General features: G+C 46.5%; 1 protein-coding gene across 1 annotated transcript; it reads right to left on the reverse strand.

Moving 5' to 3' along the window:
* Nucleotides 1-3,393: 3,393 nt before the first annotated feature.
* LOC119383253 (guanylate cyclase soluble subunit beta-1) lies at nt 3,394-73,060 on the reverse strand. The gene is made up of 12 exons (XM_037651318.1): nt 72,987-73,060; nt 71,133-71,236; nt 59,792-60,031; nt 58,709-58,874; nt 54,957-55,221; nt 45,408-45,794; nt 25,833-26,021; nt 25,131-25,277; nt 24,101-24,255; nt 7,961-8,180; nt 4,879-5,935; nt 3,394-3,740 (listed from the first exon to the last, which is right to left on the reverse strand). The coding sequence occupies exons 1-11, from the start codon at nt 72,992-72,994 to the stop codon at nt 5,195-5,197; spliced, it is 2,622 nt and encodes an 873-aa protein (XP_037507246.1). The 5' UTR covers nt 72,995-73,060; the 3' UTR covers nt 3,394-3,740; nt 4,879-5,194.
* Between the last annotated feature and the right edge of the window lie 71,119 nt (nt 73,061-144,179).

Below are 144,179 nucleotides of genomic sequence, written 5' to 3' on the forward strand. Positions count from 1 at the left end.
ACCAGTGTCCGTCGATTTTCAGGTGAGCTTTATTTGACTAGATTTCCTGCTTGCACGCGCGGAATCTAGCCAGGATTTGAGTAAGAGTGCAGGAAAGTCGCTTTGGAGAGCAGCAACGGTACTCTGGTTTTTTAACAAGTATATAGGAACGACGGGGGATCAGAGAAGCTATTTTCGTTATATACACACTACCAGGTTTTGAAATTGGTGCCTTTTGCATATGGAAACTTTACTATCGTCAGTTAGCACTTCTAATCAGGAGGCCTGCGGTATGATTGCTGGAAACTGTTGAAGCATTCTGATGATTAAGTGCTCCGAAAGCTCGCGCATACGCTACTACAAGCGATGCGCATTCGAGAACCTCGGGAGTTTAAAAAAGAGGTGATCTAGAGCCCTCCATTACCATGTCCGAGCTGCTCGCATGAGACCGGAAGCTGTAGCTCATCAATCAAATCAAACCTTCAGCCTCTACACAGCGGTACTTGTTTTCTCATTATGTAATCTCTATGTTTGAATATTGTCTTCTTTATTGTCTGCTTATTTTTTCGATCGTTGTTTTGGTCAAGTTCGGTGAAGCATGGCTCTGTCACGACGGAGGGGCCAACACGCAGAAATGTGGACAATTTCGTGAAAGCTTTAATGATTGCTACATGATAGTGATTGCGTTTCTGTAGTAGCAGCCGTCGTGCTTCTTCTGATTCGCTTCTCGTAACTGTCCATTGTAGCTAATCTCTATTGAGAATAAAACCCGCCGCAACAGCTTTCACAATGTGACGCTGTTGAATGTGTATGAAGGTATGAACTAGCATAACCGCAACTACCAATGACATTTCCTCAGTGGTCCATTCTCAATGACCAGCGTGGCGCTTATAATTGGCGAACGCTTACTTTCGCTTCGGAGTGCACGGTGAACGCTCAACGCAGGCTGCCGCGCTGCATAAGTCATTTCATCAGAAATTGTTGATCAGGAGATATCGCTGCAGTGAACGTTTCGGCAAGAAGTCTTGGCTGCGCTTACGTAGACGAGTCCCTTTGTCGAAACGTTGACTCTTGCCACATTCCTTGTTCAGCGGTTTGTCATCGATTCAATTAAGCCTTCATCTTTAAACTTTCCTCTCTTATTAATAAATTTCTTTAGTTTTTACAGTGGCGTAGCCCACGGGTGGCACACCGCTCCACCCCCCCCCCCCCCAATTTTTTTCTACCATGATACACAGATCACAAAATGACACTCGACCACAGCTTTCCTTCCCGGACCCCATGTCGGATCAAGCGGGGCCCCCCCCGCCCGCCCACCTCCCCCCTTCGCAAAGAAAATTTCTGCCTACGCCGCTGGTTGTTTATCTTTGATGTCCTTGTGTTTCCACGCCGTTCTTAATGACTAATTTTGTTTTATGGTGGCCTCGAGCTATAAAAATACGCAGGATAATGTGAGTTACATAACGATCATATACGTCAAACAACGCAGACAGGACAAACCATAAACAGAAGTATGATAAAAGCTCTGACCGAAAAGTTACATTTTCTTCAAAGAAAATATCTTAATTTTAAGCGGCGCCTTAAATTACGCGATAAAGCACTCCGCTATTGCCAAGGTTGAGCCTACAAAATGACCGCTAGCCTTACTCTGCAAAGAAAGTAGTACCTTATTCCACTTACCTTTTCCGCTTCGGGGCATAAAAAGGGAACGGTGGTCAAGAAGCTGCAACGTAAGTGTTTTTGTGGAAAGGAGTCGCTTATTTCAAGAAGCACGAGTAGGCCTTTACAGGTGCTGAATGCCTCCGCATCTCTGCTGTTCCGGCTCAGTCTCTTCATATGATTCTATCCGATCGAGCTGAGCTTGGTTTATATTGCTTGTAAGGAAAACATTGTTAGATTAAATCGGCTTATTGCCTCGTGGTTCGTTGCATTCGCGTAAAGAGGGACACTGTGTTGCGTAGTAGCGAACGCGCTGCGATTTATGTTTTGTCGTAAACAGCGGGGAACTAAGCTAAATAATGTAGTTCACTTCGGACTTCTATACATGTGCAGCACGATTTATTGTCTGGCACCACGTGTTGTATCCGCACATTCACTGTGGCAGTCGATGGTGATGACAATGACGTTCTTACAGGGAGAGCTGGAGGGGGCCTAGCCTGGCAGACCTCACGTGACGTATCAAGGTGTGCTGGTATCAGAGTTGTACGTAACGCGTTACAAGTAACCGATCACTTGTTATCAATCACACTTTCTTGTACTTTTGTAATGTAATCGATTACTTTTTTGAAACTGTAACGGTCGGGTTAATTCAATTACATTCTTTTGTAATTGACAGCCGGTAATAAATTACCTTTTTTTTTTTCGGAAATCAAGTTGTAGCGAGTTTTCTACACAGCAGTTCTCGTCTCGAAAAATATGCGACTGCTCTGTAGGGACCCCCCGCCCTGTCAGACGGGGGGTCCCTACAGTGCCAATTTTCAACCTTTTCCTTGGCCTTACCCGAGCGCCAGCAACCGCGAAGCCCGACGCTTCGTAGAGGGTATGGACGCTAGCGTCGAAGCACTGCGCAACTACGAGCTAGTGCGCAAGGTGTTCCTGCGTTATAATAGCACCTTTCGCTCCAGTGCATGCATTGAGAGAGTGGTGTTGAGTGTAGCAGTTGACCTCTTAACGCGGAAACGTGGAAGAATCAGCGTCAACAACTTTAAAAACTTTCAACTTTGTTGAAAGTTAACGTGTAACAGTATATCCCAGAAGCCACAGTAAGCTTCCCAGCCTTCGCGCAAGTCTGCAGCCTTCTCTCTACCATGCAAGCCACACTGCAGTATAGTTCGTCGTAGTTTGAGTAAACTGATGTTATCGTGTTACGGCAGTAAAATTTTGAAGGAAATAAGGTAAAAGTGATATATTACATATCTGTAATTGCTAAGCTACTTTTCTAGGGCTGTAATTGACGACTGCAATCAATTACGTATTAAATCAAGTAATTGTAATTGTAATCGCTTACTTATTTTCTGTAACGTGTACAAGTCTGGCTGGCATATAAATGTGAATAACTGTTTTCTAGAGTTAATGAAGTCGCGAGTGCCGCGAGCTCTCTTTTGTTTATTTGTGTTTCCTCCACTATGTGTCGTTCTGCGTGTTGCTTCACATACATGTCACGGTAGTTAGTCAACTGCCCACGTTGATGGAGTAGCCAGTGAAGTTGGCATGCATCAGTGCAATGACGACGAGTTGTACATCAAAAGCTATCGAGGTAATTCCGTTTTAGCATAGAGAACGTCACTCAAATTAAAGAGTGCCATCTAGGGCCTTCAACAAGCACTTTCTGTTGTTGCAGTGGCACCATCGCCCATGTCTAGACGGTTTTATATAACAAATTTTCGGCACACTTGAAGGACACGTCGACAACCCAAGCATATCTTTATGGCTACCAGTACACAAATTTAAGGCATTGATTTTAGGGCAGCCGTCTTAATTAAACATTCGTCGACCTGATGAAAATTCGGCAGCGAGACGGTCGGCTTCAGCATCCTTCTGCGGCGCTGCTGCTTGGTTAGAGAGGTCATAGCCAGACGATTGATAGAGTCATTTATTCGTAAAAAGCTTTAAATGGTCCATGGCAACAGGGAGAGGCACAACACCAGCTGGCACTTCACAGGTAAACCGGAACTTTTAGTGACAAGCCCAACGCTGCACTCGCTGGCACGGTGAAGCACCGTAACGTTTTCGGTCCACCACGTGAATTCATGGGCCGGGATCTGCGGAGGAGGTGCAACAAGCGTCAAATAATATGACTGAGTTTACGCTAGCATCCCTAAGAAGAAATTAAACGATCATTATGAATGTTTGTATCATTGCTGGCATGCTTATATATGTTGCGTGCGTCTTCATGGACGGCTTAATAACCTATAAAGGTGGTTGTTATTATGCAGCCTGCTATAATTAGGCAGAATACATAGCACAGTTTATTCCTGCGCTATTTATTCTGCTTAGCGATGACCAACCAGCACGCCAAAACCCTATCCCTTCTGAAATACCATTATCACTCACGTCTTGACCTAAGTTTAATGAGCTAGTGGTAGTTCAAATAGGGCGAGATTGAAGGCTAGCAAACCAGCAACTCCTCTCTGACCAACTTCCTTGCCTTTGCTCATTTTCCCTCTTTCTCTCTTTCTCTCTCTAGCTGTGTAAAGCTCATGCTCGTGCTGTTGCAAATAAGCAATATAGTATAGCCTGCTCTGGGGATAAAATTGCGCCATTCTTATTTGATTGTTCGCATGACGTAGTATCTCTAGTCGTACCATCTAGCTACTAAACATCAAACCACACATTGCCAGCATAGCGGAACAACACTCCCACGAAAAAAAAAAAGAGATATCAAATCAAATACAGAGCAATGAGTAACATGACGTTGCCGCCTTGATTAAGACGACTTCACTTGTCGAAACGTCGACTCCAGCGACATTCCCTGCTCAAGGAGTTTTCATCACTTCATCTTCACGTGATTGTCTGTCTTGTTTCCAGTTTAATCGCCATTTATAATTTCTTATGCGCGGGAGGAGGTGGGGTGCAGAGGGAGTATCTAATAATAGCATTCGCCCATAAGTGCAACGATTGCGAATATCACCGCGAAAATAATTATGCTAAAGGCTTATTCTACCTCACTGCCTCATTTATGACCTCCACTACATCAATATTTGCAGCGTTCTTGTACAGCCGATATTCGTTCAACGAATCTCCTCCACGCCCCTTTTATAAGCGTTACATTTAGTTAGGAGATAATGATCAAACAGATGCGCTAGTACATGCATTTTGCGCTGCAGTGACAAGGGTCTTCTGCCCCATAAAACCCGGCGTTAATTTCGAAGTTATATTAGCGAATGAACTGTCTGTCACCTGCGTATGGTTGGTAGCAGGCGTCCAGCGCTTCCACGGCGAGCTTTCGCTGTTCGTGGCTGCCAGCAAGGGACAAGCGACGGGCCTTCTGCGAAGCACCCGATCACAATGAACACTGGCACCCCAGAATGAATGTCACCAAGGCTTTGAGGCTGGGAGAACACACGAGGTACGGGTGGTCGCCATACCGCTTAACACGTTGCGCACGCGCACGGGAAAAAGTTTCTTTCACGTCTACAAAGTTCCCGCGTCGCGGCTCTCTTCTGATTCGAGGGAAGACGAAGAACGCTACCCGGCTGCGAATCGGCTTTCGTCCTCAGGAAGGAAAGATGACCCGCGACCAGAACTTCTCTTTCCTGCGGACATCGGCACTTCCCCGGTGCGACGTCGAGGGGCTACTTGGTGTCCTATCCTGCTGGCTTCCGCTCACCCTTCCTTCCGTACCAGCCGTCGATGCCAGCGCGGCGTCAGCCGTCTCAGAACACCTGCCACTGTCTGCCAGTTCCTCGTGACGGCCTGTACTCTTTGAGCGGAATCGGAAGAAAGGGCAGTGCTGTCGCGCTGCGTCCGAAGCGACACCTTCCATGGCGTCCGCTTTGCCGGAGCAATTGACGCGGCCCTCTCGATTTGCCTGTGGTGACGCTGACCGAGGGGAATGGTTGTCGGATTTTTTCTGCTTGTTTCCCTGCGATAGGCTCCACGTGAAACCGCCGAAAAACGAAGTCTTGCTGCCGGAAGTCGGCTTGCTCGCCTCCACTTCGATTCCGTGTGAAGACGAGCCCCTGCGTTCCGTGCTGCTAACAGCGCTGTTGCGTGGTGCGGAGTCGTCGGTGTGTCCCGTTGTCGACGCGACCCGTGGCACCTTCGGAGTTGGCAAGGCTTCCGCAGGTGTGGCGTTAACGTCGCCTTTCCCGTCTGGGTGAACTGTACTCGAAGCGGCTTCGACTTTATGCTGTGTCGGTAGCAAATATTCTTCATTTTTATTCCTCTGCTGAGCACCTACGGCATCGACGTCGACGCCACTGCAGTTTAGCCGGCTCCTAATGAAAAGCCCAATCTGCAACAAGATAAAATAGATAAAATCAATCGGAATCCTTACCGATGTCCAAGAAGTGTCAGAGAGTATGTATCTTTAACTCTTAACAAACTGGACTCGAGACCATTTTCTGCTATTAAGATTCTAGGCCATGGACATGTGCATCGAATGCCCATAAGGAAACGAGAGTCTTGCCGAAGTACTTAATGTCAACAGGTCTGTACGATCGCATGTAGACTTTATGTGCTTCCTCAAGTGTGTGCGTGACTGTGTACATCTCTCTCTCTCTCTCTTTTGTTCTATATCTTTTGGTCTCTGTATTCCTTTCCAGGTGCAGGACAGCAAACCGGACGTGCGCCCTGGTTAAACTCTCTGTGTTTCTTTGCCTCTCTCTCTTTTTCTCTCTCTATTAAATACGCCTCTTTCGTTCTTCCCATTGTGTCTAGCTTAGAACGCTACTCACGTACTTCAGAATCAAGGGCAATGTTTCGCTCTATCTGTACACGCAGCCTCCATTAGTCTTTCCGCCGGTTTGATAAGAGTGAAGAAGATATCCCAATATCGCTACACGGAAACTGTAAAGCTCGTGCCGATAACTTTTACGTGTGGTTAATTTTATTTTAAACGTTTTTATTGACAAGTATTTCAAACGACACACAAGCAGAATAAGCAACAATCAAATGGATGGTGTCCCTCTCATGCGATGCTTACCTGCTTCGATCTGAAAATATCTATGTGGTGTGAAATTGCCGACTACGTTCAACCACTAGGATCATCGATGCATATTCTTTTTTAATTGATGGTGTATGACAATGCCTTAGAATGTTTCCCTCTTTTCATGACATTAACTAACGGAGTACCTTATGCCGAAGATGTACTGTTGTAATTCTTACTTAGGGCATCTCTTGTTGTCACTGTCCATCGGTTACAGTTATATCTCGAATTTAACCACCGATAAAGCTTACACTGTACTAATATTTGCTCTTGTGCTGTCGTAAACTGAGCATATTGCATTTCTATATAATTTGAGCTTTTCCTTATTGTCGTGTGTCCCTTCCCACCGCTATGTCCGAACCTGAGGGCACGTTTCATTGTTCATTAGTGGCGCGAACAACGAGCGACAATCTTGTTTACTTTCCAAGCACTTCCGGCCGAGTACTCAATTCCGGTTGCCCAAATATCCAGAAAATGTGTTTTAAAAAAATAAAACTTGTAAGAAATTGATGGTTCTGGTTCAAGCTGAGTCATGTTGCATAGATACGATACCGGAGCCTAAATTTACTCGAGATATTGGCTGAGTAACAGTTAGGATAATAAATGAAAATTGATTGAATGAGTTCATTGAAAGAGTAGATGCTTTACTTCTGAGCAGCTGGGATCGTTGCGGCACCTGGCGGAGCAGATTTCAATCACGTGCTTCTTTCTACGTTGCCTCTGAGATCCGCTTCGACAGTGCGACGAAACACAAAGTCAACTCAAGGAATACACCGGGGCACACTAACGTCGAGATGCGAGTGCCACTACCAGACACCCAAGTTAAGGATAGGGTCACCTCCATTTTTTTAACACGAAAGTGTATTATGCCGGGGTCCGCTATGGCTACACTGACGTATTTCCGTCACGGATATGACGTTGCAAAATATACACTAACAGATGGCAAAGAAAAAAAAAACTAGAAGAAAAAGTTCGGTCGCCGGGATCGAAACTACGACCACTAGCCCCGCAACGCGCGGCGCGAACCGACTCGGCCAGAGACAGCTCGTTCTTCAGCATACTAACGGCTAGCTATTTATATACACCATTTACCGTTGGCGGTAGTCAGAGATCGGCGGCTTTTCCGCGTGTTTTCGTTATCACTAGCGAGATGGCGCGAATGACTCGAAGGGCACGCTTTAAAGGTAGAGGAATCAGCCATGCTTTTTCTTTTACCTAGTGCAATTCGCTGCCTCTAGCGTGAATCAGTGAAAGTACAGTAACCCGCAGAAGAGCAGAAGCAAGGTCTCTGGCTCTGCGCGGGGCGACACTTCGTGCCTCTCACTCCCTCACCTCGTCGACGTCAAAAGATGGCGATGTCACGGCGGAAGAACGGCGAACGGGTGAAGAGGATGGAGACAGGAGCATGCTGTCATCAGCCGGCTGTTCTCCTGCTGCAGTTGGTTGGGCTTCTGCGTTCGGCCGGGACGCCATGTCCACTAGGTAGCATCGAAGAGGAAAGTCGCCCACGTCGAGGTTGTCCTCGAACACGTAATCTTTTTTGGTCAGGTGGCTGCGGGAGAAATGTGCGACCACATTTCAATGAAATACCAAGCTATCAATGCAAAAGAAAAGTAGCTTTGTATTCTTGTACTCCACATATATTGAATTCTTTTATTTAGTAGTTAGATTAGCGTAACAATAATATCTGGCGCTTTACGTGCCAACGTCATGTTATGATTACGAGGCTCCAGAAATTTCGATCATCTGATGTTTAATGTGCGACCGCGGTGGCCGGGATCAAACCCGCGACTTCTGGGTCAGTAGCCAAGCACTGAAACCACTGTACTACCTCGGCGTACCCTGTATTAGTGAGCTAGGCGATGAGCCAGACTGCACCGCCAGTTCCTCGATAAATTCTGAGCTTTATTTCCTTTTTTTTACGAATCTCAGAAAGAACTCTTGCAATTCATATTTTCGCGCTATTTTTAGGATTAGTTACGTGATGGAGCCCAACTGAATTTCCTCTTTCAGGAGTGAAGTCGTAGCCGTCGCAATCAAGGGTCTGCTTTCTTTTCTTGTAACACAATCCTTGTATATATCGAATTCGTATATTTCGAATTGTCTGCTATACGAGATGGTATTAATACACGCAGCACAATGAAAGCTACCGCTTCATTAATAAAAAAATAGGAGGCTAGATCCATAGGCGTGCGCACAGGGGGGACAGAGGGGGGGGGGGGGGGGGGGGGCGGCCGCCCCTGTAATCATCTAGGAAGGGGGCGCAAAATCTGCCCCGTACATTGACCCTTCCAGGCACCTAAGAGGGGGGGGGGGGGCGCAAAATCTGCCCCATACATGGACTTAGTAGGGTGGGGGGGCGCTGCGATGAACCTTCGCCCCCCCCTAATGAGGAACCCTGCGTACGCCTATGGCTAGCTCTGTTTCATTCCAATGAACACTGACTTCGCTTCATCGTCCCGATATGTCGTCTCAGAATAAAGGTACGCAAGCACCCCGCCTGCTCTGTCTCAACATCCCAAGACTGGTGCAAAAAAAGGTCATATTGAAATTTATCAGTAAGGCAGCACAAGCAAACTCGGTTTGCAATGAACTTGCAGCAAAAAAATCACAGCATATCCACGGAGTGAATGATGATGAGTGGGCGAAGCTGCGGAGGTTCATCGGTAAACCGTGAATCTTCCGTGAATTCTGCCCAGTACATCATCACCGACGTGAGATCGGGCGCGTTTATACTAAAGGTTCGATGAGTTACGACGACTTGCAGCGCACTTTAATTTTACAAGTACGCTGTGAATTTTCATTGTTTAGAAAACCATTGCTTAGAAAACATCTGGCGTCTTTCGTTAAGCAGCTGGCGTTCTTTCGTTTTGCTTTTACAAAACATCTGGCGTCTTTTGTTGGTTTATTTCATCAATCAACGGCGTTTTGAACAAAATTTTTATTGTTTAATAACGCACAGGAGAAATCTCACCAGGCACTACCTTGGAGGTCAAGAATGGCTGCTAATGGGAATGAGAGACAGAAGAAGTCGGCTTTTAGCTAACGCTGCGAATTTTTTATTGTTCAACAACGCACAGGAAAAATCTCCCACCGGCACCACCTTGCAGGTCAAAGCGTAAGACTGGTTACATACTACGCTACGAGGGACGAACGGGTGCCGCTATAAGGAGCTTCGCCCCTAAAAGAAGAGAAGATGGAGAAAAATACTCTGTTCGCACGAATTGCTAGTTCTACAGGGCAGCCGCACTTCTTCCACCGCTGCAAAAATGTTTGTACTGAACTGGAGGTAAAGCAATCTACGAAAACGTCAATTCTGAGCTGCGGCGGGCACTGAAGAATGAAACAATTTTTTTTTAACACGAAAATGTTTTATGCCGGGGTCCACCACGGTTCCACTGACATATTTCCGTCATGGATATGGCGTTGTGAAATATACAGTAACAGATGGCAAAGAGAAATCTTAAAGAAAAAAATAAGGTTCATCCCTCCGTCATAGGAATCGGAATAACACGAAAGTAAAGCGTCTCCTTACGTAACTGAATGTTTACTGTACATTGATATAAGAGAGTTTGTACAATGTATATTGATGTCTGGCAGCTATAGAACCGTTTAATGTGGATGCACCCACTTTGATGATTGGTGGTACATCTCCATCCCGACAACTAACATCCATGTTAAATGATTAAACAAACCCTTTTGGTAGCTGTAGTAGTTAACGGTGAAAGCGTAATCAGAGAACGAGGTGTGATAGCCAGAAGAGCGTCGCAAATTGGACGTATAACATGGTCACCATCCCGGGGCATGTTAAAATGTGACAAAACACCACGGCCGGACTAGAGGGAAACGCAAAAGCGCGTCGTGTCGCCCCGGTAGCCCGGCCGCGATTTTTCACGGGGTGAGGGCGAGCGCGTGAGCGGGGAACGCGGTGTTACAGCAGGTGAAGCAGGCGCGCGTCGCAGAGCTATTTTTGGTTCAGATTAGCATGATGCTATCAACGAGGCTGACGCTTTTACGACGCTTGCGTTAAGGTCACCACCTCGCGGTGTGTTAAGGCATTGACAAAATTGCACTTGTATTGAAAACGCGCCGAATATGACGAACGTGTAACGCGTTGCAGGTACTAATCGCGGAGGCCATAGTAATGACGAATTACTTTACCGCTCCCAGAGGTCAGCACCACCCGCTGACCGGGAGAGTGGCAGATATAAAAGGCGCGTTTGTAAAGTCTCTAGAGTCTGTGACCGTGGCGCAGTGGATAGCGAGCCCGGCATCTGTTGTTGCGGACCGAGTGGTCGTGGGTTCGATGCCCGTTGGCGGAACTTTTTTCTTTGCCATCTGATTGTGTAAACTTTTTCGACGTCATTTCCGTGACAGAAATACGTCACTGAAGCCTTGGTGGACCCCGGCATAAAACACTTTCGTGTTAAAAGTTCCGTCACCGGGAATCGAACCTACTACCCCTCTCTCCGCAGCGCGAACCGATTCGGCCACAGACGACAAGTTCTTCGCCATACTAACGGCGAGCTATTTATTTGCACCATTTACCATTGGCGGTACTCAGAGATCGGTGGCACTTTAGTGTGTTTGCGTCCTTACTGCTCGAGCAGCGCGTTGCTAGTTTCGAGCTGCTTTCCGTTCTTCGCGTGACATTACAATTTGTTGCTATAGCATTGATTTTTTTCACCCTCGTGCCGAAAAAATGAACAACAAATGCGCAAATACGTCTGTGAAGAGACGTTTCACCTACGTGTTATACCGATTCCTATGACAGAGGGATCAGCCATGTTTTTCTTTCCGCTATCAAACAGTATTTGTCTATTTTCTTTTGTCCACTGTGCATCGTAGACTCTTGCGAAGAGATTCTTGACGAGCACGAAGAGCTTCGTCAAGTCTGCGCTTTTCAAAGACGGCAAGCACGCTAAGGACGTTGTTTCCTAGACCATTTGAACGTGACGCCTGGTAGAAAGATCAAGTATCGGAACGTACACATTCGTGGATAACAGCAGCGTATAGCAACGACCTTACCTAAGCAAAAAGCAACAAAAACTAAAAGATAGTAATTGAAAGCATCACGACAGCCCGACCTCCTCAGCGTCGCAAGGAAACTCTGTCAACATTGAGCACTTCTGTCGAGTCGAATATGAAGTATAAAAATACAGTCAAGCTCTTCTGCCAGTTAGCAGAGTGAGTACCTCTGAAAAAAAGGCGATCCGCGGGGTCAGTTTTGAGATAATAATGAAGCGAATATAAAGTTAACACATGCTTCGCGGATTGTTTACATTGAACCGTTCGGGCGCAAAACAATGTGCAAAGGATACCTTCTTTTGTTCAACGTTTCGTAGTTTCCTGAAACCTACGACCTCGGGCTGTCAGGGAAGACAGGAGAGGAAGCGATCGTATGTTTAGAGAAATGCTTACTGGAGAAAGAAGAAGATGGAGTGATATGAAAAAAAAGAAAGGAAAGTTGTGTAGGTTAACCATGCAGAACAAGTGTGCTGTCTGATAATTAAGAATAATATCTGGGGCTTAACATCCCAAATCCACAATATGATTATGAAAGACGCCTTAGTAGAGGACTCCGGAAATTAAGACCACCTGGGGTTCTTTAACGTATACCTAAATCTAAGTACACGGGCGTCAAACATTTTCGCCCCCATCGAAAATGTAGCCACCGCTGTGCTGTTTGATGCGCAACTCTGAGAGGGGGGTGAGGTGTCGGGAAGGATATAGAAAGAGTGAGAAAAACAGATCAGTACAAGTAAATGATCACCATTTCTCACAGAACAGGAAGTGAATGTCAGTTTCAGAAGTTTTTACCTCGACAAGCTGACTTACGCAGGCGGGAACCAAAAAAAAATTCATTTTTCTTGAAAACTATCGCACAGGCCTGAATGGTACGTTCTGCCTTTTAGTTTTTATTAAGATCAAGTTACTCAATGTCGTCAATAAAATTTCGAAATTAAAAGAAAACTATAGTCCTATGTTTTCAACTGTGTAAGTTCGTAATAATTTAGGATATGCCAATTCTGCGAACTAAGCCTACTTAGACATCCAATGGGGAGAAGGCATACGTGACGTGTACTTCTATGAAGGATGCAACTAATTTGTGGGATAAACTACCAAACCATCGTAACCGTTACAACAGTTTAATATAGTCTGTAAATCCACGCATCCAATTTGCACGTTGGACGGAGGCATAAGCTTAATATGTGTAACATGGGTTTTTTAGCAAAATTCTGAATACCTTTTCATACGCTTTGTAGATATTAGTCTAGAAAACTTGTTTTTGCTAGTTGTTTTGACTAGAGGCTAAGAAAGGGCAAGATATACTGAGCTTTCGACGAGTTGAACGTCCTACGTAATCAATGTGCCTTCATTAACCTTAACTTTGGTGTGTATTGCTGCATATGATCACATTACTGAAGGTGCTACCATGTTCGACGAGTCGTTTGACGTGCAGATTCCCGCGAGCAATTATAAAAGTATAGTTTTTGATTGCTCCAGATGAATCCAGTTAAAATTCCATCTAACGAAACCCGAATTTACGAATTTCCCGATCTAACGAAGTTTCCAATATCTCGGCAGGTATACATAGGCTTCAATGCTGACGATGAAGTGCGCTGAGAAGCTTCAACGTTGTCATCAACTTGAATTAACGAAGCTATCATGGCAGTAAACCCGATTTCACGAAGTTTTTTAGGAAATAAATTAGTAAAAAATGTAGCGATTTCATTTTAATTTTGACATAGGCGGGTTTTTCTTCGGGCGTGCGTTGAAGCGCGAGAGCATTACAACATCTAGCCGGCCTAGTAACGAGGCTAGTTTTATTTTGACGAGCCTGCACGCCGCGCCCATGCACGGAACGACGAACTTAAAAATCGGTAGCGCCTTTGCGCAACAAATTCCGATAGGGGCGGTGGTTGCCTGTTCTCCCTGCAAATGCTACCACAGGAACAGGGTGGTTTCTTTCGTTCTTTAATAGTTTATGCTACAGATGGCAGTGATCATCTCCTTGCATCTTTCACGCTCTGCCTGCTCGCACAATTACTGCATTCGTTCTCCGAGTCTGTGCATATCAGCAAATTGTCGTAGCTTCACGAGACAGTCTACCTCACCCCTGTATCGCCCAGACATGGGAGGCTGCATGTCTCGACTGCCCTCGCGTACTTTTCACATGCGCAGACGTGTATTGGTGGCAAATAAAATGTCGCGGTAGCTTTCGGGCGTCACTACGTAACAGTTTTAAGTTTCGAAGGAGCGAAAAATTCCTTTCTCGGTTTTACGAACTTCCTGATTTAACGAAGTAATTCGAGCGGTATCATCACTTCGTTAGAGTTTCAACTTTATAACTGAAGACGAAATTACGCTATATTTATATCCTGAGACTTGATTCTACTTATGGCAAAACAGGCCACCAACGACTTAAGGAAAAATAGATTTTTAATTAAAACTAATCACTGAAGTCCCACAAATCAACGTAGCGTGACATTTATTTTGGTAAAACACATTATCGTGCGCCTTCGAATAATGTGTAAATATGGCGGATCTGCAGATAGTTCTTCATAAGTGGCGCCTGAAGGGGTTAAGCTTCAATATTTTTTTAAATCTTAACAATGCATAAGAATTTTCAGGCTTACCTGTGTATGGGAATTATACTTACCAGCGTTGCTATTGCAATATTTCTCGTATGCAAAATATTTTTTTGTGAAAGTGGCACAATGCTCTAAATTAATTCGTGGACAAAAATTACAATACAGGAATGTAATATTCAATCTATACGGATCTTGAGATAATTTCAGAACAAAAGTTAGAGACATTAATTGTCTCGCTCAAATTTCCTGTACTCGATACGCGATCCGCGTACCGCGGGTAAATTTTGAAAGCCTTCTATTGGGTAGTCCGTCATTGCAACGGCAAACGCAACGCCATAAGAGCCAAGAGACGCAAATCTCAGCGGCTGGCCACATTGTCGGCAGTGTATCTACCACATGTAAGGCGAGTAAAGAGAACTTTTCACGACGCACTGCCACACACAGCACCATTTTCCAAAGGTTGCACAATGTAAAATGCTCTTTGCAATCGCCTCTTTAAGATCGTAGGTTTTCACAATGGCCATCACATTGTCACAATTGTTCATACTTGCACGGTCAACCCAGGCCATAATCTCTTTTATGTCACACGAAGCTTGTCACAAGAACGCCGCCTTGTGAAAGTGGAGCTGCAACTCTTTCAAAGCTATCTGTTCAGATGCCAAGCTTGACAGGCCTCGCGAAACCCTGCTTTCTTACATAGTAGACCAGTAAAGTCAGCCCAGTCAGTCCAATGCGATTGCTCCTGCTCCTTCCACTCTACCAGTAAAGGAAGAGCAAGAAGAAGAAAAAAGGCGGGAGGGTAAGGGGCTACTTCTTTTCTCGAAGACAGCTATGCATGTCCCTATTGAGTCTTGCGTTGTCGCCTTGATTTGTGCTTCCATCCCCATGGCGACAATGACCGTACTGGAATAGTTGCATCACAATTCTGGAGCCGAATTCACAAAACTTCTCTTTCATGACCGCATCTTCCTACTGGTCAGGCGCCTTCGCTAACGATATGTCCCGCATCGCGGTTAGCTGAAACAACTTCCTACGAAAATATTTAGCGTAAGACCTTTTTGTGAGTATGGGCTCTGAACATTTAGGGTTTTCGGCACCTGCTTCGTTGCAAGGTCTCACAGAGCGACGAAAAGTGACGATGTCACAAGCATACGATGAAAAAATCCGTAAACAGCGGGTGTGTGCTGGACCCGACGTTTCGACAACCGGAAACCAATGAGAGTTAAGCCCTTCGACGAATTTCTAACCTACCGTTGTCAAGTGGTGCTTCGTTCTGACAACCATAATTCAGCGAAACGTCAAAATATGTCTGAGCGCTTTGTAATGGGTGGGCCTTTAAAACATCCACTCGTTGAGCAATCCACAAGGTTTCACGCCTGGCACGATTCTATGCTCCTGCCACGCAATATTACACGCGTTAAAGACACTCCTTCCACTACGTGACATTCATATAGCGTTTTTTTTTTTTTTCGAAGCAGTTTCAATCAACAGCGCGACTCTGTGGTAGAACACCTGCTTGCCACGCAGACGGCCAGGTTCGATTCTCATTCGAACCGAACATTTGTTTATTATTTATTTTATTTGCATCTTTCTTAGTTTTTCCGTCATGGACGAGATGATAATTTTTCGCTCACCACCGACGACACCGATGCCGACACCGACGCCGACCCCAGAATTTCTGCGAAACGAGCTCTTTGACGCAATCGCATTAATAACACAAGCAGTGTCGCAAGCAATAATTGTTTGATATGCTCATAAATTATGTCTTGTAATACCGCTTTCGATCACGTAGGGTATGACATGAACTCTCTTTCACGGTTAAAGTACCGTCAAGCTGGGTCGCAGGAAACGCAATGCACTAACATCGCGCAAGTACTTTGACGATGACAACCACTCGCACTATTTTTTTTTCAGGCATGCAAAACGCTGCACATTTAGATTGGTATCGGAATAAAATGCTGCCTTGCACGGCGGCGTAAGCGTATGCGCATAACGGATGGGTGGCCACATTGCTGCCAGCCTTTTTTTTTTGCTTTTTTTGTATTACACGTGAAACATCTTAACCCAGCCCAATTCTTGTCCTGTATAGACACGTGCTCGGTCCAGCGGTCGACGTGCGCTTGCCCTGAGGCAACTAAACTTGCACAAACGGCACTTTGCCAACCTCCGAGACATGGCGTTTTAAAGAAATTGTTTCCTTTGCCAACTTCACCAATGTATTTATTTTTTTCTTTGGTTCAGTAGGGCGATTTCTAAAGATGCTAAAAGAAACAATGTCGCACGAAACAAGAAGAATCAATGCGGCTTCTCAATCACATACTTTGAGCGTTCCTCACCTCAATGACTCTTTTTCATTAATTTTTTATTTGGCCGAACGTCTATACAAGAATACTCTCTGAATCCTCTGGGCTCGGTTCACAGGCTTCTTGGGACAAAGGCATCAAGTGATGTGCCTTCATTGAAGTCGCTTTTAAAACGAACACATTGAAAGGAACGCCGAGTGGGCGAGGTAATTTCACGCGGCGCTGCAGACGATTGACGGGTCCTATTGTATAATGTAGATTCTCCACCTGGCCTGGGATGAATGTCGAGATCTGCAGGAGTGGAGTACCTCGCCACTCCGTTCTTCTCTCATTGATTTCACGTGGTCTGACTCCACGTCTTCTTATTTGTGCTCTATTGTTCGAACTACTTTTCTTCCTTACGTCCATTGTGGTGGAGAAGTGTTCTTACTGTATTCGCCAGTTTTTCTCGTCAAAGGAGTGCAAAGCTGTGTGCAATCTACAGAATAAAGTAGGCTGCACTAATGAAAATCCCTGTGGAATATTGCTACATACACTGTAGCTTCTGTATTCTTTTCTCTTCAACAAAACTTTAAATATTAATTCGAAACCTTTACTCGTCTCACGAGTCGCAATATACGGCGTAGTTGGCGTCAAGGAAACTGGTCCAAATAGAAACTAATAAACGTATGGTGCGAGGTGCGCAATCTGCAAAGCGTGAAGCCGAAGCGTTATAGAAAAAGTGTTTGGAAGTCTTCAAGAAGGGCAGTTGAATTTAAAGATAGATTCACCTGTGAACTTGCGTGTGTGTCACAATGGGTTTCAAGACCTGCCACACTCGTAATAATGTGCCAAGATAGCGCGTGCCATGATAGCGTGCAGAACAAGTGGTCATGTCAAGAAAAGACTTTGAAGACGATGCCAATGAATTTACTTTTATCGATCACTAATGGCGTTAGCCTTAAGTCGCTTTAGCTTTACTTAAAGGATCTCAGAGGTTTTTTGATAACCCTCCAGCCATGAAGCAAAAATATTTGACCATGTTTACCGGGCACAAGTATTAGGTTCTACAAATCAAGTGGTAGAAGCGAACAAGCTGTCGCAAGATGATCGCCAAGCAAATTTCGCAGCCATCACAAATTGTCACAGTGTTGTTCTTTGTCTACACCTCAAATGGCTCATCATTCATTGGCCACACCTGGCCCTTGCGCGATTAGACACCCTACAGCATCATCAAATGGTTCATTGCAAGGTGTCATTATTGTTAACATTTTCCTCTAAAATACGCTGACCATTTCCGTGTCAGTAGAAGCCTGACCATGTAATTTTGTATACGCACGGGTCCTAGGTTCCTTCGCCAAAGCACAATCATTTTCTCATCTGGTAAACCCCGCAAGACCACAGTGCAGGCTCCCTAAAAAAAGGAAAAATATTGGGGCGAAACCCCCTAACCACGCAAAGGCGTTTCTGTGCCACCACAGAAGAGTACTGACAACCATCAGTGCTATGTCGGCCGCATGTCCCACAAGCCAACATAACCTCATCGTATTCATGAGCCGGACTAATCCACTGCAAGGAAAAGGCCTCTTCCATGTCTCGCCAATTAACCCGGCCCTGCGCTTGCTGCGACCACATTATCCCCGCGAACTTCTTAATATAATCTACCCACCTAAATGTCTGCCTTGTGCCCGTCTGTATATTGTACGGGCACGCGAGTCTGTAACGCCAGTCAAGAAAACGAAGACCTTCTCGAAACGTGGGAGGCCAAGCTCGCCTCAGAAGACCTGGCCCAACAACGACGTCTCGTCGCCAGAGCCAAGGAGGCAGCGAAGGCCAGAGGGTTCCTGGAATGAGGAGACCTCTCGCCTATGTTAGACGCGGGACTAGCACCGCGGTACCGTTTCGTGCAATAAACGTTTATTCCTCCTCTTTCTAAATTTCTGCCTCCCCATCGTGCATTTGCCTTCTCTTGGAATCTAGTCTATTACTCTTAATGACCAGCGGTTATCTTGCCTACACGCTACATGCCCTATCCACGCCAATTTCTTCTTCTTGATTTTGTCTAACATGTCCTTAACACGCACTTCTTCCCTGACCCACTCTGCTCCCTTCTTGTGCCGTAGTGTTACACCTATCATTTTTTTTCTACTGTTAGCTGCGTCTTCCTCAATTTAAGTTGAATTTAAGGTAAGCGTAACCTGTATTAATGTTATCCGCGAGGCCATGTTCCAGTTATTTAACTTGTATTAGAAAAAAACCACTGAGATATTCTGACCGTTTAGCAATGCAAGAAACCGGGAAGAAAATAAAGAAGCAACGTTCGCGTTAAGAGCACTAATATTCAGCTAAAAGAAAACTTGGAGGACGCTTGAGCTCCGCCTTCACGAGCAGAACGCGATAGCACAATCGGGCCCCGTGCGCGTCGCCCCCAACCGTGCCGCGAGGAAAGGAACGTCTGCACGCGTAACATTGGCCTTTGAAAAATATCCTGGAATTCATACTGCAACTGCAATTGCAAAGTGCCCACTACGCCATAACTCTCGCTTTTGAGAATTGGCGAAATACCCACTGCGTGTCCGTAAGGTGCCACAGCACAGGCGCATCCGCACACTTCGTAATGGGTGGTCAGCTTAAGGCCACCCACTCGTCGCGCACAACCCATGTTTTGACACCTGGTACAATTCCACGATCCTGCCACGCGATATCAAATGCGTCGAGGAGACTCCTCCCACTACATGACATTCTTATAGAATTTTTAACGAAGCAGTTTAAAGCACCGGCGTGGCTGCGTGGTAGAACACCTGCTTGCCACGCAGAAGGCTTGGGTTCGGTTCTCACTCGGACCGAACATTTTTATTACTTATTTATTCGTATCTATCCCAAAGTTTTGTTCAGAGACTGCGCCGATTTTTTGCTCACAACCAACAACGCCATCGCCAACACCGACACCCCGACAATGGGATTCCTGCGAAATGGGCTCTTTAACGCTATCGCGTTAATAAAGTACCACTTCATCCAAACCGTCACCTTGCTGTACCACTGCGGAAATTATGCTTCTTACCACTAGGCAGCCACCGCCTGTAAGCCATGGCCCCCTCAGACGCTACAGAAGGGTGACTGTCCTCATGAACTCTCTAAGTCATGCTTCATTGCGTATTCTTAACACACAGACCTTTAGTAATCCTGGTCCCTTGGGCTGTAGGAACCTCTAACTCCTCTAGATTTGCGTTGTAATTAGAGCGTGAGCTCTGAGTAAATGGGAAGCGAAGTTTTAAGTTTCTCTTGTTACAAGAAAGGAAGGAGGGGCGGAAGGCTATTAAGCGGGAATAAGTCCTCGTCTCCCCGTAGAGCTTGAGAGAGAGAGAGAGAATAAACATCTTTATTTCGACATCGTATTACAGATCACTGAGCAGAAAATAGTATCATGAGGAGAACATTATTAAGTGTAAATATTTTTCTTTTTACTGTTATCTGTGTAACAGAAGCGCACCGCTATAATGCCTACAGCTCTTCATGAGCACTCTCGAAAAATAAATGAACAAATAAAGGAGCGAACGAACGAACTAATCAGGATATAAACATAAAATTTCAATCGCACCACAAGTGTCACATTGGAGCATCTAACAAGCGCATGACAGCACAGCAAACATACTATGGTGCTGTGGGAAATATATGTTAGAGGCAATTAAATATTGTTTAGCTTGCTTTCTTGTGTTTTCCAAGACACACCAAAATACAGCTGACTTTTATTGCCTCATATATCATAAATTCTGTTTTTCCTCTCTTCATGCACATGGGTGGCGCGTTCGTACTGTCACCTCTGCGATGAAATCATTATACGCGCCACCCACACGAGAAAATGAACGTTCGACGCACTCATAAATCAACGCGACGCTATTGGCCGCGAGATCGAGCAGAGTCGCCCCCTGGCGGCTACTGGCTGAAGTGCGCCTAGTGTGGATTGCTCTCTGCGTCGTCTGCTAGCCACGCCGTGTTTGCATGTGCGCGTACGTCCTGCACGTTCTCAAAGGGCGATTAGTTCTGTGATGTTAGCGCGATTTGAACTGCTCGTACGTATACCTAACATGGTGTACAGAAGCAAATGGGTTTGCTCGGCGCATGCGCATTGTAATCAGATCAGTGAGTGTGAATTTCGAGAGGGCTGTGTATTGGTGTCGTACCCTTCGTTCGCCAGAATCATTTCAGTGTTGGTGCCGCTTTCTGGCTCAAGCACATCGTAAAGTGCGCTTGGCATAGTCCCAGACATGAGGAGCATTAAACTGTGTGTGAATGCAGCGTTTTAGCGACTCGATGGTAAACAAAAAAAAAAATGACCCCACCTCCCAGAAGGGAATCGTGAGGAAATGCGAATGCATTTCTTGCGCCGAGAGTACACGGCGTAGTAATTTTAATGGCGTAAATTAATGACGAGACGAGTATTTCTACCGTAACCATTTACTTACACATTCATCAGCACCTGTTTGTGTTGTCATTGTACCTAACGGCCATATTCTCAGCCTTGTGGTCGCCGTTGGCGTTCCACAGCGGCGTCTCGAGCACACATTTCCGGATGTTCTTAAAAGGCGCCCAACCAGCGAACGGTCGAGAGTGAGGCGCGAGCGGACGGGAGAGTGGGGCGCAGGGAGGAGAGAGAGCGAACGGCGAGAGAAGGAGCGGCGAAGCACTGCACCTACCCTCTCCTACACTCTCTTGCACCACATGCTCCGGTTGCTAGGGGCGCGCGCCTGCAGCGCGCGCGCCTGCAGCTGTTGATATGAGAGAGGGAGTGAGAGCGGAGAGATAACACCTGCCGGAGCGCGGACAACGCCGGATGTCTTACATAGCCCGACTAAGAAATGCATTCACATTTAAAACGAGGCTCATGCACTTTCGCGTTGTTGTTAGGTGTATAATTGCGGCACTGTAGTTCATGATGAGCTTTAGTTGCACTTAAGATGTCCTTCTATTTAACGGTCGTGCTCCCGCTACAGCGAAATATTTCTATCGAGTGAAATCTGAGACTTCGGTACTCAAACTGTTCCTAAAAAAACAGACATGACACGGCAGTGATAAAACGGAGTTGCCGCGCGCAATTTTAACTTGGAGCGACATTTATGCAGAACCAGCCGTGTGCTTAGCCCGACGGCGTGCCTTACATTTATGTCGTATAATTTCACGCAAAACCTCATCCTTTTTTTTCACATTATCTTGAGCGTTTGTGTGGAGTTGTTATAAATTGATGGAAGGCAGCGGACATTATTACTTTGAAAAAAAAAAAAAAGACACCTATTCTATAAAACAACCGGACCTTTTTTGCATCACTGTCGTGCACGTAATCAATCGATGAAAGCTCTGTGCTCAACTCTTACCTGCGTATGCGTATTCGCGTGAACAATGCTATTGAACTAATTGCACAGGAATATGGGCTGGTGTACAAATGAACAAGAATTAAATACTTAAGTAGTTCAGTCGTGCTACAGCAGTACGTAGAACACAGAACACAAGCTAAACACGTACAGAGAAAACAACAAAAAACGTTATATAGTGCGCAAGCACAGACTGCCATCCAGGGCGATCATCCCTTTCATCGGCAGATTGCGCTTCTCTCACTAGTAATAGGAACGTTGGATGATCTTCGTGCATCGATTCAACAATGAGGATTGTATACAGGGTGTTTCAAGAAATGTGTCCAACCTTCTCAAAAAATCAGGAAAATGCGATATTTGCTCGGGGCTTTCAGAATTACTTCTTCTGTAGCGGCAGGAATCTTAAGGTAGTTAAGGACATCATTTAGGACAGTAATTAACAAATTTACATTAATTAACTTTTTAATTAATGGAGTTAGGTGATTGTGTCAAATGGGAGAATTGAAGCTCTTCACGCTAGGAACCCATCCGAGCTTTGAGATTTCGAAAAAGCATCCTCTAGTAATTGTTGTGGCGTAATGAAATTCAACGAAATGCAACGGCTTTCAACAGCGAAAGCCATCGCGTTCGGTTGAATTTCATTACTTCGTAATTATTATTAGAGGCCGCTTTTTCGAAATCTTAATGTTGGGATGGGTTTCTGGCACGAAGAACTTCGATTCCCCTATTTGACAAAGTCACCTAACTCCACTAATTAAAAAGTTAATTAATTTAACTTTCCTAATTACTCTCTCAAGTCATGTCTCTAACCATCTTAAGATGCCTAGCGCTACAGAAAAAGTCATTCACTCGTTTTGGACGTCTCAGAAGAATATGGCGGTTGCGTTCTTTCATGTTTCTGTTTAGGTTTCGCCATTGAATTTGGTTGAATTTCATTACTTCGTAATTATTACTACATGCCACTTTTTCGAAATCTCAAAGTTGGGTTGGGTTTCTGGCATGAAGTACTTCAATTCTCTTATTTGACACAACCATCTAACTCCACTAATTAAAAAGTTAATTAATTTAACTTTTTTAATTACAGTCCCAAATAATTCCTTTAACTAACCATCTTAAAATCCCTGCCACTACGGAAAAACCAATTCTGAAGGCAGCAATCAAATATCTCATTTTCCTGATTTTTTTAGAAGGTTGGACACATTTCTTGAAACACCCTGTATATTACCAGTAAGCAGCAATCAACGCATTTTATTCGCCGACAATCGGTTGAAACTGCTCACAACGAAGCGCCGCTGTGTGTGTTTGTATACGCGCCTCCGACCGCCTCTCCACACTAACGCGGCGACGCTGCTGCCACCTATAGGTCGATCTCGCGGCCAATCGCTGGCGCTGGATGACACCGCCGCTCTGACGCTTCCGAGTCCGGGGGCCACCGGATGACTTCGCAAGGTCGATGATCATTTTCGCTCGGCGAACTAGCAGCGTCGAGCTCCTGGTCATCGCCGCCGCTTCCCTCCAATACCTCGTCCAAATACTTCGCGATTGCACCTGCTAGACGACCAAGGTCGAGTTACACTACCGAACTGTAATGACTGTACGGACACCACGATTATCGTATTTGTTATACCACAACACTTCGCATTGCGGCAAATGACGATGATAGACCTTATGGGGCCTCTAAGCAACTTCTGAAAATACAGAGAACGAGCGCGTTATTCTATCCTCGGGATTCCCGTCTTTTCGGAACAATTCGTGACGTCAAAATCTGTTCCCGTGACGACACGAGGAACTTAGCTCTCGATTGGTCCATATAGAAGGGACATAAATTGTGAATTGTCTTCTACACTGCTTTGCCATGCAGCCGCCCACCTGTTCTGCGTTGTCTCGCATGGCTATCGTGCACGATCAACTGATTTCACTTCGTTTCGCGCGTTTTCGACTGCGCAAGCGCAGATAGCAGCGTGCAGCAGAAAAGCGCCAAACCCTGATAGGGCCTACGCTTTGTGCTCCCACTGTCCACGTGTTTGATGAAGAAATAAGTGGCGAGGAGGAGATAGCACCTGTAGGAACGGTAGAGAAGTCGAGAAAGAAACCACTCCCTCGTCTTTGAACTCGGAGTGGTTTAGGGGTCCTTTAAATGATTCAATGTGAGCCTATAAGGTCAGTTTCACGGTATCCAAGCACTCAAACTGGAGCCTAAAACGAGGCAAGGAATGCGTCCGTTCTTACCTCCGCGCCACCTGTGTGACATTGACCCTAGAAGGCTTGGACAGGCTTTCGGTCTTGTTGGCCAGAGTAACGGTGTTGCCGAACAGGCAGTAGCGAGGCATCGTCTTTCCGACCACGCCAGCCGTTGCGTAACCCGTGTGCACGCCGATTCGCATCTATAAGGAAAGAAACGATAAAAGAAGATTGCGGTGTACACATGATAGAGTGGTAGCCACTGATGGCGCGCACTGCTCTCGAGCAATGCGCAAGAGTCACTTCACCTCACTAATTCAGGGGAACGAAAAAGCTGGACTGGCTGGTACGGTTGCATAATTAAAATTAAGGGCAGTGCTCGTTGTGTGTTTTGCTCTCTCCGTGCGTCGGTCTTGTCTTGTTGTGCTTTAATTATTCGACTCGCTCAAGTTGACCGCTTTCGCTGGTATTGTTCCCCGGCTTCTAGCCGCTTCCCGTGCTAATTTCCTTTATTGGTTATACATATTCTTGTTGTACGTTGCGGAGGCGTCGTGCCGGGGTTACGCTTATCCCATATGTGACCACTCCCTGGCCTCAACAGTACCGCGACCCATATGGTGCATCGTGCCCGTTTTGTGACGTCCCAGTGCGCAGTGTGACTGACAAACACTTGCTGCAGACTTGTGCAGGCCTTCATTTAACCGATTTAGCCACCTCCGTGCAATAGGACTCAGTCTTGGCCAACCACCCAACCGTGATCGCTGGATCACGGACCGTTCCACCGCTAAACTCTTATACTTCACACATGAAGCAGACTTGTACGCCTAAGGGCAGGATTTAGAAACTAAAGAAAAAGAAAATATTCGTTTGGTAGGGCTTCGCGGATGAGGGTTTGAATGGCCTACTCACGCGCTACTTTCAACAATCTTAAGTACTTCGGTCTGTTTTGCAATTGGTTGTAGTTCCACCAGAGAATAGTGCACAATATATCCGCACAAGATGTTTCTTCACTTCTGTAAAGAAAACTCGAACTTCCTTAAAGATCTGCTATGAGAGGTATCCAGTCAGGGTGCGTTACTTGAATTGGCTCTCCACTGACGGGGTTGAGCACGCTCTTCGTGGCAGTAATCATGTCGAGCCCCATCGCGACAAGCCGGTCAGCGTGGTCCTCCACGAAGTCCGGCACCCCGGCCACAACCACGTACGCGTCCCCAATGGTCTCCACCTACGTGAACGATAATAATTGTTGACCAAGATGTTACCCTACTAGACGACAAGCAGAACTTATCACGAACCAGAACCAATCCTCAGTGCATTCATTTGCATAGAGCAGACTAAAAAAATCTTCAAACAAGCTGCAAATATGAGATTTTTTTTACATATGGGGTGTTCAAAATTAAGTTTACGGCTTTCTTAAAATTCAGCACTAAGAGGTACGTGAAAACCACCTTCGCAGATAAGTTTTTATTCAGGGGGGACACAAACCGAGACGATAATTATTGCTGTCAGCCGGCCAATTAACTAAGATTGAATAATGAACTTTTTAATGATTGCCGCCAGCGCGAATGTTTCTATTGAATAGCTGCAGGCACTAACGTTTCTACTCAGTTCCATTTGCAAGTATTGTTCTAGCATGTCTGTGCCCTCAAATATCCCGCCGCAAACTTTAATTGCGCGAACAGGTGGTTTATGCAAGGCTTATGGGAGATGCAAACGAGCGTGTTAGACAGACTCGGGTGATTATAACTTCCTGTACTCCTTGATTAACAGGCATACTCACTTTGTAGACTCCGTGCACATTGGAGAGGTTGTCGAACTGCAAGTACAGCTTGTTGAGCAGCCGCACGATATCCATGGGCGCGCAGCTACCGCACATGTTTGTGAAACCCACGATGTCTGAGAAGAGACACGAGACCGTCTCGAACTTCTCGGCCTCCACGGGCAGGTTCTGGCAGAGGAGCTTGGCTACCTGAAAGCCGGAAAAGGCAGAACACGTGTTATTTCGCAAAATAAGATCGCAATGGTGAACATCTGGCTTCAAGGCCTGTCGAGAAGTCAGGGCGCGCTAGGTGTAGGACACAGGCGACATGCCACGGTGGTTTATCATCTACCTTGTCGCTTGCCGAGTACGAGGACACTATATTCGGGGACAACTTTCTGTGGCAATGCAGTCAAGGCTACAGAGCTGAACCATGCCGTTGCGATAGTTTCGCTGCGCAGCTGGAAGTAGCCCCCTCTCCGTCCCGCCCCCCCCCCCCCCTCTAAAGAAAAGAAAAAAAAAAGTCACAGTTTCGCCGCAACGGCGAAGCAATGATTGCGATAGCAATAAATTGAAATGTAACGCGAAGAACGGAAAGCAGCTCGAAATTGCCAGCGCGTCGCTCGAGCCCAAAGGACGCACGAAAAGAACGCAAACAGGACGAGCGCGAACTAATGCGTCACAGCTCGACACTTAAAGTGCACTGCTCCAACATAAAGCCGGACGCACGAAACGAACGAACAGGTACACACAGGACGAGCGCGAACTAATTGTCACAGTTGTTACTATTTCTGTTTGAACAGCGCGCTCCTTCCTCAAACGCGGCCGCTGCAGCGAGAGAAGCGACCTTCGTACGCTCTGTGACTTCAGCGCGGACCTCGCGGGGAAAGCACAAGACATACAACCCCCCGCTCAACCACCCCCTTCTTTCCTCGAGATAAGCGCACGTAGGCGACCATGCCCTGTAGGGCGAAGAGCAACGCCGTTCGCAGGAGCGGGCCGACGATCTTTAAAACGCGTCACACGCGCGCGCATCGCGCCATCTATGTGGCAACTAAGAAAGCATGCTGAAGTACATGGTTCGTATATGTATTAAAATCACAACTGCAATGTGTACGCCCTGTTGTGGGGCACTGCCCGTGAGGTGCCATATCGCCATGTTTACCACGGTGCTGCTACCGCTCCGACTTTTTACTTTATATTTATTTTCTGCTTTCTTTTTGTATGGGGCTGTGAACTAGTCAAGCTGTTTAACACAGCCTTTTTTTCACAGTCCTTTCTTTCTGTACGACAGAATGGAAAATAAACTTTGACTTTGACTTTATATAAATAGCTCGCTGTTAGCAGGTTGAAAGGCGGTGCTGTCGTGGCCTAACGTCTAACGCGGCGGGCTGCAAAGCGAGAGGTCGCCCGTTCGATTCCGCGCGTTCGAAGGTATTTCTGAATTATTTCAGATGCGAAGTATCTTAAGGCCGAGCTCAATCCGGTGGTGGTGTTGTGCGGCGTTACCACCCTTACTGCGCATGCGCATACCCTCTCCACACACCTCCTCTCCACTTTCCCTCTCCACTTTCCCTCTCACCTCACCCTCCCCACTCTCCCTCTACCCTCCGCCTCTCCACTTTCCCTCTCCCATAGCTCTCTCCCCTCCCCCTTTCCACTCTTCCTCTGAAACACGGGCTAGACATGCCGAAATTCTCTCCTGCGCAACGCCACGATAAGCTCGAGCTCATGCGCGTCCCCTCCCCTTCTCTCTCCTCTCCTACGCTGCCCCCCTCTCGCCCGCCTGTCGACCGCGTTCCCCGCTCGCCCTGTGAGAATTAACGGCCAGGCTAGATGGAAGATACGACGCGCGTAGCGTCCCTCTTCGCGTTCCACGACGCGAGGTCGGTAGCATGCCCAACGAACGCCAACGGAACGCGATCGTGCAAGTGCTCCGGCTTCGCATCGCCTCATGGTCCCCTTTAGCGGGAGATGGTGTAATTTTTAAATGCGAAGCATTTCTTAGCGAACTTCTGCGACTTTGAGCGTATCTATCTATCTATCTATCTATCTATCTATCTATCTATCTATCTATCTATCTATCTATCTATCTATCTATCTAGCCGCCTACGACTTTGGGCTCTCCTGGTCGCTTGGTTAATCGAATGTACACCAAAATTGGTATGGCGTAACATGACTGTATGACGAACATAAGTGACAAGTCATAACATGAAAATCATGACACGCATGTCATGTACAGCATGATTTACATGCCAAGCTCATGGTGCGCTGGCGGCCGTTTCGCTAGCTTGATATACACCAAACTTGGTATCTTGCGACATGACTGTATGACGAACATAAATGACACGAGTTAACATGAAAATCATGACACGGATGTCATGTACAGCATGACTTATGTGCCACGCTCATGGTGCGCTGGTGGCCGTTTCGCTAGCTTGATCTACCCCGAAATTGGTATTGCGTGACGTGACTGTGTGACGAACATAAATAACACACGAGTTAACATGAAAATCATGACACGCATGTCATGTACAGCATGACTTACGTGCCACGCTCATGGTGCACTGGCGGCCGTTTCGCTAGCTTTATATACACCAAAATTGGTATCTTCCGACGTGACTGTGTAACGAACACAAATAACGCGAGTTAACATGAAAATCATGACACGCATGTCATGTACAGCATGACTTACGTGCCACGCTCATGGTGCGCTAGCGGCCGTTTCGCTAGCTCGATCTACCCCGAAATTGGTATTGCGCGACGTGACTGTGTGACGAACATAAAAACACGAGTTAACATGAAACTCATGACACGCATGTCATGTACAGCATGACTTACGTGCCACGCTCATGGGGCCCTGGTGGCCGTTTCGCTAGCTTGATCTACCCCGAAGTTAGTATTGAGCGACGTTACTGTGTGACCCACATATTTCCAATTAAAACTTGCTTCAATATTTTGTATGTAAAACTTATTGTTTGCGAGACCGTGAGATGGAACTGAAACCTGGACAAGTTCAACCACCAGGGTATGCATTGCTCTGCATTTGTGTTCCAGATTTGGCATCACAATATAATGAATTATTTTCTTTACAATACTTAAAACAAGCATGCTTGTCTTTCCCTCAAAAGTACGCATTATCTATTTGTGAAAATAACAGTACCACCTTGAGTGAGAAACACTCAACGTATCTTCTGCTGCGATGCCAGGTGCGTCTGTTCAAGTGTCCAAGGCCTCCAACGCATCTCTCGTTTTGTTGTGAAGTCAAGTCAGGGGAGCGTGACGGTGCGTCTACTTTCATTCGCCGTCGTTTTGCAGCCGATTTGAACGAGTTTTGAGAAGTAGCGCTTATCACAAAACGAGAACTCTATGCAATTTCCTGCACTCGCATGGGACGCTACATTTATGCGCAGCGGTGATATGCACGACGTTTTGCTAAAACTGTCAAATACAACTTGTAAAGCTACAACGTGGCAGCAAAGCAAGAAAACTAGCGGTCTTCACCTTCTTCGAACAACAAAGGCACTGCTTGAGCGCTTTGCAACGCACCCCGCTACCCACGCCTCGCGAAGAACGAAACTGAAACTGTGGAAAAAGATCCGTAGACAGTTCGCTAGCTAACGCAATCCAATCCGCAGCCTGTACTTCCCATCATTCCCATGGTGGTTAAACGATCGCAGCGCCAGTTTCCTCTTTAGGCCATTGTATGAAACTATGCAATCATGTGATGACGTCATCGTTTGAAGTCACGTTATTCGATGTCATCATGACGTCACGAGCTTTGGTCGTATGGTGGCGTCATTAGGTGATTTTTCACATCCCTCGTGTTGACGGAGCCGACGCGGGACGCCGACGCCGCGGATACCGGCGGTCATTTTTTGTGTTTGCTGAGGCATTAAGATTTTCGCCAGAGCAGGTGCAGGGCCCCTAGAAGGCGAGCGTTAATTTAAAACAATATTTCGTTCTGCTAGTCTGTGATAGCGGACATCCTGTTGGTTTACTTTAGAAAATCATTTTTCTGCTCAATTTCTTCACGACCTATACTTCCTAATCACGAAATTTCATCGAGCACATGAGGGCCCCCGGCTATAGTAGAAGAGCTTCCTGCACGAGCACAGACGTCGTGCACTATATGTGCATGACTAAAAAGCGTAAGGCACGTTCGCTTAGCACAGAGGCGCGCATTAATTTACATGCGCGAATTAGGCGTGAACCTGGTAGCATGTACAAAAGGGGCAACACAGCGGTAAATGACACCATAGGCTGAGAGTCACAGAAACGCACACCATATAACGTGCCAGAAACACATGCCGGAGATGCGCCGCAGCGGATGCACGGCGGTACTAACCTGCGATATCGAAATAAACCTTCCCCTCACAGCATCACAGCAATAAACATCCCAAGCTCGTGCTCAGAACGCGCGATAAATTGCGTAAACGCAACACATGACGCTATCGCTGGAAAATTTCAATCTGCCCTCGCGTTCGAAACACGAACCATAAAACTCCTTTTTTAAGCGTGACAAAATGATTTTTAAAGTTTGTGCGCCTGAAAGGGCCCTTTGCACAACGAATGAAGGGTTGTGTTAATGGTACGCTGTTTACAATACCAGCAATATGCAAGCGAAATACTCAAGTACGTCACTCGCATAACACGGAGCAGTCGGTCGGAGTCCATTTGCTGTGTCTGATGTTTCTAATCCAAAGGCGTCGTCGCTTCTCCTCCTTGGGAAGCCTAAAAAAACGGAAACCTTGTGCGCTGCTGTTTGAGCAGCCAACTGCGCAACAACAGCTCATCGCACGCAGCAAATTGACGCATGAATACGCGCGCGAGACCATACGCGGCTTCGTACAAGAGCTTCGCAAGCTACGCGCGCTCTTCAGCAATCACGTGAATGCGGCGCGCCGGCGCCTCGCCGTAGCGGTTCTGCCAGGCTCCGCGCCGCGCTGCCGCCCGCCGCCGCCGGCGAGGAGAGAGGATTTACGTCACGAGAAGAGGGCGGCGCTGGGGCGGGGCGCGGAAAGCGGTGAGATGAAAGAATTGCCAAACTCTCCCGAAGGGTATGTATGGCTCTGGCGAGACCAACGCAACCAGGACTCTCCGTCGTTTCCGCAACTTGTTCGGTTAGCCAGCTTAGCGGTGTAAACGAGCGGACTGTTGCACGGCTCAAGATGGAGGTTCTGAGTGGTAGCCTGGTTAGAAGCAGGTGAAGCGTAAGGAAAGAGTCGTCAATATACCTACGTGCTCAGTGATCGTGGTTAAACGCACTCAACCACGGAGCACATGCGAAACACAGAACTGTAGCAAATCCGTATCTTTCCCGCTGAAACTAATACCGAAACCAGTTTATCGGGAACTAGTTTGGCGAAGTAACAGAACAGTTAGCTCCGCCCCCCATAGACTTCGCTCCATTGCCACAGAAAGTCTTCCCCGAGTATACAGCTGGTCACAATCTATAGTTGGATACAACTTAAGTCCGGAGAGGCCTCGCCCAGACCGCTGTAGCGCGGCAGCCGTTCGTCTCCGCGACTAAAGAAACAGTCCCGCTCATGCACTACGCAATGTTCTCAGAAGGCGGGGTCACCGGTAGCCTGACTCATGACGTCAGTCCGGAGGGCGCTTGCAGGCTTGCGTGCATCCGCCTTTGAGGAGGAAATGCCGCGGACTGGTGCTTGCCCGTGGTGTGGAGGACAGCCAACTCTTTCTTACATTACGTGAGAATGCGAATTAAGGCCCCCCAAAATTAACTCGCCTCAGATTCCGGCGCAAAAATTCAGGACAGAGCAGTGGGAGACCTTGCTCACCAGCGAGGAAAAGGAGGCCCAAGTGGCTCTTTTGGACCAGGCGCGGCGGGCTGCCGAGGCCAGTGGAGCCCTGGACTAGGGGCCCCACCCACCTGCTTCTCAAATGCCATTTTTGTTGTTTTAATAAACGTTTTTCAATTCACTTGAATTCATTTTTAAAGTTGTCGAATAAATACAAGCCCTACCCGCAGAACCGCGGTGCGCTTGCCAGTAACTCATGTTTGAGAATGATGTTTGCTGGCTTCAATTCGAGCCGTAAGTACTTTTCTCTGCTAATATTAACACCCTGCACAATTAGAGCTAAATGTTCGTCATTCCCACCTAAAGCATTTTTCCTTTGCTTAAGCAGCATTCTCAGAATATCTGGCGAAATTCCCCAAGACGCTGAAGGTGTCCACCTAAACCAGCGGCATGTATGTACATGGGTCTGTATGGTATAATCAACTCCACAGAAATTACATTAGAAATTCTCTTCCTGTGGTTAAACTCTTGATGGGCGACAGCTCACTGCTCTCCCGTAGCAGAAGGAGATCATGAATCATGAGGAATGCAGAGCACTCTAGATCGCTAACTACTTTTTTAGATGCGAAGCATCTTATGGCGGAGTTTATCCAGTGGTGGTGGAGGTGGTGTGCGGCGAGACCACCCTTACTGCGCATGCGCAAACCCTCTCCACACACCTCCTCTCCAGTCACCCTCTCCACTACCTGTCTCCCTCTCCACTCCTCCCCTCTCGCGCGCTTCATTCTCTCCTGCGTAACGCCGCGATGAGCGACAGCGCATGCGCGTACCCTCCCCCTCTCTCCTCTCCTACGCTCCCCCCCTCTCGCGCGCCTGTCGACTGCGTTTCCCGCTCACCCAGTGAGAATTAACGGCCAGGCTAGAGGGAAGACGCGACGCGCGTAGCGTTCCTCTTCGCGTTCCACGACGCAAGGTCGGTAGCATGCCCGAGGTCTGTGTAGTGCCCAATGAACGCCAACGGAACGCGATCGTGCAAGTGCTCCGGCTTCGCATCGCCTCATAATCCCCTTTAGCGGGAGATGGTGTAATTTTTTTAAGCACATGTGCTCAACGATGTTCAGAAGCTAATTTTCAAGGATCTTCGAGGGTCTGCTGCACACACCTCTTCCAACGTACAGTACAGAGTACTCTAAATCGATAACGTATTTTTCTAAACCCAATGAGAAAATGCCATTGCATGGAGCACCAATGCAAATTTTCTATGGACAGGACAGCTTGGATTTATTCTTTGCTTGTAATCGAAATATAATTTGATTTTCAGCCATGGTTGCCGCATTTCATCAGTGGTTAAGCGCAAGAAATCACGCGTACTTAGATTTAGGGGCACTTCATAGAAGTTAAGACGGCCAAGCTTAATCCTACGCCTCCAGTGTGTTACGCGCGCAGCACAATCGTACGCTTGTTTCGACACGTAACACCCGATAGTTTAATTACACATATCAGGCGTACATAAGCAAAAACAAAAATCACACGAGTCGAATTGCAGCGCTTGAATGGACGCCCACGGCAGTCTACTTCTAATACGAGAACTTGACAGGTTGCCTCACACTACGTAAAAGAAATTACACCCTCTCCCGCTAAAGGGGACCATGAGGCGATGCGAAGCCGGAGCACTTGCATGATCGCGTTCCGTTGGCATTCGTTGGGCATGCTACCGACTTCGCGTCGTGGAACGCGAAGAGGGACACTACGCGCGTCGTATCTTCCATCTAGCCTGGCCGTTAATTCTCACAGGGCGAGCGGGGAACGCGGTCGACAGGCGGGCGAGAGGGGGGCAGCGTAGGAGAGGAGAGAGAAGGGGAGGGGACGCGCATGCGCTCGAGCTCATCACGGCGTTGTGCAGGAGAGAATTTCGGCATGTCTAGCCCGCGTTTCAGAGGAAGACTTGAAAGGGGGAGGGGAGAGGGGAAGGGGAGAGGGAAAGTGGAAAGGGGAGAGGGTGAGTGGAGAGGAGGTGTGTGGAGAGGGTATGCGCATGCGCAGTAAGGGTGGTCACGCCGCACACCACCACCACCGGATTGAGCTCCGCCTTAAGATACTTCGCATCTAAAAGATACGCTTCCAACTCTGAGGCATAGTACGAGGGCTATTAAAAAAGTAAAGGCCGTTGGCTAATATTTCAAAATTCCCACGTCAGAATGAAGATTTCTTTGTGCAGAGCCATCCGTTAATTCTTCGCGAAGGTACTGAAGTTACTGTTCTGACTCAGTAGTCGTCTGCTTGTTGGGTAATGCAAACGATAATGTCTGCGAAAATCGTTGCTCGCGCCTGTTGTGAAGTGTGAACTGTAATTCGATTTTTGCTTGCAAAAGGATGATCAGCTTTCAAATTTATGCGGGGTTGTGCCTAGTTTATGGACATGAAGTGATTAGTGAAGGAAAGATCATAAAATGGGGTCGAGACTTCGCAAATCGCCGCGTAAATTTGCACGACGAAGAGCGGAGTGGAAGGGCCAGAATCCAGGCCAATGGGACTGTTCAACAAGTGGATCGGGGATTGCGATTAGATAAACGACTGACAGTTAGTCGTCTGTCGGATGAATTTTCTCTTGTCAGCTGCACTACAATTTGCACAATTGTAACTGAAAAGCTCAGATATCTCAGAGTGTGTGTGCAAGGTGGGTACTAAAAATGCTTAACGACCACCTCAAACAGCCAAGAATTCCCAGGCGGCGAACTTCTATGCAGAGTGACAAAAAAAAAAAAAAAACTGGTGCAGCGGTACGAAAACTGCTTAGAATTTAACGGTGATTATGCAAAGAAGTGAAGTAGCTTTGTGCTAAACTAAACCAGCAAATAAAAAGCTTTACGAACGAATATTTCTGTTTTGGGGACCAACGGCCCTTACTGTCTGAATAACCCCCGTATATATGAATGATAAACCTCCATTTCCACTGGAGTACGACTATAGTCAAGCAGTTAAAACCCACTTCATGGCAGGGTATTTATACGGGAGTGAACTCATTGATTGATTGAGTGATTGATTGACCTTTCTAATGACACAGGCAAACTTAGTCATATAAGTCAGCGTAGTCATGCCTTTTCAAGCATTTTTCAAGCAGGGCCATAAGTAACAGTTTCGAAACCTGACTATTTGCTCGTCTTTTGCATATAACAGACACTTTTACAACTATACGTGTGTGATATGTAACCTAGTGCAATGGAAGATGACTGCGCCACAGTTTAAACAACTCTTAACACTGCGCGATGCTGCGAGCATCATGAAATGAATTCGCCTCACTAAATTTTCTATCGGAATGCAAGAGTTCGGAAAGACCTGCATTTTGATTACACGTTAAGTAATAATACATGTAACAAAACCCGCGAAAAGCATTTCAATCAAGAGAGGGCATGTTGGATTCCCACCAACATGTTCCGGAAAATTAATCACGCTGTGCATAAAGTCGTTGCGCGATAACAGTGGATGCTGAGAGAACCGCTCATAAAGCTTAACTGGGCGCATGGTGCTAATTAACAACTAGCAATGCATCGTCACGGACGGTGAAACATTAGCTGTGGTTCGGGTCTCGCTTTTCATTTTGTTCTCGCTTTATATAATATTTTGCTCAGCGTTGTTGCGTTAATTACGAAAAGCACGGCTTCATAGAATACAGTGCATCCCAGACACAGAAATGCGCGAATATTAATTTTTTTCTTTGGCGCTGAAATTTCGGGAACTTGGTCTTCTCGGTCTACTGTGCCGACGGTGCAGAACACGAGTGTTACAATTTGCATGTCACAGGAGTGTTATCCTGTTTCGGTAGCGCTGTGATCCAATAGTACAACAGCAAACGTATCACTTAACCTTTATGAAAACCAACAGACAATGAAGACAAATAAAGGTATAGGGGATGCTATTTCTAGCCTTCATAGTCTTTGTAGTCTTGATACGTCTACTATACATTCCTTAGGTTCATTTTCTGTTGTTTCCATTAGGGTTCTGTCTAACAAAAAAAAGGAGAGCTCTTAAATTTCCTTTTTTTTTAATTCAAACGATTGGGCTAATTGCACATGCCAAAACGTTTAATTATGAACGCATGCGTAATTGTTTCAAGCAACTCGTCGCACATAACTATTGCATTTTAAGACAAAAAGCAACAGAATTTTGACTCAGTAAAATACGTCAGACTATACGGCAATATCATCAGTCCGATTTCATTAGGAATTGTCATGTGAAATTGCACGCGTTCTATGTTTACGATCTGCTCCTCTGCACAAACATATGTGGCATCTTTGTGTCATGTGAGTAATGATATATAACTAATTAAACACTATTACTTAAGGGTTTTTAGGAAGTAGATGAAAAGAAACAATTAATGTCAGAATTATTTTAACCATTTAACAAAAAAGCATTATTCATGTGGAGTAATGTCGTAATTTTTATGCATTTCTAGTGACGTATACTTATTTTCCTTTCCACTCTGATTAAGACACGTACGCTGCAAATGCTGCTTAATTTGGCACATAATTACTGTTCTGTAGCTTCTTTGTTTTTTTTTGTAAAGTACACATTCATGCAGCTGTTAGGGTCACCCACGTTCAACTATTTCTTGAGTCATAAATACCAACCCTCCGGGCAAAATTGCCCGTAACATAATTAATTAATTATTCAATAAATAATTAACTATTTAATTATTAATTAATTAATAAGTTAATTTACAAATACCCTACAGACCTCACAGAGGCATTGTGTGAAGGGGTCAGAATACATTTATCGTAACCTGCAATTAAGAAGAAACAAAATTTCTTCAAAACACCCCATCTCTGCAGCTCTCATAGCTGTTATCATAGGAGTATGTAGAGCTCCCATTACAGATGGGAAGCAAGGTTTAGCAGCACAGCAGCCCTCCCCCCCCCCCCCCCTCCCCTCCTCGCTCTTCCCGACCTGCTCACATTGAGGATCTTACGATCAGAACTCAGTGCAAAGACGCCGTATTAGGGGAGAGGAGGCCAATCCCTTCTCCCCCTTCCTTTGTGCGTATGCCTATGTTAATAATAATAAGCGACCCGTGCTACTGTTGTTGACTGTTGTGCAAGCGTCTTCTGCAAAAGAGTGTTTTATTAGGCGTGAGTAAGTACGACTATGTTTAAGAAATGGAACGCTGGTATATCATGTCACTTTGATGAACATATAGCTGTTGCTTGTCGCATTAGCGTACATTTAACAGCTCGCGCGAAGACGTGCACTCCACGTATTGAAACAGTCTACATAAGCGAAACGAATGAGCGCGTCTTTCGCGGCATCGAACACCCAGCGGTAATATCGTAAGAGGGTCTCCACGTCTCCGTAAGATCAAGTCGGCTGTCTCGCAGAGATAAGGCAATTGAGTCACGACGTCGAAGTTTTGACGCCATTCATCCCACAAAAGCCACGACAACCAGGCCTGAAAAACATCCGCAAGATTATCGAAGATTCTTGTTCAGAACCTTCTCACGCATTTTGCATTAAGGCACGTCGTCAGCGTCCTCTTACTAACGCATCCAGTTGCGTACTACATCCGTTGCCCAGCATTTCTGCTGCAACGTCCATGCGTCGTCTCTTTAAAACTCGTCCTTATCCATCCAAAACATTCTCTTACTTTCGCCTGTTCGCAATGAAGAGAACCTGGCAAACCAAGGCGCTCTTGAGTAATCTATTCAAGAAGAGCTAACTACGCTGGAGATTTGATAAATGTGCACTTGATATGCGCTGAACATTGCACCATAAATGCCTTATGTGATCAGCGCAGCTTCATAGGTTTGAGTTATGTTGGCTGGAAAGTTCGAGAATAAACGCTAACAAAGCGTTGCTTAAGTTGCGATTACACTAAAGAGAAAACGTTTGTCGTGCAGGTTCACTTATTGTTGTCGCTATGGCTATAGAGTCTGACGCTTACGCTGACACATCGCGTCGCCAAACTTCTCGGTCAAGCTTTCTGGCTGTCCAGCGATGCCATACATTTCGAAATCGAACGGAAGCGAAGGCGTTTCCACATAATTTTTGTCTTCTTACCATTCTGCATGCCAGCTGCGATTGATCCTAAATGAGAAATACGTGCTAGACGGATCGAAATGTTCCTTCGGGAAAAGCAGTTTGTAGCCGATGCACTGAGGACCACTCTTTATCGGGCAAGCACGTCCGTGACCCGCAGATCTTCTCGAAAGCTTCGTCTCCTGGGGCAAATTGCCGGAACAAAAACATTGCGAATAAGTACGCGACCCTTAACGGCAGTACACACGCGTGCTTCGGCTCGTAATCGGGGATTGCTGCAGACATGCAAAAGCCACGCGTTCCTTGAGCCGTCCTTTAGATCCGTGTTGCACTTGTGGCAGAGAAGATTGCATCATGTAAGATTTAGGCCGGATTCTCTTAGGTAAGCTCTGGTGCCAGGTCCTGTGTTCGTTATATAGAATTGTAGTGTCTTCTAGCTGCGGCGTTCCCCATATGTCAGTGTAGTTTTTTTTCTTTCCTCTTTTTTTTTCTGCAGCCCATTTAGGACCAGGAATTCTGTTCTGCCTAGACGTGTGCGTAACCTCCGGGTTATCGAAAGCACTGTTTGAAGTTTCCTCACAGTGAATGTTTCCTGCTCGCTTGCGCGTAAGGTTAGTGCAAGCGTAAGCAAGGCTGATGCAGAAAATGCGACATAGACTAAGACGAGCGAACCTGCAAACCTTTATTTACCTCCTTGATACCGTATATGCGTTTACACTTCTTAGTACATACATACATACATACATACATACATACATACATACATACATACATACATACATACATACATACATACATACATACATACATACATACATACATACATACATACATACATACATACATACATACATATAAAGATAGTTATCAAGAACGACTCCCGGTTCTATCTAGCAGAGACTTATTTTAACATGCTGTTAAAATTAGTGTCGCACTACAAATGACGTGGTTTTCCAGAGTGTTTAATATTTTACAATGGGGCCTCATGTGTTTTTAATGGGGGGTGTTCAATTGTCCCGGGAAGCCCCACGCTTTGTAGTGCGATACTGCAATTTTAACAAAATGTTCCAGTAGGTCACTGCTGTATAGAACCCGGAGTCGTTTTTGATAACTAGCTTTTTTGAAGAGATAATTTTTTTAGCCTATTTCCCATTCAGTTATGGCAGGTCGCCGTTGCTGCCGCCGAGAGATGGCGCCGCATACAGGTCTCCCCAAATCCGGGAAATGTGTTTGTTTGTTGTTTTTGTTTAAAAAACTTAAAAGATAGAATGTAACGGCTTCCACTATGGGATCGTGTTCTTCGGGACATTTGCACATAAAAGAGCCAAATAAATAAGCCTAAAGGAAAATGTCTAAAAGCCTAGGAGAGCACTGGAACGAAAGAAATGGGCAGTCTGAAGAAGCTGCGCAAGTTTGACTCGGAGCTCTTTCAATCATTCATTATGTCTTGGGACGACTTGGTGCCGTCACTGCACTATTCAAACGGGCAGCGAATAATTGGAGCCTCGTGTTGACATCGGCAGGGAATTTTTCCAATTAGGTTCCGTAAGGACGGAACACGTCGACGCGTCGGAGGCGATATTTCTTGCGCGGTCGCTTCTCGCCGTCGCGCGGTCCGAGCTCATGGCGGAATGACTTCGCTGCTCACTTTTTGCTTATGCATAATGCATTCGACACCAACTCACGAATACGGCCACCCCTCACTATCGTTCATACCGTTCCGTATTGGACTATATCATCTCCTGCGTGCAGTAATTGGAGGTACTTTCTTTTTCTGCAGCAAGGCTGTCTAGTCTACCCTGTGCCGTCGTCGTCGTAGTATAGTAATAGTAGTAGTATAAAGTAGTAGGGGTAGTAGTAGTGATAGTAGTAGTAGTAGAAGCAATAGAAGCAGTAGTAATACTACTACTACTACAACTACTACTACCAGTAGTAGTAGTAGTATAGCAGTAGCAGTAGTGTAGTAGCAGCAACAGTAGTGGGGGTAGTGGTGGTAGTAGTAGTAGTAGTAGTCGTAGTATGTAGTCGTAGTAGTAGTACTAATAGCAGACATCACGTAGGACTGGTTACGACAGGGAGGACTGAATAAAGAAATGAATAATGAAATGAATAAAACGAAATATTGATGAAGATGATGACGAGTATGTTGATCGTGGAACTTTTGCCGAAACTTAGGAGCAAAATGTAAGGCCTGACTAAAGCTGTCCGACGAATTTCACGGCGTCGAACCAGGTATTTGGTGCACTGATGTTTGTTGTGAGAGCTACCAGCTTCGGTACTTTACCGATGACGGCGTTCTGTTAGTGATCGTAGGGTTGCGGGTTCGATTGGTGGACGTGGCGATCACATTTTATTGAGAAAGTGAATTGTAAGTACTCTCGTGTGCTTGAAATTTCGTGTGCTTAAAATAATTCAGTGTGCAGTTAAAAAACATAATATAACAAAGGGAGCTAATTGAACACACCCTGAATTCTCGAACGGTTTCCTTTGGTTTGTTTTGAGCTCACCCCTGTGCTGTTGTACACAGTTAGACATTAGCCGATCTTCATTGGCCTGTGCCTGCTGTTACGAATTTGTTAGCTTACAGGCGAGGAAGAGGTATGTGTAGGGAGAGGCAGGTAAGAAACTGTAGCCAAGTGTTGCCCCCATAGGTCGGCAAACTCACTCATAAGTCGACTCACTCAGACTCAGATCCAGCCATGAGTCTGAGTCTGAGTGAGTCCGTGTGAGTAATATTTTGGTGAGTTTGAGTCCGAGTGAGTTTGGTTGAGACAAATTTTAGTGAGTCTGAGTACGAGTGAGTCCGGTTGAGGAAAAGTTTGGTGAGTCTGAGTCCGAGTGAGCCCTAAGGGCAAAATATATTCCATGAGTGAGTCTGAGTGAGCTTCAAATTTTTTTGCCGACCCATGGTGATAGCTACTCAACTTCAGCATTACCGTATTTACTCGAATCTAGGCCGGCCCCAATTCTAAGCCGACCCCCGAAATTCGCAAGGCCAGAAAAAAAGAACTTAGTTATTGTACTCGAATCTATACTCGAATCTAAGCCGAGCCCCCAATTTCGCTCATCGTTTTTTCTAAAAAAAGCATCGGCTTAGATTTGAATAAATACGGTATTATCAGCATTATGGCGGCTCACATTGATACTCACTTCTACTCACAGATACTTCAACACACTAGCGTTGATACACCCGCTCGGTATTTATTGATCAGAAGCGTGCCTTGACCACCACCCCCCACGCAAAATTTTTCAAAAGGAGTTCCTGATAAAATTATCTCGTGTGAGTCACATCTTTCAATAAAAATGTTCTTACTAGCTTGCACTTATTGATAACACGTATGTGAAGGTATGAGTACTTCAAAATGAGTATCGTAGAGTACCAATCATGCGAGATATTCGCGTTTAAGTGCGTTGACATCCTGATCAAAAAATCTAATTGTACGCTAACGGACTCGTGAGTCGACTCACTCAGACTCACTCAGAATCAGATCGAGTCGTGAGTCTGAGTCTGAGCGAGTCTGAGTGAGTAATACTTAACTGAGCTTGAGTCCGAGTGAGTCCGGTCGAGAACAGTTTTAATGAGTCTGAGTCCGATTGAGTCCGGCTGAAGAAAATTTTGGTGAGTCTCAGTCCTCGTGAGCCCTAAGGGCAAAATATATTCCATGAGTGAGTCTGAGTGAGCTCCACATTTATTGCCGACCTACCGCATCCAATGACATAAGAGCCGCGAGAAGACAAAGTAAAAAGTGCATTCGTCTTTGGCATTCGAGTGGTTGGTGTCTGTTAGCGGTGGGAATCAGTCACGGGAGCTCAGCTTTCAGAATAAAATGTAGCGCTTAGTGACCAGAGCATCGTTTCACTTGCTGGCTGCGTGATCGTGCGACTATTCAGGTCCCTTGGTAGGACAACGAAGATAAAATAATGTGGTTCTCTAGCAATCACCCCGCAAAAATTTCCGAACAATCAGAGCCACTGGAGCAATAACGTTACCGAGGGAATCAAGAGGTGAGACGACACCACCTCCAGCAACAGCTACATGGGACGTCAAAGATTTTGATTAGGTCTGTTTCTATCCGGTTAGTTCGTTATCGGTACAAATAGACTAGACTGTATGTTAAAGAAGCCTAAAGAATGATTTAATGGGCCGCTGTGTTTTAATGAGTCTCCAATGAACCCGACCCACCCGCTCCCTTCTTTTTAGGAGCGGAGCCCGTTCAGCTTTTCGTTGCGCCGGGTAGTGCGAACAGTGACTATCATCATCATGAATCGTCACGCGCTCTCTTCGTGCTCTTCTTCCTGTCAGTCCTCTTCTTCATATTCTGCTTCGCTCCCAAAACACGTGCGTCGGTTTCTCCGGCGAGGGATGGAATAACTCTGATGAATGAAAGAACATGTACAGAAAGACAGGGAAAGGAAGAAAGAAAGAAAGAAAGAAAGAAAGAAAGAAAGAAAGAAAGAAAGAAAGAAAGAAAGAAAGAAGAAAAGAGAAAAAAAGAAATTCTTTGCGAAACAAAGTTCTTGGCGAGGTTGGGTTCGAACCCGGTTATCCCCGATCCGAAGGCGAGCGTCCTACTCGGCTATCCGGGCACGCTGGCAGAGCACAGCATAGCCTTAGCATAGCCTAGTACAGCAAAGTGACGGGAAATGGATGTGAGGATGAGGGTGAGGAAAAGGAGGATTGGAGGTAGTAAATCATAGCTCAGAAAGAAATAGAAAGAGAGAAACAGAGAGGAAGAAAGGAAAGGAAGACAGAAAGAGAGAGTAAGAGACAGAAAGAAATAAAGATAGAGAGAGAAAGAGATATAAAGAAAGAAGAAGCAAGAAAAAGAGAAAGAAAGAAGGGCAAGAAGGAGGAAGAAATACATAGAGAGAGAGAGAGAGAGAAAGAAATAGAAATAAACAGAGACAAGGTAGAGAGAAAAAACAGAGATGCGAGAAAAAGAAACAGAGGAAGAAAGAGAGAAACCTAAAGGGAAACAAAGAAGGCCGCCGAGCTCCGCACTTCCTTCAGGCTTGGCACCCTTAGTGCGAATTAAAGGGTCCCCCTCACCAGGCCACATAGCAAATTTTAGTTAGACGCTGGAAGTTGTTGTGTGCCAAATGAAGAGCAGAATGCCGCAAGAATTTTTCAAATCGGTTCAATACGAGCTGCGAAAAACAATAATTTGTAGCCGCGCGAAACCATGATGCGAGGAGGCGAGTTTCAAACCCTTGCCACTCGCCCCGTGCAGCGTTCGCAAGCCAAATCCCTTCCCTGCCCTCTTCACTTGACACATACGCATGAACACGTCATGCGCATCCATGGTCACGTGCGCATGACGTGCCCGAGCCAGCCCGAGCAGAGCTCTGAGCCCGAGCACGCGAGCGGCGTTGCACGGCCACTACCTTTTTTTTTTTTTATGTAGCGGCCGTGGGCGTTTTGTTGGCGCGTTTTCTGTGGTGTACTGCCTGTTTCTGCGGGACGGGCATGAAAGTTGAGACATTACGGGCACGAGAGTGGCGGTATGATGCGCCAGTGCCGCATTAACGTTTACTTGGACGCGGTAGAATAAATGAGCATAATGAGTGCTCGAACGCGCTAGAACATTACTTTCGTTTCCAGGGCTGGCGTCTGCTCAATGCGCTAACCGCGGGTCACGAACGCATGGGAAAGGGAGGCACATTAGCCCCGCATCTCGCTGCAATTCACGAAAAAAAATGAAAAAGACGCACACATTCCCTTTGTGTGTGTCATTATTTCTCTCAAGTTTTATTAATCTATTCAAGCAACAAGTTACACAAACTACACATGTCGTGTCAAATAATTATCGCAGTGTCACGTGCTACTGTTGGCGACGTCAGAGCACAGTCGTCTATGTAGAGGAGCGACGTCACAGCACTACCATTTACGTAGGGCCATTTTCTCATGTACGTCATCCCCTCATTCTCTAAAGCGCGCGCCCGCGAGATGAAGGGCAAGCAGCGTTCAACTTGAAATTTGACCCATTTCCGCGACGCGTAGCGTTGCAAATTTTGGCAGACGTGATCGTGAACGCCTAGTGTACGCATTGCGCTCGTTAGCTCAAAATTGTCAAACCTGGTGAGGGGCCCTTTAAGCAAAATTACATCGAGGTATCTGATGTAACGCTGACCTACTGATGGCGTCGCTTCTGTGGCAATTCTAAACAACGACATCTCTCACTATTATTTACTTCTATAATAAATATTACCGCGAAAACCAGTGCCCACAACTATTTAAAGAATGCATTGTCAGTCTAAACTAATATAAGAATTTTGTTTAACGTCCATTCAAATAAACATGTCATAAAGAATTTTCATGACGCGACTCATACGAATAAACAATATTTATAAGCGATGCCGCCAGCCCTCACTGGCTCATACAGTTCTACTTCTACTAGTTCATCAATATTTGGCAACGCAAAATTAAGTCCTCGGATAAGACAGATATTAGCTGACACTTTCAAAACATTTAGGATTCGCGATAACAAATACTATATACAGTATTAGCTGTCCCAAATCCCACCCCCTCAATCGTCTGTTTACAGAAAACATGCAGAACATATTCAAACATACAGCGCGTGCGAAAAAGCATCAGCGGCGTTCTTCGGCGCACAATCCGGTAAGTAAGAGCGCGTGAACAGAAAACAAAAGAAAAAACAAACATAAAAGAAGTAAGCAGCACGTCTAAGGAACGTAGGTATATATGAACAAAAAGAAGGTCTTCTCGACCTCAGACGGAGCAGCACCGTCAATTTTGCGGCGCCTGCCAAATAGCGGCAGCAGCCAAGGTTGGGATTGCAAGAAGCCGGATCTGCATTTTCCCGCTTGATTCAGCCGCTGATCTTGGGCCGAAAGAACATTCGAAGTAAGACCCCCCCCCCCACCAACGGCCCCCTTACGCATAAGAAATTTCGTGCCGAATCCGCAGGCGTCATTAAAAATTGAGACGCTTTTCTTTATCCCACTTTTTACTTATATTATTTTTGCGCGCGCACGTCGTCTTCTCGGACTATTGGGTGGCAAAACTAGAGAAAAACCAGGCCGTAAAAGTGGATTAGAAAGACACGCTCTTGCGACTATGTATGCCCGATTCTTTTCAAACGCCACGCTGGCAACTTTTCTTTTTCTGGCTCCGAAACAGAAGCGATGTGTGAGGCGCCTAGTGAGCGTATCACGTTCAGAAATCAGGTTACCTTGGAGCTTCGTTCAGGATTATATTTTTCCGTGTGGCTCGTGTGGGTGTCGGCCTCTTTTCCGCTCACTTTCTATGCGGCAAAGAAGCCAGACAGCTCAGCTCGCGAGCTTCCCCGGAGATGGTTACGGAAACTCGTTGGGGCACAGAATTGAAACCCGGAAATGCCGAGATTGAATGCGCAAATAATTCAGCGAGACGCATTACGTTATATTCTTGCTTCCCTCTTTTGTTCTTTGTCATTTCTTTTCTCATGAAAAGATGGAGTAGAGATTTAAAACAGCCGGAGAAAGTAGTGGGATGTCAGAAAAACTGGCTTCATGACAATCAAAAAATTGAGTTCAGAATTTCTCAGAGTGCATTAGTACTTGAATTTCGAAAAAGTATTTTTTTGCATATCCGATGTCCAAAAGTTTCAGCATTTGTTTGACAGGCCAAAATTGCCAATTGCCGATATATTTTTTTTTCTTATGACGCGAGCATAAAGGTAAAATGTGGACTTCACAGAGCTGGCATTGTTTACGCAGGCCTGAGTAGCAAGCGGATGCGGAGTACCAACACAAGCTCTCACGAAAAATTCTTGGAATGTGTCATGAGAAGTACGCTCACTTTAGATGGCAGTATAGAATGAAGTAGCTCCTCGGTTCGTTTCTTGTCCTCATCCAGTTTGGACTGTAACATGCGCAGTCTGTTGGTGGCCTCGTCAAGCTTCTCGATCAGCTCCCGCTCTCCGCGATGGTGATGAGAGCGCAGGAACAGCTCCCTGGCAGGGTCGTGAATGGCAAGATCGCTGAAGAACAACCCTATTCGCTGCATGTCGTCGATGTCCTTCACGCGCGGTGAACACAAGAACAGGATGCTGTGCGTCTCTTCCACCGACACCATCTGACCCTTGAGTCGTAGAACCGGAGGGCTCGAGCCGTCTCCGCCGTCGTGCTCCGAGTTATCAGACCCTCGAGGCTTGAGCACGCCTTCTTTAGTCTGCACAACGAAAACCTGAAATGGGACAGGTAAAATAATATCATCTTGTGTTTTGCGTGCCAAAAACGATACGAAAGGAAGGAAGGAAGAAACAAGCGGAAATAAAGGGAGGTTAGCCAGTTCTTAGACCTTGTGCTGGGGGAAGGGGTAAGGGAGTTAAAGATTTTTGTCTTTTTTTTTTATAACAGAAACGATATGATTATGAGGCACGCCGTAGTGAAGGGCTCCGGAAATTTCGACCATCTGGTGTTCTTTAACGTGCACTGACATCGCACATTGCACGGGCCTCCAACATTTTGCCTCCATCAAAATGCGAACTCAGAGGCAGGGGTCGAACCCCGACCTTGGGAGGGCAGATAAAAAGCGTGCGACGGAGAAAGAGGGACTGAAATTAGTCTCTTTCGACGCTAAATAGCGTTTAAATGGTTGAAAAAATCTGCAACGAGGCGCGTCATCAATGCAACCGTTTCCTGACAGATCCATTTTCCCTCGCATTTTGGGATTGTAGAATGTGAGTAAAGCGTTTTGGGTGACAAACTTTTAAACAATAACGTGCGATAAAGTTGCAGAACTCATGCGCTGGTGAAGTCGGCTTAAGTGAAAGAGTCATTGGTGCTCGCGAGGCATACTGTTGTTGTGTAACGACCATTTGCGTGTAAGATGGTAAGATGGTCGGGGATGGTCGGCAAGATGGCCGGAGCCATCGGAAATTGTACGCTTGTTACGCAGTTCTACAGTGAAAGGCCCCCTTCCTGTAGCCAATATTAACGAAAGTGACAATGGTGTCCCCAAAGACAAGCAAACGCGACACATAACAGTAGAAAGGAGGCTGTAACTTCCCTTAATATAAGACGATGAAAGTTATCAAATGGCGCGGCTCTCTTGCAAGAACAGAGTACTTATTTTCTTTTTTACGCAAGTTTACTCCATACGTATAGAGCTACGTTATTTGCTTTTAGGAATGCAGTCCTTCACGCATAACATCGTCCATAAGTGTACCATAAGAAATTCAAAGCGGCAAAAACGGGGGCAAAGGTTCGCTGGCGCCATCCGACGCTCGAGGCTATTTTATTCCCGATAGACGGGTTCTGCTTTTATTTCCTCGCTCGACTACGTCGTATTGTCAGAGACGCTGGGGTCGAAAATCGATTGCTTAGAGGAATCTCGACGAAACATCGGAAATGAAAAACAAAACAAAATGCCAAGCACCCGAATCGACGACGATTCGTTCGAACGCACGGGAAGGGAGCGCTTCCGTGCAGACGCGTATCTGCCTTTGCGAGGGGTAACTGCGCGATGATGAAGGCTTCGGCCAACGTCGTTGACTATACGTGACCACCGAGTGTTTGGAAGGCGTAACGGCGAGCGAGACTGAGAGATCGGGCAAGCACAGAACGTGAAGAAAGAGCAGCAAGTAGGCATAGAAGTGGAAGCACTAACCTGAAAAAAAGAAAACAACGCCAAAAAGCCAGAATGACTGAGAGATTGAGGAGGAGACAGAGAGAGACTTGGTTTGAGAGAGGAGGTGGGCACTGCGATCTCAGAACACAGTTACGCGCTTGTTTCATTCCTTACTGCTCTTTGGGCTTTCGAAATGCCACTCGCTATGAGGAGGAGAGGCGAGCAAAGAGTTCAAAAAAAAAAAAAACGCGAGAAAAACGCTGGACAACGCTATCTAGCGTACGAGGAACAAGTGCGGTGACACGGAAACGAGGGCGAAGAGATAGGCCATTGGCGTCGGCCGATGGTTTCGTCGTGGACGACGACCACTGTTTGGGAGGGAAATAACAGAGGGAGACCCGACAAGGCCCCGACTATGAACACGACCGACACCGCATATAAGCACAAGGCGGAGGAAGAGTAGTAGTGTAGCAGTAGCGGTAGTGATAGGGGAGGACGAGAAAATGGTCCGAGAAACGAGACACGAGGCCTGCAGCAAGGCGGATGCGGGAAGGCATAATGCACAAACACGCCGTGACGGAAGTGTTGCGACGGTGAGGAAAGGGCGAAAGAGAGATGTCGAAAGAAGGATATTTTTGCACCAGCGCTGATTTTAATACCGAGAAACTCTTCGCCGCAACGTTGTTGCGCCCATAATTTCAGGGATAAAGAAAAAAGAAGTCTTCGAGTTACTCTTCAGTCTGGACTATATATGTGTCTGAGGTGTTGGACTGAAAAATACCCGAGATAGTTATTTGACCGAACTTGTGTGCCACTTATTCTGCATTTTCGCGCAAATCACGCTGTCATCTGAAATTGTGCAAATCTCTACGGTCACATGAAAACTTGTACAACACATCAGGTGTAGTTTGACATGCATAGTTCAGTACAGTTATGTGTCAGTAGTGTATGCCACTTTTGTAAGAATAAAAGCTGACATTGCAATGTTGAATGCGTGTCGAACTTATTACGCTGTAGCATTTTGTAACTTTTATTATGTCCCAAGACGCACTTGGTTTCGTTCCAGAATACAGCTTAACGTTTCTCTCATATTTAATAGTATCTCTAATACCGTGGAGGGGGTTTGTCAGGGTAGATGTATAATGACATACCGACATAAGTCCTCTCTATCAATTTAAACAGCAGTGAATTTCACAAACGATTATCCTAACGCACGTGTGTGACAGATAACGTTCCCCGGAGCTCATAGTTCGTAGCTAAGAAAGCATTACGTCTTCCTATCGCAATATGTTCGCGACAGTGAACTGACACACATACGGTAGCAGATTTCTGAGCAGTAAAACACACTCACAGACCGAGTAACTTGACCGGTCCATACTGTCAGGATACCCCTGTGATAATCGCCTCGACCAACCAAATTAACCATCTTTAGCGACCTTAAAGTAGGCTTACTGGTCCTGCATGGTAACGTCTACGAATGTAAACATGAACTTAAGAAGATCCATATTAAAGGCTTGCACTTTGCCGTTGCCGCGGTACAAGCGCCATTGGGAAGGTGTTCCAATTTTCTTAAATATTTGATACCAGTAACGTTTAGTAACGTTTATTGCTTCATTTAACAGCAATAACCTAGACAGCAAACGTTCCTATTTTCTCTCTCTCTTTATTTTGTGCGTGTTTGGGGGAGGGAGGCTCCACAATCCTCTTCACGCATATTGTGGGCAGCGTTAGTCAGTCTTCGCTCCCTTTCCTTTCATACCTTTGTCTCCTCTCCCAAGCCCCACGCTTCCCAACACAGACGACTGTCTATACTGATTCGCATGAAGCAAGCTTACAGAAACGCTTTACTCAGGCCGCACAGGCTTGTACTTTCTAGAACACTGTTCTAAAAGTGAATCACTTATAAGAGTTGAATTTGCTCTCCCATGTTTATAAAGAAATTAAGCTAAATCCTTCTAAATATACTGGACAGCAATGCAGTAGCACTGTGCCTTACAACTTCAGGCGTGACCATTACAGAATTCCGCTTGTGCGAACCACCAATGGAACCCTAATGCTACCATACTTAATTCCACATCTTCTCAACAGACTTACACAGGTCCTAGAAATTATACAGAAATCACTGTCCTTATACTCTTTAAAAAATGCCAGAACTTACCTCCTTTCCCGTCCTCAAGATTAACAAGTTGTATATGCAGTATTCATAAGTTCCTTAGGTTTCGTTACTTGTAGTTTCGTGACTTTTCTTCATTGTTGTGAAACTATGCATTTTATTCACCTTGTATGAAACTTCGTGTGTATATATTATTAGCAATGTATAATGTTATTTCTGTCGTCGATGCTCTGAGTGTGCATTCGGGTGCGAGGGCCCGTCAGGCAGAGCACATCTGCCTTTTGCCCTTATATCCAAGACATTTTTTTTTGTCTGATATAAAGAGCTAAATTAAATTCTTTCTATATTTTTCATCTGTTTACTTCCCGTCCCTAAGGTTTGCGTGAGTTAGAAAAAGCATTCACGAATGTTCTGCACATTTCTCCGAGTCAAAGCCAAAGCGTAACATACAAACGTCGTCGACAGAGGCACCTGAAAGTAGTCTGTTTCTGCGCGATAGGACGTTCAATCAGGAATTTAAAAAAAAGGAAAAAGAAAAGAGCGCAAATACGTGGAATGAACCGATTTTGCTCACGAGTAGGGGGGCTTTTTGTCGTCCGTATTCTCTGAACACACCATATATATTTGTTTTGTTTGTTCGTTTTTTGTTTGGAATCATTCTGCTAGTCGACGCGTGCCTATTTACGGGTTTTTTGTCGAAGCGCGCTTCAGAGGCACGCGAGTTTTTCGATTCCCCAGAGTCGTCTCCATGGGCACGACCGACATTCACCCGTTTCGATCGACGCCTCTGACGCGTAGCGCGAGCCCATTTCGAGGTTTATACATACGCAACATCCGCGCCTACAGCTTTTAATAGCCCGCCGAAGCTTGCCGTCGCGTGGCGACCGAATACCTTTCGGGCAACCCGACCTTTGTTGTTGCAGGACATTCGCAGTATGTTGTCGCCGAAGCAGTCTTTACCTGCTCCATTATTCCGCGTGTCAAAACATTCGCCGCGATTCAATTCACGCTTAGCTTGCCTTCTCACGTGATTTCCAAACACATTCGCCAAAGAAAAAGCAAAATTGAAGGGCTATGGTAAATTCATTATCTAGAAGTACAGCTGGGTACCTAGGCAGAGAAAGAAAAGTGCGCTGCGCAGGTGACTCGTCGCCGGTGTTGATGCGCACGTCTGCGAAACAAGCGCTTGTTTGCGCAATCGATCAGAACAAAAGAAAAGCGAAAAGAAAGCTACTAAAGGTCTCCGAATGTGATGGCGCTAGCGCGTGACTTTGGGCAGGTGACGTGCGAAGCTTTGTACGAGGCCGCCTGATCTGTTTCACGCCGGGACACTCTCACATTCGGTATGTGTTATTACCCTGCCATCAACAATGTCGCTCATCACATGGCTCTGATAGGTCAGGTCGTCACGAAAGAAGTACTCGCGACAATCGAGCAACAGGCATTCGACCTGACCAACCGACCGACCTTGAAAGTTTTATTCCTGAGCCATTCCACCATTCATTTCTCGATTTTTTTTTTCGTGAATTGAATTTGTTCTACTTTTGATATACATTCGTATTTTGCCTAAGGGCAAGCTTTTGAACGAAAATCAAGCAGAGGTCCCGGAAAAAAGACTCAAAACCAACGAACACACACTCAGTAAATCGATCGAAGTTACGATGTTAGGAAGAAAATATTTCTCCCTTTTACGTTATACGTTTCTTAAGCGATGGCCATACTCCTCCCGGTGCAAACACAGCAAACGACTTTATGAATGCGTTTCACCTTGAAGCTCAGCCAACGTCAATTACCCCCTCTTCCTCCTTGCACGTGCGTCGTCGTAGCAACGGTCATGCGCTGTGTCACGTTGTATACTCCACTGCCGCGTACTTCTATCCGCGAGGCCAAAAAGTTTGAGGCCCGTGTACTTCGATTTAGGTGCACGTTAAACAATCCCAAGTGGTCAAAATTTCGGGAGCGCTCCACTACGCCGTCCCTTATATTGATGTCGTGGTTTTGGGATGTTAAACCCCATAAATTAATATTATTACTTCTCTCGTTCGGTCCGCGAAAGCCGTGAGCCGGCGGGCACACGCGTCTTGTGGCAGGAAAACAAGCAGGCCGACCAATAACGGCGACGACGGGTCAAGGCCAACCAGAAGTCGCCTACTACACATCATGTGCAGAATCACAGGCCAGCAGTACCTGGTGGACACTGGTGCAGAGGTCAGCATCATTCCGGCACAAAAATCCGACCGAACGACACCCCCGATCTCCTACCTTCAAGCTGTCAACGGTAGCAAGATCCCCGTGTACAAATCGCGGTCGCTCACTCTCAACCTCGGCTTGCGCCGCGTGTTTCGTTGGGTTTTTCTCGTCGCTGACGTACGCCGTGCCCTCATTGGCGCTGACTTCTTAAACCACCATGGTCGACGTGAAACGGCATCGACTGCTAGACACTACTACACTTCTCTCTGTTCATGGTGTCGTTTCCCATGACTCACGCATAATCGCCCCAACTACAACAGTGACCAATGACCGTTTCTCTGAGCTTCTTTGAGAGTTCCCAAACATCACCCAACCACCTGACTGGACAAAACCCGTACAACATGATGTCCGCCATCACATCATCACCACTGGTCCACCTGTTTTCGCTCGCCCACGACGACTTGCTCCTGATAAGCTCAAAGTTGCCAGGGCTGAGTTCGAACATATGATAGAACTTGGAATAATAAGACCATCATCTAGCAGCTGGGCGTCTCCACTCCACCTCGTTCCCAAAAAGTCAGGTGACTGGAGGCCTTGTGGAGACTACCGTTCCCTGAACGCAAAAACCGTTCCGGACCGGTATCCCCTGCCTAACATTCAGGATTTCACATCAGCTCTACATGGAACAACAGTATTCTCCAAAATTGACTTAGTCCGAGCCTTTCACCAAATTCCAGTAGCAGAAGAAGATATTCCTAAGACAGCGATTACCACCCCATTTGGCCTCTTCGAATTTTTGAGAATGCCATTCGGCCTTCGAAATGCTGCACAGACATCACAGCGGTTCATCGACACGGTCATACGCGGCTTGCCGTTCGTGTTCGCCTACGTCGACGACCTACTGGTGGCAAGCACATCTCACGAGGAACACCTGCAACATCTCCGTCAACTTTTCGAGCGCCTGTCAGCAAGCGGAATCGTTGTGAACACTGCCAAAAGTGAGTTCGGAGTTCCATTTCTTAATTTTCTGGGCCATCGCTTGGACAGCACTGGAATTAGCCCTCTTCCTGACAAAGTGCAATCCATCGTCGAGTTCCCCAAGCCTACATCAATAACCAAACTGCGCCAGTTTCTAGGGCTCGTAAACTTCTACCGCCGATTTATTAGAAACTGTGCTACGTTGTTGGAACCCCTCGACCATTTGCTTTGTGGCAAACACTCAGAAACTGCACTGCCATGGAACACCGCGGCGGACGAAGCTTTCAACTCCATCAAGCACACTTTGGCTGAAGCCACACTGCTGTCGCACCCCAACCCGAGTTACCCCTTGGCACTCATGACTGATGCGTCCTGTTCTGCGGTTGGGGCCGTACTCCAGCAAAAGGTGAACGATGAGTGGCAGCCCCTTGCATTTTTCTCCAAGCGCTTGACCTCTGCCCAAACAAACTACAGTGTTTTCGGCCGTGAGTTGCTCGCCATCTTTCTCGCCGTGCGGCATTTTCGACACCTACTTGAAGGCCGCTCTTTTACAATTTTCACTGACCACAAACCTCTCACCTATTCAATCGGCCGCTCTGACTCCCTGTACACACCACGCGAGGTGCGCCAGCTGGCCTTCATCTCGGAGTTCTCAACCGATATACGCCACATCAGCGGTGTTGACAACGCTCCAGCGGACGCCCTCAGCCGCGTGGATGCCATCACGCGTAGTCGCTCCAAAAGTTCTACCTCAACATCATTTCCCTTCAACCTCCAAGATGTGGCTGCAGCCCAATCAAACGACACCGAGCTTCAACACCTACGCGAAGCGTCCACATCACTTCAGCTCGAAGCAGTGACATTTGAAGATGTGCCAATAATTTGCGACACCTCCACAGGCACACCCAGACCATTCCTAACCAGCCCTTTCCGGAAGAAAATATTCAGTGCCTATCACGGTCTTTCTCATTCCGGAATTCGTGCTTCCCAAAAGCTTATTTCGTCACGCTTTGTCTGGCCGGGCATGAACGCCAACATCAGGGATTGGGTCCGTGAGTGTGCACCTTGTCAGCGCGCCAAAGTTCAACGGTACCCCGTTCCCCCGTCAAAGCCTTTCTTGCAACCCGATGAACGTTTCGCCGTCGTGCATATTGACATCGTTGGCCCGCTACCTCCATGTCAAGGCTATCGCTACCTTCTCACCTGTGTCGATCGCTTCACCCGCTGGCCCGAAGCGACGCCTATGCCCGACATGTCTGCCGCTACAGTCGCAGAAGCTTTTGTTTCCAGCTGGATATCCCGTTTTGGCTGTCCGACAACGATTGTGTCTGACCGGGGTCGCCAGTTCGAATCGTCCCTCTTTTCGGAGCTTCTGAAACTTCTTGGTATTTCACGCCTACGAACAGCGTCATACCATCCCCAAACGGCCTCGTCGAGAGATTCCATCGTCATCTCAAGGCAGCACTCACGGCGCACAGTTGCCCCGACAAGTGGGTTGACCGCCTCCCGCTCACGCTTCTCGGAATACGATCTTCTTTCAAAGAGGACCTCTCCTGTTCCACTTCCGAGCTTGTTTACGGCACTTCGCTTCGCCTGCCTGCCGATTTCTTCGAAGAAAGCGGCAGCGCCAACAAGCTAACAGCCACTGAATACGTCGACCAGCTGCGCGAGGTCTTTCGACACATTCGTCCGCAGCCTACACGCAGCCAGCCACGTGCAGCGTATATCGCTCAGGACCTACAAACAGCGACACATGTGTTTGTGCGGTACGGCCCTGTGCGCGCCCCGCTTCAACCACACTACCTCGGCCCCTTCCGTGTGTTGGAGCGCCGGCCTGCCAACTTCGTCGTCGACATGAACGGGACACGCGACACAATCGCGCTTGAGCGACTCAAGCCAGCGTTCAGCGAGGCACCCGCGCTTAATTACCTCGCCGTGCCTCCCTCCGCTGGACACAACGGCTCCTCCTCTCCATCGTGCCTCTCGTCACCACCACTGCGCCGTGTTCACTGGGATGACAATTGAACTGAATATCGCTCGTCGCACCAGCTTCCTCTCTAAGGGGGGAGCAATCTGTAGCGACGCCTCCACCGTCGCACACCCCCGCGGTCGTAAAAACTCTGCGGGGCGCCTCGGTTCGGTGCCGGACCGCGAGCTCCCTTTTCTTTTTCTCTTTACGAGCATTCCTCTCTCTTTCACTCTCGCCACTTCCGGTGCAGTGTGCGCACTTGCTCTACTTTCCTCTCTCTTGTTGGGCAGAATAAACCAGACGTTGTTACTGAAAAGACTTGTCCGTCTCGGTCAACCCAGCTCTACATACGAAAAGAACTGTGCACAGCGTGTCCCTGCTTGCAGCGCGAGGACGCCGACGCAAAGGACACCGCTGCGTCATGCTTTCCGCATGAGTTGCTGCTATGCTAGACGAGCTTGGTTTAATCGCGTTCAACCACGGATTTTTTGTAATAGCTTCAATATAACAGCGATGTAATACTGACCTGGTTGCAATAGCTGCGTATGGACTCGAAGGTGCAATCAATGACGGGCCGCGTGATCTCGAAGACGTCGTCGAACTTGAGGCGGCGTCCTCCCTGAGCGCGACTCTCCTTCCAACGGTGACCGGCTAGCCGTAGCAATCCGTTGCCGGCCTGCATGATGCCGAAGTCACGGCCGAACAACACGTGGAACGGGAATGCCGTGCACATTGTCCGCACGCCTATGGGCAGGTCCTCTGGCCAGTTGCTCAGCGTCTCGGATGCGTTGCTGCCAATAAAAATGTCCAGTGAAGGTATCATGTACTTTCACGGTGAAGATGAGCAGCGCGAAGCACTGAATTGCGGAAATACAGGTAAGGGTGGATTGAGGGGGCGAAACAGCGACGAACACGAGTGCTAACTACCATCTCGGTTTATTGGTCGAAAACAGATAACATATGTATACATGAAATAACCTGTAAGTCAATCATCCCGCCAGAAACACGTGTGAGATTTAGTTACAAGATCATAAGGCTGTCAAACAGTGCGTCAAAGACACGAGTCACATTAGCAAGATGACGAACCAGCAGTGAGGGTGAAACGTGAGCGTAAACCATCTCGCCCACATCGCCATTCGTATCGTGTACTGCTCTGAACTAAGAGACAACGTGAAAAGGAGAAGGAGGGTGTTGAAGAGCATGGCCGGTCCACCGAGTCTTCACCTCTGACAACACAGAAGGCGACACCTGCAAGTGAAGCTAAAGGGATAGTGTAATAAATAATAAATTGGCAGACAATTGAATGATGTGGTTAAGACAGGAGGAAGACAACGTTGCCGTTACAACTGCGGATGTCCAATTTCGCCCACAAGTTGGCAACATAAGGCACAGTTAGCCAGAACATGTAGTGGGCGAGTAAACATGATAGTTGAATTCGGTCAAAAAATAGTATCGGATGTAAGCATACCTTGTTGTAAAAAGTGAGCGAGAGAGGCAGCAACACATCGCGTCTCAAAAACTTCAGTCGCAAAATAGAGATTTACTCTGTCTTTCGTTCATTTACTGACTCACTTACTTTCCCTCTATCTCTCTCTCTTTCTTCCTTTCCATATGGGCGGTCATTTGTTGCCTAGGTTCGAATCGCTACTGCCCCATCGAACCCTACTATACCAGCTTGAAGTCTACACCACCTGCGCCCCGAAGTTTTACGTTGCAAGAAAACGTCGGAAAGCAAATGAGCAAAATGAACACCGATATGATTAGATTGTGTGGTGTTCGCCACCGAGAAAACGTATGATCAGCCTTCGGTCAGTTCCGAACATGTTGCTCACTTAAATACACGTTGCGAACTAATGTGTCACAAGCCGACACACGTGTCTTCCTTCTTTATTCTCATTATGTACTCAGTGACAACCCCAATACCAAGCAGTTTACCTACTGTAGATCGACACGGCCTGAGGCTGATACCATAGCAACGGTCGTTCGGTTAATAAAACAAAACACATGGTGACGTCCGTGCCGGTGCACGCGACGTTCGGCTCGCGTTATTCTGACACGCCAGACATAGACGATGAGCCAATCGATGTGACATTTTCAACAGAACGTTATGAATTGGCGCAAGCAGACTCGCATAATAACAAATATAGGTCGCGGCTCGGTCGCGGACTGCCACGGCCATCGTCTTATCTTTATCCGATATCGGGAGCTTGTTATGCCTGGTCGACGAGAGCTGTGCTTTGCGCTCCTACACAGAATCTTCGTAGTGAACAGATCACGACACGAGCTTACGTGGACGAGACCAAAGGGGCGACACATGCTTGCGCAGCATAAAAATGGTACAACGCCATTCACCCTATCAAAGCGCGAACTCGGCATGAATGACTTGAAGGCAAGAGGTCTAGCCTGTTCCACTCCGTGAAAGTTGTCGGGCCGCGAAACTGTTGCCCCTTTCATTCGGTCCCTTCAAGTCTATCCATTCGCTTTGCCCAGCTACTTCTGATTTATGAGTCTGAGGCACTCCTCTTATACTACTAGCTGAATCCTGATTGGCTGAATCTAACCTGTGTCACGCTCACGCTACCCCGCATCATCCATGACAAACGTGATCCCTCTTTCGTTACGCTCACTCTCCTTCAGCATTAGTAAGCTTCATCATGTGACCCCCTTTCCTTCTCCTCCTCTCATCAAACTCCGCCTCTCCACTCTGGTCGCGTGACATTTTTTTAGCGTGACGACGCAACAATGCCGCCGGCATAACTTCGCTGTAATAAAAAAAGTCAGTTTCGCCGCAAGGTCAAAGCAATTAATGCGATAGCAAGAAACTAAAGCTATACAAAGTGAGGCTCGCCAATGGATACTCTCAGTTTGAACAGCGCTCCTGCTTCAAAGGCGGCCGAAGCAGCGAAGGAAACTAGCGTGCTTCAAGTGTCGAGCTGTGACACTGGATAGTTCGCGCTCATCTTCTGTTTGTTCGTTTAGCGGCGTCCCTTGAGCTCGAGTTACATTGGTACGCTCCGTAACATGAGCGCGGACATCACGGTGAAAGCTTGAAACATTCCTCTTCCCCTCACCACGAGAAAACCGCGCGAGCAGACAGCAGAAGGGCAAGGTTCTCCCTGCACAAATATAAGAAGCGAGCGAGCTCGCCGACGACTTTTAAATGCGCCCGTCGCGCTCCTAGCGCTGTCTCGCTGGTAATGAAGAAACGCTTACAAGCGCCTGCCGTCTCTGAGTCCGTCCAGCGGTAAAGGGTGTGTATATAACGCTCGCCGTTAGCTACGTGGAGGATCTGCGTTTCGTGGCGTAGTGGTTAGCGCCACTCGCTGCGGAGCAAGAGGTCCTTGGTTCGATTCCGCGCTTCGGAATCATTTTTCTGAATTAATTTTCTTTGGGGGTTTTCTTTGGGGTATATATATATATATATATATATATATATATATATATATATATATATATATATATATATATATATATACACACCTACGGTGCATGACGGCGGCGACGGCGACGGCAATATCCAGCCGAGACTGTCCATATAATTGCTGTCGCAATAAAATAAAAAGTCCAGTATTGGCTTAACACATCATCGTCCCGTCATATGCACTTGCAGTACCGGAAAGCTAAATAAGCGCAGCCGTACAAACATAATCCTCCAACACGCTGCATCTCAGAGTTCACGTGTTGGACAGATGCTGTGAGGAAAACAGTCTTTGTGAATCTTTCGCTTTTCAAGACTGGCCACGTGACGTAACGCTCTAATCTAGCGTATTCCTTCCTAAATGCCAGCAGCTCTTCAGCTGCCATTGTCTCCGACATTACAGCGAACCATCGAATTTAAATGTCAATTAGGCCATAAAAAAAGCTCAAGCTGACCTCGACGTTGTACTGATACTTTTAACGCAGTAGGATTTGTGAGGCAAATGCTAAAAAAATGGAAACGTTAATGAGCAAAATAAATTAGTATGATTTGGACATCCCAGAACTGCTCAGTAGTTTGCTAGGAAAAGTTTGAGTAACAGCTCTAGATTAATTTATACTATCTGGCGTTTCCTTAACCTACATCAATGGCAGAATATGCGAGAATGTTATTACTATTTTATTTGATTATTTCTTTTTTTGCATTCAACCTAATATGAACGAGGCCAACGAGGTAGCGAATCGATCCTGCGACCGTTAACTCAGCTGCGCAATTCCGCAGCTACCGAACAAAAGCGGCGTGTAACAACACGGATACAGAGCGCAGTCACTTGTAATGAATGCTGGCGAATAAAAGTGTACCTTGGAAGCAGGCAGCTCTTGCCTTCCTTCTTCTGCTCGGTCACCTCCATAGTCACGTGAGCTCTGTCTCCGAACTCTGACACGACGGAGATGTTGGCGCGGACCTCTGTATTGAAGAACTCTCTTCCAACCACTTTAACGATTCCAAGCACGATGGGGTGGAGGCCTGCGTGTGGAGTGCATATGGAAATTCCGAGAAACTATACTATGTGAAGTTGTAGAGCCTGGCAGTCTGACAAACAATGCACTGAATTGGCCCCTATTCTTCTTCCAGCGAATCAAGAAGCTGTTTTTCTCAATCGATCGTGACGAAGAAAGAAAGGATAAGTCAGATACCCAGTGCTCGAACCTATAGCGCGGGTGTTAGCTGGAGATGTTAGCCTAGCCGTATGCCTTGCATGCTACTACAGATTGGCAATGCCAAATATTTATTTCGCGCTGACTTAAATAAGTGGGCTGATATGAAAAGTTCCGGATACGTTTATATCTTCAGCTACTTCATTTTGAAGTAGTAATTTGTGGCACGTAATTGTATCTCATGAGATACGTTGACAACATGACATAAGTGCTATCATTTGACGTCCTTTCCAAATAATACGAGCCGCGCGAGTGCGTGCCGAAATTGCTGTCAGCGCCGTCTAGTGGCGAGCGGTCTGCTATCGAGAGCATTAATCTCGCGAAAACGTAGTTATAGGTATGCTTTTGACATCAGATGGTTCGCCACAAGACGGCGCAGACGGTAATTTTGGCATGTGCTCCTGTGGTCCGTATTATTTTGTGGTCGACTGTACACATGAGGTGGTATAAGCTACCATTTTAGGGCACCAAATAATCAATTTTTGTTTTGAAATTGGTTTGAATTGTCTTTTAGGCAGTGATGCACTTGTAGTGTGTTATAGATGCATCACATAGCGTCCTGCTTTGTAAAAAAAAAACAAAAAAAAAACGTCATAGCCAACGCAACCATGCATACACCACAATATTGGATCTCCGGGAAACGTAACTGCGCAAATGGCAGATACAATCACGACACGTGCCCATGCAACTGTCAAGGCTCCAAAAGAGACAGGAGTGGATGCGCACCTTTCCTGTCACTGTAGTAGTGTAGCAGTATTTGACCGCTGGGACCTGGTGTTACACGGAACGAGGGAGCTCGCATTCCTGGATAGGTGGAGGCCAGGTGGTCGTGCAGATTGTCCAGGTTCGTCAGAAAGTCGGCCATGTTGGAACCTAGGACACGCAGGATGTGATCGTAGCCGTGCTGCTGACAGAAGTACAGGAAGTGTTCCCCGAACGCTTCTAGACATGTGTCTAGATCCAGGCCTGCACGTCACAAACGTTCACCGTTACCTTGAAATGCCGTATGTTTTCGAAACCTGTTTATCAATAACGAACCTTTGCAACGCCGTTATTACTTGACATATTCGGTGTACCATTAATATAATAGTAAAAAAGAAAATTTTACATTCATTGTACACCACATTTATTAGAGAATAAACAAAATGCAGACATGATTCAAGGGGCTAGTTTTCTTTGTTGGTCAAAACATAAGCCAAGGAAAGCATAGGAGACATAATTTTTAACTTTCAGTTTATGTGTAGTAGTAATAAGGATGGTAAGGACCGAACCCACAACCTTCGAATGACGCTGCCGATGCCCCACCACTAGAACTACGGAGACAGCAGTTCCCCCGTACACCTTATTGAAAATTTCTGTACATGTTTGAAAAGTTCTTTAAACCTAATGCCAGGGCACACACATTTTTTTTTCAGAAAGAAAATAGAAGTTGACCCAAGTTATGACTGAAAACCATTCAAGGCTGATTCGAGTAACTTTACGGTGGTCAGTAAGATTGCTCCGGCTGCTCGCATTCGCTATCAAGATTAGTGCGTCATATACGAAGGAAATATGTATGCTGAATAACTAAACGAAAAATTTAGTACTATTGTCGCAAAACTTGTTATACAGATGGAGGTCATAGGTTTCAAACTCTAAACCAACGAGAAAGTAGAATCAAGATATATTACGATCCATACTAAACTCATAAAGGTGTGCATATTTTATGTAATCTTCCCTAACAATGCGTTGAAAAGTTCTTACAATCACGTTATTCATTCTGTATGGCCAGTAAAAATACCTACGACAACACCAAACGCGCAGATTGGGACTTCGGTGTCGGTATACTTTTCAAGCTTAACTGATGAATTGGTGGAGCTAAGCGTCCGGAAACTGCCCAGTGGATTAGAGTCTGGATTAGATAATACAATTCGGGGTTCTGTAACCAGCGCCAGATACGATGAACATGAACATTTGTGAATTGCGTTTGCATCAAATTGCAGTGGCTGTCCTCAAACCCGCGACCTCAAGATAGAAAATGCAACGCCATTTCCTCTGAGATACCGCAGGAGGTTTGCGTAGCCTCCAGAGCGTTGCTTGCCGGGTATTAAAAAAGAAAGAAAATATATCGGGGCAACGATATGTGACTTGCACCAGGCTTTATATGAGGTTGATTCTTGTTTTACAGAGTACATTTTAGTCACATACAGTTGTCACATACATACATACATACATACATACATACATACATACATACATACATACATACATACATACATACATACATACATACATACATACATACATACATACATACATACATACATACATACATACATACATACATACATACATACATACATACATACATACATACATACATACAGCATGTCAGTGTTGGTATGCGGACCCTGCGCTCATCCGTTCGACTTGCCTTTTGCGCATACGTTCAGCAGAACGGGTCAGTTAGTGCATAGCTTAACAAAATATTTGTGGCGGAACAAGGACGAAAAACGAGAGAAGACGGGATAGGGTGCCAGAATACAATGCCCTAACCTGTCTTCTCTGGTGTTTCTTCCTTGTTCTCAGTGGCGCCACAATTATTTCATTAAGCACATATTCAGCACTGCTAGCCTTGTATTATCGTTTCTTGAACTGTATTATGCATTCGCTGGAAACCTTATTCCGCATTCTCAAAGCCCTCCCCTGCTGGCATTGTTCACAACACAAAATTTTAGCCGATCCTGGCATTTGACATATAGTGAAGGTGGCGGCTAATGGCAAAGCACCAGAATACTTTTGTGAATTTAGCTCCTATGCATAACAGCCGCGACACGGTGATTTATTTAACTGCAGCTGTTATCGTGAAGCCGTAAACTCAGTCCGAGAAATCATTAGCAATATCGAGTTTTTCATGAATGCGCACTGCCTTCGTTATTCAACAGGTTTCCCACGACCTCCCATTCGTATGGGTGATAAGTCGCTGCCGGCCGTCTCCTGCTAGGGAGCCTTCATGTGCGCGCCTCCGTGCTTCGGAGGCGCGCACATGAAGGCTCCCTAACTCCTCCGTCGCACGAAAGGCACATGGAGGGGTCCTGGTGTGTGTGTGTGTGTGTGTGTGTGTGTGTGTGTGTGTGTGTGTGTGTGTGTGTGTGTGTGTGTGTGTGTGTGTGTGTGTGTGTGTGTGTGTGTGTGGTGTGTGTGTGTGTGTGTGCAGCAAAGCGCGGCAGCAAAGCTGGGCATAGATTCGGCAGGAACTGTGTACCTTGGTCAAACGCGCCTTGCACTTACAGGGGTCAGCAGACGGCCCATGCCCTTGTACGAGTTGTGTTCTCATCGCAAGGTTTGCGTTCAAGCCATAGACAACACGAGCGTTGCTACGCCCGCTGCAGCGGCCGCGTTTCCAGACTACGCCAGCGTTTTGTGGAGTTGCTCCAGGCCGCACCATAAAGGTGGGAGCCGCTAGCCTTACTATACTCGCGGACAACTTTTCTTGGCAATGAATGGAAAGCTACCGGGGCGCAGCGTCTGCACATGTACTGCAACGCGAAGTAGTCCGGTTTGGCGCGCGTCTCGTAACGCCGTGGAAAGAACCTCCTTGGTGGAAAGTGATGGCTAGCGCTGCATTCCGACCACGGTGTAATTATTTTTCTTACACCCTGATTCCGATGCAAACGCTGCTTAGCGTCTAAGGTACGGGTAAAAGGCGCGCTGCGTTCCGTCTCAAAAAGCTACATGGAGAAAATGAAGGAGTATTTTATATATCGCACGCACAAAATATGGACGCAATTGTGGGACTACATTCATTAGCGGTAGATTACGTGCATTGTGGCTCTGTAGCCTTCGCTTCATTGCCAAAAAAAGTTGTCCGCGACTATACATGTAAAGTTCCAATTTGTCGCTATCGCATTCATTGCTTAGCCCTTGCGGCGAAGCTGGGAGTTTTATTGCTCGTACAAGGTTAAAACACTTGGAGAAAACGGGATGCATTCGCTCATCGCCTTCAGTAATTTATTGTAACCGCCATGTTTTAGAAAAGAGAGTGGCGATATCACATCACTTAACCTGAGGTACGGATGAGGTTGGCCAGACTCGATATGCTTGGCGGTGAATTTGACTGCTGGCTCCAATGACAGTGTATTATCTGGACACTCCACGAGCAAGAAAGCTCAGTGCTATTAGAGAAAACTGTACTCTGTGTTGTCTCCCGGTCTACCAAACACATCCAATGATGCGAGAATGCTACGTGAAAGTTTTAGATGCGAAGCATCTCTTGCTCGGGTCGGGGGTATGACCTGCAGTAGGCTAGTCCGCACTCGCACTACGCATAAGCAGGACGCGAACCGGCCAAGCGGGTTTCCTCTGGGCTCCTGCCCGCAGGAGTCGGCGGGGCAGCAGGAGGGCGGCGCGGTGTGCTTCCAGGCTTCCAGGGGGGGGGGGGGACGTCTGAGACGCGGCTGCTTTCTCACTCTCCTGCTGTGGGGGTGCGAACGGGTTTTAAAGACAATGTGTGTTTAGAGAAATTTATTATCACAGACGGTTAACATCAATAACAATTCAACGTAACATTTGCTTGCTAGACATACGTTTACGAGAATGACAAAAGAAACTTCAGTTTCATGGAAACAAAACACGAAATGACGGAGGCAACACGTACAATCGATGTTTCACAAACATATATATACAGACACAAATTTGTCACAAAAAGATGGATATACATATGTACATTACATGGGAAACAAAAAGCACAAATAAAACGTGAATATGCACATTTTGCGTATTTACATGGTACTTCGGCCTGCACCAAACGAGACATCAGCCTACCAAAGCCAGGAAGGCCGAAAGACAAGCTTCACGCGTCTGTCACAGACCAACACAAGAGGGCAAGACCACTGCCGGAGGAATTCCTCCTCACCGAGAAAGAAGAGCTCCTCCGACAGAACAGACAGAAGCGCCGAGTACAGTCGCTCTAGGATAGGGAAGAGAGCGCGACGGCGACGGCCTGCTTCAAGCGCTAGACACATGGTGCGATTCAGCATCCGATCCGACGTGCGACGCCGCACGCGGTATACGGCGATTCAGGACACATGGGGGCGAACGAGCAATCCGCGCGCAGGCTCCGCCCACACACGGCACCTCGGCTTGCACGCACGGAAAACATCGCATCCTCTTCGTTGACTACAAAACAAACAACCTTACGCAGCCACGCTTCGTTCTGTAAGAACATTGCCAATAAAGCTACGCCTTCACAAGCGACAAACATCTCAACAGACCGCATTCACTCGCGACTCCGAGAGTAGGCTTGTCACGACACCGAGCGTAGGCCTAGCAAGGCGGACGCTGTCGCTAGCGCCGTTCGCGATCAAACGCGAGCTGATCGTCGAGCACTTATTTTTATCAACACGATTAAAACTTTTACGCTGATGACACGCGTTTACATGCGCAATTGGTTTTCTCGTAGACCTCGATTTGAAAGCAAAGCCGGCCGGTTCGCCGAGACGGCCGGTGCGGCTGTTAGCTGCGAAGTGGCCTATCGCGGCTCGATATCTCGCTAGTGGTTCGGAAACGGGCGCCGCCTTGCACAAATGACACACTTCAAACGTCATGTGTTATTTGATGTGAGAAAGAAAGTTTAACCAACGTTTTTCATGATCGGAGCCGTCCGAACGTAGTTCAACAAACGCGCAAACAAACAAACAAGCAACAAACGCGCCACCAGAGGCGTGACGTCAGGCGTCTCCCGCGCTGCCATTGGCTGCGGCCGTCAGACCGACGCGGCAGCCGCGCGGCTACATTCAGCAAGTTGGATGTCCGTGCGGCGTGCGAATCGTCTCCGCACGCTGATGGAACCTGTTGGGCGTCTGTCGGATGCGGCTGTTGGCACGAATGGCCGTACGACGAATCGCATCCGAATTCGCACCATGTGTCCAGCGCTTCAACCGCCTCGCAGTGGTTGCGCCAAAGACAGAAAGCACCAGCAACAACGAGAAGGCAGGCGAAGCGGCCTCGAGAACAACGCCCAGAAGAAAGGAAGCGATTTACTCCGAGCCCACGAAATCCAGACGGCCCTCCAGAAAATACGAGCAATAACACATTGCTTCAGAACATGCTGATTTGTTTCCTGAAGGGAGGAGTTCGGGCATGTTGCGGACTGGACCATTCTCCACCGCTCGAGGCTGTCGAGAGTGGGGAGCACACCCCACCCCATGCGCTAAACGAAGTCCTGGAGGTGGCCAGGCAGAAAAGAAGCCGTTAGCGCGCTCCAAGACACGCGACTAGAGCGAGCACGGCGAGCCGGAGGAACTAACGGGAGCAACAAAGCAGCTATTGTGTTAACAATAGGATTGTTTTGCCCATCTACTCCAGGACAGGTACAACTGGACATGGCGAAAAAATGCAACAGCTGTTGCATAAAATGCAGGGAGTGTTATTGACTGAGGGCCCCTGTTAAGATGCATATTAGGCATCAAATGCCGGAGGTAAGTGCCCAGACAGTAATTCGCAATAGTACGCGCGGGCGATACTTCCCCTTGTACAAGGCGCAACAGGAAGCGCAGTGCCAGTAGCCGGCAGCGTATAGACACCGAAGGGAAAGCAAAGCCTCCCCGGGAACGCTGCTGTCCTAGTGCCGCACGAGAGACCAACTCAGTGCCACCTGACCAAAAAAAAAAAACATGGCTGATCCCTCCGTCATAGGAATCGGTATAACACGAAAGTGAAACTTGTCTTCACAGAAGTAGTGCTTATTGGGTAGCGATATATGAGAGCTTGTACAATGTCTATTCGTGTTTGGCAGCTATAGCACTGTTTGACGTGGATGCACCCATGTTGACAGCATGTCTCTATCGCGACGACTAACGCCCATGATCATGATTAAACCGTTGTGGTAGCTGACGGTGTGACGATATATTTGGCCACAGCGAATCGTGAATCCCGCGTAAGGATGATATCAACAAGCTCATAATCAACACTGGTACCCGGTATGCACTTCTTCAAAGCGTCGTCAATTAAGGAGAGAAACGGCACAATGTGCGCTTTCTAGTAATGGGTAGCCAACGCCTGTGCTCATGCATACACTAACACACACTGCGCTTCAGCAACACGGGAGGTAGAGGTTCGTAGCCTGAGCCGCGAACGCGTGCGTTCCGCTGGTTTCTGTCTCTCAGGCGCTGCTCTCGCTCCACCAAGGCACGACATTCGCCCGTCGAAATTGCGTCCTTTCTGCAACGCGTATTGCAGCAGTTTTGTTAGTCGGTGCTCTCGCAATTGAAGCAGTCGGCGGCGGAGAAACCCCGTTGGTGCACGTGGAAGCTGCACTACTCCGATGAGCCGACGCACGCTAACGCGAAGCCACAGGCAAAGAACGTAACTGCGTCAAGGGTGCCTCGGCGACGCCAGCGCGGCCAGTCTACCTCTCTGGTATCGAGACGCTTTAACCATGACCTCCGATATCGCGTGCAATCTCGGAGTACGCGCTAGTAAGTGTCGATCGTGAAGCATTACTTCTTTTCACATCTCACAGACGGCGGCACCGCCCCGCTCCGCCCGTCGCGAAAGAGAATGTGTGAAAGATATAAGGCGCGTTCGCGCCGTGTCTAGCATTTCCCGACTTATCTTAGTCGGTAGCGCGTCGGGCGCTTGCCCTCGCGGCCGCAAGGTCGTGGGTTCGATTCCCAGCGGGGTATCTCTTTCTTGGTTTTTTTCTTTCTCACCTGTTGGCGTCCATTTTATCAACGTCATATCCGTGACGGATGTACTTGGTGGACCCCGGCATAAAACACTTTCGTGTTAAAAAGGAACACAATGCCGACTGCAGCGATCACACGATACGTAAAGGCGGCTGACCCACGTGACAGAAGTACCAAGAGTACGACCGCAAAATACAGTCTGCGCAAGGTACCTTCGCTCGGGAAGCGGAAAGTCGAAATCCCGTGCGTCCTGAATTTTTTGTCTCACTTCTTCGAGAGCGGTTGACCAAACAGCGTCACAAATGCCATAGAGGGTGTATAACTAAAACACGAAGGGACGTGGCTGGTTGAATTGGGGAAACGGAGCTAAGTCTGGAGTTCGGAGAGCCAATGAACAAATACCGGGATTTGAAGCAGTTCAGTACTGCACCTGAAATGTCACCGTACTCGAAGAATAAACGCAGGCTGTGTGAAACACTATCTTCATCTGAAAGGTACAGGGTTATGTCGTCAGCAAAAGCTGTGACTTTCACAACATTGCTGCCAGGAAGCGCAAGACCCCGGACGCGCGAATCCGCGTCTAAAGCACACAAAAATGGCTCAATGCTGAGGATAAACAGCACAGGAGACAATGGACATCCCTGACGGACCCCACGTGTAATGGGAAAGGCAGCACTTTCCCAACTATCCAGAATCAGTGTGCTTTTTATATGAGTGTAGGTATTCCTAATTAATTCCACAAATGGATTAGGAAAGCCGAAGGCTGTGAGCACATTGAAGATATACGTATGCTCCAGTCGGTCAAATGCTTTATCCTGGCCCAAAGAAACAAGAAGACCGCGCGCTGACCGCGACAGCGTATAGGCTATTATATCATGGGTGGTGAAGGACAAGCTGTGTATTTCTCGTCCAGGCACTGATGAAGATCTGTGATTACCCACCAGTGAGTTTGAGAGCCCTCAAACGTTGAACGATTACCGTCGCGAAGATCTTATAGTCAACATTAAGGAGCGTGATAGGTTTCCAGTCTTCAGGACTAACAGAGCAAGCGTCACCTCTTGGGATAAGTATAATGCGGCCATCTCGAAAACTGGATGGAAAGACGCCATCATCAAAACACCGCCGGATAACCACGGTAAAGGCAGCACCGATCTCATTCCAAAATGTCAAGTAAAACTCAACCGGAAAACCGTCTCGCCCGGGGGCCGTTCCACGCTTCATGGACTGCAGTGCGGCCTTTACCTTTTGGGTGATGGTGGGGCATGCAGAGAATCAGGAGCTTCTTGAGAAACACGGGGTAACCCTCTAAGCATGGACGGTAATATGTCACAGTTTGTCTGCATGGCCGAACATGACATCGCTTCGCATTGCGCCAAGAGACCGATCACGCGTAGGAAGCGGCTGCGCAGGTGGTATCTGTGTGGTCATAGAGGGAGAGGGCTGCGACTGCCCAAAAAACGAATGCCTCGCATAGCGTAGCACTTCAGGATGTGCACAGGGGTTGCGCCTACAGCGCCATGATGCCGCCGCCAGAGACGAGGCAGCAATCAAGAGCCGGACGCGTTCACGTAACTCGCGCTGCCAAGCTCGCATCAGGGGAGACGCCGTTTCGGCCCGCAGGGCGCTGCGCAACCTCATTGCAGTATCGGCCAGCTCCTCAGAAACGCGACGACGCAGCGAGCGGCCTTGAACTGAACAGTATAGACGCTAGTGCGTTTTAAGAGCGTCCCAATCAGCTGGGCTAGATGTAGCGAGCGACACACGTATTGCACGTGACAAAGACCGACCGTGAGCGCGCGTCCTGGAGGACGCGAACATGAAGGCGCCATGGTTTTTCCGTAAAAGAAAATGGAACTTAAGCTTCAGGACAATAGCTCGATGATCAGAGATGTACACAGGAGAAATCTTTCTTACACGCAGAATTTTTGGTTTGTCTGTCTGTCACCCGATTCAGCCACCCGGCCAAAGTTGAACCACTTGCCGAAGGGCCAGCCATCTTGTACTGCTGACTAGGTTCATAATTGTGTACATTTTCGATCAAAAAGCAAACATTACGCATATCTGAGGCGCGACATCACTAGGGTAAGTTTTAGGTGGTGTGTTCCTTTAATAGAAAATACATAGATACGTAATTCTAAAGACCCTATAGTTTCTTAAGCTGCGCTGACAATGCGGCTGCGCTGAAAATGCGATATGCACGCAGACGAACGCCCTCTACGACGGAGAAAGGAAAGAACCTCCTCCGTGCCCTCTGCACAACATGGCCTCCGAGATGGCGGGGCGAAACCCACCGCGCGCCCGCCATCTCGAAGGCTATGTGCACAAACTCGTGTTTCCCGACGTATTGCCAGATGGCGCTCATATCTCACGCAGTGCTAATCTATCGTCTTTCGGCGACATTTCGGCGACAAGCACGCAGGTACGCGGCCAATTTCTGTCCTGCTGTGTACAGCATTCCTCCCGGTTGCTGCTGCTTGCCGGCTCCAGAAGCGGGTTTTGAGGAAAGGGTTTCTGGCTCTCTGGGTGCCTTTGCGACGAGGCCGAGGTCGGTAGCATGCCCAACGAACGCCAACGGAACTCGATCGCGCAAGTGCGCTGGCTTCGCATCGCCCCATGGTCCCCTTTAGCGGGAGATGGTGTAATGTTTTTTTTTACAGCGAAAGCTGTTATGAGATCATTTCACTGGCCGTTTTCGGCGCCGTAGTTGTCCGCCGCCGCCGCCGCCGGTGTCCGTAACCAGTATCGCTCGAAATAAGAAAAAAAAAACGAAATAGGAAAAAAATTCCAGGATGGAACGAGGTTCGAACCCGGGAGCTCTGCGTGGGAGCCCAGTATTCAAACTCTGAGCCATGCCCGTTTTTTTTTCTTTATTGCCTCACAAAGTATTTTCATACACTAATCGTATCATTGTAGTGTCTGAGCCATGCCCGTGCTTGAAACTGCTTTGCAAAAAGGTCCTATACAGGCTTCATGTCGGGAAGGAACCACATTAGCATATGCAATATAGCGTGGTAGAAAAGTAAAATAAGCACCAAGCGTCGCACAATGCGAATTCTGTAACCAGGCGTCACACAATGCGAATTGCGCAACGAGTAGGTTGTTGAATGCTTCCAACCCATTACAAAGGGCTCTGCCATAATTCTTCATCGTCATCAGGGACAGCATCAACAAAGTGCGCATAATGCCTGCATGCGTTTAGCAGGTACCAACGCTCTCTGTAGAATGACGAAAAATGGCACAGTGCCTGCGGCCCTACTTCTCAAAAATTACAATGCTTTATAGCGTAGTGGGTTCCTCGCAAGTGCACTTGTATTGGTTGCCAAGGAAGCCCATAAGCGCATGATCCACTTCCTCGGGATCTCAGTAAAATTCGTTGCCTCCCCCTCCCCGTCTCTCCCCCATGTCAACGTATGTTATACAGCATGACGGGAGAGGGAAATAGCGACCGGGCGTCACCCAATGCAAGTTACGTAACTGGTGGGCCGTTTAAAGATTCCAACCCATTACAAAGGGCTGAGCCATAATTCTTCATTGTCATCAGTCGTCGCGTCAACAAAGTACACATAATGCCTTACAGACGTGTAGCTGGTGCTTGGCTTCTCCGCAGAATGACGAATAATTGCTTAGTAGGTGGTTCCCAACTTCACAAAAATTGTGATTTATGGCGTAGTGGGTACCTTTCTAGTGTACTTGTATTGTAGCCCCAAGCGGGCTCTAGAAACGCCGCTCTTCCAGCTTTCGCTGTGACTGTGCTGCGGTTTCAGCGCAGGCCTGGCGTTTTTTTTATTCCCTGTGCACATACTAGGAGGTATTCCCTGTGCACATACTAGAATACCGAGTCCATCGTATTAAATGCATGGGCGTTTTTATGCCTACTCAACTATGCGTTCGCCCACCTGTCCGTCCCCTCCCTCTGTCTAGTAAGACGCATTTTTATAAAGCAAAACATTTTCAAGGGCGCGCTACCACAGTGGACCACAAATGCCACTGTGTAAAGAAGAGGCATTTCGAGACAGCACGTTGAGCATATTATAATAACCTGCCCTGTTTCCTGGCTGTATTTACGTCACCGAGCGTATACAACGCGCCTGCCTCTCACTTTGATTAATCTAGCTGCGAAGAAATGGCGCTTTTCTTAGCAAATAACCTTCTTCGCTGTTGGGTTTCGTAACACCCGGTGACATCTCGAACTGGGTCCAATGAAGCCGTTTCGCTCCCTGCCTAGCGTCTCTCTGATCCCTCATCTTTGCTACATTGCCAATCGCGGCACACGTGTTCACATGGTCACCATCGCACGTAAACACACGCCAAACAAATCTTTCTTTATGTGGCGAACACCCGTGAAGGTAGAAGTGTGCCTAGGAGCCTTGTTGCTATTATGAGAGAGGATCGCTACTCACCGAGCACCTCGCAGGCTGCGGCCACCAGTTTGAGCGTCATGTCGTCCGTGTACACTTTGTGCATCAGGAAAGAGGCACCGTGCATCGTGATTCCAGACTTCTCCCTACCAGAGAGTGAAGAAAAATGGCTCTTTAGTTAAAAGTAGGAAGAGTTTCTTCGTCGCCATGCATAACACAGTAGAAGAGCCAAGGTTGGGGCTAGTTGGTTATGCATAGCTATTAATCTCAGCGCGCTACAATAAATATTCAGTAAGCGCTTGAGCTGCTTGTACAAGTGTTTTGTCGCGTTTCTTCTCGCGTGTCTCTGTAGCGCGCTGTAATGAATGTCTAGCATACTGCTCGAGATAGGAACGATCAAGAATGAGATGTCGCGCAAGGTGTACGCTACAGAGACACGGTGTACACGAAAGGAGCATGAACACGCAGCGTAGAAACTACATCTCATGAAAAATGACAACAGGAGTGTAAACACGGACAAACGATAGAAGTCACGACAACATAGACGCCATCTTGTCTCATTGTATCATGTCTCATTATGATATCTCAATGAGACCAATTGCCTTCAAGAAAGGTCATAATGCCTTCGCTTAAGAAAAAGTGCAAACTGTGCTACAGATCGGGCGAACAAAGTGTCGTAGCTAAATGTTAGCGCAGCTTGCACTAAGTCGTGCAACGCTGGGTCACAGCACAGCTGGTGGCCACGTTTCAGCTTCTTTTGTTAACCTTTTGTACATAATGCTTGGGCGGTGATTGAGCGCGTGTCCGCTAATGAGGATGATGATTTTCTGTCTACGACGCACGACAAACCTCGACCATAACAGCTCTACTGTAAAAGCTCCTATAGCGCGTATGGGTCATTGAAATTGGGCAAAACCCATTACTCACCACAGTGGTCCACTAAAAATTAACAAGAGAACGCATGGGCGGCAAACACTGAATAAGATTTCCGTACAGACGTAACCAGTAACTGAGGGATACTTAAACGAACCGTCGGGAACACTAAGGCCGCACATTTAAGGACACAAGGCGCATACGACACACGACCGACCTCGACTATAACCGCTCTGCTGTAACACAGTTTAACGCGCAGTATTCGTTGCTGACATTCGGCTATGGGGCACGTATTTCTGTACGCTGCGCGAAGGAGTCCCTATGTCTTATTAAACAACATCAAAACTATAGGTCAGGCTTCAGTGACAAGACCAGAAGATCGCCCTGAAATCGCACAAAGAGAATGATAACAGCCAGCAGCACGCTGTAATTTTAACCCGCCAAATACGCATGCAGCTTTCAGACATGCTAGAATCAGCATTCCACGTATCTAGAAGCGCAGACAGAGCGAATCACAGCACAAATGCAATTACAATACGAACATCTGCGGCATTGTGCAGCAGACGAAAGCAACTGACTACAGTGAACATCACACAAAAGCTTGCTACGTAGCTGTTACTACAGTGTTCTTCATTTAATTATGTTCAGGGACATTTTACGTCTTCGAAAAGCACAGCGCAACGCTTACGCGTAATATCTTTGCTTAAACATGTTAACACCAAGAAATCTACGAAGCTCGCAGAACCTAGCAGATTAATAATTTGTTCTCACTATATGGAGTGAGCAAGGTATTGGCGATCTATATACTATAGTTAACGCCTGCTGAGGGACGCATGAATATATAAGCACATCTATAGCAAAAATTCGATAGGGCGGAGTCTTCAGTCCAAGACGCCTTGAACTCATCCTGCTTACTTAGGCCTCAATACTAATAGTCGTGGTAGGAATGGGCCAGTGTCCTTTCCTGTAGCCTTTCATAGAAATGCTGAATAACGCGTAGGGCAATGTTAAAAAGAAACTCACAGAAGCATCTTCCATGTGTCCGCTCCAAACTTTTTTGTCACGAGGTCTTCCAAGGCGCAGTGGATGAACCCGTACTGCACAAACAAACAAAAAGAAATGTTTACTTTTATAGGTTCCGTTCACGCAGTTTTCTGTGAGTGCTAAACCAGTTCATATGACTTCCCTGAGACACTCGCACGCCCATCTATATTAACACTCTTCCATGCAGGAAAATCAGACAATGATATTTCATGTCTTCTATCAGGAAGGAGAATGTTCTGAGACAAGACATGATGTAGCACCAGGGGAAATGCAATAAACAGGATTAGAATACGTGAAAGCGTTAGAAAGTTGTAAGCGAATGGGTTGTTTGATATGTCGTTCGATATGTTGCCAGAAAAATAAAAAATAAAACAAGAAAAAAAAAACAAGGTATATAGTTGTCCGGATATCGACACATTGTCATGTACAAATAACCAATATGACGAACGTGCCTTTTGAGAGCAGACTTGAATTTCAATTAATGTGCAGACAAAATAAAGACCCCGAGTAGTGTCATTTTTGAACGCGATAACGTTTAGGAGCTTGTGTCCCATGAATTCCGATGATGAATGGGGCCCCGATAACGCTACCATATTTCACTCTTAAATGCGAAGCTTAAGCGTCCTCCAAGCTTTTTGTTGATGCTTTCCCACCCCGCTCGCCAGCCCCTGCCTTCAAATGTGGTAAAATGTGTGATTCTTTGATAAGCTATCTACTGAAGACGCGGACGGGCCAGCATGTGAAAAACAACAAGGCTTACAACATCGCACCGCGAACGATAACAGGTATGTCAAGCTGTAGATTTATTTATTTATTTATTTATTTATTTATTTATTTATTTATTTATTTCAATATACTGCAGGCCAACTTGGCTCAAGCAGGAGGGGCAGTATACAAAATAATATAAAATACAAGGATAGCTTAATACATGCAATGGTGCAATCGAGAACTAATACAGTACAGTAAAGGTTGAACAACCACAAAAGACAATAGTTCCATAATAATTTATGACGCTCATATATAATGAAATGAAACAACATGAGCAGAAAAAAAAAGCAAGTCTAATAAAAAAATATGCTCTTCCAGAGACTGAACGGAATTTGGCGACATAATTACCGATTCTGTAAGTCTATTCCAGTCCGCTATAGTTCTGGGGAAAACACTATTTTTAAATGCATTAATTTCAGCGAAAACTGGTTGCCTGTTGATGTCTGTTGTGTCTTGTTTGTGGAGCTGTAACAGGACGAAGGTATGGCAAATCATTTAGATTCAAGTTGCCAGCCATTATATTATGGAGAAATTTTATGCCATGAAACTTCCTTCTGGAATGTAAAGAAGATATTTTGTTTTTGGTCACGAGAGCACTTGGGGAATCCGTTCGCTGATGATTAAACTTTTTCGGGCTTTCTACATTTATTTTCGCTTAGGCCAGCTTTCTTAGTCTTTCTTTTTGCGTATCCAACGATCGAGCACAGCGGAATAATTGCATCGTGGTCAGCCAATTAGAGAATTGCACCAAGAGCCTCACTGACAGCGGCTAATGAACGTGGTCACTAAGCCACGACGACTTAAGCCACTGCGGCTTAACGCAGTCTTCCATTAGAAGTAACGGAACATTCCTTAGGGAAAGCAAAAGCTTGCACATCGTAACGCGGACAAAATATTTCGGGCAAGCCAGCCGCATTACAAAAAAAAAAAAAAAAACACGATAGCTCTCGTTGCCTTCTGGATAAAAAGCAGAAAGCTAAAGTAAATCTAATTACGGTTCATACCGAATGTGTGAATGAGATGAATGGTCTTTATATTCTGTCCTTCCTGAAGAAACTTCTCTAATTATCATTCATTACCTCGTTACGCACGTGGACACAACCATAAAGTACTTGCAAATGCGCTCTTCGGCATTTCAGTGCAATCTATCCATTTGAACAGTCGCGGCGTAACACTTAGGTTCGGTGAAACCAACGCAGTTTTCAAAGATCCATTTTGTCTGTTCGCTTGCTTGATTGTTGGTTTTCCTGTTTTCTTGATTGGTGTTTTGTTTATTGTTTTGTGCTTTCTTGTAAGCTCAGCGATAACGATGCAACAATTTTTTAAATTAACGCGAGAGCTTATTGCCTCAGGCAACCTCTTTAAACGGAATGGAAGATTCACTGCCACTAATATAGTGGGTGCATATCCGAACCACAAACACAATATCCTGCGCCGTATGAAGGCTACCCTCTTCTTTTCTTTATCCACCGCTACAGCAGGAAGAGAGGGGACGCCTCCATCCCATCACTGTTTCTTTGACATGAAAATAACGCCAGCAGACGTCATGTGTCCTGCGCTCCTATAAGTGTACGAATTCTGCTTCATGGAAGCACCCTAATGAGTTCTTGCAGCACAGTGACTTTAAGCAATACAGCAGCAAAAATAACTAGACACATAACGAGTAGCGGCACAGTACTCTAGCAAGGACGGGGACAGTCACTTTTTGAGGGTTGTTTTAGAAAGGAGCCATATAAATTGCAATATGTCGTTCACCATATGAATAGCGGCGTATCTTTCTGGTATGAAGCGGATTTTATTTTATTGTATGTTCTTGCGGTGGCGCTATGCACAAGCGGTTTCCCTCGTCTCCTCTTCAGTCTGTGCTGCTCGGTGATAGTGTCTCTGATGGATGAAGATGGACGACCACCTGAGTGGTCTTCCGACGTGGTCAGCGCCGATACGGAGGTCAGGTCACGGTACTGGAAAATTTTGATTGGACTTGGATAAGCGGTATTCTCGAATATTTTTCTTCATTCGCTGTCGCGATGCCCTACATTCCACCGTCTCCTTTGGCGCAGTAAAGTCACGTTAGAATGTGATTTACTGGTAAAGGACGAGATTTTTATCAGGGTTACCTTTTCAGCGAAATGGCGCCCCAGCGTAAAACAAATTAGGTTCGAGCGTTTAAAAGAGGTATTTGCTTAAACCAGTTTTATGGGTGCATAGCATGACTTCATTTTTTTCTAAATGCGACCAAGACGCGTTTGTAACGACTTGTGTTTCGAGACACCCACAAAACAACACGCCAAGTTGATTTTTCACTTACTTTTGTTTCTTTCCATTTACATCGTAATTACTACACTAGAGCTGAAAACTACAACCTTCCCTATGCCTCCCTTGGCTTTATTGTCTGTTGGTTTAACTAGGTTGTCTTTAATAAAAAAATGAGTCCATAATTCATGCCTTTTCGTTCTCTCAAGAACACAGTGTTTAAAAAGTCACAGTTCTGCCTCAAGGGAGAAGCAATGAATGCGGTAGCAAGAAAGTGGAATGTCAGCGGACGAATGGAAAGCGGCTAGATACTTGCTGTGCACTGCTCAAGCACAAAGGACGCAGGAAAAGAAAACACACAAGGCGAGTGCGGTCTAATAACTGTCACAGCTCGACGCTTACAGCGCGCTGCTCAAACACAAAGAAGGACACACGAAAAGAACGCACAGGTATGAAAGGACGAGCGCAAACTGTCACAGTTGTTACTTCAACTAGCCCCTACTTTGGCTCTTCTAGCTAGCAGCTCACTCCTTTCGCAAACGCGGCCGCAGCAGCGCTAGCATGGTCGACCACGTCCTGTTTGTCAAAGTAGAAGTGGGAGGCACACATCCCAACTCTGGCGAAACACTATCGAACTTTAGAATTGGGGACCGAAGAAATTTGCGAGTCGCGCGCCGCGGTCGCGCGCTTCGGAATTTTTTTCTTCTGAATGATTTTTATTTTTGGCTTTTATGTATGTATATACATACACATACATATTCGGGACATGACGGCGACGGCGACGACAAAATCCGCCGAAAGTGTCCCTATAATTGCTATAGCAAGAAAACACAAACACGGCAGAAAGCGTGTGCGCTGACCTCATGGTGACCACAATTATCAGGCAGCTGCAAGTCTGCGGTGTTTCGAAAAATATGTTGGAATAATGTTATAAAGTCTGATCGCTAAATGTTGTGTGCAACCGCCCATTTTACTAATATTGTGAAATGTGCTGTAAAATGACACAACGCACACTGGTGCACTACTCCTGCCCCTGTAGAGCGTGCTCCACCGCACAAAGACCATTTCTGCCAGAAAGCCCCCTTTACACCTTAGTCGGGCAGGTTGGTTTCTGGTTGGATTTCATCAGTTGTCATATATCCACTGCCGTGCTTACCGCAAAATACCACAGAAGCGCCCTCTTTCGCACAAGCGCCCACTATTAACAATTGCAGAACTTTAGAATTCTGAAAACTGTATGCTAAGGGCCCACCCCCTTCAAGGCGCCATCATCAGCCCAAATATTGACTTGTCTATGGCCATCACGGGACCAGTACGGGCAATGATGGGGATGTTCATTACCTTGCTGTGGAAAGGGCAAGACCGATTGGTGTGAAGTTCATGCAAAGTGGCAATGAACAGTCGTTGAATGAAAAGAGTGGTCGCACAGCTTTTGCGAGACGATCTCTGAAGAGATGGTCGTGCGATCCCTCAAAGTGTTTGGAATCAGTGTCGTGTCGGACGGCTGCGAGCACGGTCACTTGCCTAATCGACTTGCAGGGATCGGAGATCCCGTGGTCTGTCAAAGTCGCGCGAGTGTCAGCGACGAATGCGTTGGCCTCCTATTCTGCACCGACTCGGAAGAATTGTTCGCTGAGTTCAGTGACGACGGGTAGGCGATAATGTACCCTGTCATTGACCATATGGAAATAAACATTTTCTATTCGATTCCGTAGCCACTGTGCTCCTTCCTTCAAATTTGTCGTTGGCTATCGTCTTGGTGTTTACTGCTTCGACCGGACAAGCGCCCGTATCTCGATTAACACTATTTCTAGTGAAAGTGGTGCAGGCCTTCCCGCGGTTTTTGCGGTAATGTTTGCAGCATGACATGGGTCATATGCTCACCTGCACTTCATAATTCCAATAAACAGCACCATAGGTAAAAACGCATTGTGACCTCGAGAAATCTTGAGTGTGCGTTGCAAAATCGAGGCGCTAAATCAGTGTTATGTATCACAGAGCCCGCCATTGCGGCGGGTAGGGTTAACATAAACCGGAAATACGAGAACTTTCTGCTTCCCATTGCCGTCAATAAATCGTGCGAGCACCAGCTAGAAGACAGCTTTTTCAATCAGAAGTGCCGTCTACTGCAGGCTCGGTACCCGATATTTCTTTTATCTTCAATGGCGCAGACAATGCTAAGAACAAAACAGACGCGCACAAGAGACAAAGATAAGAAGTGTACGGTCATTCCCTACGTGCATGGCATCTCGCACAACCTGTGAAAGATAGACACAAGAAATGGGGTGCATGTTCTTTTTTTCAGCTCCTGATCGCTTGTCAAGTCTGCGCAAACGAGTAAATCAGATGGGCCGTACGAATGTCGGCTGCACCACAAATCATCGGGATCAGTTCGTGCCATATGCTGAGGGCTTTGTTTATTCTATTCCCTTGTCTTGCGGCCGCACACACGTCGGTCAAACTGGCAGATGCCTTAATGAAAGAGTGTTGGAGCATAAGTACAATGTGAGAGTGCGAATTTCATCCACTGCCGAGATTGTGAATGCTCACCTCAATTCAGCAGCACGAGCGTACTGCGCAGGTTGGGTGCAAAACTTAAATGAGAAATCGTACAGGCCCAGAAAATCGCGAACCTAAATGAGAGCTGCGTCAGTACTCCTTCTATAGACCTTTTAGATAAAGAGTTAGCCTTCCTATCGGAGGCTAGGTATTCATGGTTCCCTCTCGTGAAACTGCTTTGAGTTTGAATTTGTCAGGCTTTGCTCATTTTGCTGTGCCTTTTTGTTGTTGTTGATACGTGCTGTATATTTACCGTGGTGTACGAGCAATAAAACTTTAGCTGTTAGTCAGCGCCTGTGCCCTGTGTTCCCTTCGTCCGTCCTCGTCAAGTGTGCGCTGTTATCGCCACGTTAGAATAAAAAAATCACAGCATATCTACGTGGTGAATGATGATGCGTGGGGCGAAGCTCCGGAGGGAATCATCGGTAAACCGTTAATCTTCTGTGTAACGCCCCGTCAATCATCATATAAAGAGTGAGAAACACTGTATGTATATTACGAACAAAAAAAAACTTATTTTTTTTAATTTGATGATGCTTGGCTTGCGTTGTCCCTTCATAATCACGGCTTTATGGTCCGTGAAATGAAGGGATAGCGGTTCCTGTACGGGTTTCAATTGGAAATTTGAAAATCCCAGGTCTATACACGCCCCTCGGATGGTCGTTGGTTTCATATGATCAAAGGACGTGCACGTGAAAGCATATTTGGCTGCCATATGTTGTATTAACCACTCATTGTTTTTTTCGGTAATATCGATATTCAGGTCACCAACTAACACAAATGGTCTCTTCTTGTACTTGTCATAATTACACAATACCGTGTCAATGAATGTCTTGATATTCCCACTCGACAAATTGGGTGCGAGGTACATGGTAATGATGATGCATCCATCAAAATCTTTGGCAGCATATTCACCGTTGTGGCTCTGTGCCGTTGGTAGTAGTTTCAGATCTTGTGCCTTTTCTGCTTGTTTGACGTATACAGCCACACCACCTGCAGGACGCTCTGCATCATCGATGCACACGACTGGAACGTATCCTTTGATATACGGTCTTTTGGCGTTCCATGTCTCGGTAAGACAGAGAATGTCCACCGCAGTAAGTATGAGGCCCTGTTCCACATCGTCTACCAGCTTGACATAAAACCAGCTAGGCTTACATGGTAGGCAGGAAACTACAGAAGGCAACAACAAGTAAAGGAAATATAAGAGAACGGCAATCTTTTGCCAAGGCGTTCGACCACTGCAATGTTAACGGCTATCTCGTGGGTGGGTCTCTGTAGCCTTGTCTTCCATCCGGCGACTCCGAGCAAAAGAGAAAGCGCGCCAAGATGGAGCCTCATGGCGCGTTAATTCTGAAATGTTGTCTTCAGGCGTAGTTGAAAACACGAGACGTGGTAAAGAAGAAAGAACGCCACACAGGCGAACACGCACGAGATTCTCACTCGTCAACGTCGTCTTCTTCTTCTACTGCATACCAGAACGCGCGCTTCTCACGAACTAGAGGTGGCTACTACAAACAAACAAACAAACAAACAAACAAACAAACAAACAAACAAACAAACAAACAAACAAACAAACAAACAAACGGAGGATGGACAGACACACGGCATAAGGAGCTTCGCCCCTAAAAAAACACTTTACGAAACCACTCATTCTTTATTACGTGCCTACGCCCCCCTTCCCCCACTGTCACGGAGCCAGAAAATTTATTACCGCATCTAGTGATGTTGGCCAGAGGAAACTTCGTGGCAATCCTTTTCAATGCCACCATTATGATAACAGGAGGCATAACTCAGCACCGAGCGAAAGTTTGTTAGGATGACTTTTCGCATTCATTCATATCCCAATCATTCATACCTTCATGAGCTTAGACTGTCGTTATCGGTATGCCCACCCGGAAGCGTGAAGGGAATCAAGTCACGAGGCTAACGGGGGAGCGCAAGTTCATTCGATCAATGGCTTCCGATGAGTTACGATTACAACTGAATCGTGCACGGAACGCGTTCTCCCGGGCGTTTTGTCCCCCGATCATTTTCGTGCCCCAGAGGACGCAACAGGGCCTCGCTTTCTGCCGCCGACACAGAGTGAGACAAACGACGGTGGCCAGAAATGAGCGCGCTAAAGCGAGAGACGAGGATGAGGAAGAGAAGTAGGAAGAGAATGAGGAGGTGGGAGAGGTGGTTTGTTTTCGAGCAGCGTAACTCTCCGGCTATACATCAACGTCCGTTCTTTCACCTCGGCCGTGCCAGCCTTGCAGACAACCCTTCCACACACCTTCATCTCTCCTCCTCCTCTCGCACGTAGACACACGTGCTGCGTCAGGCTTGCGGATGCGGGCTCGCTCTCAGGAAAACGTAGCTGCGGATATAAGAAGTCACTGTACCCTGGCCAACACTGTCCCTCGTGCTCTTGCAGTTTGTTGGGCAAAGTGGCACGTTTCGCTGAGTGGAACTCTTTATCCGTATAGTGCGCGTACTAGCTTCCTCGGTGCCTACCACATGCTTTATCTGTGAAGTGCAGTGGTGACTGCTTGGCTGATTTTTTTGCCCCTAGCCCCGCGACGGTGGTCTAGTGGTTATGGCGTTCGACTGCTGACCCGAAGGTCGCGGAATTGAACCCCGGCCGCGGCGGCTGCATTTCTGATGGAGGCGAAATTTTTTGAGGCCCGTGTACTCAGGTTTAGAAGCACGTTAAAGAACCTCAGGTGGTCGAAATTTCAAAAGCCCTCCAATACGGCGTCCCTCATAATCATATCCTGGTTTTGGGACGTTGAATCCCAGATATTATTATTATTCTTTGCCCCTAAGAATACATGCTTAACTTATGCACATCGCTCGAAGCCTGTGTTTCTCACGATGATGACCAAGGGAACATGTAATCCCCAAACATTCAACAACATAACATGTATTGTAGTTCTTGAGCGGGCCCTGACGGTGTGTGGAAACAGACTTTGATTGCGCTCTTTTATCAAAACGGCATGAAGAAAAGATCTTTTAACGCTTTTATTTCTTTTATTTTTTTTACAAATCAAAGTACATCATTCATGTGTTGTTCTCGTTGTTTGTGCTGTGTTGATCTCTGCTCTTGTGTCCACGGCTGCGTTCTAATTCTGGACGGGATCGTAGACAGTCTAGGCTGGCAGCTTAGTAGACAGCATCGAGCCCAGTGTACTCCGACAAATGGAACGCGTCGAGATGACGTTCTGCGTGACATGATGCCAACTCGCGTCGAGAAGAGAAAGCTAAGAAAAACGAGCGTCATTGTTATTTGCTTAACCTCTTTCGTCTTGAAATCTATAAAAAATTGAGCTTACATTTAACGCGTGGAAAAGCGTCTGCTTGTGTGCAGACGACCACACCGGCGAGATCGGAGCATTTCGCCTAGCCACCATCTTGTTCGGACAGCTAAGTTGCCTGCATGATGTTTGTCTCCGTTGCCGCCTTCTCGAAGTTGTCTCTTTTGCGAGCCACGTGAGAATTGGAGATGGACTTAAGATGACCGCTGTCCACTTAGCTGTCTATTCAGCCGTCTACGGTGAGTGTTGGAACACACCCCATTTCTGCAGGCCTACCTTCTTTTAATCATGAATCGTTCATGTTTTCTGAAGCAACTGTAGTGCGGCACATTCGTCAATTTCGCACGACTTCATTTTCTGTCAGTTGAAACCCATTGTTCCTGAACCTACAGTTTGTAAGCTGATTTAAAATAGTTACAGTGCATCGGGTTCGAATTGAGTACGAAATCGTGTTGGCTGCCAGTGAAACCAAATGGCGCTATCGCTGTAAACATACTGCACCTGCGGAGGCAGCTTAAACGATTTCGTCAAAAAGGAAATGGTGTGCTACAGTTAAACGTTTACAAATACTAACTGGGCTTTGCTTTATACCTCTGTTGATCGCTGTTTAGTTGAAAAGGTTCGTGGAACGAACTATTGGGTAACAAAAGACAGATGGGGCGTGTGAGACACACACACCCTGGTTCTCCGACTCATCGTTAATTTATAGCGTCTTTTCTAGATTAAATTAGTGACAAGCTGCCCGGATCGCCACTGTTCTTAACATCGTTACATATTGTTTGGTTACATACAAGTCTGCATAAGCCAGCTTCCATGCCGAACTTCTGTGCGTTGTTTTCATCTTTTTTTTCCATTGCTAAAAATGACGCGCGCCCTCCGGTAATGCCCCTGTAAAGGGTGCACCCCTGCACGAAGCGCACCTTTGAAAAAAAGCTCCCTTTACACCTTGCTGAGATGGAATGTTTTTTTATTTCCCGTTCTTAATAAAGTTACGTTATATTTCAGCCCAAAACAAACAAGGGACATATCAGTATATTTTAAAGTTATCTAAAACCCTCAGCCGCGGCGTTCGGAATTTTTATTCTGCACCTCTCTAGCTCTTTTAAAAAATCTCACCTTCCTCTCCAAATCAGCTCGGGCAAGGAAAGGATGCCGTATCAAACTTTCTGCTCTTGTTTCTCATTCTTGATTTTATTAGCTTTTTAAAATCATCGGAATAATTATTTATCGCGTTTGTGTTATTTTCCTCGGTGAAGCAGGCCGTTCTTTGATGTGCATTCAGATTTCTGCATGCCACGTACTTTATTCGGATGTTGTTTTATAACGCGCGCTTTCACTTTGAACGAGTTACTCCCTCTTACCCTGTTTCTTTTGCTGAGTCATCGGAATTTCCCTACTGTCGGTATTCCGCGCGATCATCGATCAGCTCACGCGTGTTTTTTTATTTATTTATTTATTTGCTTCCTTCGCGAGGCTGGAAGCCGCTCCTCACCGCAAGCACTTCAGGCGGTGCGAGAAACGCATGAGCCCTCGTTCACGAGACTGTAAGTTCGCTAGCTTCTAGCTCTTATTGATCACACCGTACTCCTGACGTCAGGGGTCGATCGTCTCGATTTCTTGCAATATTCAGATTATACCGTTTTGCGGTCACGTTGCTGATCGTCGAATCGTGTGTCGCTTGCTCCTTAGGCCCTCGTTTCGATTCTCCGCTTTCGGCCATTGTCGGCATGCACAGTTTTTGTGACGATTTCCTTTTTAGTGGCAGAACCTCGCATTTATAATTCATCCTCGTTAACGTCCTTTGAGACTACCAGACTCTTAAATCAAATACAAAGAGTGTACTTTTACAAATCCCGTAGAAGTGATCATTCCAGGAAACAGTCTATTCAAGGAACTCAAGGCAGTGTGATGAATGCGGGCTGGCTTTCTAATTAGTCCTTATTGGAGAGAATTTCAATTTCAGTTTCGTATTTTGTCATTATTATAAGACCAGTTTTTGATAAAATGTGAATTCACCACAAGCTGCCAGTATTTTAGGGAACGAGGAGGTATTCCTTCGCAACTGGGGCTCACGAAACGTGGCGTGTCGATAAACATTTACTTACATTTATTTAAGTCTTTTAAATCACTTTAGCAAAGTAAACTGCTGTACTTTATTGCGCACTTTACCAAAGAACCTTCAGTAATGTGGTCGTGTGTAGCAATATTCTACAGTCCGGAGAAAGCAAAATTCATATGGGGAACGAAGACCGATAAATTTACGCACAACTCAACGTTTTTCTGGTTTTTCACTACCTCTACTGGGCAACTTTTAATAAATGAACAAATCTCATAGAAACCATGTGCGCATTGCATATAAAGAGAATAGCTTTACGCAAAAGGTATCTACAGGCGCTTACTTTGCGATAATTTTTCACGCACATCCATCGCCGCCATACATTATTTATGGTGAAGAAGTTCGCTACACAATTTTTTTGGCTACAGCGGAAACTCTCCAGCTAGCAGAGGTCCTGTTTTCTTTTTTCTTTCTTTTTCTTGCTCGATCGTTACTTCGCAGCGCTCTCAATCGTGAACAGAATATTCAGTAATGCTTTTTAAGGGAAGAAAGTTGCTGCGCTTAGTACATCATTTCCTCGACCGTCTCATACGACCCCGACAAGCTCCTCGCAGAGTATGCGGCTGCGTCTGAAGTCGAACACGGCTTCATCCGCTTTTTTCTCCGCGAATAAAGGAACGTAAACACGCTCCTCCAAGTTTCCGTAGCGAATACCTCCGCTCAGTCGGCCATGCGAAAACAGTGTGCCCGCCCACGTACAAGCGCGTTTCTCGTTTTCATGCGCCTGGTCCCGTATCCTTGAGGGAGTACTTCCAAGTTGTCCCTCTCAGGACTTCAACATTTTCCGAAACGTGCGTGTTTATCCTGAAGGGAGCGCACGTATGTATTCCTTTGTATACGGTGAGCATCTGTTGAGAACGAAGTTCTGTCAACTCACGAAAGCCCTTGTCGCGGTCGTGCGAAAGAAAACTGGAAATACAAGTAATACCACTTGGGACTCATCCACTGATGTTGAGACAGGCGACTGACAAGGAAGTATAGGCGTCATTTCATTATTTCTTGTTGGTGCAGAAAAAAAAAAACTGATCAGGCTGAACCTTTGCGTCGTCTTGTACAATCATAATGAAAGCTTACGAGGAACATACGATTTTTAAGAAGCGATTTATCACTTATACCAAGAATGTTGTAAATGCATTGACAAAACAAGCGCACGGAAAATGCGACAGCCATAATATTCTCCGGCAGCGAGTGTCATATACGCACCGAGTTACCCAATCACAGTCATTCTAGCAAACTCATTTTGTTGAATCCTAATCATATATACCCTATCTGTTGGTCCACCAGGCTGCATCACGTCAGAAGGGAACTTTGCGTGAGAAGGGAACATTGTGAGAGGAGAACGTTGCGTACCTACGCTAGGTTCGGCTTTAGATTGCCCCTTTCAGACATTGAAATCATCTGTCTTTACGAGGGTAGTAGTTGCGTTGTCTGCACCATCACTCACGGCCCTATCGGCGGGTTGGTTGAACGACTGGATTAGATTATTATACAAGCCATGCTACTTCTTCCCAGCAACTGATTGCATGTTGTGTATGCCGTACGAATAATGGAGGCATGAAGCGAAGGAAACGTGATTGATTGTTCAATCTTCTTACTGGTCCACACTGGAAAAGAATATCTTGGAAGCCATTGCGTGCTCGAAGATATAAGAATAAGACATGTGACAATGCAAACTATTCGTCGTGCGACTGTCCTTAATGTTTTATACGTTCATATAGGTAAGAAAACAACTTTAGGTAGCAGAGCCTGCTTTTGACACGAGCTTGTTTGGCGATAATGTCATCCCTGGCTTCTTCAATCCTCGTGACCCCATTTGGGGGCCATTGTTGGAGCAAGCGCAGCTAATTCTGAAGCAAATATTTTTTACCTTCAACTTGAATTTCTCGCGTCGAGAGCATTACATTACTTGAGCTCAACTAGATGGTGCTCCATGTCATGCATCTGTGACGTAGGGTGAGTTTGAAAATGGCGTTTCCCAGCAAAACGTCAACGACTTCGTCCTCGTGGTGAGTAATTAGACTTTCTTGAGGTTCTCGTGGTTTCTTTTGACCCGGAATGTGTGACAGCACTACTGAAGTGTCTCCAATAATGTTGTGATCAATGTTTAGGCATAATCCGTGTTGTAAATTGCGATTAAGAGCTGTTTAAATTACACGTTCCCGATCGGAGACTGTGGGTCTTAAGACCACACTATCACTGACAGGGAAGCACCTTACTGAGGAAAAAATGCAAGAATTCCTGCAAGAGAACGATACCGATCTTTAACATTCTGATGTTACCGAGTTTATTGGCAATGATGCTTATAGCAGCAGCTACACAGAGGGAGATGGTGAGAGCAGCAGCGGCGAACCAGATGCCTCAAATTGCACGGCGCCAGGAACAAGGGGTCTAATGAAGTGGAGGAGGTGATGGTTCGTATTTTCAATATTTTTCTTGGTAATAAAATATGAGTTGTCCAGCTGAAAGGCAAGTCAGTATTGGTACCGTAGACCGCACCGGGCAAGAAGGTTATAGTGACAGCTGGTCGAACAACGGAATGGAGAAGGTGAAGGGGAATCTAGTAGACATGATTTCTGAGTGCATGAAGTTCATGGCCGGGGTTGAATTAATCGGCCACTTCATATCCTCCTATCGCATTATTGCGCAAAAGAAAGTCGACTGTTCGCGTGTTCGCACCGTTTTTGGATAAGACATGTTGTAATAGGTGGATGAAATGCAAGAGCAAGCAATGATGTCAAAAACTCAGGCTTGACCTGAACTCTAAGTTCGAAACGAACACTACAACAGCCTTAATTCACGTGTCAGCCGTATAGTGTCGAACAGGCAACGTAAAGAAAGGCGCCAGATCACTCTGTTACCCCCCCTACCCGCTCCCCCCCCCCCCCCCCCCCGACGGATAACGCGAGATATGACATGCCAGGATACTTCCCTGAACACCCTAAGCTTGGATGAAATAGGAAATGCAGAAAAACAAACTGTGCAGATAAATCTTGAGTGCATTCCTCAAAACATGGTGTTTTCCTTTGCCTCCAGAACAGAAAGTGCTATGTGGACTTCCACACCTGTTGAGACCCAGAGGCCCCGGTTAGGGACAGCCAAATTTCTCCAGTTTTTTTCAGTGTTCGTCCGAAATAATTTTTACCAGCTTTCTAGTACGTTCAAGAGCATACTAAAGTTTCAACTAAATTGACCAGAAAGTTTATTCTGACTGAAGAGGCTAGGACAAGCATCGACAGGAACCACCTTTCTGCTTGTATTTCTTTCATTACGGATTCTAACAATTTCACACCTCCTGTATAGAACGCTGTTTGCCGAAGGACCTGTATGGCTATTTTACTACGTCTCCTCCCTGTTATGCCCTCAAGCTTCGAGAGTACTTCAAGCAAATAAGTAAGAAAGTTAACTATGGCATACAAAATTGTAAAGCGTCAGCTTCACGCATGAAACGACAGCCTCACGTCGCAAAAGAGCTGATTCTAGGCACCTAGTCACATTGCATCTCTGGCTCGTCGCTGCAGACTTACTTTCTGCACAGGCAGTGATAATATTGTAAGAGCGCCTTTTGAGGATAGCGCGAACGCAGAAAGTATCTAGATGGTACCTCATTTTAAGTTGTTTCGAAGTTTGTCATTGAAAGCTGCTTGGCATTCCAACGTCATTTGTCGCTTCTTGCGTGTCGTGGACATTCTCATTCTTTTTTGTTGTTGTTGTTGTTATCACCCTTTTCCGAAGCGCGCAAGCACTCGGCATCCTTCGAACGCGCCTGCGCAAGAGGTGTAAATATGGAAATTAAATTCAGCGTTCAAAGAGAAGATCTTCCTCAAAAGGTTTTTTTTATGTCTTGTTACTTTTTTAAAGGGATCGATGTCTGGCCATGCTTCCCGTGACTCGGCTTTGCACCCAGATCTGTATCCCATTCCTCACTCGTTTTACCTTCCTCTTGACTTCTAACCTATTTTCGACCATGTGCAGTTTTCTCCACCGTTCAGCAAACCAAATTCACGCTGCAACGTGGTCGCATCACCAACGGGCCTCCACGTCCACTGACGCGCTCGATATCTATTGATTGACGCATGCGCTCATATCTATCTATCTATCTATCTATCTATCTATCTATCTATCTACTATCTATCTATCTATCTATCGACTATCTATCTATCTATCTATCTATCTATCTATCTATCTATCTATCTATCTATCTATCTATCTATCGATCTATCTATCTATCTATCTATCTATCTATCTATCATCTATCTATCTATCTATCTATCTATCTATCTATCTATCTATCTATCTATCTATCTATCTATCTATCTATCTATCTATCTATCTATCTATCTATCTATCTATCTATCTAGCTGTTTCTCTCTCTCTCTCAGTTTCTCTTTCTATTTTTCTCTTCTCTCTATCTCGTCTTCTTTCTTCATGAGGGTAGAGTGCCCCAGGAACGTGAACGTTTCAGCAATCCGAGTCTCAACTATAGTCATTCCCATTCCCCATGTATACCTCTTCCTTCAACGAAAGCGGTTTCGAATCGCTCCCGCTTGGCCCGCCTCTATTTGCTGTGCATATTTTACGAATACTACGCAGAAGTTCACGTAAAGTCAGTACGAGGCTCGACTAGCACGATTCGGCATTCGCGCAAGTATGCGCGCATACATAATCATACATACACATACTACATACATACATACATACATACATACATACATACATACATACATACATACATACATACATACATACATACATACATACATATGCGTGCGTGCGTACGCACTACGTACGCACATGCAATGTGCATGTGTGTCGCGTATACACCCATGCGTCTGTGTGGTTGCTTTCCCCATGTGAAGTAAGCAGACGGGAATCCAACAGCTGCAGTGCGAGTGGCAGGCGCTTAAACTACAGTAGGCTGCCAAACTTGAAACCTGTGCAGTGCAGTGCAGCAGAATCCGCACTCAGTTTGTGTGGGACCACGATTGGAATGCATTCGTCACATACGCACCGAGATTCGTTTCTGGGTCCGCGCAGTCTTTCTCGGCGTGAGCTGTTCCAAATGGCCAGTGGAAACGCTTCAGTCAACTTTTTTTAACTCTACCCACGCGAGAACAGCTCGCTGGATTTCGGCCTTAGACAAGCTGATCATCCAGGCTTTTAAAGCACTGCAGCCTTTTTGACAAAGCTGAGTGTAGCGTGCCGCACTGCCGTGCCGAGATGAGGGCTAAATATCCGCCATGCGAAATGGCAATTGCTTTCCGGCACCGGAAACAGACTCTGACGTGCTTCGTGGCCAACGCCATTCGCTCATGCCTCGCCGCAGACGGAGAGCACACGCGACTCCATTGCACAATTTCTTTGCTGCTGCTGCACGGCCTACTCCCACCGTTCAATAACTAGGTGTCGCAAAACGTGATGCGAAAAGTGCTTTTTTTGTTTTTTTTTCATTTTCCTTGCAAAATGCAAGAACTGCTTTCTAGGCGAGAAATATTTTGCAGTCTCGTATTTATGGTAAGCGCATAAACCGAACCGGCTTGCAGTTGCCGGGTGCACTAGTCAACTACAGACAAAATAAAGGCACTAAAATGGTTTACATGTTATAGAGCCAAATGTTCATGCGAAAAAAAAAACAAGAAAAACATGGTTGAACTCTGCGTCATAGGACTCAGTATTACAGGAAAGTGAGACGTGTCTTCCCAGAAGCAGTTGATTGTTTATATATAATAATATATGGAAGCTTGCACAGTGTTTATTGATGTTTGGCAGCTATGCAGCATTTCATATTGATGCACCCCCGTTGACGCCTAGTGGCACATCTCCATCCTGACGACTAACGACCATGCACGACTAACGTGTTGATTTTTCCAACGTCATATCCGTGACGGAAATCACGTGAGTGAAGTTTTGGTGGACCCCGGCATAAAACATTTGCGTGTTAAAAATTTAAGAGCCATTCCACTATGTGAAGGTGGGTGACGAGCGAAGCTGTCCAGAACACGACACAGAAATGACAGAGAATGTTCAACAAAGGTACGAACTCATTTATTGTGTGTCGACCGGCACTGGGCGGCATACGCATGGCGTGTTCCTTCAAGCGTTCGTGAGCTTCTTGAGCTGCCCTTTGAAAGGCGCATCGAGCGACCACCGAAACGCATATTTGGCACCAAATTTTCGGAAAGCCGGAATTTTCTTTCCTGATATTTACAATTCTCCATGTCGGCTTTTCATGTTTCCAGTCCTGCACAGAGTTTTTCATCCGCCACCACAAAATTCAAAGAATCCTTCGTAGAAAGCATTCTCTTTTTACATTTGTTTTGCAGCGCGGGGAAAACGCATTCATATGGTTCAAATATATTCATCTCCTGCAAGCATGGGTGTGTTGTACCCTAATGCTTAAGACACTCGGCTTCTGAGCCTAGGGGCCACGTTTCAAGTACAGCTCAGCGAACATTTTTTTTTGTTTCATATAAAAGCCCCTTGTCATAATCTAAAAGTGCGCTACCCTGCGCTGCACATTCATCCAACTAATGGCGGCACCTGTTGTGCTTGTAGTGGAAAGGAGGTCCTAGTTGTACGTGCTGGAGCTTGTCTATTATGCGTGGTTATATCAAGAGAGATGCGTCTACATTTTCCGCGTCATAGCGCTAGCAAACTGCGCTCGAACACGCTGTTTGCAGAAGTGACCAGCCACCATTAGCTGGGCGAACTGCATCAAAGGAAAGCTAGCTTTAGAATTACGAAAAGGGTCTGTTCTGTGAGTTTGTCTTGACGCACAAGGTAAACTGATGCGGGTGTGAGATATTATTGGAGGACAGCACCAAGAACATCAACACTGTTCCTGTACTTCTCCAGCCTGTGCTAGGCTAGAAATGCTCATGGCTATTTAAGCCTTTTATATATTAAACATCGTTAAAACGTCATATCAGCCACATTCGGGAGTTACAGCTGCTACACTTTTATTATTTCTTTGATATGAGGCATTTAGACGATTCTGAAAGTAGCAGGCAACCCCGACGACTACAACAGCAAGCATCGCTCCCCTCGCACACGTCTTCACGCAAAACTGGGGCTTTGTAGATCTCCGCAAAACGTGTTTCGTAAAAATTACTCTAGAGCGCTACGGCAGTTTCTACGGACCGAGATAAATGTGATGAAAATCGCGAACGACCGAGCCGTTATTCTGCTAGTAGTCGAAAGACATTCGCGGCCATGAAATGAAAAAAGGGCACACGGCGGTAAACATGGGCAGCGAGTAACGGAAGTGCTAATAACTTCCGTTACTCTTTGGACTTGCGCGTGCGGAAGTACCCCATTTCCAGGATCGCAGAAATTACCCGCGGCATAATTTCCGCAGTCATCTGTAGTCATTCAGGAAAATGGCAGGCAGAAAATGCGACGAACTCCAACAACACCTTCCCAATCTCCCTCTACACGTACGAGTAAGCACAGAGACTTTACCGCACTTTGAAAGCCTACAGCGGCGTTATCTGCAAGCCTAGACGCATATGCATGACACAACTCTCAATGTATCGCAACATAGTCTTCGTTAGTTCTGCGCCATAAAATCCAATGTAACTAACAACTCTTACTTTCTATGAGCGGTCCGGGCCCTTATCTTCCTTAAAACTTACCTCATATCAAGCAACATTCTAGAGACACTGCTCTTTAGTGATTATTTATAAACGAACTCAGCGTTAACTCTGAGTGATGAGATCACGCGTGATTATTATTTTTTATCGATGCTATATAAGATTTTTTTTCGCGATCCATCGCTAATTTTTACCGCCCATGAGTCTATTAATGTTGAACTACGTTAGCTTGGTCTTACGCTGACGAAGGATTATCGTGCAGGTATTGTTTTTTTATCGCTGGAAGTATCATGCCGCACGAGTTCAATAATAATATCTGGGGTTTAACGTCCCAAAACCACGATATGATTATGGGAGACGCCGTAGTGGAGGACTCTGGAAATTTCGACCACCTGGGGTTCATTAACGTGCACCTAAATCTAAGTACACGGGCGTCAAACATTTTCGCTTCCATCGAAAATGCAGCCGCCGCGGCCGGGATTCGATCCCGCGACCTTCGGGTCAGCAGTCGAGCGCCATAACCACTAGACAACCGTGGCGGGGCGTCCCGCACGAGTTCCAGAAGTTGGGCATCCCCAAATGTAAAATTGCAATCCAGCACGACGAGCCCATCTGGCCTGCTAGAAGGCAGGAATGGATTGTAAACAATCACACGAAAAGCTGAGAAGCTATCACACGCATGCATGATTTATCGCACAGGATATGGTGGCTGATCCAACAGTGCGCTAAATCGTCTAGGCTGTCTGGCGTCGGTAAGTCAGCGTTGCTCATATCACACCATGTCATAGGGCTAATCTCTTCTGCACACTGCAAAGAACGCATCAAGTCACTTCTATACAGCCGTTGCAAAAGCAAGAAAAGAAAGGCATTCAGGCAGCTCCTCACTAGGGATGCCAAGCCTGAAGGAAATGCGGAGCTGGGAAGCCTTCTTTGTTTCTCTTCGGTTTTTCTATTTCTCTCTGTCTTTTTCCGTTTTTTTTCTGCCTTTTTTTTCCTGCCTTTATTTCTATTTATTTCTTCCTCTCACTTTATTTATTTCTTCATCTTTCTTGCAGTTTCTATTTTACTTCCTATTTTTTCTCTTTCTTTCTCTATACTTTTATTTCTCGCGTGCTTCCTTTTTTTTCTATTTATATAGGTGGTTTCGCCTGCGTTACGCCAAGCTAAGGACCACATGCGATGACAGCATGCGACAGGCCTTGCCCGTAAAGTGCTCCGCACTTCAAATGCGAACTTTGGAACCAGCGCAGAAGTTCTTTCCAGTCTGGTGAGAGGAAGCCCTGCGATTGCTCATATTACGCCCTTCGCTGTTAACATGTAACGCCGAAGCTTCAGAAATGGCAGCTACCACTTTCGTTCTACTACGTAATTTATTGTGCATACGCTGAATTGACGCGATCTTTTCATATTGACGCCTATGCCTTGCGGTGTGTGCGTGCTGTACCTGGGCCCATGTAAATGCATGGTAAACGTGTATTTAAGTAATCTAACAAAGAAAGGGGATAAGAAATGATAAATAGCTATGATAGCAAAACAGGACTAGTAAGGTAACGATCGAGCGATGTTGTTTTAACGAAGATGTTGATATGGTATTCAGAAAAAGAATTATTCATTAGCGTATTCTTAATTTTATTTGCCAGGAGCGCTGCCATCAGTACGTCAAACTTGAGCGCAGTACAGTGCGTCCAGTAGTTGGCTAAACACACACAACATCACATTCACACCGCTTTCAATGGTCAGTAGCCATATATTTGATGCGTCCGCACGTAAAACACCGCCATATCGCGAACTCGGGTGCCGCTCAAGAAAGGCGCAGTAAGCGACACCACCAATGGTTCTAGTTCGCACGGAGTCGTTATCGCGAACAACGCCACTGCCACAAAAAGTTCCAGTACGGCGCCACTGTTCCAAGCACGTCGTCAGGCCACGCGTTCCCTCGCTCGGAGGCAGCGACGCGTGGCCGGGCGCGAAGGCTTGCGCGCGAAACGCTGCTGCAGATGGGGACACGCGGGCCACTGCAAATGGGCCGTGCCGGACTACAGAGGTGCTGGGACTCGACGTAATGACTGCGCCCTCCTCTTCTAAATCTCCCACTGCTCCCTAACGGCCGCTCGACTAGCCAGTTCAACCAACGAGGCACGAAGGATGACTATGCGCTTACCTCTTTCAACGTCCCTCCCTTGTATATTTTTCGATTCTAGGCTCCAAGAAAATGCGTGCGTTTCGGGGCCGGAATCAAGTCCTCCCGGCATCTAGGCTGATTGACGCCGCTCACTACGCGACACCCGTGACATTTCGAAATGTCCGAGGTGCTCGCATCCGCGGTAGATGGGTCTGCGAAAGACCTGCGTACCCGTGCCTTCCTTTCCTGAGTATAACGTGGATCTGCTTTTATGTGCCCTACATATTAAACATTAAAATAAAGAAAAATAAAAACTTCGACGCGGCAACGTGCTCGGTGCTATAACGAAGACCACAAAAACGAAGTATGAAAGCGTCATCAGCGGAACGATCGCGTTGTCGGTCCGGCGTAGGGTGCGGTCGTGGCAACGCAAGTCGTTGTAATGCCCGTCGCGGTGCTGCGGATGCGACGGCTGCGTGATACGTGCTGGAGCTTTCTCAAAAATGAAGCCGAATGTGCCATTTCACAGCGAATATACGCGCTGATGGCGTCATTTCGAGAATGCATGTGCCGTGGAATAGACATAACTTGCATGAAAGCAAGATGCCAGCACGTTGTATGGTCGTTGAGGCTAAACAATACCACACGCCTGTTTCTCTTGGTTCAAAGCAACGATACGATAATGTCGCGCGAAACGTACGAAATGTCGAGCGAGGTATCACACATGAAACGTAAATTACAGCAGATGTGTGCGTGTGAGAGGGGTTTGAGAGGGTGTGCATAAAAGAGTGATTAGAAGCGCTGAGAAGGTTTCACAGGGCATTGAAATTGGAAAGACTCTTCTACTCATCTGAGTACTACGTGCAACGTGAGAACTTTTCTCAGAGCCACGAAATATAACGCCCGTGGCAGGACGGCCGTGTTCAACGAAGGAAAGCCTGGACAATGGCTTTCTTCTTCTCAACTGGACGAAGTCTGCAACGGGCGTTCGTTTCCTACTAAAAAATGTCGCCATCTGCATCACATCCCACGGGTGCATAAGGAAAACTGCAACTGAGTGCCACGATTTGAATGCGCCAGCTGGAAAATATGCTAACAGCTAATGCGAGAAACCTTCCTTATTCAATCAGCCTCGGCTTTAGCTCAATGACTTTGTCACAAACTCTTCTTCTTCTCTTTCATTCTTTTACATCCCCTTACCCCTTCCCACGTGCAGGGTAGCAAACCGGAGACTGCTTCTGGTTAACCTCCCTGTCTTTCCTTTCTCCCTCTTCTCTCTCTTTTCTTCCATGAGTGCCATGGCACCAGAACTTTTTAGTGGCACGATCAGCGAGTGACACTCTTGTTTATCTTCTAAGCACATCCGGTGGAGCACTGACTTCCGGTTTTCCGAATATCCAGAAAGTCTTCTAAAAATAAAACTGGTTTGAAATCTATGGTTCTTGTTGAAGTTTAGAGTTATGTTGAACACATATAATGAGGGATCATAGGTTTACTTAAGATAAGGGCTATTAAACTGTCAGGATAACTAATGAAAGTTAATTGAATGGCTTCACTGAAAGAGCAGACGGTTTTCTTGTGAGCAGCTGGGATTGTTGCGGCACCTGGTGGAGAAGATCTCAACCACGCGCTTCTTTCAACGTGGCCTCTGAGATCCGCTTTGGCAACGCGAAGACGCGCAATGTTAATCGAGAAACACTCCAGGCCATACGATCGCCGACGTGCGACTGCCATTGCCAGACACTTAAGCCAAGTACTATAGAGTTGCGTCCAATTTTTGGGGGGTCGCATTTATTGTTATGCGAAAGTCTGAGCCGGAACTTTTTGAGTAGATTATCGGGTGCGTTTGGCTTGACATATTGCCGCGACTTACTACACCCGATGCCTGGTATTTCTCTTCACTTCAGCATGTTTGGGAGACAGGAGAGCATGAACGACAGGAACAGCACTGACTTAAAATTATATCTTGCTGTCAATTTCAAATGCACGCATTTTTTAGCGAACCTCAGGCACTTTGGCCGTATCTATCTATCTATCTATCTATCTATCTATCTATCTATCTATCTATCTATCTATCTATCTATCTATCTATCTATCTATCTATCTATCTATCTATCTATCTATCTATCTATCTATCTAGCCGCTTACGTCTGGGCGCTGTCCTGGTCGTCTCCACAACTTGTGATATACCAAAATTGGGATAGCAGGGAATCACTATATGGCGAACACGATTCGCTGGTCGTGACATGAATAACGCAAAATACGTGCCGCGTACGTCATGAAACCCTTTCTCTCAATCACGTGTGGGACATTCCCGTATACCAGAGTTAATGTTATGCGGGTATGGGCGACAGGTGATACAGAGTCTCAACCAACACAGTAACCACGAACACACACATTCACATACAAGGAAAATGATAATAACAATAATTGTTGGGGTCTTATGTCCCAAAACCCCGATAGGATTATGAGAGACGCCGTAGCGAAGGGCTCCGGAAATTTTGACCATCGGATATTCTTTAACGCGTAGCAAGATCGCATAGTACACAGGCATCTAGCATTTTGCCTTCATCGAAATGCAACCGCCGCGGCCGGGATCGAACCCGCGACCTTCGGGTCAGTAGCCGAGCACCGTAACCGCTACACCCCCGGGGCAGACGCAAGGAAAGTGAGGAAGCTGAAGACATAATACCCCTGAAAGACACTCAACTACCATCCACTCGCCCACGTGGTCCGCAATGTGGACCACGTGGATTACACATAAACCGGGGTTAATCCTTCCTACAGTAAATGTGCTGAGAGAACCAGGCCTCTCACTATTACCGGTGACTTCACCATTGATTTATCAAGACCCAACAACAATTGGCCCTTATACTGCGTGAAAGGCAGCTTGGATGTGGACAGGGCATCAAAAGACCTCGCTGCCACGTCCACGACAGGAGGCATCATGGATCATTTCATCGTAAGAGGCATCCAGGATTTCCACCAGCTGCACTATACCTCGCACTTCACTACACTTAGACTTCTCATAGCCGCGAGCTCGGACGGATCCGAATAAGGCCGGTCCAGCTGCTGCTGCAGTGAGCACCAGCTGCTGCTGCTGCAGTGAGCACCAGCTGCTGGTGCTCACTGATCGCGCTGATGATGACCTTGCTCAAGAACTGCGAATAACCTCTTCTACACATACACAGGGGTTCGTGAAACGTGCACGCGTTGTCCGTCATAAGGGACAAGTATAAGCATAACAACTGCAACTGTGACTGTAACGTACGTGCAGTGCGCCTGCGCGTGCCACTCGGCTGTGTATATATCTAGGGAAACTTTCCTGAAAGAAGATTAGTTGTGAGTAACGCCTGTCCTGCTCGTCTGTGTTCTTTCTTTGTCTTGTTCGGATTCGCGCTATCCAGTATTGAAGAATATAAGCACTACATATCAGCTTACCGGGACTGGTTGGGAACAGTCATGTTGCTGTTGGCATCGTTACGCAACTGTAAACAACTGATTATATAATACATATGCGACTCTTCAACATATGAGTGTGCGTACACCACTTCCACATTTCTCTAACGTCATTCCGTAACGTCTCGCTCAATGTGAAAAATTACGCCACAGTCATCATCTCGCGCATGCTTCGCATAACACCGATTGCCACGGTACGTGGGATCTGGGATAAGGTAAGCTGCTTTCTTACAGAATAGGAATGAACTCTATGAAGCCGAGGTAGTGCTACTGTCTTCAGCATGGCCAAGAAATGTGACACCGGCTGTACGAATTAAAATTGATGGGTACAAGGGCTGCTTATATTGTGTTGGCTAACGCCAATACGAGCAAGGAGCGACTTTACTGGCCAAAATTCTTACAACACCGTGCCTGGCTTAAAACGCTGCGTCTCAGAGCCGACTAATGACAGTTGGCAATCAATACTTGCGTATTGCAAAAAAGAAAAGCAGAGAAAACACGCGGCTGTTTTGTAGCCCCGGCACCAATTAGCCGCCAGTTTTCGGGCTCTGGCCAACGATCCTCGCTGGAACACGACCCATTTACGTTGCACGCCACGCCCGCAAAGCAAGCTCACTGGAGCGTGCTAAAAAAAACGAGGTCACCGGCGGCATACACGCACAGAGGTTGCCATACTGCTGAGTCATGAAGGTCACAAGTGAGCAGCAGCTGAAATTATAATTTCACCCTGATCAGAACGGCTAAAAGTTCTTAGGGGAAAGGCTTAAACCTCACTGGTTTTCGCAGTGTACCTACCATATCGGATAGATTCGGCCTTTGAAACGTTTATACCTATTGGCTGGACTGTATTAAACTTGTAAATAGGATACCACTGTCTATACTTTTATTCCTATATTTCCCCTGTTCAAGGATTTCTCATCGCTCCAAGCATCCATCTTCTCCTGAGCTTCCACCTTGTTTGCACTAAGAGGAAGCGACACTTACTGTTACGTTACTGAAAGCTTAGAAAAATTAAATGCATTTTGGGGGGGGGGGGGGTTATGATTAAAAGAATTATATTGTTAGATGTATGCTGGAGGCCACTAAGTCGCCATGGTGGAAAAGGCGCTGCGTATCTTAAAGTGGTACTGACACAAAAATGATGGCCTCGTGTTCTTTTGATCCAATATGGTCTGGGGGCCTGTTAGTCATAACACGAAACATCGTTTGCTGCAGCACGGGACAGACAAATAATTACAGGCTCCTCATTACCGACCAGTGTCAGTTTCTTTTTCAAAAAGGACAAGCCTCCGGGTTCAACTATCACCACCTAGCGGGTGCAGCCTTCGATCACGTCAGCACACAGAACTGTGACGCGCTTCTGCGCGGTTCGCGAGCAGCCGCCGAGACGTAGGCTGCTGGAGCGAACGCGGAAAAAAAAAGAAAAAAAAAACATGGCGGCTATGACGTCAACATAACTTGTTAACTTGTTGCAGCGTGGTCAAGTGAGGGAAGTAAGGGGTCCCCAAGGGTCCCCTTTGAGGGTGTCGGTAGCGCGAGGATGTCGATCGCTCACGCAAACTTCAAAATTCACTTAAAATAACTTCCAAGCTATATATTCGCTGTTGGTATTTTGCAGATGACATACGCATGTTCACCGGAATCGATCCCGCAGGCTATCTCGGCCGCGAAATATTGTGTCAGTACCCCTTTAAAGGGCCCATTAACCACTCCTAGTTCAGAGAAAAGAGAGCGGTTTCTTCCTCCCCTTCACGACATTTCCTACGTGTGCTATCCCTTCCTCGCCATTTGCTTCTTCATAAAACATGTGAACAATATTAGCACTAAGCGTTGGGCCTATCAGAATATTGCGCTTTTCGGCTACACGCTATAATCTCCGGTTGCGCAGTCGGACACTCCCCAAACGAAGTGAAATCAGTTGGTCGCGCACGAAAGTCGAGCGCGACAAAACAGGACGGGCACGCGACTGCAAAGCAATGTATGCTAGGACACAATTCACAACGGCTATCTCTCGTACGTGAATAAATCGGGAGCTTGTACCAGGGACGTAGCCAGAAATTTTTTTCGGGGGGGGGGGGGGGGTTCAACCATACTTTATGTATGTTCGTGCGTGCGTTTGTATGTGTGCGTGCCTATATACGCAAGCAAAATTGAAAAATTTCGGGGGGGGTTTGAACCCCCCCCCCCCCTTGGCTACGCCCCTGGCTTGTACCCATATGACGCACGTTAGTCACCGTGCTGGCGTGTCAAAGTGCGCAGGAAAAATGGGAAAGACCAATACAGAAGAACGCGCTTCCTTTTTTTTTCATTTTCAGAGGTTGTTTAGGGGCCCTTTAACCATCTCAGTGAACAGAAAACTAAATTTTGCTGATACTTGCACATCCGCATGCAAGCCAGGTGTCGCTCACTTCGTTCGTATCGCGTCCGCATAAACTCTACCTGACCTCTACCCTGCGGTGGTGCAAGCTAATTTAATGGCACCACACGTCTCTTGCATATCCGGTTTTCGCGAAACCTAATTACACTTCGGTCGTCATTTCACACTTTCTTTTAATTTTTTTTGCAAATTTGTACGCAAACGTAACTTTAGGCTGTAAACCGAACACAAAAAGCGAGAAATAGTTCAGTCGAGACGTCGCACATCGGCCAGTTTAGCGAAAGGCACGTCACAGGTCGGCCAAGGCGCACATACGCATTGGCGTTTGGTTACTAGTGTGTGGCCTAAAATGAGGAGCACTGGCCAAGGGAGGGAAGAGTGTGGATAGGCGGGGGAGGAGTGATTGCAATACGGCGAGAGTGACAGCGCGGGCGTTCGCTGCAGGCGGCCTGCAATAACGACGCCTGAACGTATCGGGTCCGGCGTTCCACGCATGATGAAAAAGGTATGTATCTACACAGAGAAAGGAAACAGGGAAGAGCAGGACGAAATGGAAGGGGGCCAAATGGGGAAACGGCTGGGGACAGAAGGGAAGAGAGAGGAGCCTTCACGATGCGCGCTTGCAAGCGGTGGCAGCCCACGGCTTGCGACAGCGTCCGGCTGCTCTGCGTCGGGGCAGTGTTTGGGAGCGTTGTGTTGGACGGTGGCGAAAGCGTTGCTTTAGACCATCACCAGCACTTGGCTCTGATTAAAAGGTGTCCACCGTCGCGACAACCTCAACGCGGCCCGCCCGCCCGTCCGCGCGCTGTTTGGTGACATTGATCGCGGCAGCATTCTCGTAAAGAAGGCGGAGGCGTCGCTCAGCGCTTCGTCAGCCGCTCATCGTCAAGGGCACCCTTCATTTTTATTATTTGTGCAACTATCCTGTTACGAACCCGCTAAAACAAACAAAACAAAGCTTGTTTTGGTTGGGCGAACTTTTAACGACGCCAGCGGAGTTTGACCAAGTTGGAAATGCCTGATGAGGTGGAAGTGAAACACGAGAAGCCCACTGAAAAACGGTAGCGTTTCACAAATTTCGGGCCTCTAGCATTTCCGCCTGCATCGGAAATGTGGCCGCCACGGCCGGGATTTGATCCCACGACCTTCGAGCAGTCGAGCACCATAACCACTAGACCGCCACGGCGGGTGTTCAGGGAAATTTCATGGCACTAACAGAGTAACACCATCTATAGCATGTTCGCGCGTGCGGCGCAAAAGAGATACACATACGCAGTTGTACAAGCGTGTAGTAGGCCAGTAGCAAATTGATTACTTCATCGGCCGATCACACTCAGCGAAGAAAACGGCAATATTTCCTCAATTTCCCGACTGTTATTACCTGCTACTGTTCTTTTATCAGGTCCTCGCAGCGCCAGAAGCAAGTGCCGTCTCGTCAGTCTCAGCTCGCAATGATAAATACACCAGTCTCGCTTCTCCTGCAGCAAGTGTGTCTGAACGCCCCCGCGCTCCAGTTCGCGATGTAACGAAATATCGTGTACTACTGCAGGTTCTGATGGCTTGCAAGCACCGCCTATGTTCTCTAGGATCTTTTGTACCGCCTTCCTGTATACATTCATATCTGCCTTGTACTGAACGAAATTCGGTTGTATGTACGAACAATATCGCCGAGCATCGCCGTTATTGCAATATGCGAGGCCCATATAACCCATCACTGCCCGAGCTATGCAAGACACGAGAAAGCACACGCCGTCTCTTGTTCGCCTGGAATCCAAACGGGAGGCCTCGCCGACGGTGCCGAGAAATTCTTTATAGGGTTCCCAGAGCGTGGGTTCCACTGTCTGTTGCTTCTTCTGCCGCCATCTATCGATTTCCGACTTCGTCTTTCCCAAACCACCATTTCTATTCTATAGCCCGTGTTTCCTTTTGCATTTTTCTCACCTCTGCGAGGTACTGCGAAGATTCTGAGACCCTCTGCCTCATATTATACGTTAGCCTGTGACAAATGTCGAGGCATTGAGGTCTGGAATGTATCATCCGTTTTCCCTTCCATCGGTTCCACGGAGGACGTGTGTATTTTTCCTTTTTGCAGCGAATACCGGTTACGGTGGAAGCAGACACTTTGTCAAGGTGAAGGAGAAATCTAATTCCAGCTCGGAGTTATGTCCTGAAAGGAAATAAAAAGAGGTACGTTTGGCCCAAAAGGGGTATAGGTTTATTTCATTTTTCTTACTGGTGTTCGATTTCTGTTTTTTTTTACTTCTCGTAGAGAGAAAACCGAAAATCGGCTAAGCAGGTGGGAGCGCCCTGCCTCCTGCAATTGTACGTATTGTATACGAACGTGATTTCTGGCCGATCTCTCGGGTCGTGGAAAGCGGGTACACTACTTTATTTTCGCATACGCCGCGTCATTCTCGGAACGACTTTCTCCGGTAACCATTCCGCTGAATCCACCGAAATAAAATGCCGAGCAGAAAACGAACTTTGGACTTTCTGCCTTATTCGAAATATCCGCGGCTCCTTTTGTTTTTCTTTCAGACATGAAATAGCGTTTTTTCGATATAAGTGAGCGCAGCGGAAAATGTATCAAATTGTTGTTTTATAATGCCTGCGGAACGCGGTGTCTCCGTTTCTGAAAAAAAAAATTGTCTTCTAAAAACTAATTTACTTTTCTTGTATTTGTCGTTCTTCTTGATCATCATCCTATATTAATGTAAATAATAACAATAATAATAGCAATAATCTTAAGATATAAAAATATGACAGACAATTTTACATTCACCCCACCATAGATTGCTCAATATATTAACATCGCTAATCGTGTTGAAGGCTTAGGTATGCATCGTCAATTTTTTTTTTCACCTTGTTTACCCCAGTAAAAGTGTTACCTGTAGTTACAAATATCAGCTTGTTCTTTTTTATTACTGAATTCTTAACTTATGAGTAAACTGATGAAAAGGGTTGTGGCACTGTCATAGAGGGAACCGAAAAACACTATCAGTCACGTTTATAAAAATAATCGCCTCATCAATGACAAATGAACTAGTGGACACCTCTCGCAGAAGACAACATAATGGTTCGAGGCAAGCAGTGGCGTAGCCAGGGGTAGTGGGCGGGCACACCGGGCCCGTGACCCCCCCTTCCCCCTAATTTTTTTTTTGCCATGGATTACAAAGCTCAAATGTCACTCGGCCACACTTAATTGCCCGGACCCTACGTTGGATCAAGGGCATGCCCGCCCCCCCCCCCCTCCCCCCGAGGAAAATTTTTGCCTACGACACTGGAGGCAAGTGATGCGAACACTGCTTGATCTACTGTGCAATCCTCTACCATTACAACAGAATGTTACGGGACACAGTTCCTAAAGTAACTTCGCGCAGAAAGCTGCGTCACAGTTGTTCAAGTTACGTAATGTGTACCCGCCCACATGATAGGTATCGACAATTCTGCTGATTAGTGCTGCAGCTCGCACGCGATTTGCTTCGTTTGTGCTTCTCTCTCTCTCCCTCTCTCACTATTTCTCCATATATTTATCTACCTACAGCTCTGTCTTGAACATACTCTCTGCTTCCCTCCCGATTTTCCTCGGTCCTGCCCTGAATCAGTTGTTCTAAACACGCCTGTCTCTTAACGATCGATTGTAGGCGTAATGGATAGCTGCATTTTTTCCATCCTGGTAACACCTTCTACTCTCCTCTATCCTTCTGTTCACCTTTAACCCATTTCCACATGGTGGGGCAGTAATACGGACGTGCGCCTCGTTAACCTGCCTGCTTTTTCTTCCTTCTCATCCTCCTCTCATAGAGCGTCTTACACCTCTCTGTCCGTGGCTAAAGAGAATGCTGCTATGCCGGTAGGGCTGCATAAATGAATCAAACTCATCACCGCGAATCATCAGCTACTTCCGCAACCTTCAACACTCCGTTGAAGAGCACCTGCACGCACTGAAAGCTACGCCTCTTTAGCATCTACTTTGCCCCAACTACTTGAATAAATGTAATACTTTGAACAAAGTTTCCTTCAAGATGTCTGTCCTCCATACGTAAGTCGTCGGCGGCTGTCTGTCGCGAGGAAACTTCCAGGTTTCTGAAAAAAAAAACTATCCACCTCCTCTTTAAAGCTTTTAATTAAAGCAGCAGCCCTGAGAACCTCGAGCATCTTCGAAAGCCTCGCTTCGAGTCGTTGAGCAGCGTCTTGTTGCGAGCGCCGCTGTATGCAAATGAACTTTACAAACCTGCATTTTGCCGGTCCACTGCCTGCGTAAGCGTGTGGCTTTGTGTTGCGCGCTTTCCGAGCCGCTTGCGGCAAAAGGCGCGCATGCCTTTGCTATGTTTGTTTCCTTGCTCAAGGTTTTAAACTAACTCGACAGTGACTAAAGAACTTGTGCGTGAGTTTGATGCTCCACGCAGTTCTCACAGAAACGCGCCATGCGCGGCACTCACTCCTGAATGAGAGCCTCTTTAATAGAAGAAACTAGTTAAATATAAGTTCGTAGGTGCTGCTGAACGGTGCTGCTCACCGGCTGCCTACATTAAAAAACATATCGAACACCACAATTGTCTGACAGCTGCTCTTACTGCGAGATTTAGAGTTCGAACGTTTTTCGTGCTTTAATCCTGTCCTCGCCTTAGCTGCGGGCTAGTCTTTCGCTTTTGAGGTTTGCATTCTTTTTTCATTTCCCGTCTAGAATGATCTGCGTGTTAGCCACAAAAGCAAACGTGTTTGCTGAGAGAAATATCGATATTTCAGAAGAGGAGTATGGCTCAATCGTAAGACGTGTAAACTGGTCATGCTTGCAAAGTACCTTTTTATTCATAATTAAAAACATCGGAAGGTAGGCTATGTTAGAGCCCGCTATCCCAACATCGTGATATTGAATAAACGCACAAGAACGAAAATGCAAAAGTGGATAAGAGAATAAGAAAATAAAAGATAATCACAAGAACTGTGTGCACATTAATCTCTGGCGCAAAAAAAAAAAAATACCTGTAAGGGCAGAGTCCAATGTATAGATGGTGGTCACACAGATAACCGCGGAAAGAGCACGTACAGATAGTAGAGTTATGCATCTGCCTAGCAAATGATAATGAGATATGTCAATTAGCAATTAATATGTGCCCAAAATCAGAAAGAGCGCTCCCTGCTCGTCTTTGCTTGTTCGGGTGTGGCTATGGTCCAAGCACTTTGCTCATTGTGAGTGGTCATCTGTTGAGGCTGTTCAGCCAGTCACTTTGTTGAACGCGCTCTTCTTTGCATCGGGGAGCATTCTACAAGGGCACGCTTCACTTACGCGTAAGGATTGTTACCTCCCCTCTCTTCTTTAGTCTGTGAATCCCGTTCCCCATCCCTACACAGAGTAGCATGTCAGCGGTATAGTGACGCCGGCAAAAATCTGTTTTTCCAATAAAGTCTCTCTCTCTGTCTCTCGTAAGGATTATCACGGTGGTCGTACTGTGGGGGCGTTCTTCTTTCGATGTGGCGCAAGAAATGAGGTGTGTACGATACATTTAAGGGTAGACGATGCTGGAGTGTGTGAAGTGTACGATCGATATATTCATTTGTTGTAAACCGTAAAAACGAATCCACTTTATACAAAAGTAAATACCTTTTAGGGTCGTAAAGCAATGTGTTCTTGCACAATTTGTAGCGCAGGGGGAAAAGAACATTATTTCATTCTGAATAGGAAACAATCGCTGGCGTCAAAGTACTTTTTGTGTACGCTGCAGTGGCTAATTTGTCTCTCATTTCTTAACACTCCAACGTTGCTCGGTAGCTATTGAAAACAGATCTCGTGCTCGGCCAAAGAAGCCGCGATCTCATATAAGACTTCATATATGATGTCAGGGCCTACATGAAAAGAAATTACACCATCTCCCACTAAAGGGAACCATGCGGGGATGCGAAGCAGCGATGGGTGTTCACTTGTGCTTCCATTGTTGTTCCATTTGTATGTTTCCGTGTATGTTTCATTTGTGTGTGGAGTTGTGTATATGTTGTGTACCGCTTATGTTACCCCCGCCAGCTCGATGTTTCCGTTGCGCTTCGGCTTCGCGTTGCCTCGCAGCTTCGAGATTCGCTTGCCGGCGCTGCCGTTTCCGTTCAGCTTCGCGAACGTCCATAGCGCCGTTGCGAAGGAGAGTGCAACGGGAGCGAGCGCGCGCCGCATTATATACGAGCGCACAGCTGTGGCGGAGAGAGAGAAACGGGAGAGGAGAAACGAAGCGGAGGCAGCGCTCACGCCACCTCCTCCTCCCACCTCCTCGCGTTGAGAGGGGGGAGAGTTGGAGAGTTGGCGTGGGGGGAGAGCTGGCGGAGGGGGGGAGTTGAAGAGAGGGGGAGAGTTGGCACATGCGCGTGAAGAGCGGACGCGTGAGGGAAGGACGGACACAGCCCCGAGCAAAAGCTGTTTCGCATCTAATAAAATTTCTTTATTGCTTCCAGTGCTCCCATGGATTCCGCATACATCATCCAGAGTTGACCATGCTAGCTTTCAGCAATAAAGTTTGCCGCTCGTATGATTGGAACAAGCTCGGCTACTGTGCGTTGTCTTTCGAGAAAGTAGGAAACTTCAGTATATTTTATAAGCAGGTATATGAAAAGCAGCAGTAGTGATTTCATCAGGTCCAGATTCATCCCTGAATACAAATCCTGGTAAAGTGTTGGCGGACAAAGCGAGACGCTGACAAGGTGAAAATAATGGCCACACCTCAAAGTAAATTTCTTTGAATGCGTGCTAAACTGACCACAAGGTAGTTGCATGGAGATCCCTGTTCTTTTTTTGTGTAATTCGAAGGGAAAAAAAGGAAACTCGGATCCAAGCCCTGGGCTGGAGAAAATGCTGGGTGGATACTGCAAGGCGTCGTAATGAGCAGGAAGATTTTATGGCGCGCACTGTCGTACCGCTGTGATGTCGCGCAGTGGTGGCGTACATTGGCTTTCGATGGACACCAGGTGCGTCGATGGAACTTGCACATACGGCTTTGCAATGCTGAGCATAAGATAGTGTGTTTCATTCGTGGCCATTCCGTCCGTGCTTATATAGATGAGAAACGCACGAACGATTGTGTACTTAGGTTCAGCTGCCTTAAAAATCATAGTTTCGTAGCAACGGCGCAGCAATGAATGCGGTAGCAACAAATTGGAACGTTATACGAACTATGGTTAGCAGCTAATTTTGGATCCGATCTACAAAACGCTAGTGTAAGTGAATACGGCCGTCCAGGGAGCGAAGCGGTTTTTATGCTGTCTCTCGTCTCAACCGCAAGTAAGCGGTCAGAACGCAGTATGTTCAAGGTTCGAGGCGTGTTCTGATCTGATGTCTGACGAGAGAGCGCGCTTGCCAGCGCTCGCCACCGCGCCATTATGATGAAAGTTTGCAGTGGCTGCTCGAGCATCGCAGCCCCTCACCGCCCCTCACACCCCCCGCCCCTCCATACTCCTTCGCCTGATGAAAGACGGGTGGGTCGTTTCCTTTCTGCTTGAGAAGGCATCAACGGCACGCCTCGCACTCGGGGATATTGTAGCCTGCGTCCTTCGTGCGGCGGAGATGGTCGGCTCGTTTCATCTTTGCTTCAGCCGTGTTCGTCCCCAGCGCCCTCGCGCTTTTACTCGCGCGTAGAACATACAATGCGCGCGGCGATGTCATGGATTTGGACTTTATACGGAGTATGACGGCGACAGCAAGAACCCACCGAGAATGTCCATATAATTGCCCTCGCAGTAAAATCCCACGATGCCAAAACTGCCCCCAAGTTCCACCCGCGCGCCTGATCTATCACCAATGAACACTAAAGTGAGGCTTCTGCTCTTGTGATTATGGACGCTGAGCTTTTTGCCGTCTGTCTGGTCATAGTTACGGGAATGGAGGTGCAACCGGTTCAGCAGCATCCAAGACACCGAACTTTATTCGGTCACAAGCGATGTATCCTTGCGTAACAGGTCCTTGTCGGTGAGGAGACGAAAGGCCAGTCAGAGACTCACCAAATCTTTATGAGCAGCGAATACGACAACCATGAAGCCTACAAGTGAACGCTGATCACAAGCCATCCTCTTGGTATTCATGGATTTTTCGATCAGTTCTCGAATACTGAGGCACGCACTTGTCTGGTTTCTGGCTGCCACCTTTTTAACGGCTAATAAGTGTTCTAAAGAAACACTCGTGAACAAGCAAACTCTTTGATGTTTTCATCTCTCTCAAAAAAAGGCATGCGCTCTGCCGTCTTATCTCTCCCTCCCTATCTCTCCCTAGCTGGCTCGTGAATCCTGAGATCTTTTCACTTTTTAGAGCTCTCATTGACTTTTATTGGGCCACCTCCTTCAGTCAATCAAAGCCAAATTATATTTCAGCCTTCCTAACGAGACCGAAAGTGTGTAAAGAATCGTGCCGTGTATGCTATAGTCTTTTTTATTTTAGCTCACCTGGCACATTCAGATCGTGCAGCATAAGTAGAATGTACTAGAACAGGGGAGTGCTGGGAACGGCAGCAGCACCAAAGTACAGAAAGTGAAGCCCAAACAGGGTCAAGCCGCTTGTGGCGCTGCGATCGGTAGTCTGCAATGTGTCGTCGTTTAAGAGTCGCGCGCGGCTCCATCAAAGTGGTGGAGGTATAGAATGCCCCCTTCCCACTCAAAAGGCTCAGGTTCGAATGGCAGCTGTTAATTGGTTGGTTTTTATTATTAGTGTCCCTTGTTTTAGCTATATTGCTTTTCCTTTGTTTCTTAAAACTAGCTTCAGCTGCTACGTATTTCTACAAAAAGTAACGTAAAATGTGAAATCTCGTTTTGAGTCTTGTATTCGCAGAAATCTTGGAGGCAATACTTTACGTTGTTGTAGAATGCCGGGCGGTGACCCTGCAAATAATTACGCTCACTGTCAAATTTCTTCTAGTTCACTTCCCATTTCACGTTACTTTATGTAGCAGTACGTAGCAACTGAAGCTAGTTAAAAAAAACAAACAAAAGGAAAACCAACACAGCCATAACAAGCGACACTAAAAATAAAAAAAGACGCCATCTACAGCTGCGATTCGAACCCGGGCCTTTTGAGTGGGAAGCGGGCATTCTACTCCTACACCACTTTTTCGGAGCCGCGCGCAACTCCTAAACGACGACACATTGCAGGCTACCGATCACAGCCTCCCAGGGGGTGGCTTGACCCTGTTTAACCTTCACTTTTCGTTCCGAGCACTCCCCTGTTCTAGTACACTTAGCGTAAGTACTACATCTTTATCCCTCTGGAAAATACAGCCAATGTCTGCGCGACGACTGGGCGGAGTGCGCAGCGGGCTGGCTTCGCCTTTTACCTCTGTCTTTACGCCGCCTCGCATCGAGTCCAAGTAAACACAGATTAGATCGTACTGATACGACCTGGACATAACAACGGAGACGGGATTTCAAAAAAGAGAGGAATCACCACGAAAGCTTGCACATGCGCGTTCGTGAATGCTTTGAGCTTTTGTCTTTCCCTCTAAGGATCCCTTGCCTTTCTTTTGTCCCTTCTCCAGCACAAGGGAGCCTGGTTAACCTGGTCAGTTGACCTGTCTTCTCCTAATCCCTTGTGTGTCCCTCTGTAGCAATAGGTTAAGGTCTATCCCAAGTTCTGCGTCCGGGCCATGATCACTGTGACAGAAAGGATACTAAGAAAGCTAGTAAAGAAAAGAAAACGTTCTAGCGCAGCTTCTTCTATCAGAAGCCTCTCGTTTTAGAACGGCGATGTTTTCTCCTGTTTACGGTTATGGGCAGGCGTCTGTGCTTGTCAGCCGGGATATTGCCAGAACGCGCAATTTACCGGAGTCTCGTATACCGAAATATATTTGTTTTTCTTTCGTAGGCAAAGGGTTTCCCGAACCGTAAAAAAAATGCGTCAATCAGGCGCCGCGCCAGACCCGCGCCAGAAACTCGGAGATATTCAACTCAGCAGAAGAGGCGAGACTTCGCTGTCTTCCACCAGGCGGGTCGCTCACACCGAAAAAAAAAACACTTCTTGGATCGAGATCGTACTGTACATCGCTGAACACACGTGTTCCATTTCATACCCGCTGAAGAAACAAACAAAAACTACCAAGATATCATCGCAATATTTCGGCGCGAATACCAGTGGCAGGCTTTCGCCAGCCGACAGGAGATAGACAGCGCGTGCACACTTATCTAGCCGTCGCCTACCACGCTCGGCTCCACTCAAACTTTACTTTAGCTTGGTGCGTTGTTGTCCTTCGATAACACTTTCCATCTCTAATCTTTCTTTGTTCGGGACAAGCATGCGGTGAAACGAGCTTCTTTCTTTGCTCTTTGCGTTTTCTTCGTAAGGCAGGCAACGCGTTGAAACGCGCTGAACCACGGTTTTTCTCGAGCTATGCGAGGAATGCGCGAGGTTGAACGGAGCGCATTTAAAGTACACGCTCACCCTTTCCCGTTTGACAGTGAAGGATTCGCCGCATTCAAGCACGCAGTTCAAGCAAACATAAGCAAAACCTGTCGGCCCAGGGTGAAGTGTTCGAGCGAGTTCGCGCGGCTGTTGGTTGGCTATTCGGCAGCCCGTGACGCGTTCGGCTTCCTATGTTGCGATGTTCGGTGGAGTTCGATGGAGCAGCCTGTTCTAGAGCCGCTGCCTGGAGGAATCTGCGATTATTTTGCCTCGGAATAACTGACGCAACTGCGCGTCCACTTTTTATTTTCTTTAGAGCATTCTGGGGCTACCTGTCTTGAATCCACCACAGACAAAGCAGTGTGTGTGTGTTCCACAGAACAGACAATATCAAAAAACAACGAACTCCCCATAGCAACAAAACAGTCCTCTTCACCGGCGACGCAATAAAATGCGCGAGCGAATAAAGAGACAGAGAAAAAAAAACTGCCTCAAGAAGCGCAGTTTCCATACCTCTCAAGTGTTGTGTTCTTCTTTCTGGGTGACGACAAAAAGATGTTTTTCTTGCAGATTAAAACGTTTGTATAACACTGACCGGTGCCGGAACACCTGTACAGTTTGCATGTGCGCACCACGCATATGGAGTCGCATTTCACCGTTGTACCGCGCGGGACACCGCTTACCTGTATCTCACCTACAATGGTAACGAAAAATAGATAATATAACAGCATAAACATAATTAGCAGTGAGAAGATGGAAGGCGTTGACTAACTGCCCTCACGATCCACACCGTAAAGACACAGGAATGTGGTATACTGGAAACTACAGTTACCCATCTTTAACTTCGACGTAACACGCGAGTCAGCGTCAGAAACACTTCAACTCCCCGACCGGCGATTAATTGTTCAGACAACAGGAAACAATAAGGTTTATAATTTGCATATGCTTATCATCATCAGCTGGACTACGACAATTATAGAGCAAAGGCATCTCCTATGTTAATGGGTGGTTATGCGCCACAGAAAGCGGGTATGTGCCAAGCAGTTCCTAGCATAGCAAAACCATGCATGCTAGGAGCCATGATCTTGGCGCATTTGCGGCCGTTTCGTTAACTTGATAAATACCAAAATTGGTATGGCGTGACAAGGTTGTATGACAAACATAAGTGACAGGTTCAATCGCGCAAATCATGACACGCCTGTGATGTACAGCATGATTTACACGACATGGTCTCGGGGCACTCGCGGCCGTTTAATTAGATGGATATATACCAAAATTGGTACGATGAAGTTTCCGTATGACGAACATAAATGACAGGTGGAAGCATGAAAATCGTGACATGCATGTCATGTACGCCATGACATACATGCCTCGCTCATGGTGCGCTTGCGGTCGTTGATCGCTATCTTGACATGTAGCAAATTCGGTATTGTGGGACGTGACTGTATGAAGAAGATAAATCACAGGTGGTAACATGAAGATCATGACATGCATATCATGGAAAACATGAACTACATGCCACGCTCAGGCTGCGCTCGCGGCCATTTCGCTATCTTTATATACACCAAAATTGGTATTGCGTGACGTGACTGTACAACGAGCATAAATGACATGTGGTAGCATAACAATCGTGACATGCATTTTATGTGCTGCATGATTTACATGCCACGCTCATGGTGCGGTCGCGACCAGTTCGATAGCTTGGCATACGCCAAAACTGGTATTTGGTGACGTGACTATATGACGGACATAAATTACAGGCGGTAACGTGAAAATCATGACATGCATGTTGTGTAGGGCATGATTGACATGCCATGCTCATGGTGCGCTCGCGGCCGCTTCGCTAGCTTGATATACACCAAAATTGGTATTACTACGAAGAGCATAAATGACAGGTGATAACATGAAAATTATGATATGCATGCCGTGTGGGGCATGATTTACATGCCACGCTCATGGTGCGCTCGCGGCCAGTTCGTTAGCTTAATATACACGAAAATAGATCTTGCGTGACGTGACTGCACGACGAGCATAAATGACAGGTGGTAACGTGACAATCAAGACGTGCATGCCGTGTAGGGCATTATTTACATGCCACGCTCACGGTGCGGTCGCGGTCAGTTCGCTAGCTTGGTATACACAAAAACTGGTATTGCATGACGTGACTATACGACGTACATAAATGACAGGTGGTAACATGAATATTATGACATGCATGTTGTGTAGGGGTTTACTTACGTGCCACGCTCATGTGCGCTCGCGGCCGGTTCGTTAGCTTAATATACACAAAAATTGATCTTGCCTGACGTGATCGTACGATGAATATAAATGACAGGTGGTAACATGGCAAGCACGACATGCATGCCGTGTATTGCGTGATTTACATGCCACGCTCATGGTCTGCTCGCGGCCGTTTCGCCAGCTTGACAAACACCTATATTAGTATTGCACGACGCGATTGTGAGATGAACACTAATGGCAGGTGGTGACATGACAATCGTGACGTGCAGTTCATGTACAGCATGATTTACATGCCACGCTCATGGGGCGCTTACGGCCGTTTCCCTAGCTTGATATAAACCAAAATTGGTATTGCGTGACATGACTGTATGACGCACATAAATGACAGGTCTCAACACACAAATCGTAACATGCGTGTCATGTACGACATGATTTACATGACACTGTCTTGGTGAGCTTCCAGCCGTTTTGTTAACTGAATATACAACAAAACTGGTGTGACATGACATGAGTGCGTGACGAACATAAATGAAAGGTCATGCATTGTATATACCAGATATACGTTTCATTATATTAAAAATTATACATGCATGCATGCATGACAAACATGTGCTACATATATAGTGAACTAGATGTCATGTCATGAATGACTTCATTTGCCTCAAGGACCAACGAGGTGTTGTATGAAGCTCTTCGCTGGCTGCTTGGCATTACATCGATTCCCGCAGTGCGTGGGGTCTGCCGGACTTTTTTTGTTTCTTTCTTTGTGTCCGTCGACAAGGATGTGCATTATCTCTTCCTCCCAGTGGTACTGTATGGAGTCAATGATGGAAATCTTAACGTCTACAAAGGTAATTACGAAAGAGTTGCGGCCAAGTAAAGTCCCAATGTTGCAATCATGCGGTCGACGTTGGGTGCGCACTGGCGTCCAGAAGGGCGGCAGTTGTGGCCGGTAGCGATCGTTACACTGAGGGCGGAGTCTGCCTCGAAGGCTGGCGTTACCGGCAAACTACTCCACAAGTGCTCAACGCTGCGTTACCAAGCTGTTTGTGCAAAACCGATAAATATTTCGTCACTGGCAGTCAGGCGTTCCCAAACAGCGGTAAACAATCGTCAACATTGACGGAAAATGGCAGTATCTTCAGTTCGTACTCGACAACAATGCAGCGGTCTCAGCCAGCCGTGTCTTTGCAAAGACGGCTCGTGCAATTGCGAACTGCGTAGCTGTCACATCAAAGGAGTGTAGAACTCATGATGGGTTATGCGGATACGATAGGTCTTTTTTTCTTTGGCAGAAATGAATTTAGGATCTCATGCAATACGCAAATTTACTAACAGTACGACTTCTTCCCGGCTTTTTTCGTTTTCACTAATTTTTGTAAATAAACTACATGCTTTTATGATGTTTCCAGTGCCCATCAAGGCACTGGAAACCAGCTCTATTGTTCCGTATATAGGTTTTGATGGTAAAAGTTGATCATAAATGCCATCATAACGTCATATGTCACAATTATAGCTTAATTCTAAGTAAATTCCGTTGTTGTTTTTTTCAGATAATTTGAAACAAAACAGGCCGCATACTATGCAGCACTTAACTAATATGACGAAACGTGATAACATGAGAAGAATAAATGCTTCACGCTAGCGTACATTTCTTCTTTTATCACAAGAGTCAACGTGATGGATGCTTTTTTTTCTGCTTTCTCGAAGTGTTGTCGCTTCACAAGCGCATAGTTTTTCCCGATTTATGAAGGATAACATATAATGTGACAAAAAAGAAAAACACATACGCGAGACCTCCAACGTGTGCATATATAGTTCCAGAAAGCTATAGCAACTAACAATCTAAAAACTTAGTAGTGAATGAAAATGATTTTGTTGCAAATTATCGCATTATAAAAAGCAGGCGCCCTTCTTAGCTAGATCAGCACGTGATGTTTTCTGAAATACAAAAAGGACGCGCAGCATCGAGGAAGAATGTAAGTCAGAAAAGAACGATGGTGCGCGTCTTTTTTTTTTGTATTTCAGAAGCGTGTACAAGCTAACTTAACAAGTTTTGCTAACGTGATGTTTTCAAGGGCACAATGTCAGTTTTAGTTATACGTTGCTTCGGAGATGTTAACACTTTTAATAGCGGCGACTAGCTCCTTTTCACAGATAATACAATTTGTGAAAATCCAAGCAATGAAAAAGAAAATTCCGTAAAAGAACACTACTTTCAAAACTTCAAAAGCAAACCATAACTGTCTTCCTACTCCATTCTTTCGCGCGAAACTTTTGTAGCAAACATGGTAAACACTTTTCAACGTTTCTTCTCTGGTACCTTGAGATGCGTTGTGTGTCTATGTGATCCTTTGTTTTTTCATTAGAAATACCTACAGACTAACCCTTTTACTGTAGTGCGATTTGATGAACGCCTTTCTGCAACAACGCTGTAATGAAGAGAGGCCCCTGTAACGCTTCACTGACGTGAAATCATGCCCTCAAAAGTAAATTGACCAGATACTGATATAGTCGACTATACAAAAAGATGGGCGAGATCGTTTACGTCGAGGATATTCTTTTTTAAGAGCTTCTTCAATGTTCCTCACTCTTGCAACGAGACGCGTTTACCCTCACTAAAACATGTCGAACTAAATTGAAGTAGAAAACGACGGGTCTTACCATGTTCTTTCTTATTGTATACTTGACCGCAGAAATCCAATATTTCACAAAGAACAGAGATCACACATCGAGTACTTTAGTTCACTTGAGGTAGCACGCGTATTCAGCCAGTGGAAACAGTAAACGTCGATCGCACGTAAAATGTTCTCATGCAAATTCCTCTGTCAATACGGCGCTCCGTCTTCCTCGTCACTTCTAAGCACCTTTCGTATTCCCACGAAGTACGTTTCCTAATTTTCTTATGTCTTCTTTCCTATTCTATGTTTTCTTGTGCACTTTCTTCAGGAAACGCAACGCTTGAGTACGGTGAACTCAAGTCTTTGCTCCGTTCACTTGACCAAGTTCCCTGGGCTCTTTGCTCACTTGTTACTGTCGTCTGCTCGGGTCAGTTTCTTTTCGTACTTCGGACAACTAAAAATCAACAAAATAAAACTAAACCGTGAAACGTTGCCTTCAGATTGATCTGGGTACGTCTTGCCTCTTCCGATCAGTGACGCAGCAACGCGCCGCGCACCACTTTCCGGGCAAAGTTTCTCGCAACAGACCAATACAGGCCACCTTTTTCTCAAAATTCACAGCTTTCGCAGGTTTCTCAAGTCACTGAGTGCACCGAGTACGGAAGAAAAATAATTCTCTCCGAGGACACATCTTCGCTGTGCAGCATCCGTCAGCACACTGCAGCGTCGATCGTACTCTACGAAATCGCTAGATGTACAGTCCAACTACATGCCTCCAAAAGCAAGCTCAGTTCACGGGGAAAGGTCCCAGCCGCAGGCGCTCTGTTTGGGCGCCGCTCGATGTCTGAGCGCCGTCGAAGCGAGGCAGGCACACACACTACGAGGTCCGCACTGGCGAGAGGGGGCGCGGGCGTCGATCGCCTTCCCTCTTTCTCTCACGCAGCCGAGACGCCGATATGCCGTGTTCGAAAAAAAACCGTGCACCGCGACGGAAAAACACACGGCGCGCCGGAGTCAACTGGTGACCAATTTTGTGAAGATTGTCGCCGTTGTCGTCGTCGTCGTCGTTGTTGTTGTTGTTGTTCTTTGTTGCTAACCTTGATGATGCGTTTTTCATTCCCGGCCACGGTGGCAGTATTTCAAGGTGGGCTAGACGCCTAATCGAACAGGTGTACAGCCAAACACGCATACATAGAACTCGCAAAAGAAGAGAGGAGGGGGAAGGGAGGAAACGGGATTAGTTTGACATATAATATAATACGATACAAAACTTTTCAAGAATTTACCGTATATTTAATGCGAGTGTTAGTGCGCACGTTGGCTTCTCGGCACTTCTCCACGATAATGCAAGAAAAGCAGCTTTTAGGCAATGCGTGCGGTTTTTTTTTTTTTTTTTGGCAATCAATTTCCCGCGGTTTGTAGTTGGTGATAGGTGTTATATGTAGGGCAGATTATACGCGAGAAAATATGGTATCAATGTAAACAGCGCTTCAGTATCCAACGCAGCTGTGCGCGCTCGTCGGGCGCTGGAAGCCTATAGTCCGCCTTGGCCTCGATGTCGGCCATGTTCTTCGATATCGTACTCAGCGCGCTATTCATAATTCTGTACGCCGCGGTGACGTCAGATATCTTTTCACGTTCGACTAAGTTGATTACCGCGAGCTTTGCGGAGAACAGCAGGTTCTTCTGTTTCACGGCAGCCATGGGGTTAACAAAGGAAGCAGAGAACCGCTGAGAAGCGAACGGCGACCGCGCCCGACAAGCCGACGGCCGCGAAGGCGAGGAAGAGTGGGAGAAGTCGCGTAATGACAAGCGGTATTTTCTCATAATCACACAACTGGTGCTCTCAAATAATCTCAAATACAAGAGGAAAACCCCCCTTTCACGAGAGAAAGCTACTTTTTTGTGAGGGAGAGCCAACTCCTTGGGGCGTTTCGCGCTGCTATGTTCGATGTATGCAGTGTTCCGGCTACCTTTTGTTCGATGTAGCCGTACATGCTGCTATGCATTGACATTAAAGCACTGTCGTGTTGTCGCGTTCAAATTAATTTGAAGTCTTCCGCTATATTTATATCTTCCGATATTTATATCATGGTTAAAGCGAGTGAAACCCCGGAAATTATTTTTATTACTTCGCCAGTATTCCTCCTTTGTGCAGTAGATGTGGTGGCTGTATCTAATGGTTGAAGAAATAAAGTTCTCTGCCATCTACCTTTGCGGCTTCCTGTGATTCATTCGCAATGACAGCAAATTAAACAGCTCATGAAACGACCCAATGCTACGGTCACTGGTCAGGTCTGGCACTCTGGAAACGCTTAACCATATGTAAATATGCTCGAAGCTAATTTTACAAGCAAGATTGAAGGAAGGGAACATTCAGGTGGGCGTTCTTGAATCTCAAATTTTGAGCATACGATTGTCAAAACAAGTCAGAACTTTTACGTTGCGCAAAATCCTTATCTCGTTTTCGTATTATGCTGCGAGGGTCTCCCTAAAATTTGCCAACATTTGCGATTTTCTTGTCAAATCTTTTAGCACTATGTGCGCTTTTTGTAAACGTCGAGTACTTCAAATTATGTGTATTTTTTCCGATGTTCAATAGGCAAACTTTCTTCAAAATTATGGCTCCAGAATTCTGAAGCTCCCTCGGAATATAGAGTCGTCCGGCCGTACCTAGGAAAGCGCACTAACGAAGAGAGGCAGGAAAGACACAAACTCAAGTGCGTGTCCTCTGTGTGCTTCTCTTTGTCTTCGTCAGTTTTCTTTTGATTCCCGTACCCTCTACACCATGAACAACCAGCAAAACGAAACGGGAACCCCGCTGTACTCTATTAATCGAGCTGGGGTTGAGTGACTGAAGCATACGTTAGAGAAGATTGAAGTAACGGATAGACACTATGCACATTGTATGCTTAGTTGCTTGAATGATTGTGTCGTTGTCTCGGTATCAGGATACAGCTCATGAGAATTCGATACATCTGAAAAATATTGCTACCGTCGTTCAATTAAGGAATACAAGTTCGAAACCCCTACGGTAACGGGTTAGTAGTATTGACTTTGCATGTTGTGCCTTTATCCTACATATATGCATCGTGTGTATTGCGCGCGCATTTGAATTATTCTTTGAGTACTGTGGAAAGTCCATAAAAAAATGTCTGCGTATCGAATAGACATCTAGATAATTGAGCGCAGATTTTTTTTTGCTCTGCGAAATTACGATTCCGTAGGGGTAACGTTGTAAACGAAATTCGCTAGTGCTGCACGCATTTAGCGAGACAGGAACACAGTCTGCCCCGCCTCCGCTCTGCGGTGCCGCTTGCCAAAGCGGCTATATCAAATGGCACGGGATATTCTTTTCTTTCCACCGCAGGAACGGGTGCGGACACCGCTCCGCTAGGCCGCTCCGTCTGTGGCTTTTCGAATGCGCGCAATCAATCCCGGGTTTCGACGAGCGTCTGAGCGGGTGTTTGCTTTGTTTCTTTCCGTTAATATCGATCACAGTCAACGCACACATGCCATTATTCTCTGCTTTTTTATTATTTCGTTTCTCTCGACCGGCCGGCTCAAAACAGTCGGAATGCAGGAAGGTACCCGTGCGATCGTTTGCTCTTCTCTGCAATGTCCCGCACAGCTCTTCGCTTTACGCGCCTCGTTTCGTTCAATACAGCACGCCCGGCTGCACCGACCACGCGCACGTGCATGTTTATTTCTGGCTGCTTTTGCTCATTCTTGTGGAGAAGCCCTTTGATGTTTATCGTTAAATACGTAAGCATTTCCAAGTCGACTGAACAAGACAAGTATGCTGGGTTTCGACCGGAGGATCCCACGCTCAAATGTCGAGTGTCTCGCCCACTGAGTTATACAAAGTCCGGGCTTTCTGAATGTAAATGTATCTCAACTAGGCGAGTGGCTTGTGTGGGCGGTACATGAAATGTAAAGAAAAAAAGAACACTTACTCTGAAGCAGGCCCGCAGCCAGGGGGAGAAGGGCTACCCCCCCCCCCCCGAAATTTCGGTGAAGTATGTGTTTTTACCGAAAATACATATTAAAAATAGGTGTCTTTTTCAAAAAGTCAAGGTTTTCAGCAAGTGCACCCCCCCCCCCCGCGAAAAAAATTCCTGGCTACGGGCCTGCTGTGAAGGCTTCGTTTTGGTAGGGGAATAAAAGCCATTTCTAGTGGACAAGATACAAAGCCGGCATGCATGATTGTAGAAATCAGAAAAATTGCGACTTTGCGAAAATTTCATGCCGTACACACGTTTTAGCGGTCGCCGGATCCCATAACTCACCATTCCCACTAATCACACTACTCAACACTGGCCCACTAAACATGCAGGGAACACACGGGCGACAAACACTACTTAGGATTTCTGGACAGAGGTACTCAATAATTGGGAAATTCTTTAATGAACCATCGGAATTAACTAAGTGATAAACATAAGGGCCTCACGTTTCAGCTGTGCTCGTTAACCACCTGTACAGAGCGCTTCGGCGGTGACTTTCTTAACGAGAAAGCTGCGCTTGAGGCTGCGTAGGCGCTTCGCCGGCTCGAGCCATGCGTTTCATCGTTTGCTTCAATCGGGATATTTCACCCATCGAAAATGACGACACGGGATTCTTTCTGCGACATGGGCTCCCTCACAATGTCGCGCTAAGGTTTCCAATGTCCCCGTCGATATAGACTGTAATCCCCTAGCTGTGGCCATACCCCCATATCACGGGCAGTAGTAGGCGGGTATGTGCCCCATGCAGGGACGTAGCCAAGGGGGGGGGGGGGGGGGGGGTTGGGGGGGTTCAAACCCCCCCCGAAACTTTTCAATTTTGCTTGCGTATATATACACGCACACATACAAACGCACGCACTAACATACATAAAGTATGGTTGAACCCCCCCCCCCCCCCGAAAAAAATTTCTGGCTACGCCCCTGGCCCCATGTGACTGGTGAAAATGATTTCAAGATGCACGCGACAGGAAAGTCCCGTTATTCATGTCATGACCTGCGAATCATGTTCCCGATACACTGAAGGAATCGTGTGCCAATTTTCGTGTATACCAAGTCAAGGAGACGACCACGAGAGCGCCAAGACGTAGGGGGATAGATAGATAGAGAGATAGATAGAAACGGTCAAAGTACCTTTAGTTAGTTAAGAAATGCTTCGCATGTAAAAAAAATGGCGAAGCTCGCACTAAGCCACGCAAGGCTTGAAAGAGCGAAACTGGACGACTCTGAAGACTAATCTGGTTTCTTCTAGGTTGTTTCTAGGCCTTAGCTAGGTGATGCAGGTTCTAGGTTGTTTCTAGGTTGTTGCTATTCTTTACCTATGTGATGTTAGGTTGTTTCTACGTTGATTATCAGTGCACAGAGGTTCGAGTTAAACCACAGACAGTCACAGATACGGCACAGATGTCCAAACTCCAGAGACAGAAACTCGCGCTGAAACCAAGCGTTCCCACCTCTCGTAGATCGATCTACGGGCACGTCGTCGTTGGCGTAGGCCTTCCATCGCTTCGGGGTCTTCTCGCAGCCGCCGTTGCCTTTCCCGTTCCCTAGCATTCTCTCGTTGTATGTACTCGGGGTCTTCGGCTCGCCGCCGTCGCCTCGCAGCCATTTGTTCTGCTAACTGTTGCGTTTTTCTTTTTTGGGTGGACCAGGGGTGAGTAGTGGGACGTCCCCATTATATCTGACACATACCCGTTTATGTGGAAAATAGTTTTCTGGATCGACTCACAAGGAGCGATTTGCTAAACAGCTTCGCTGTAAAAAGAAGAAGGTTGCTTTCGCCTTCCAGTCGGCTTAGGCAAATGCGTATAGGACCACGTGACTTTTTCTTGTGCGTATTATGTCGACGCACTGCATCGCTCATAAACTGACACAACTTACAGACACCAAATCAGCGACATACAGCGTGAAACGCCTATTCAGGTCTGTCAGACGGACGAAGTCATTTTGATGGAGCCAACATACTAGAGGCCCATGTACATAGATTTAGGTGTTAAATAACGCCAGGTGGCCAAAGTTGCTCATACGGCTTACCTCATAATCATATTCTGGTTTTGGCATCTTAAGCCCCAGAAAGTAAATAATTAAGAAGGAAGAATGCGGTGGTTGAAGAAAGAAAATCAAGGAGCCCTTGCGCTATCGGGAAAATGGGGGCAAGCGAAGCTTGGCGTGTGCGTGCCTGCATACTATTGTTCTTTCTTTCTTTCTTTCTTTCTTTCTTTCTTTCTTTCTTTCTTTCTTTCTTTCTTTCTTTCTTTCTTTCTTTCTTTCTTTCTTTCTTTCTTTCTTTCTTTCTATCATTCTTTCTCTCTCTTTTTCTCTCTTCCTTTCTTTCTTTCTCTTTGTCGAATTGCGCAATGCTCCCACCTAACTCATTTCTCCATTCATGCCGGGAATCGGACCGTCATCCACGTGCTTAGCAGCGCCGTACTTCAGTTGCTACTGGAAACAACGGCGGTAATGCGTTCATATCCAGGCAACACTGAAATGTGGCAGCGTGAAATGACAAGTCACCTCGATAACAGCGATAAATGATCACATTGCCGTGGCAAAAACGGCTGATTGCCAACAAGCCCACGATATATATATATATATATATATATATATATATATATATATATATATATATATATATATATATATATATATATATAATATATATATATATATATATATGTAAAGGACCCAAAGAAAAATAATTCAGAAAATTCTTTCCGACACGCGATGTTAGACGCGCGCTGCGGAGCATGCTAACGGCGAGCTATTTATATACACCATTTACTTCAGCGTGCTTTCTTGCACACTAGCGAGATGGCGCGAAGTGCGCGAGGGGCGCGCTTTAAAGGTCATCGCCCCGCTCGTAGCGTTGCGCGCGCGCATCTTTGCACTTCGCCCTACAGGGCGTGGTCGCCTGGGAGGAGGGGGCAGGGACAAAGGATATATATATATATATATATATATATATATATATAATATATATATATATATATATATATATGTATATATATATATATATATATATATATATGTATATATATATGTCTTGTATGTCTTGTGCTTTCACCACGATGTCCGCGCTGAAGTTACAGAGTGTGCGAAGGTCACTTCGCTCGCTGCAGCGGCTGCGTTTGCGAAACGAGCGCGCTGTTCAAGCAGAAAGAAGTAACAACTGCGACACTTGACAGTTCGCGCTCGTCCTGTGTGTGTGCTTGTCGTGCGCCTATTGCGCTTGAGCGACGCGCTGGAAATTTCGAGCTGCTTTCCGTTCTTCGCGTTGCGTTCCAATTTGTTGCTATCGCATTCATTGCTTGGCCATTGCGGCGAAACTGTGACTTTTTTGCTCGACACGCCGAAATCTTCGCTTAATAATGATGACAGGTTTATTGTCACAGAAATGCAGGAAATTTGCATTTAAGGCTTCTGTTCATATTGTGTCAAAGCGGCACAAAATTGTTCCAGACGATTGGACAAGAACGGCGACGCATTCAGTGACACAAGCGTAATGGCAAGAAAAATAATGCTGTACGTGTAATGCGCGGATTATTAAACAGGGCAGTGTAATCTTAGAAATGCTCATTAGTCGATTACGTAGGTTGAGGTTTTAAGCGGGAATTATCGCTTTATTAAGGTCAATATAGGGGATATTTGCTGGCACGACTTGCTGGATCAGCATACTAGGCTTATATACGGCGGTTGTCTGTAACTTCCATTCGGGGCAACATTTAGAGTGCAGCTCTTGGAGACCCGATACAGGGTCGAGCGACGTTGTCGCTCGCCGCAGTCAGCACAGTGACAGATCTCCTGTCTGGCACGCTTCGAGCCACGCGTCGCTCTTTCAGTTTTGCCGAGTACGGTTGGATTACTCTGGAAACTGCGCCACCGAAACAGAAAATAAAACATAAAAGCAAACAAAAACACAAAATAATATCGAAGAAAACAAAAATTGAAAATGAAAGGTTGTCTATAACTGAACTTAACCCCACCGAGGAGAGTGAGAGGAGAAAAAACTTTTACTCTGAGCAAGCGCAGCGTGTGCCCTAAGTGGGCGGCCTCCTCATTCCAGGTAACCTCAGGCCACGGTCATCTCTCTGGATCTTATAGCAGGGCCTACCACTGCTCTTCGTTTATCGCTTGATTGCCTACGGTGCCTGGTTTTCGTGCGCATCCCCGCCACCGACGCTCAAATATTTTAATGAAAAGATAATACCAAGGGCCAAAAAATAAAATAGTAAAACTAAAACGCATTCTATAAATAAAAATTAAGAGTAGTCGGCAACTGTAACGTACATCCATTCCTCTTTCATATTCCTTGCCTCTATATCCAGCTTGCCTGATGTAAAAAACCTCGCGAAATTGCGTTCACATTTTGCATTAAGGAGTATGGTAATGGTCGGTAATTTCTGTTTATCATTCGAATACATTCGGCTCTACCACATGAAGCAGCTTACCGCTCTTCCATAGTAAACTACTACAGTACTCCAACTCAACTCCATTGTTTCTGAACACGCAGGGCGCATAGTACTACGAGCTGTTTTTTTTTCTAAGCACATTTCGCTCTGTATACCGATCAAACCAGCGACAAACAGCCGCCAGCAGACAGCAATCCCGCTAGTCCAAAGAAGGCTTCACTCTAATAAAAAATGGTTTTGTAACTAGAGACGTCTAATAATAAGACGTCGCACTAACTATAGTACACCTAACCAACACTCGCAATATTGCTCGAAATTACGTTTCTTCTTCATTTTCTATGCTCTTTTCACCAAAGGGCAGCGCTTCGTAAAGGAGAATAATGGAAGAATAGAGCTTTATGTAAAGTTATGACGATATGCATAAGGTCGAACGGAAGACGGGCTCCGCGTAAAGCGATAGGCGCACTCTCTTCTTTCGAATACGAGTCTGACATGTGAGGAGACGCTATTAATCTATGCCGTTCCTCATCACTACTATCTGACGGTACAACGATAAATTATCTACGTAGATATTGCGCGTACACGGTGGATGAGAGTATCGTAAGGGAAAAGAAATGTGCGAACAGTACGACCGAGACAGGTGCGCCTTTTTGTTTTTTTTTTTCTCCTCATTTAGGCCTGGTTCCTTCGGAACCGTGTAGATGTAAAGGTAGATCTTTTATCATCAATCTTGGTCTATGTTCATCACACTTTTTTTCTGCTTCGTTTTCAAAAGTCCAAAAAGGAAGACGCTACGGAGCTTCAAAGAGACGTATGAGTCTTCGCTTTTCTTTTGTGTTTGTTTTTAGTATTTTTCTTTACCAGAACATTCAGGCACTCAAGCCTCTGCATATAGCATATTTTCAGTTATTCTTTGTAATCACAAAGCTCAGGCTATTTCAAAGCTACCACCGCCAAAATTCCGGCGAGCGTTCACATATTCGAATGCGGAAGTAAGCCAGACAGGCTTCTGTTAGTTTCATGAAGTGTTTTGGTTGGTGTAAAGAATTATTAAAATAAAAAACGTCGGCAAATCCCACACCTTGTGGGAATCGGTTTCATGCTAAGCAGTCAGCGAGTAGTTCTATGTTGCATTTTTTCTTTTTGAGACAAGCGTTATGAGGTGGATCGACGTGTTTTAGTAAGTGTAGTACTGTAGTTGTGTGCACATCGTGGGCTTACCAGGCACGTCGACAACACTGGCGTTTAAAGGGTAACTTATGGTCTGACTTAACGTGAGCACTCACGTAAGAACACATACGTCAGCATTTTCGAAACGAAGTGCACTCTATGATGCCATGATGTGAATACCGTACGCAACTTTCGTTAGCGTATTCTTCCGGGGTCGAGCGATGCTTGAATATAACTTGCTGAATCATAGGAATACAAATGTAATGTTTATTAGACTGCTATAAAAGCGGAGCCAACACTGGAACCACAAACGTTAACCTGACATGACGCCTGCATCTTAGGAGGACATATGTAGCGCTTATTGTTTTGTTGTAAAATTAGATAGCCAGCACCACAACAACAAATGACGTTGCACCGACATTACACTTGCAGTGGGTGTTTTTGCAAAGCAGTTTCTAGACCTGGCATGGCTCTGTGGTAGAATACCTGAGTGCCACGCAGATTGCTTGGTTTCGACTCCTGCTGAAATCCTAATTTTATTCTTTGCATTCGTCGGGTCAACGCTGCAGGTGTCGGTTTTTACCAATGTCTGTTGTCGCCGTTCTTTGGTAGATATAAACTATCAATCGCCTGCGGCGCATAGCCGTATACTCACAGTAAACGGATATGCGCCCATACGTGTCTGGAGGAAAGGTCTGACGATGTACGTGACAGGATTTTCATGTTATTCATGTCATGATCAGACAGTCATATTCTTCAAGTCATCTTACCCTCCCACGCTAATTTTCGTCTACACCATGTTAAGGAGGCGATCACGCGAAAACCCAGACGTAGGCGGCTAGATAGATGCGTAGATAGAAACGCTGAAAGTGCCACATGTTTGCTAAGAAATGTTTCGAATTTAAAATAATAATTAGAAAGAGTGATGACCTTGCTCAGTCATTCGGTTTGAGGAAATAAATTGTCTGATTCAAGTAGATTCAAATAGAGGTTTATAAGGTCTATTGCGTAACAAGAAAATGCTGTAGATATGTGGGCCCAGGCTTACCTGTCCTGTCCCAAAAGTTTTTGTGCATTATGTGCAGCATGATTCGGTGCAAAGGGACGTAATAAACAAGATGGCTGAAGCGTCGACAACGCCCCAGGCACGCGATCTTCGTATACATTGTTCTGTAAAGCACCGTTCGTTATATATATATTGGCGCAATTTCGGGGGTCCAACTAAAACTTCTGTCGGTACAAAATTTAATTTCGTCCTTCCGGACGCAAAAAAATCATGTTCATATTGCTTCTATGGCAAAAAGAAATGAAACATTTCTGCGTTTTCACTTGGATGCTTCGAGGCATGTGTCCGATGCGAAACTTCTTCACGAGAGCACTTCCTCAGATCTCGTTCTCCTTTTCTCCCTCCGTGCCTACTTCCGGCGCTCAGTCGAGATCTACAAGGCTACTGATTCACAGACGACTAATTCGTAGCCCGCGGGGACATCCTTGATACGAAGCTCCTCACCAATCACGATTGGCGGACGTTTGCCTCTATACAAAACGAACGCCGCGGCGGTATTCCTCATTGATCCATACCCCTGGTGCGCGAGTAATGACCTGCCTTCCTTCTACTCCTTCCTGCTTGCGATGTTTCCGGGCTCGCGAGCTCTGCCGCTTCCTATACACCGCCACGCGCACGGGGCGTCGTACGGGTTCCACGCTTCGGCTGGTTTGGCTGGGCCACGCTATACGAGGCGTCGGAGCGGAATCTTCTGGCTCACTGGGTTGCTCGACCTCGAACGAGGCTCGGCTCTTGCTTCTTTTCTTTTTGTTTTACTTTGTGTCGTTATGTTATACGAACGGTGCCTTCGGCTTCCCTGTGTCACCGTTGCAAACCTGGCCCCTTAATCTCCCATTCCCTGTCTTTTAACCTTAGTCGCAGCCCATTGCGACCACGCTGCCAGAAGCGAGGAATTCAGCTCATTCTTACCACGCTTCGACAGAAACAGACACCCCTCAACTTGTCATGCAAATGGGTGAGATGGCTAACGACTTCCATGCTTCGTTTATTAGTATGCCTGCGATACGTAACTTGGATCATTAATATAATCTCACTCTCTTTTTCCCCCACTGTGGCTCTGGTTCAAAATAGGACAAAACAGCCAGCACACAATCGTTTGTTGTCATCTCTCCATTTAAATGAGTGGCTGGAAACCTACAACGTACTGTTCCAATAGTATAAACATGTCGAATAAATTCATCAGCCCTTCAGTTCCTGAAGTTCATAGATATATTGTGATAGGAGGTTATGTTACTTGCCCTCTTGCTCCACTGATGTATCAGAGGAGGATGAGCTACCAATCATGCACTAACACATAGGGCGTACAACTGCAGACAGTCTGGAGCCTTCGAATCCTCATCATCGACATCATCATCATCACAATCACTTTCTGACCTTTCAGAGTCACAACTAGAGCGTCATATGCACGCGTATAAAGGAACCAATAAAAAAAAGGCAATCCTTTCTTTTTTCCTACAGGAAGGAGACGGCGAGGAGTCCTTGAACGCTGGCGGCTTCCTCGGCCCGCTGAACGGCCCAAAATTGATCCTCGAGGGCGGATCTGAGGAGCGCGGCTTCCCAGCGTGCGCGGAGGCTGTCACTAGAGGCCGCGTTCTCGTTATTGTCACTAATCCCTCGGCCTTCCCATAATATATGCTCCAGACTGGCTCTTGATTCACATTTTTTTTTACATTTGTCCGTTTCGTATATATCCGGATATATGATGTGCGAGAGCGTAGGATTCGGATACGTCCTAGTTTGTAACCGCCGCCATTCGAGAGACTGCTTTTCCTCAATTTTGGGTGAGGTGGCGGAAATATTCCCCTCCGTAACCTACAATGTTTTGTGACATCGTTGTATCTGGTCATTTGGTCTTCCCACTCCCTCTCGTCTACCACGCCGTCAGGTCCAAAGGGTGCTGGGGCGGCACTTGAAATCGCATCTCGATCCGTAAGCCCTCGAGCCACGTCGTGTACCGCCCCGTTGTTGCTGTCGTCCGCGAGGGCGTGAGCGGGTGTCCATGTAATGAAAATATTTCTTTTGCGCGCTTGACCTCTTACAAGTTGAATGCTTAGTGCTTCCGGGGAAATACAGCCTTTGGCAAAGTTCCTTACTGCCATCCGAGAGTCGCTGACTATCGCAGTTGCGTTTCTTTGAGCTATTGCTATGGAGCTATGGCTGCCTTTTCCGCCCCACCAACTTGCAGGACTCAGGATAAAGTTATCTCCTTCCTTCTTTCCTTCCTTCCTTCCTTCCTACAGGAGGGAGTGTGATAGGAAATGCTTGATGAATCATGATGGAGAACAAAATTTCTATGAGTTGTGCAGCGTAGCTCCTTCACGCTGATAATGATAAAGAATCAGCCACATCGACATGATGATGTCATTGGTGCGTCTTGAATGTCCTTTTGCCAAGTGAAAAATGTGTTTGCGTTGTAGCACAGTGCGGAATACGTGTCTTGCCTAAAATTTGTAAAAATTCTCGAACTGCATTCGCGTGCGCGAATGAAGTGACCCTGTTTCATGTGCTTGAGGCCGCTTTTCCACAGCGAGCAAAAAAAGGCCTCCGTTGTGTAAGCTAGCAGAGCCATCGCTTATCGAGAAATTCCGCGTTCGTACGGGTGCATTATTTACAAGGCTCTCGCCGGTTTCATGCGACAGAGCAGAAATGGTGTCGAAAGACGCACCGCTGGTCGTATATTGTGTATGCAAGCTGTGAATATGAATCGAGGCGCTCGGTTCGCTAATACGAAATGAATGAATAACTGTGTCTTTTTTGTGACCGAGCTTAGAGATCCCAAGCTGTCGAGAGAGGTGAAGCTGGCTACATTGTGACATCATGGTGTGGAATATAGGCTCGCGCTGGTTCCTTCATTAGGGGGAGCAGCCCCCCCCCCCCCCCCCTCCCTCCTCTCTACATTCACTGAACGAGTCCGAAAGAAAACAAGCTTCTCAATAAATGCAAAAATGAAAATGAAGCCGTGGTGTATTGCTTCCAATCATATGCTTTTGTCCCCGACTTTCCCGGTGGTAAAAATTGGAAGCAAACTGTTCTTGGAATGCAAAATCAGGAGTCCTAGGCCACCATTATTGTCCAAAACCTGCACATTGAACAATGACGGGACAGCTCCGAATTAGTATATTGGGGGCTGACTTGGCGCCTCCATTAAGTGACCAAGGGGCGCCCTCCTGTGCGGACGCCTATGATGTGAAAGTACCCCTTTTTGGCTCCTCAGATACGCCGTTCTCCATTTTTCGAACACGCTACGCATCTCACCTTACAATGTCTTACTGCTACTACTCTTTTGTGAAAAGCAGTAGCCGTCACCACTAAATTCATTCAAACTTATCTCTACACGAACCATGGCTACCGCTTCCCTCTTATATAGTAGCTGAGGTGTTGTCTCAAAATCTAGGCCACAAACGCCTCAATGGCCGAATATTTTTCTTCTTTTATTTCCACGTGGCAGATCTTCTAGAGTTGTGCGTCCACGCACTTCCGCGTCAAACAACCGCCTCTTCGCAGCCCCCCCCCCCCCCTTTTGCTTGGTTTTCCTTCTTTCATTCCCATACGCGCGAAAAAAAATTGACTCATATCCGGCCCCATCGTGGGCGGGGGGGGCTGGGGGGGGGGGCTGGGGGGGGCTCCGGCTTTCCTAAATATCCGTTCCTCAGGACTCTAATAAAGTTATTGTCATGTCATGTCATCTCTTTCTTTCTATCTCTTCATTCCTTAATAATTTCGTGACTGCGCCTATTCCCATCGATAGTATGTTATCGATGACTTCAAGTTCACATTTGGCATTCTCTGAGCGCTTCTGGACAGCTAACGCAATTTAAAGAGTAAAAGAGGCAGTATTTTATCAGATTCGCTTTTTCAGTTTCTTTTTTCCGCCGCGGGGGGATTTTGAAAATTCCATCGCGGTCGGGGACGTGAGCGCTCGTGCTTTCGGTTATGGCGTCGACGTCGCTCGCGGGTGCTCCACGAAAATGGCGAATTTCGACGGATTCCGATGAACCTCAGCGCCAATCTCTGGATGACGGTAGCAGCACAGACACGGAAGACGACTTCGATTCGTCAGACTTGAGTACGAACTACGATAGTGAGTCAAATCCCCCCGGAACATCAGCAGGTGCCCGACGGTAAGTCTCGCTCTCTCCTCGGGCCGCTTTATCGCTGTCACACGTCGACGTAAGCGTATCCAGTGCGTACTTAATAAAGGTCAGAGCTCTTAGCTGCAAGGTGTCAACTTCGTTCGTGCGGGAGCACTTCGCGCCGGCTGCAGAAAGAGCGGAGTTCTCTTCGCAAGACGGCGCGGAGTGGACCTTGGCCTAGCGCTCCGGAGTGCCGCGCCGCGGCTTCTTCGTGTTCTTTTTCAACGCAGAAGTCGGAGAGATATGCAACCACACATATAAGTATGCGTGGATGCATATTTTCCAAAAGCAAACGCACAGTGAGCCAACCTTTGTTTCACCGTGTCGAGAAACTGCTCCGCGCGGTGGCATGATAGGCACTAGTGCTTATATTTTTGTATGTATGTAAGTAACCTTTGTACTTACAGAGCCTATATTTGCACTATTATTCTGTAAGGACTTTGCGTTCAAAACGTATATTTCGACGTTTTAAGTGTTTACCATGTGCAGAGTAGCATTGATGTATTTATGATTTTTTTCTTTTTGATGCATTTTTGATAGTTTGATAATTTTTTCATAATATTTGAAATAAATATGTTGTTTGAAATTAATACTGTTAGAAAGACCAATTCTTCCGCTGTCATTTTATATCCTATACTTTAGCATCAATCAATTTCTGTGGCAGGAAAAAAATATTTCCTGGACTACCCCAAAACAACCGATTTTTCTGTGGTCCCGAATGTGTTAATCCCCCCCAAGCGTAGGGTAGCAAATCGGAAGTGCATCTGGTTGACCTTCCTGCCTTTTCTCCTCCTCCTTCTTTCATTCCCACATCAAGCTTTCTCCGCCTACTGGCGCGACGTGTCATCAGTGCGCGCCTATACCCCGCAGAATCCTTATTTCGAATTTACGTCCGCCATGACCCCCTTTCCGTCCCTTTGATATTCTTCGAATAGAAGGCATCTGTATGGCCGCACGAACTCTCTAATGCGAGACGCGTCCACCTCCTCTTGCAGTGTCGAATGCAGTCATTCCATTTGTATACCTTTGCAGCACATCCCTCTTTTCTGCACCAGCCGTGCCGTACAACAGACGCTGTGCCGGGTAAGGGCGTCAGGGCGATGGCAGCGAACCTCCTCGTCTTTGAGGCACGTGCGAGCTGCCATGTCATTTCTGACGTGCAGTATGCGCGCGATATGCTTCTTCCTCGCTTCCCTGCGACGCATCCCCGAACACTTCAGCAACCGTTCACGGCTTCCGCCGGCCCCCCTCAGATTTCCAGTGCCGGAACAGACACATTACGTCTCGCTATCCTTGCCTACCTCTATTTGGCATCGACCACTTCCGTATGTTGCTCCGGCCGCCCAAGTCGAGATTGTCTTCCCCGCGTAAGGAAGGGACAATTTTCGTTCTTGCGCGTTATATTATGCTCCTGTGCATGCATGGATAGACGTTTGTCGTTACACACGTGCTCCTTTGGTTTCTCTGCCCATGTACAATGATATGCTTCTAGGAGATATCTAGTATACCATAAGAAAAATCAAAGCAGCCAAGAAAATTCACTAAGGTTGAGCGCTCAGCTGTTCGGTGCAGCATGATTCGATGTTTCCCATCGCAAAAACCCGGAAAAGTGGTGCATTAACAAATTAAGGTGAGAGGGTGAAACAAACGACCAGATGTATAAGTTGTCGTTAGCGAAGGATTGAATTTTCGTATAATTTTCAAACAAATGCCGCAAAAAAATATGTCGCTGAAACATGGTGCACTTCGTTTCTGTACCCTGAACAATGCGTTTTCACGTTCGTTCGGTTTTATCAGTTTCATTCATTCTCTCCGACTTCTATCAGTCATAACATTCTCCTTTATTTCAATGCTTTCATTTTCATTGTTCCTCTCTCGCTTTCTCTTTCTGTTACGATTCGTGCATCAAAAAATTGGGGGACCCTTAAGCTTCGCCTTTAAGAGTTGAACGCGATAGCGAAATCCGGCCCCTAGTGCGCACTTCAACCACTAAGTGCATACTTATTAATGTGTATTGTTACACTCACACACGCACGCACGCGCGCGAATTTTACAGGCTTTCGATCTAAAGCAAGAGTCGCATGGCCTCCAAGATATACGCCGCGCGCCGGCCCTCTCGGATGCCATGAAAAGTCGAGACATATTTCTCACAATACCTCACAGATGGCAGCACATTATCTAGCGATTGCTGCGTTGGCTTGATATGTTTTCCTCTATATGGACATAGTTGTCCATTTTTAGAGCTGTTTGAAAGTTCGTGTGTGTATTTAGCGGCGATGGCTGCACTATCCCGGCGTTTTTCGACGTAGTTTGATGGCCTCGCGAATGCGCCTACCGTATGGGCTCGTTTTCGTCGTGACACCTGCCGAACAAAATGCGTTAAGGAGACGCCTCCTACTACATGGCATTTATGTAGTGTTTTTGTCCGAAGCAGCTGCAAGCAACATCGTGGCTTTGTGGTAAGACACCTGCTTGCCACGCGAACGGCCTGGGTTCGATCCTCATTGGGACCGAAGATTTTATCGTTTTATTTTATTTGCTACTTTCTCGATTTTTCGCTCACGGATGATTTTTCGCTCACAACCAACGGTGCCGACGCCGACAGCGGAATTTCTGCGACACGAGCTCTCTAACGCTACCGCGTTAATATATATTCATATATGACATATATATGACTCCTTTTCTCCCGTATTTATTGTGGCTCTTTTTCTTCCCTCCTCCTCTCTCTCTCTCGTCTTTCTATTCCCTTTCCCCGATCCCCCCAGTGTAGGGTAGCCAACCGGAAGTGTTTCTGGTTAACCTCCCTGCCTTCTCCTTTTTCTGTTTCCTTCCTTTCCTTTCCTTCGGAAGTTCTAATTCGGAAATGTTCCCTCCTTTATCACAGTAAACGACATCTTTGCTAACGCCGAAATGCATAAAATAGCTGCTGCTTCCATCACTGAACTGAACACCATTCACTAAATTGAAAAAAAAAAGAGAAAAAGGCTGCAGCGACTATTTATATGGCAGTAGAGAACCGACGCATCGGACCTTTGCAGAAACTACGCACACGCGCGCGAGGCAACATTGAGTGTCGGGTGTAAGTTTCAATTTACTTGCGACGTGACTGAACGAGCGTTTTCGTAAGCATTCTAGGAGAATGCAAACAAGATCGTCGCCTAGAGAATCTGCAACATTTTTCATCACATTAAGTGACAGCTTGGATAAGCCGTGGGCGTTCTAACAAATGCACTCGCTTGCTTCAGCTGACCAAATGGCCGTGCAGCTAGTATAAGGAATGAAGAATGATGGATCTTGAGGAACTGCGCTCGTTCCAAGCTTCTTGCGAATTCTTCCAAAAGCTTAGAAGTTATGATAGTAACACGGATGGCCGCAGCTTCTCCTCTAATGCTCACTTAAATGCAGCACCATCACGATGAGGGATTGACGTCGGTGTTTGTAAGGAGGCTACTGTCTCTTATTAGATTTCAATGTGTTCACGTGGCAGCGAGCGCATTCTTGGGTTTCCACATGAGAAACCTGTTGAAAATTCGTGTTTTGGCTCCCGTTTTCCTTGTATTCATGGAATTCCAAGTAAGTTGTGTAAGCTGACTTTAAAATTCCGATTTTTCATCCTACTCACAAGGCTTGCGAGAATACTGACGGCAGTATTTCTTGACGCTGTTAAACAAAAGGTTGTTCGTTTGTTCGTAAGCCTTGAATTATCTTCTCGTATTTAACGTATTTGTTTTATGTTTTTATTCATTTCGGAATTTTTGACCAGGGGCCCAGCTACTTCTCCGGAACAAAGTATGGTACCACAGAAACTTCAGAATTTATATCATGGTATATAGTAAGAGTTAAGTTCACTGGAGGCACTTGCTGTGAAGACACCATACTGTGAAAAAAGAAAAGAAAAAAAAAGAAAGGGAAAGCGCTGTACGCATGACATTCCGCACATGGCACGCACTCCGAGCACTAGGTAGTGGGTTTGATGCCAGCTGAGATTGCGGTATTTCGAAAAAAATAAGAATAATAAAAGCAAAAGAAACACGCGTTTAACAAACATCAGCTGTGCATTAGTGAAATCGAGGTCCTCAGCATTAATTCGTAATCAACCGCAGTGGTGTGGCCTCATATTCAGATGGTGATTTCGACTTGCAGAACCCTTGAAATTCAGCTTTAGTGTTTGGTGCCGGGGTTCACAATCCTTCACTGAAACCATTTTGTCACGGAGGTGACGTCGGCTAACTGTACATGAAAAGATGACAAAGAAAACCCAGAAGAAAAAGTTTCGTTGATTGGTATGACCTGAGCATCGAACCCACGACCTCTCGGTCCGCGACAGCTGGTTCGGGCGCTCTACCCACAACGCCACTGACGCACATCCACGTCGTTTCACAAACATGCCTTATATATCTCACACGTCCTGCTAGCAGTAATTTTTGTTGGCGGAGTGGTGTCGCCGTCTGAAAGCGGTGAAATGAAGTGCTACATCATGACACTAACGAGTGCCGACAGAGATCGCTTCGGTAGTTTCAACGCCACGGAGGCTATCGTCCACTTTTGTTGTAAACTCTACGGTCGGCGCAATGCGCCGTACGCGATTATTCGGTTCGGTTCGCGTTGTGTTCGAGTGACGACTCGTTTCCAGAGTAGTGCAGCTTCGACAAGCACCAACGGTGTTACTCCGCCGCCTACTGTTTCTACTGCGATAGCGCCGGCTAATAAAATACTGCAGTGCGCGGCACAGAAAGGCAATGACGTCGACGGGCGAATGTCGCGCAGTGAGGGCTTTGGTGCAGCGAAAGACACGCCAGAGGTAGGCGAAATACCTTGCCGTGTCCACGGCTCAAGCTACGAGCTCTGCCTCTCGCGTTACTGAGGCGCTGTGTGGTATATGCATGAGGACAGGGGTAAGTTATACCATTACTGGGGAACGCACGCCTTGGCGCCTCTCTCCTCAATTGACAAGCTTTGAATGAATACGTTTCAAGTACTAGTGCTCATTAAACAAAACAAACTACTACTAGTGTTCATTACGCGCTTGCTGATGCCATCTTTGCTCGGGATTCACCATATGGTGTGTCCAGGTGTATGTTATTTAATAGAGCTAACACGAGGGTTAAATTATGTTAATGGACGTTAGTCGTCGGGATGGAGATGTGCCACTACGCTTTAACGTGAGAACATCGACGACCAACGGTCCTATAGCTACCAAACCCCAATAGGCATTGTGCAAGTTCTAATACATCAATGTACAATAATGAATTCCTGTGACAGAGGGATCAGCCATGTTTTTTGTACACCCACTCCCGCTTATCACAGGAAGTAGCATAAGCAACGGTATAGTTTTTGGACTGCTACTGTCTGCAGTACCTGTAAACCAAAAGTTATAACAACGTTTTGCAACATATCTTGACTGAACTGGAATTAACATTGCTCGCTGAAGTCTCTGCTATCTGAGAATGGCTTCTCTCAAGAGTGCAGGTTCACTTATTTGAAGGTTGTTTTATCGGTTGCTTGCGCTTCGTCAGTATCAGCGCATGCGCCTTCGCAACGAATATTTATAGACTAAGGTTACCGTATACATACGGCCATCTTAGACTCATATGGAGCTCTGGATGCGTCATTCATATGCGTATATTAAAAGGTGTTACGTAGCACAAACGGGCCGCTATATTAACCAGAGGTTATTGGAGCATAAGAGATCGCTAACCGGAGGTTCACCTTCTAATCTATCTTTACATTGTCGAGAGTGCAAGTGTACGCCAAAATTCAATGACTTCGCAGTTTTGTACCGGCATAGAAATGAAGAAACGCGCATTATGATTGAGGCTTGGTATATTGAGATTAGTGGTAGCGAATGCGTGAGCCAACCGTTGATTAACTTTAAAAAAAAATGATATCAAATGCCTTAACAGTTATCTTTCACGTAGACCCCACGCGTGTCGGATTGATAAGTTCGCCTATTGCATGGGCATGCGCAGATAAGTTTTCGTGCCTTCTTTCTTTTACGCCGTTGTGCGTCTCTTCAGTTGTTAGTCGGCGTTTGTGGTTGCGTGACTTCTTTTCTTGTGTCCGCGTTTGTACGCCCTGTCTCTTTAGAACGAAGGCATTGCGTTGCTTGAAGAAAAGCAGGAATGAATAATGACAGCTAAAAGGTAAGAGATCACATGACATGGGATGGGCGAATAGTAACTTTGGGGTTCGAAGCGAATAGTGATTTGGTCGAATGATGTCGAATCGAATAGTTCGAATAGTATACATCACGTATCATTAAGAAAAAATTTGGCAGATCCCACGTACCATGGGAATCGATGTTATGCGAAGCATGCGCAGGAAGGTGAGTGTGTCGCAATTTTTCACATTGAGCGAAACGTTACGGAATGACGCCAGAGAAATGTGCAAATGGTATACGCACGCACATATCTTGAAGAGTCGCACATGTGTTATATAACCAGTTGTTTACAGTTTCTTAATGATGCCAACAGCAATATAGGTGTTGCCAACACCAGTAAGCTGATATAACGCAGTAAGCTGACATGTAGCGCTTATATTCTTCAATACTGGATAGCGCGAATTCGAATAGGACAATGAAGGTACAACACAGATGCACAGGACAGGCGCTACTCGCAACTAAGCTTCAATCAGAAGAGTGTCCCTAGATACATACACAGCCGAGTGGCACGCGCAGGTGCACCGCACGTACGTTACAGTCACAGTTGCAGTTATTGTTGCGCTACAGTCATATGCTTAAGTTATTCGTTATGACGGAGAACGCACGTACGTTTCACGAACCCGTGTGCTTGTGTGGAAGGGGTTCTTGGCAGTTCTTCAATAAGGTCATCATCACCGTGATCAGTGAGCACCAGCAGCTGGACAGGACTTAACGGATCCGTCCGTGATCACGGCTACGAAGGGTCTAAGTGTAGTGAAGTGCGAGGTATGGTAGATCTGGTGGAAACCACGGATGGCTTTTACAAAGAAATGATCTATGATGCCTCCTGTCCTGGACGTGGCACCGAGGTCTTGTGATGCCCTGTCCACACCCAAGCCGTCTTTCGTGCCGTCTAAGAAACATGCGTTGTTGGGTTTTGATAAATCAATGCTGAAGTCATCGGTAATCATGAGGGACATGGTCCTCTCGGCAGAGTTATTGTAGGAAGCATTGACCCCAGTTTTTGCGTAATCCACGTGGTCGACGTTGCGGACCACGTGGACGAGTGGATGGCAGCCCAACGTCTTCTAGGGGTGCTATGTCTTCAGCTGCCCAACTTTTCTTGCATCGGCCGCTGTGGTGTAGTTGTTACGGTGCTCGGTTGCTAACTCGAAGATCACTGGTTCGATCGCGGCCACGGCGGTCGCATTTCGATGCAGGCGAAATGCTAGAGGCCCGTGTACTGTACGATGTCAGTGCACGTTAAAGAATACCAGATGATCAAAATTTCCGGATCCCTTGACTATGGCGTCTGTCATGATCATGTCGTGGTTCTGGGACGTAAAACCCCAACAATTACTATTATTATCACTTTCGTTCCGTGTCAATGTGTATGTTCGCAGTTACTGCGTTGATTGAGACTCTGTTATCACCTGTGGCACATACCCGCATAACATGAACTCTGGTATGCGGGTATGTGCCTTACGTGACTGAGGGAAAGGGTTTCATGACGTGCGCGACAGGTATTTTGCGTTATTCACGTCATCACCAGTGAATCGTGTTCGTCATACACTCATCCTATGCTATGCAAACTTTGGTGCATTACAATCTATGGAGACGACCGGGAGAGCGCCCAGACGTAGGCGGCTGGATAGATAGATAGATAGATAGATAGATAGATAGATAGATAGATAGATAGATAGATAGATAGATAGATAGATAGATAGATAGATAGATAGATAGATAGATAGATAGATAGATAGATAGATAGATAGATAGATAGATAGATAGATAGATAGATAGAAACGCCCAAAGTGCCTGAGGTTCGCTAAGAAATGCTTCGCATTTAAACTAGCACTTTGTCATGACCCAACTAACTTGGAGAATATTTTTTTTTAAGAATTGGAACTAGGCATGTGTGAATATAACTTCTTTGGTTCGAAATGAGGTGGAAGAAGCTTGGAATAGTGGCAAGATTTGAAAAGCAGTATGGTGCAAGCTATAAATGGTACAGTATGTAACGTTTTAAAAATTACTATACTTCGCAGATATAAGCCCGTATAACTCGCTTTTAAACATAAAAGATAAACAATTGAAGTTACGGTAATATCTACATAAAACCTTGAAATATGGCTTCGGGGCAGTGCGAATTTTTCTTGGAAGAGTGGTTTCACGGCAAAGCACTCCTACGCTGATGTAAACCCATTTTTACAGGTGAGTTATATGCTCTCAAATATACATATATTCATTGATTTCTAATACTTCAAAGTTCCAAATAATCTAAAACCGCGTCGAAGCGAATTCGAATACTTTATTGTTCGTTTGGATACTCGAAGCGCCCGAATGTTCCCCCATCCCTACACGTGAAAAAAAAAGTTCAATATTCCCGCTGTTTCGGTAGGCAGCCTTAAATTTAGATATCTTCCCTGTTCTAAAACGCGCTAAGAACATATGCTGGCCAGTTCAACCGAACACAGAAAAAAATTGCTGGGAAATTCAAAATTTTCTCACTCCGAATGGTCTCTAAACTTCCGAAGCCAACAGTGTGGCAGTAGTGGCGGTTTACTTAGGGAAAAACATGGTTGATCCCTCCATCATAAAAATCGGTATAACACTAAACTCAACAGGGTCATCAGAGAAGTAGTTGATTGTTTATTTTTCATTGATATAATAAAGCTTGCACATTGTCTATTGGTATTTAGCAGCTACAGCACCGTTTGACGTCGATGCACCGACGCTGACGCCTAGTGGCGCATCTCTACCCGACGACTAAGGTCCAGGATTTTGATTGTACGTTTGCGGTAACTGAACTAACATACACCTGGACACAGCCTATGGTGAATCCCGCTCAAAGATGGCATCAACAAGCACATAAGAAACGCTAGTAGTACTCGATGTGCACTCATTCAAAACGTCGTCATTTAGGAGAGAAACGCCAAGGTGTGCGCTACTCAGCAATAGGGTAACCTACGTCTGTGCTTATGCCATGGAGGAAAAAAAACTAGAAGGGAGCGCGCTTAGCGTCCACAAGCTAACTTCCTCTGAAGCCCCTGCCTCCTCGTCTTGCGCCCCTCCACGGTGGTCTAGTGGTTGTGGCGCTCGACTGCTGACCCGAAGGTCCCGGGATCGAATCCCGGCCGCGGCGGCTGTATTTTCGATGGAGGCGAAAATGCTTGAGACCCGTGTACTTAGATTTAGGCGCACTTTAAAGATCCCCAGGTGGTCGAAATTTCCGGAGCCCTCCACTACGGCGTCTCTCATAATCATATTGTGGTTTTGGGACGTTAAACCCCAGATATTATTATCCTCGATTTCTATGCTCTTGCCAGTATTCCCAAGATACTCCTGTTTCATTTTTATGGCTGGGCTTCAAGAGTGTCACGTGACGCTCCCAGCTTGCTCGGTTTTTTCCACTCCATGGCTTTGCACATACCACAAAGTGCTTCAGGAATGCGAGAGGCATAGTTCGTAGCTTGAGCCGTGAACGCGGGAAGGCTTTCCGCGGGCGTTTCGCTCATTGCACCAGAGCTTTCACTGCGCGATATTGGCCCGTCGACGTCGTTGCATTTTTGTGGTGATTATTGCAGCAGTTTCATTAGTAGGTTCTGTCGCACTCAAAACAGTTGACGGCGGAGATGCACGGTTGGTGCATTTGGAAGTTGCACAACTCTAGCAATGAGGCCTCGTTTATGTGCTTCGTTAGAGCAGTCAGTAGAGCGCCCGGCATCTACCGTCGCGTACCGAGAGATAGTGGGTTCGATTCCTAGATCATCCTAATCAATCAAACTTTTTTCTTCTGGTTTTTATTTGTCATTAGTTGTGTGCGTTTTAACCTCGTTACTTCCGTGACGGAAATGACGTCAGTGATGTCTTGGTGGACACCATCATAAAATACTTTCGTGTTAATAAGAAAGTTCTCATTCATCAGAGTGTGCCACAAGGCTACTGCGACTATATCGGAGATACCATTTTGTGCTTTCTGCGTAGATTCGTGATTGCTTAATCTTATGGAATATTTAGGCGTCGCAACTCGTGAATACCACCCACGCCTCCACTATAGTGTTCACTGTCCTTCATGCTACCAGTTGCGAACCGCATCCATCGCCTTGAGTGTTGGTGTTTTCATTCTTTGGTCATGGTGCCGTATACAGGAGGGCCTTTCTATTGAGCAGCATTTTCTGCCTAATCAATTTTCATGTCACGATGAACATGCGCACACGCGTTTTATTAACCGTATATGCTTGCTCACGAACACATCAAACAAGCGTGGCAAACTAAGCACCTTGCTATGCCTGAACCAATGCAATTATAACGCTTTCCCTGTCTGCTCACTGTTCGTCATGTGGTTCCGCAACGAGAACAATACAGAGGCTGCACTGAAATGCCAGGGAGTTAAATATTGCTCTTTACTAAGAAGCCTCCTTTAAAGTATATTCGTTGAAAGAGCACGCCTTTGAACGTTTCCTTAGTGCCGCTTACCAATAATTTTATTTTATCATACCTTATTACAGCCAGCCTCCTTCGCATGAACTCTCCAGTCCTTTAAGGTACTCTGGGGAGCCATTTGCTTAGAAAGTACAGCAATGCCGTACGGCACGCTATTTGAGACCAAATTTATTGTAGTGTACACACACGCCCTTTCACACCTTATACTGGTCTATGTGTTATAAAAAGCTCCCGTAAATTAAGTTCTCTGCGCATAATCTTTATAATTCAAAGCATAAGGCTGCGCGATAGAGGTTTTCGTCGGTCACGCCTACTGCTTTTTTTCGCAGTTTGAACACTGTAGCGGGCATTAGCGGCATGGGCGGGACAAAGTAACAGATGGACCCGGCTTGCCACACAAAGGCGCGATGACGCCCATTTAAAGAGGCGATCGTTACAGGGCCGCCTTTCGCCACATGGGGGAGGAACGAGGAATGAAGCGGTCGTTAATAGCGCGGCCACTCGGCTGAAGCCGAGACTAAATGCCGTATTTGCTCGAAGGCGAGCATCATTTCTCATTCACAGCGAAAGCTTTTATCAGATCACAACGGCAATGGGGTACTTGTCCGCCGCCGCCACCACTGCCGCCGGTGTCCGTAACCACTAGCGCGCGGAGTAAGAAAAAATGAAACGAAAAAAAAAAGTTCTAGAAACGTCGTCCACTCTTACTGACTATCATCATCAACCAATCATGAGCACCTCTAACAGCGGGTAAGGTTCCATGCCCTTAACCTCACTTTTCAAGGTCAAGCGATGGCGTCAACGTGGGCGATAGATGCCACCGGTGGTGCGTCTTATTCCTTGCTTCCGCCCACTACCTACCTAGCCATTGGTTAGCAATGCTGTGTGCTCTCTGCCATGGCTCTGGTGGCAGTAATGGTGTTTGGGGCCCTAATATATTGTCACGGGGTCGTGACGTCGACGAAGGCAGCAGCCGGTGTGTCCAAGATCAATTTCTTTTCTTGGCCGAACTTGTGGCCGGGGGACGGAAATTCAAAGTACAGCAATACACACTGTACACTGATAGCGGCGAACAGAGCGTCGGCCGGCGATAAGACTGATCCTCGCTGGGACGCGCCGTCTTTTATACATCACGCATCGAACGTTCCAGCCTCATCACTCGTGGTCGCGTAAGCTCTGGAATAATCTTGACTATTCGCGTCCTGCGCGCAATCTTAACAAAATGATCTACTACAATCGCGAAGCTTCTCAACACTGCGGCGCGGTCCGCACTGAGCGTTGCTTGCCGTTCTCGCGGATCAAACCCGAATACATCAATAAAATTCGGCAGATCCCACGTACCGTGGGAATCCATGTTATGTGAAGTATGCGCGGGATGGTGACTGTGGCGTAATTTTTCACATTGAGCGAAACGTTATGGAATGACGCTAGAGAAATGTGGAAATGGTATGCGCACACTCATATGTTGAAGAGTCGCATATGTATTAGATAACCAGTTGTTTACATGCAGTTGCGTAACGATGCCAACAGCAGCATGGGTGTTACCAACACCAGACGCGGTAAGCTGATATGTAGTGCTTATATTCTGCAATACTGAATAGCGCGAATCCAAACAAGCAAACAGGGAAAACAGATGCACAGGACAGGCGTTACTCGCCACTAAGCTTCATTCAGGAAAGTTTTTCTCTATATATACACGACCGAGTGGTGCGCCCAGGCGCACTGCACGTACGTTACAGTCACAGTTGCAGTAGTTATAGTTGTTAAGCTTATACTTGTCCGTTATGATGGAGAACGCGCGCACGTTTCACGAACCCGTGTGCATGTGTGAAAGGGGTTCTTGACAGTTCTTGAACAAGGTCATCATCACCGTGATCAGTGAGCCCCAGCAGCTGGACAAGACTTGTTAATCGGATCCGTTCGTGATCGCGGCTACGAGGGGTCTAAGTGCAGTGAATTGCGAGGTATAGTGTAGCTGGTGGAGAACCTGGATGCCTCTTACGATGAAATGATCTATGATGCCTCCTGTCGTGGACCTGGCATCGAGGTCTTCTGATGCCCTCTCCATATCCAATCCGTGTTTCACGCAGTATAAAGACCAAGCGTTGATGGGTCTTGATAAATCAATGTTGAAGTCACCGGTAATGATGAGAGGCCTGGTACTCTCCGCATATATATTGTAGGAAGCATTGACGCCGGTTTTTGTGTAATCCACGTGGTGCACGTTGCGGACCACGTGGACGAGTGGATGGTATTTGAGCGTCTTCCAGGGGTGTTCTGTCTTCAGTTTCTTTTCTTGCGTGCGCTGCGGTGGTGTAGCGGTTAAGGTGCTCGGCTGCTGACCAGAAGGTCGCGGGTTCGATCCCGGCCGCGGCGGTCGCAATTCGATGGAGGAAAGATGCTGATTGCCCGTGGTCCGTGCGATCTCGGTACACGTTCAAGAATACCCGATGGTCAAAATTTGCCGAGCCCTTCGCTACGACCAGTGAATCGTGTTCGTCATACACTGATCCCCTGCTATGCCAATTTTGGTATATTACAAGTTCTGGAGATGACCGGGAGAGCGCCTAGACGTAGGCGGCTAGATAGATAGATAGATTGATTGAGGTTCGTTAAGAAATGCTTCGCATTTAAAAACAAACAGGTGCGTGTAAGGCGCTGTCGACAGCGTGCTTTCACGAAGTGACGAGAGAAACGAGAAATCGGCGGCCGATACGTACTAAAAGAAGAGCTGGAAGGTTTAAGCTGACGGATGACACCGACTCCATTGGGACCCGATAACGAGATCGGCTTAAGGGAACTCCCCGAACCACACTCTTTCTTTATTTTAGTTTTTTTTTTTATCGTAGTGGCAGCTGTACACGTAATCTCATCGGCAAAAGTGGTGTCCATTGGTTCGCACAATGAGAACGGTTGTCGCCTATGCTTTTCTTGCCTCACCATCTCCGGGTAAAAATAATCCGCCATAGCGTCCAGTCGCGTACAGCGGCCATCGTGTCGATGTTTACTTTCCGCCTGTGTCCAGCGATTCCAATTACGGCTGTGCTCACTTCCGTTACTCCGCTGAGGGTCTCCACGTCAGCGCGCTGCTGGAGCGGAAGATAACATTTCTTGCGGGAGCGAGGACTGATTGCCGAGCATAAACACGCTGGTAGCTAAGCGCCAGAACGTGAAAATGCGATGGTGTCGTATTGGATACGGGCCATCTTTTTACGGAGAAGAAGAAGACAAACTGTACAGGAGAGGGGAAAATTCGTGCGTTCACATCGATTGTACGGATTTAGTTGTTTTTTGTGCTTTAGAATCAGTTTTATGAGGAAACAGTTGCTTAGTGAGCTTCAATAGAGCACAGCAAATGTACGGCACTGCGCACACCTGCTGCGTTTGTAGCAGGTAACTTGTACTTCTGCTCATGCATACACTACCATTCAGGATCGTGAGAGGCAGAACTCGTGCCTTGAGCCGCGAACGCGCGAAAGCGTCTCGCCGCCGCCAGCATGTCTTTCACTGCAAGAAAGCTCCCACTCAAGAGAGAGAGAGAGAATAAGATAAAAGAAAGGCGGGGAGGTTAGCCAGGGCTGAGCCCGGTAGGCTACCCTGCACTGGGGGAGTACTGAAACGAAATGGCGTGGAAATCGGGGATCCAGCCTCCGCTGCGCTGACATTACCGAAGCGAGTCCTGTCGGCGCTCGTTAGTGTCATGATTAGAGGCCGGATTTTTAGGCACTAAAAAAGCTTCTTTTAGGCGCCCATAATAAGCAGGCAAAACAACGTCTTAGGTTTCCAAAAGAGCAAATATAGGCACAATATATTTTCACATAAATGCAAACAATTTGAACCGAAGACGTGCGCGAGCTCTATCTACTGTTGTTGTTATTGCTAAAGATGGCACAAAGGCGTTAAACAGTTGAACATAGTCGTGCGATGTGCCTTGTCCCGCACGGTTCGCAGAACATGGTTTCTCCCGGTTTCTGCACGGTGAGTCAAGATTCCACTGTCGAATCAACACACTCCTGGGTGTCTTCTCGGCATTACTGAGAAGGG

This window comes from Rhipicephalus sanguineus, chromosome 2, assembly GCF_013339695.2.
Source record: "Rhipicephalus sanguineus isolate Rsan-2018 chromosome 2, BIME_Rsan_1.4, whole genome shotgun sequence".
NCBI classification, from domain to species: Eukaryota; Metazoa; Arthropoda; class Arachnida; order Ixodida; family Ixodidae; genus Rhipicephalus; species Rhipicephalus sanguineus.

Bases quoted from the DNA above. Each gene is read 5' to 3' on its own strand.
- LOC119383253 (XM_037651318.1), bottom strand. The intron at 55,222-58,708 runs GTACACTTTTAT...TTTTATTGGCAG, and splicing joins AAGAGCTGCCTGCTTCCAAG to CAACGCATCCGAGACGCTGA. The intron at 5,936-7,960 runs GTGAGGGAGTGA...ATCTTGTTGCAG, and splicing joins CATCTTTTGACGTCGACGAG to ATTGGGCTTTTCATTAGGAG.